Below are 144,179 nucleotides of genomic sequence, written 5' to 3' on the forward strand. Positions count from 1 at the left end.
CAACGGTCTAAATGTTTAACTTATTAGCTCTTATAAAACACACATCAGCTCATTAAAAAGAATGCATAAATGGCAAGTACTTGAAAATTAGATTAATGCTAAATTAGATCCTTGTATTTTTTCCATTGCAGTAGCAAAAACCGTAACCTATTTTATGACGCCTAATTATTTAACTTAAAAAAAAAATGCAACTGTTTTTCCTTTATGTTTGCCTTTTTATGGTATTCATAAATCCAGCAATCTCTCATATTTGGAGCCCGAGCCTCGATCAATAAAAGTATGTTTTCATTAGGATTTCCACGTTCATAATTATTCTCCTCGTTTTTCTGCTGTGAAAAGACAAGCTGGTATTTCATCGCTCCAGAGAAGTTAATAATATGGTAGGAAAAATTATAATGAATGAGGCTATAGAAGACTTAGAGAAACACATGTTTCTGTTATGAAATGTTCCCAACACAAATCCTATAATTTTCACAAAATTCACAAGTGACTACCAGTTTAATGCGTAAACACTTAATGGATTTAAAGGTAATACAGGTTTAATGTGGCGCTACGGGGAGTATAAAAATAAAGATATTTTTTAAAAATAATCACTCGTATAGTAATTATATTTTATCCATCCAAGATCTTCATCATCCTTGTCTGAAACCAAAATTGCTGGCTTAGATATCCCCACTATAGATTTTAAGAGCCATTTATTTCAATACATGTAAACATATCAAATATCATGGTTGTAGACAAATGGTGAAGATATGCTGAATTCTACAGGTTTTATAAATTCAATTCTGAACCAGAGTCTGATAACCCACTAAAGATTAGGTGCTATTAGAGACCAATATCCCATAAATATAAACCATGGAAGTGACTGTAAAAAAGCCGGGTAAAACAAGTGGCTTAGTTTTTCTCAGTGGTGGAACCTTTCTTGACATTGGACTGTGAATGCAACCATGGTGAAGTCTGAAGTGGGAATGATATCAAGATTTCAATTTGAGACCCTGGCATCAGTGCAGCCACTATGGGAACTCCCTGATAGCAGTACTACAGTCTAACCCACAATCCAATTGTACCAAGAGTAGTGAACTGTAAAGTTTGGGTTCGTACCAAACTTTCGGCTTTTTGGGTCTCGAACCCGAACAATTGACTGTATGTTCGGGTTCGGGTCCGGTGTTCGGCAACGTAATGGCGCATTTTAAAAAGCCCTGCAGCAGCCAATCAACATTCTTTTAACTGGTGTGCCCTTAGAAGCCATCACAGCCATGCCTACTAATGGCATGGCTGTGATTGGCCAGTGCAGCATGTGACCCAGCCTCTATTTAATCTAGAGGCACACAGCACGTCACTCTGCTTTAGACAGTGTACGGAAAGGTTCCTGTCTGCTGTTAGGGAGAGTATAACATAGGAGTCCTGATTCTGAAATCTATTCTAATTAGTCAGCGATTTTACACTGCACTGAGAGAAAAGATAGACAGTGTAGGGCAAGGTTCCTGTTGGTGCTTTGAGGGAGAGAGAATTATCTAGTCCAGATTCAGAAATCAATTCTAATAACTCAGCGATCTACACAGATTTACCTGGTTGGGTTGCAGTGCACAGTCTTTTTACACTGCCATGAGCACAGCGACAGAGAAAATCTAACTTTTATCTGCACGCTCAGTGCACCAGCACTGCATATGCTACTGTGACATACACCATGTACATACTCTGGGTGTATTCTGCTATTGCAAAAACACCCATTTAGTGCAAAAAAAAAACTTTGCAGTGTTTTTTGCATATGTGAATGTGTGTGTTACACAATTTATATATTTTTCTTCTATTGTGCTATTCTAAAAAAATTTTTTAGGGCAAAAACATTTTTTTGCATAGCATTTTCGCCATTTCTGCAGCTCTAAGATATACATTTACATACTCTGGGTGTATTCTGCTATTGCAAAAACACCCATTTAGTGCAAAAAAAAACAAAAAAAAAACTTTGCAGTGTTTTCTGCATATGTGGAGGTGTGTGTTACACAATTTATATATTTTTCTTCTATTGTGCTATTCAAAAACAAAATTTTAGGGCAAAAACATTTTTTTTTAATAGAATTGTCGCCATTTCTGCAGCTCTAAGATACATGTTTACAAAACACCCATTTAGGGCAAGATCCTAAATTTGGAAAATATGAGGAGAACGTCAAAGAAGGGAGGTGGCTCCGGTCGTGGTGCTGCTGGTGGAGCTCCTATTGCAGGGAGAGGACGTGGTCGATCTGTGCCAGCTACACGCACAAGTGAAACACCTTCCTCAGGTCCGAGTAGATGAGAGAGCCTGCAGCGGTATTTGGTCTGGCCTAATGCGGTTGTACGAATGTTGAGGCCAGGACAAGTACAGGCGATAGTAGATTGGGTTGCTGACAGTGCCTCCGGTTGCTTGACATTGTCTCCCACCCAGTCTCCTGATGAAAGATCAGAGTTAGCACCTGCAGCCGATGTCCATCAGTCTTTCACATCACCCCCTTGCAAATCAGCCAAGCAGTCTGAGCCCCAAATCATGCAGCAGTCTCTTCTGCTTTTTGATGACTCTGTTAGCAGGGTTTCCCAGGGCCATCCACCTAGCCCTGACCCAGAAGTGGAAGAGATTGAGTGCACTGATGCCCAACCACTTATGTTTGAAGATGAGTACATGGGAGGACCATCGCAGCACGTCTCGGATGATGACAAAACACAGGTGCCAACTGCTGCTGCTTTCGCAATTGTGCAGACCGACAAGGAGGACAGGGGTGAAGACTGGGTGGAAGAGGATGTGGAGGACGATGAGGTCCTGGACCCCACATGGAATCAACGTCATGCAGGTGACCAGTGTAGTTCGGAGGAAGAGGCGGTGGTCGCACAGAGCCACCAGCACAGCAGAAGAGGGAGCAGGGTGCAAAAGCGGAGCGTCCGTCACCTAGACAGTACGCCTGCTACTGCCCAACACAGCAAGGGACCGAGCACACCAAAGCCAGGTCCAAGGAGTTCCCTAGCATGGCAGTTCTTCAGAAAATGTGCTGATGACAAGACACGAGTGGTTTGCACGCTGTGCAATCAGAGCCTGAAGCAGGGCATAAACGTTCTCAACCTGAGCACAACCTGCATGACCAGGCATCTAAGTACAAAGCACGAGCTGCAGTGGAGTAGACAGCTCAAAAATCAAGAAAGGTCTCTGGCTCCTCTTGCTTCCTCTTCTGCTGCAGTCTCGGCCTCTTCATCCACCTCTGTAGTGACAGTGGCACCTGCCAACCCGCAAACAGAGGATCTGCCAGCAACACTACCACCTGGGTCACCAACCATCTCCACAATGTCCCATGGAAGCGTTCAGCTCTCTATCTCCCAAACACTGGAGCGGAAGAGGAAGTACCCCCCTAGCCACCCTCGATGCCTGGCCCTTAATGCCAGCATTTCAAAATCCCTCGCCTTTTTAATGCTGTCATTCCGTCTGGTGGAAAGGCAGAGTTTTAAAAGCCTGATCGCATTGGCTGTCCCACAGTACATCGTGCCCAGCCGCCACTACTTTTCCAGGCAAGCCACCCCTTCCCTGCACAACCAAGTGGGGGACAAAATCGGGTGTGCACTGCGCAACGCCATCTATGGCAAGGTCCACCTAACTACGAATGTGTGGACCAGAAAGCACGGTCAGGGGCGTTATATATCCCTAACAGCACACTGGGTAAATGCAGTGGTGGCTGGGCCTGAGGTGGATAGCAGTTTGGCGCATGTCCTTCCACCACCGAGGATTGCAGGGCGCTTCAGTTTGCCTCCTGTTGCTAACTCCTCCTACTCCGCTTCCTCATCCTCTACCACCTCCTCATCCAGTCAGCGTAACACCTTCACCACCAACTTCAGCACTGCCAGGGGTAAACGACAGCAGGCAGTTTTAAAACTTTCCTGTTTGGGGGAAAAAACCCACACCACGCAGGAGTTGTAGAGAGACATGGAACAACAGACCGATGAGTGGTTGGTGGCAGTGAGCCTCAAGCCGGGCCTGGTGGTGTGCGATAATGGGCGAAATCTCATAGCAGCTCTGGGCCTAGCCGGTTTGATGCACAAGGTTTCAAAATAATTTATTGCACTGCTCTGGGGGTCTTCCGTCTTGGGGGGTCTTCTCGCTGGACTCCTCCGCTATCTTCTGCTCTTTTACTAGCTCTTTTACTAGCGGAGGAGCCCGCTTTCTTCTTTGCTGCCGCCCGGGGGTCTTCTTCCGACTTCGAGGGTCTTGTCTCCCTCTTTGGGGGTCTTGTCCCCCTCTTCGGTTCTTCTTACTGGGCCTCCGCTTTCTTCCTTTAGCTCTTTTACTAGCGGAGGCCCGGTCTTCCATCGCCGCCGCCCCTTCTTCCGACTTCGGGGGTCTTGTCCCCCTCTTCGGTTCTTCTTCCAGCTATTTTACTAGCGGTGGCCCGGTCTTCTGTTGCCGCCACTGCCACCTTCCGTTCTTCTTCTTCTTCTGGACAAGACCCCCGAAGTCGGAAGAAGACCCCCGGGCGGCAGCGAAGAAGGTTCCGCTAGTAAAAGAGCTAGTAAAAGAGCAGAAGATAGCGGAGGAGTCCGGTGAGAAGACCCTCTCTAAGACGGAAGACCCCCGGAGCAGTGCAATAAATGATTTTTAAACCTTGTGTGTTGTGTTTTTTTTGACATTTTTTTTTCACAGGTGAATGGGTAGGGGTACATTGTACCCCATACTCATTCACATAGGGTGGGGGACCGGCATCCGGGAGCCCCCTTTAGTAAGCCCCCCTCCCGCAGACCCTGACAACCAAGGGCCAGGGTTGTCAGGAAGAGGCCCTTGTCCTCATCAACATGTGGACAAGGTGCTTTGGGGTGGGGGGGCCGCAGGGCGCTCCCCTTCCCCCAAAGCACCCACCCCCCATGTTGAGGGCACGCGGCCTGGTACGGCTCAGGAGGGGGTGCGCTCGCCCCTCCCCACCCCCTTTCCTGACCAGTCGGGCTGCATGCTCGGATAGGGGTCTGGTATGGATTTTAGAAGGACCCCACTCCGTTTTTTTCGGTGTAGGGGATTCCCCTTAAAATCCCTACCGGACCTAAGGGCCTGGTATGCCTCCAAAGGCATGCAGGCTTCATTAGTGAGGCGACATTATCGCCGCTCTCTCACTCGCTACTATAGGAAAATGACATTTTCCTATTGCAGCCAGCGCGAGAACCAGCGCAACGGGATCGCGCTGGTTAGAGAAGCCTGTCGCCGGGAACCAGCACGTCAGGATCGCGCTGGAAACACAATATCGGCGGCACCTACTGTACCTCATATTTCTTCTCTGCGGGGCTGAGTTTCCTGGAAAAGAATGCAATGGGATGTAACAGCAACTTGGTTCCCTGGCGTTGTGACAAGATGTAACCTACGGCATTCTCTGAGGCATCTACCTCAAGGACATAAGGGAATGCAGGATCTGGGTGTTGCAGGATAGGTACTGTAGTGAATAAAGTCTTTAACTGATCAAATGCTGTTTGAGCTGCAGGTGTCCACTGGAAACAGGTATTCTATTTCGTTAGCTGAGTGACCGGAGAAATAATGGCAGAGAAATTCTTAATGATCTTGCGGTAGAAGTTGGCAAACCCGATGAACCTATGTGTGCTTTTCCTGTCCATAGGAGGAGGAGTGCCAACTTTCTGGGGATCCATGGAGATACCTAATGTAGAAATAATGAACCCCAGGAACTGGATCCCCTCCTTCTCAAATTCACATTTTTCGGCCTTTGCGTACAGTCCATGATCTCCTAATCGGGCAAGAACTCTTAACATGCTCATGGTGTGCTGCAATGGAAGGGGAGAAGATGAGGATGTCATCTAGATATACAATCAGGAACAGGTCAAGGAAATCTCTGAAAATGTCATTGATAAAATGCTGAAACATGGCCGGAGAATTACATAACTCAAAGGGCATAACGAGGTATTCGTAATATCCGAACCTAGTGCGAAAGGCCGTCTTCCACTCGTCCCCTTTGCGGTTGTAGGCACCATGCAGATCCAGCTTGGTGAAGACAGTGGATGTCTTGAAGCATTGGAATAACTCCAGAACCAGGGGTAAAGGGTATCTGTTTTTTACAGTAATTTTATTTAATTCCCGGTAATCGACACAGAAACGCAGAGTATGATCCTTTTTCTCCACGAAGAAGATTCCAGCGCACGCAGGAGATGTAGCAGGCCGAATGAAACCCTTCTCTAAATTGTCATCGATGTACTGCCGTAAAGCCTTGAGCTCTACTTCGGAAAGAGGTGAAGATGCGTCCGAAGGGTATTTCAGCACCTGACAACAGTTCTATTGGGCAGTCATATGAGCGGTGAGGAGGCAGGATGTCGGCTTTCTGCTTATCGAAAACATCCAGCAATTCATGGTAGGCTGTAGGTATGAGCTGTGTCACATGGAAGGGTCGGTATGTATACCCAGAAGAGGTGTAGGTTTCGTGAAAATGGGATATAGGCAGGATTGCCATCAGTAGGTGGATGAGAAAGCCACTTCTCCTGTTTCCCAGTTTATCTGCGGATTGTGCGCTTGCAGCCAGGGTATGCCCAAGATGATGGGGAACAGAGGATATGGAATAATGTCCACACGTAGAAATTCCCGATGACACTGGTTAGACATAGCCAGCAACGTGTGAGTCTCGTGTGTAATAGGCCCAGACCTGAGACGGGATACATCTGCCAGATGGAAGGCTAACTGGTGTGCCTTTGTTTGCAGAGGAATTTGATGGGATAATGCAAATTCTTTATCCATAAAGCAACTGCAGGCACCAGAGTCTACTATGGCAGGTACTTGGATGTTCCCTCCAGGGAACTGGAGTGAAAGGGACAGAGTAGCATGAGTAGACCCTTTTCTCGCTGAGCAGTTCGCAAGATATGGAACAGGAATGGAATTGATCTTTGCCACACTGGGCACTTCTGGAGATAATGTCCCTCCATTCCACAGTGTAGGCATAAGTCCTCCTGGCGTCTTCACACCCTCTCCTCACTAGACAGTGAAGAGCGAAAAAGTCCCAGTTGCATAGGTCTTGCCTGCATGTTTGTTGTCACAGCAGTGGTGTCAGCCTTTTCCTTTTCCCTTTCTCTAAACTTACGATCGAGATGAATAGCAAGGTTAATGATGCTGTCAAGAGAGCTGAGGACCCCAAATCGAGCAAGTTCATCTTTAAGGCCTTCAGACAGACCAAGGCAGAATGGATGCCGCAAGGCTGCTTCGTTCCAACCTGTATCAGAGGCCCACAGGCGGAATTCTGCAGTATAGCCCTCGGCGGGTCTATGACCCTGTCACAGGGTATGGAGGGCTGATTCTGCCGTGGCTGTACACTGGGAGTCCTCATAGAGCTGGGCCATTGCTTCGAAGAAGGAGGCAAGGGAGTCCAGAGTCGTGCTATTTCGTTCCAGGGGCTGATGGGCCCATGACTGCGGGTCTCCAAGAAGCAGTGATAAGGCAAACCCCACCTTGGTGGTCTCTAATGAGAAGGTTCTTGGTTGCAGGAAGAAATAAAGTTCACAAGAGTTTTTATAGGCACAGAACTTGTGCAAATCGCCTGAAAACTGCTCTGGTGCAGGAACTCGGGGTTCAGGTGGTGGTATAGTTCCTGTGAATGTAGATAATGTCTGTCCGGATGCGGTGCAGCCAGGTGCAGTAGCAGATATGGGGATCAAAGAGTTGGAGACTGTGGATTGGATACGATTATCCAGTTGTAGATAAATTTCCTGCAGGGTGCTGACTGCCTGGGTCAGAGAGGCAAGTTGTTGGGATAGCGATGCCATAGGCAAAGCCCCTCTCTCAAGCTCCAACATCTGGCTGAGTGGTACTGTCACGTACCTGGTGGAGATCAAGCTGTAGAGGGGACTTCTCTTGCACCTCCTGTCCAACACCCCTGGTAGTAATGACAGGGAGTGGGGGCCACAGAGTGGCACAAGGGCCGATGTAGCAGATGACTCTGGCTGTACTTTGGCGGGGACCAGGTGACTTGAGAGCGCTGGGCCGGAATTGAAGACAGGAGCTCAGTGGCGCTGAATCAGCAGCTGGAAGCATAGCCGGAATGTAAGCCAAGGGTTCATCAACAGCTAGCCAGAGCAGGTACCGAGACATGAGGCAGAGGCAAAGATGGGACACAGGCTGGATTCGGTACACAGTCGGGCAATGAGGCACAGGAACATCAGGCAGAAGCGGAGTCAAACACAAGCCGGGGTCACAAGTAGGCAGGCAGAGGTCAAGAGGTGGGTCAGACCAGCGTGCACATGTGCGCGCTCACGCATGCGCCAGTACATGTCTTTTCTTGTGCATCATCTGGAATTTCCATGCCTGCTCACCACTGTGCATTTGTTGCCTGGGTTTCCCTTACACTGACACTAATACTGAACAAGACAATACACAGGTACTCTACAAGACAATACACAGATACTCTACAAGACAATACACAGATATTCGCTGACCAACGTGCACTCGCTGAACCAACATGCACTCGCTGACCAACGTGCACTCGCTGAACCAACGTGCACTCGCTGACCAACGTGCACTCGCTGAACCAACGTGCACTCGCTGACCAACGTGCACTCGCTGAACCAACATGCACTCGCTGACCAACGTGCACTCACTGAACCAACGTGCACCCACTGACCACGTGCACTCGCTGACCAATGTGCACTCGCAGACCATCGTACACACACACAATATACTCAAGTACTAACGATCCACACACATTACTCAGACAACACTCAGGTACTCACAATACACAGGTACTACCTGACACTAAATCTCAATACAGTCCACGTGCACTTGCAGCACTCATGTACTTACAATACACAGGTACACACTCATCCTGCACAGGTACTTGACCCTTGTTACAACCTCTTGTTTTCAGCTCTGGTTTTTTAACTCACCCCTTAGTCCAGTTCCGCTTGTTCTAAGTTCCAGCAAGGTCAAAGATGAGCAGGCTCACAATGAGTTCTACAGAAGGTTATATTAGGCCTCAAGCACCTGTGACCAATTAACCACTCCCCTTAATTAGTAGCCTGAAGGAAGCAGAAAAAAAAAGCTGTTTAAAAAGTGACAGAAAAGGGTGTTAAAAAGCTACAAGGAAAAGCCCCAAAAAGAACCTAAAAATGCAACCCAGCAATCACTAGCAGTCAAAAAGAAAAACGTATTCACACTCTCAACTCAAGATCCCTTCTGTTTAGCTTCCAGCCAGCAGTAGTTTACTGCTGACAATACCAGTTGAGCCTCCTTAATAGTGATGGACGAACTTCCAACGGGAGGCGAACTTTGCAAACCTACAGGTCAAATTTGCAGCCACAAAATAATTAATAGCTGTGCAAACAAAGCACTAACACCAGCACCGTGATATACAGCACTGACAGCTGCGCCGTGACAGAGAGCACTGACATCAGCAGCGTGACATAAAGCACTAACACCAGCATCGTGGCATACAGCACTGACAGCAGCACCGTGATAGAGAGCACTGACATCAGCAGCGTGACATAAAGCACTCACACCAGCACCGTGATATACAGCACTGACACCAGCACCGTGATATACAGCACTGACACCTGCACTGTAAGCAGCCCCAGGAGGAAGTCAGCATAGGACAGGGATGGTGGGAGCCCCTCATAATAAGCAGCCCCAGTAGAAATATGACACCGCTCAACCTCTTCAAAGAGGAGGGTACGGGCATATAGTACGGTGTGCTTTTTTTGGACAAGGAAGTGAGCCAAATGAAGAAAGAAGGTCTGTGTGCTCGATTAAAAAAATTGTTTATAGACATATACATGGTCTACTGGTCACATGTGTTGAATTCCTCCGAGATCCATGCCTCATTCATTTTTAGAAATGTGAGGTAGTTAACACTGTCGTGAGCTAGGCGAGTACGCTTATCGGTCACGATCCCCCCTGCTGCGCTGAACGTCCTTTCGGACAGGACACTGGACGAGGGGCAAGCCAACAGTTCGATTGCAAATTGGGCAAGCTCTGGCCAGAGGTCAAGCCTGCCCACCCAGTAGTCCAGGGGTTCATCACTCCTCAGAGCATCCACATCGGTCGTTAACCCGATGTAGTCGGACACCTGGCGGTCTAGGCGTTCCCTGATGCTGGATCCGGATGACACCTGTCGATGGGTCGGCTGAAAGAATGACCTCATATCCGAAGTCACCAACACATCTTCAAACCGGCCTCTTCTTGCAGACGCTGTTGGATTGGTACCTGCAACTCCTTCTCTGGGGGTGGGAATTGCTCCTCTGCCAGCGCACGCAAAAGCAGAATGCAGCATTTCTCGAAGCAAGGCCTGGAAGTGCTCCATTCTGACAGCCCTCTGTGACGGCGGTAACATTTCTGCCATTTTGTGTTTGTACCGGGGGTCTAAGTACGTTGCCACCCAGTACTGGTCCTTGACCCTTATGCTTTTTATACAGGGGTCCCTATTAAAACACTGGAGCATGAAGGCCCCCATTTGCACTAAACTGGAAGCGGTGTGGTGGCCTGGCTCCTGCTCATCATCCAGGATAATGTTGTCCTCTTCATTCTCCTCTCCCCATCCACGCACAACAACAGGGATCCCAGAAAGGTTTAAAGCATGCTCTTCTTGCTCCTCCTCATCCACCCCGGCACCATCCTCCTCTGACTCCTCTTCAGAATCCTGTTGTTCACTTGTCTCAGATAGAGTAGCCCCCCCTGGGAATTCATCCAGCATTGCGACTTCCTCATCTTCCCGCTCCTGCTCCTCCACAGCTTGATCAATGACACGACGCAATGCATGCTCCATAAAGAAGGCATAAGATACCATGTCACTGATGGCGCCATGGCTGCGACTGACCAGTTTGGTGATCTCCTCAAATGGCCGCAGAAGTCTGCATGCATCGCGCATGAGCAGCCACTGGCGCAGTGAAAAAAAACCCAGCTCCCCAGAACCTGTTCTGCCGCAGAGTTCATACAGGTAGACATTAACTGCACGTTTCTGCTGGAGCAGCTTATCAAGCATATAGAAGGTTGAGTTCCATCGCGTCGGGCAATCGCAAATAAGACGTCTGACCGGCAGATTGTGTCGCCGCTGAATGTCAGCAAGGCGAGCCATGGCCGTGTAAGATCTTCTGAAATGGGCCGAGATTTTCCTTGCCTGCCGCAAGATGTCCTGGATCCCAGGGTATTTGGCAACGAATCACTGCACGACCAAGTTTAAGACGTGTGCCATGCATGGCACATACGTAATTTTGCCCTGTTTCAATGCGCTAAGCAGATTGGCACTGTTGTCACACACCACTTTACCAACTGTCAAATTGAGCGGTGTTAGCCACTGATCTGCCTGTGAACGCAAAGCTGAAAGGAGTGCCGGGCCAGTGTGGCTCTTGGCTTCAAGGCACAACAGACGCAGCACGGCATGGCAACGTCTCACCTGGCATGTTGAATAGGTTCTGGGGAGCTTGGGCGGCGCAGCAGAAGAGACGCTAGCAGCGGAAAAGGAGGAGTCAGCCAAGGAGGAGAGGGAGGAGGATGGAGTAGGAGGAGGAGGAGGAGAAGAAGAGCCAGGATGCCCTTCTCTGAGAAATACTTCCTTCCTGGGACCTTCCATTGTGGTGTTCCAATGGCCACAAATTTGCGAAAGGCCTCCGAGTCCGCCAGTTTATATGGCAGTAGTTGGCTGGCTATGAGTTCTGACAAGCCAGCTGTCAACCGTTGGGCAAGAGGGTTATCCGGCGTCATCATTTTTTTACGCTCGAACATTAGGCCCACGGAAGTCTGCCTTTTTGCAGAAAAACGTGAGCTCGGCGTGATGGAAGGTGGAGTGGAGGACAATTGTGAGGAGAGAGGAGAAGGAGAAGTAGAAGACGAGGCTGGACGGTGAGAGCCTGGAGTGTGGCTTTGTGTGTTCCGTTGCTCCCACTGGGCTCGGTGATGGCTGCTCATGTACTTTCTTAAGGCGGTCGTCCCTAGGTGAGTGTTGGGCTTACCGCGACTGATGCGTTGACTGCAAAGATTGCAGATGGCAACGCTATTGTCAGCAGCGGTCACGTTAAAAAAAGGGCACACTGCGGAGCCATGTGCCAGTGTCCTGGGAGCGCCAAATGTGACCATACATGGTCGATGACTCGCTCCTTATACATTTGCAGTCTGCTTTGTCCCTCCTGTGCAATGTAAGTTATTCCTGCTTCTCCTCCCTATCTGCTGGTCCATATCTCCCTCTGAACTCCCCTCCTCTTCCTCTCTTGTGGGCACCCACGTGACATCACTAGACACGTCATCATCGACGTCACCTTCCCCACCGCTATAAGTAGAGATCTCGGAGTAGGCAGCAACACCAGGGACCAACCTCCTCCTTGGGCTGATCTGGGTACTGTCGTCAGACTGCTGAGTAGCAGTTGTTGCTACCTCCTCTTCCTGATCCAATACCAAGAGTGGCTGCGCATCAGAAATGTCTTGATATGGATCGGAAAATAATTCATGTGACTCAAGCGAAAGGTATGTGGTGGTGGTGGTGGTGTTGTTGTTGGTGGTAGTGTCTTTGGGGGTGCACATAGCAGAGAGTGAAGAAGAGGGTGCAGATCGAGAGGATGAGGAGGGTGCAGAAGAGTAAGGCTGAGTGAGCCACTCAACCAAGTCTGGTGCGTCCTTTAAATGAATTGAACGCACCTTCTGCAACTTCCCACTTTGGCTCAAGCCTGTTGCTCCTGCCCTACCCCTACCACCCCTGCGGAAGGGCCTGCCTCTTCCTCTGCCTGTAATTTTTTAAATGACCCTGTGACAAAACTCTCAGTCCCTATACTGATGAAGGACTGCTGCAGTATAGGGCAGCGGTCAGCAATAGTGCACCTCAACCCTATGTATTGTGGACCTATACCAGTCCTTATGGAATAGCAGACTGTACCTCACTCAACCCTATGTACTGTAGCACCCTAGACCTTACCAGTCCTTATAAGGACCTTTGTGGAACAAGTAGGTTGTAAATGATTAGCAGACTGTACGTCAGTCCCTATACTGATGAAGGACTGCTGTAGTATAGGGCAGCGGTCAGCAGTAATGTACCTCAACCCTATGTATTGTGGACCTATACCAGTCCTTATGGAATAGCAGACTGTACCTCACTCAACCCTATGTACTGTAGCACCCTAGACCTTACCAGTCCTTATAAGGACCTTTGTGGAACAAGTAGGTTGTGAATGATTAGCAGACTGTACATCAGTCCCTATACTGATGAAGGACTTCTGCAGTATAGGGCAGCGGTCAGCAGTAGTGCACCCCAACCCTATGTATTGTGGACCTATACCAGTCCTTATGGAATAGCAGACTGTACCTCACTCAACCCTATGTACTGTAGCACCCTAGACCTTACCAGTCCTTATAAGGACCTTTGTGGAACAAGTAGGTTGTGAATGATTAGCAGACTGTACGTCAGTCCCTATACTGATGAAGGACTGCTGCAGTATAGGGCAGTGGTCACCAGTAGTGCACCTCAACCCTATGTATTGTGGACCTATACCAGTCCTTAAGGAATAGCAGACTGTACCTCACTCAACCCTATGTACTGTAGCACCCTAGACCTTACCAGTCCTTATAAGGACCTTTGTGGAACAAGTAGGTTGTGAATGATTAGCAGACTGTACGTCAGTCCCTATACTGATGAAGGACTTCTGCAGTATAGGGCAGCGGTCAGCTGTAGTGCACCTCAACCCCATGTATTGTGGACCTATACCAGTCCTTATGGAATAGCAGACTGTACCTCACTCAACCCTATGTACTGTAGCACCCTAGACCTTACCAGTCCTTATAAGGACCTTTGTGGAACAAGTAGGTTGTGAATGATTAGCAGACTGTACGTCAGTCCCTATACTGATGAAGGACTGCTGCAGTATAGGGCAGCGGTCAGCAGTAGTGCACCTCAACCCTATGTATTGTGGACCTATACCAGTCCTTATGGAATAGCAGACTGTACCTCACTCAACCCTATGTACTGTAGCACCCTAGACCTTACCAGTCCTTATAAGGACCTTTGTGGAACAAGTAGGTTGTGAATGATTAGCAGACTGTACATCAGTCCCTATACTGATGAAGGACTTCTGCAGTATAGGGCAGCGGTCAGCAGTAGTGCACCCCAACCCTATGTATTGTGGACCTATACCAGTCCTTATGGAATAGCAGACTGTACCTCACTCAACCCTATGTACTGTAGCACCCTAGACCTTACCAGTCCTTATAAGGACCTTTGTGGAACAAGTAGGTTGTGAATGATTAGCAGACTGTACGTCAGTCCCTATACTGATGAAGGACTGCTGCAGTATAGGGCAGTGGTCACCAGTAGTGCACCTCAACCCTATGTATTGTGGACCTATACCAGTCCTTAAGGAATAGCAGACTGTACCTCACTCAACCCTATGTACTGTAGCACCCTAGACCTTACCAGTCCTTATAAGGACCTTTGTGGAACAAGTAGGTTGTGAATGATTAGCAGACTGTACGTCAGTCCCTATACTGATGAAGGACTTCTGCAGTATAGGGCAGCGGTCAGCTGTAGTGCACCTCAACCCCATGTATTGTGGACCTATACCAGTCCTTATGGAATAGCAGACTGTACCTCACTCAACCCTATGTACTGTAGCACCCTAGACCTTACCAGTCCTTATAAGGACCTTTGTGGAACAAGTAGGTTGTGAATGATTAGCAGACTGTACGTCAGTCCCTATACTGATGAAGGACTTCTGCAGTATAGGGCAGCGGTCAGCAGTAGTGGACCTCAACCCTATGTATTGTGGACCTATACCAGTCCTTATGGAATAGCAGACTGTACCTCACTCAACCCTATGTACTGTAGCACCCTAGACCTTACCAGTCCTTATAAGGACCTTTGTGGAACAAGTAGGTTGTGAATGATTAGCAGACTGCAGCAGAAGGACAGCAGTCAAGTATAATATTCTTTCTATATTTGGAAGAAAGAATATTATACGTGTACAAGCCTATTACCATACCAGTCCTGAAAAGAACCTTTGTGGACCTAATAGTAACAGCTACTGATTAAACTGACTGTCCCTCACTGCCTCACACACAGCTTCCTGCCTGTCCTTATATAAACTGACAAAACAGAGGCTGCTGGAACAATAACTTGAATTGCACTTTTGTGGACCTAATAGTAACAGCTAATGATTACACTGACTGTCCCTGCAGCACACACTGTCCTGTCCCTTTCTCTACACTGACAAAAGACACTCAGGCTGCTGCAACAATCACTAGCACAGCACTGCCTCAAACCTATATCCTCAACTGCACCTAACACCTATACCATGATACCAGTCCTTAAAAGAACTTTTGTGGACCTAATAAATAGCGATTTGGGTCACAGAAGTCTCTCCCTGTTCCACACAGCAACCTCTTCCTATAGTGACAGAAGAAAGAATGTAAAATGGCCCACCGGATCGGGTCTATTTATAAGTTAGGGGGAGTATCCAAGTGTCCATGTGCTGTAATGTCTCAATTGGCTGTCCTGTACCCCATGATGGATGTGTCATCATAGGTCAAAGTTCTTTTACAAAGTAAACACGGAAGTCCGCCGGGCGAACGGCGGCAATAGTCCGCCGATCGGGCGGACGGCGAACAGCCGAAATTCGCTGCGAAACGACCGCCGGGCGAACCGTTCGGCCATCCCTACTCCTTAAGGCTAGGTTCACACTATTGCGATGCGGGAACGCCGCGAATCCGCGGCGTTTTCCCGCATCGCTCACCTCCCGCCGGCAGTTCACACTGCCCTATGCGGACGGCTGGGGGTGTCAATGTTATGTTAATGACACCCCCAGATCCGTCGGCATATCGCAGTGCGATCTGCCGACTCGCACAGGAATCGGATCGCATGGTGTGAACCCCCATGCGATCCGATTCCGTTGCGGACCCAAAAAAGGGTCCTGTGCGAGTTTGCTGCGGGACAGCTGCGAGTTCAGCCATACTATCTGTATGGCTGAACTCGCAGTGCTACGGAGATCGGATGTGATTTGCTGTGCGAATCACATCCGGATCTCCCCCCGCAGCAGTGTGAACCCAGCCTAAATGTACATATTTATTTCTTTATTTATTTCTGACTAAAAGAGGTATATATATTATGTTTAATTCATATATATTAAAATAGCCTCAGTTTTTCATAAAATCATTTGCCATATTGCAAATATCCACCAGTTTTTTCTCCACACAAAGTTTTTCCACTAGTATTTTTGTGAAAAGTATTGCAATTTTACTGTTTATCAACATGGCAATACTGTATTTATCATCATGGTAGTATGCATTTCATCTGAGGCCGCGTACACACGCACGGACTGTTTGCCCAACCTTGTTCATCAAACAGTTTCGGCAAACAGTCGGCTCAAAATTTGCATGAGCGGACTTGCCCACACACGAGCGGACTGTTTCAGCGAACTGTTTGCCAAACAGTTCGCTCAACTTTTGAAATGAACGCACTCGCCCACGTAAGGAGGAGGCAAATCCGCCCATTTCGAGCGCGTGTACAGGTAGGCGGGGCCCGCGAAGGAGACGTCGCGGGCTCCGCCGCCTGGAATGGGCTTAAAGGGGAACCCCAACGCCGAAAAAAATCGGCGTGGGGGTTCCCCCAAAGTCCACACCAGACCCTTGTCCGAGCACGCTACCCGGCCGGCCAGGAAAGGGGGGCGAGCGAGCGCGCCCCCCCTCCTGAGCCGTACCAGGCCGCGTGCCCTCAACATGGGGGGTGCCTTGGGGAAGGGGGGGCCGCACGGCCCCCCCACCCCAAAGCACCTTGTCCCCATGTTGATGAGGACAAAGGGCCTCTTCCCGACAACCCTGGCCGTTGGTTGTCGGGGTCTGCGGGCGGGGGGCTTATCGGAATCCGGGAGCCCCCTTTAAGAAGGGGGCCCCCGGATACCGGCCCCCCACCCTATGTGAATGAGTATGGGGTACAATGTACCCCTACCCATTCACCTGTGAAATAAAGTACAAAAAAAAACACAACACAGGGAAAAAATATTTTATTGCACAGCTCCGGGGGTCTTCCGTCTTCGGGGGTCTTCTCGCCGGACTCCTCCGCTATCTGTGTGTAGCTCTTTTACTAGCGGAGGAGTCCGGCTTTCTTCCTCCCCGCCGCCGGCCTCTTCTCCCGACTTCGGGGGTCTTGTCCCCCTCTTCGGTTCTTCTGCCGGGCCACCGCGCCTTCTTCTAGCTCTTTTACAGGCGGTGGCCCGGTCTTCTGTCGCCGCTGCCTTCCGTTCTTCTGTCGCCGCCTTCGGTTCTTCTGCCGGGCCACCGCGCCTTCTTGTAGCTCTTTTACAGGCGGTGGCCCGGTCTTCTGTCGCCGCTGTCGTCGCCGCCGCCGCCGCCTTCCGTTCTTGTTCTTCTTCTTGTTCTTCTTCTTCTCCTGGAGATGTTGACTCGACGAGCTCTCCGGCCGGAATGCCAGAGCCGCGCTGTGCGGTCACTTATATAGTGACAATGGGGCGGTGTCACATGGTATATGTCACATGGGTTGGTCAGACCCCGCAGACCCCGACAACCAACGGCCAGGGTTGTCGGGAAGAGGCCCTTGTCCTCATCAACATGGGGACAAGGTGCTTTGGGGTGGGGGGGCCGTGCGCTCGCTCGCCCCCCTTTCCTGGCCGGCCGGGTAGCGTGCTCGGACAAGGCTCGGACAAGGGTCTGGTGTGGACTTTGGGGGAACCCCCACGCCGATTTTTTTCGGCGTTGGGGTTCCCCTTTAAGCCCATTCCAGGCGGCGGAGCCCGCGACGTCTCCTTCGCGGGCCCCGCCTACCTGTACACGCGCTCGAAATGGGCGGACTTTCCGAGCGGGAACAGTTTGCTCATTTCGAAAGTAGCCTACACACGGGCGGACTGTCCGCCCAAACACTGTTCAGCGGACAAGGTTGGGCGAACAGTCCGCCCGTGTGTACGCGGCCTGAGGCTTAAAGTGTGCATTACTTGGCCTAAAAAGTTAAAGTGGTATTAAAATCTACTACCTTTTTTTTTTACATGGGCCCCCTGCAGTGTTACGATATAATGTGCAGGCTTAGCTTGAAAATGGAGCTCTACAGTGCTGCGATGTCATCGCTGCTGACGCTCCCATCATTGCCTCATCTTCCTTCCAGGTTTGCAGCCTCTGTCTGTTTAAAAGGCTGGGCCATGAGAACGTCACTCCTGCACTTGCACACGGGAGTCATCATAGCAGCATGCCACTCTTCTTTCAGGGCACACGCAGTGCGCATGCTAGAGCCAATGTGAATATCTTCTAAACAGTCCATGTTTAGGAGAGATTCATTGCACGTACAGGTAATGCCGCATACACACGACTGGACTTTCTGGCAGACTAGGTCAGACGGAACCAGTCCTTCGGACAATCTGATCATGTGTGGGCTAATCCAATCGTTTTTCACATAAAAAAATCAGACAGACCTAGAAATAGAACATGTTTCAAATTTGTCTGATGTACTCAATTCCTATCGAGAAAACTGTTCGTCTGTATGCTGGTCCGACGGATCAAATACAAAGCAAGGGAAGCTATTGGCTACTGGCTATTGAACTTCCTTTTTTAAGTCCCGTCTTATGACATCATGTTCAAAACGAATAGACTTTCGAATGGACTAAGCTCTTGTACACACGGTCGGAGATTCCGACGGAATGTGTCCGATCGGAGCGTTTTGTCGGATATTCCGACTGTGTGTGGTCTGCATCGGACTGTTTCCGTCGGAATATCCGTCGGACCAAATTTTCCAACTTGCCGGAAATATTTTCCAACAAAATGCTCCGATTGGACATACTCCGATCATGTGTAGAGAATTCCGATCGGACAAAGTGCCATGCATGCTCAGATCAAATCCCTAAATCAAAGCTATTGGCTACTAGCCTAAACATAGTCCCGTCATAACTAAATAACGTTATCATGTTCTGAGCTATCGGATTTTCTGACAACTTCGTCCGACCATGTGTATGCAACAGTTTCAGACAAGATCTGTCGGACAAAATCCGACGGACAAAATCCGACGGAATCTCTGACCGTGTGTACAAGGGCTTAGTCTGTTCGTGTGTGAGTAAAGTCCATTCATTCAGAAGGCCAGTCGGAACTCCGCCGAAGACCATCGGACCTAGTCTGCCGGAAAGTGCGGTCGTGTGTACGCTGCATAAGACTTAATATAAGCTTACATGTAGTTACAACTTTTAAATATGAGTTTACTATCACTTGAAAGTAGCAACAGTGCTGACTACAAAGCAGATTGAGCTCTCTGTCTCTCTAGAGCGCGCTTTAACCTAAGCCTGTTAATTAAGTGTTAGTTTCTGCCCAGGTTGAAGTTATGTCCCCTTCCTTCTGCCACTAAGTTCATATTATCCAGGTGTACCAGATCTTGCAGGACAGCCTGGCAATGTTGGACTCTGTCCTGCATTGTCTTTGTAATGCAGGATCTAGTAGACTCCGAGACGGGAAGACTAGGTGCAATGCATGGTTCAAGAGTTGACACACAAGGCATCTCTTCAGGTAAGTAATCACTGAATATGAATAGTAGGGGGTATTATTTCTGTCAATGACACCAACAATGGGGCATGTATTTCCTGTCACTGACATCAGCTATCACCAAACCAACTATGAGGCATTTTTGTCTTATTAAAACTAAGAATGAGGCATTCTTTCTCCCACTGACACTAAGGATGAGAAATCCATGTGGAAACCAATGGTGGAACGTTCCTCCTACTGACCAGCAATGTAAGGGGCTTTAAGTACTATACACCTGTAAGCTTTGCCATGTGTTAAAGAGGAAGTAAACCCTGATGAGTTTACTTCCTCTTTCATTCCCTGCAAAGGCAAAGCATAATGGACTACTATGCATCGCATAGTAGCCCATTATGCGTCACTTACCTGACACAGGAGCCAGCGAAGTCGCCGCTGTCCCCTGTAGTCCGCCGCATCCATCTTGTTGGTGGGGTCTCGCAGCTCCGCCGCTGTCATTCGGCGAAGCCGCGATGACGTCACTCCCGTGCATGCCGACACACGCGCGGCAGCTCCGTCACTGAGAATGCCGCGCTCAGTTCACCTGCGCGCCGCTGTCTACGGCGCATGCGCCGTAGACAGCGGTGCCCGTTTTCGGGCAAATATCTCCTAAACCATATAGGTTTAGGAGATATTGCTTGGACCTACAGGTAAGCCTTAATCTAGGCTTACCTGTAGGTCAAAGTGGTTTGTAAGGGTTTACAACCACTTTAAATAAATAATCCCGACTGCTGCAGTTTGTATGCTATGTTGAATGTTACTGTTATGCTGTGGCATTCATTCTTCTATTGATCAATCACAATGGGAAATTTTTTCCTCCCACTGATCATTAACACTGAGGCATTTTTCCTCTTAAGCCTAGAACACAATATTAATTTTTTTCCCTTCAACCCAGTGGGTTGAACAAATAAAATCTGTCAGCTTCTGTCGGAGCTGCTGTACTAAGGATCTGACATTAGTACAGTGATTTCCCCGGCTGAGCTGTTGTGTTCTGGCGGGGGGGGGGGTGTCTCCCTGTCAGCCATTGGCTGAGAGCGCTGATCAGGAGCCAGTCGGCTGCTGGTTTTCCAGCATGCTCATCTGACACAAGCCAGCCAAATGGCTTTCTTCTGTTGGACTGGCTGACATACATGGGCCGAATATCGGCTGTTTTTTATTGAACCGGCCGATGTCGGGCAGCATTCGGCCTTTGTGTACAGGGCTTTACTGAGCATCAACACTGGTACATTTTATGTCTGACATTTACCAGCAATGTGAAATAATTTTGACTGCTTTGCTATGTTGGGATCCATACACTAAAGCCTATTGCATGAGATATTTAGGTGATCTGACAGATCTGACACATTTTTCCCAAATATCTCATGAGATAATAAAAAAGTCAATGAACTGTCACCTTATACAATATTTACATCATAAAGCAAAAACAGTAAATACCTCATAAAACAATATTAAAGTCAAATCACTAAATAAAATAAATAAATGCATGAGTTAAATAAGTAGTGTTCCAGGCATGAGATATTTAAGGAATGTAAAAACATAATAGCCAAGTTGGAGTAGTCTCTACCTTTTTGGATCAAGTTTTTCAACAGTAATGCATAGAAACCTAAATATGGAGAAACACAGAATTATTGTAGTTGATTTTCTAAAGGCAAAGAGACTTCAGAGCTTAGGAAATGAGGTATAACTTTACATTACAAAGGATACCCAATCACATGCAAAGTATTGCTTGCGCTTGATTGGATGATGGAAGCTCATTTACTAAGCTCTGGGGTAACTGCACTTGCAAAGTGCTCAGTCTATGCGCCTTTAGTAAATCAACTCTATGCCATGTAATTGCACCATATTTTACAGATTTTTTTTGGTGTCTTTACAAGCATATACATCATTTGCTGCATAAACCTCCCAATCATTTCAAACATAATAAAATGTGCATGTGGATCACGATGGTTTAATCCCTTGGTAGAACATATGTCATACTGTATGTAGTGGGAATACTTTATCTTTTCACAATTATTTTTAGAGATATCTTTGGTGCAAAAATTTGCAAGACATAATCAGATTAGGAACAGCCAAGTATTCTTGTTCAATCATTTTTATGTTAAAACAAAAATACAGAATATCCAACACCACAATATTACAAGGTAGGCAAAGACAGTTGGTAATCCATATAGTATTGTAGCCAAGTCCCAGGCCCCTTCAGGCCTAATGGTGACCTCCAGAGTTAGGGACAGCTGACATCCTTCTATGCAGAGTGGGTTACGAGGCATGGTGGGTGCAATGCTAGGTAGATTAATGGGCGCCAGACGCTTCTTGAATGCAAAGAAATTTATTGTCTCCTTAACAGAACTGTGGGAAAGAGGGTTAGAGCCAGGACACCTTTTGGTTTTTGCAATGTTAATTGTCAGACTCCGAGACTTCTACAGGTAGACAGCCATGCAGGGAAAGGCATCCAGCAGGACGCAACATCTGCACGAGTAGGATCGCTGCCTCCTATGGTAACAGTCTTGTAACATTTTCTAACACAAATTGTAATGACTCCTTTACCTCCTCTACAATCTTCTCTTGTAGATCTTCACTAAACTGAGCTCCCATTCTCTCTCACTAGACTTGCTGATCCACTGCCACTGGATCCCCTGAGTTCTTCCAATCTTCTCACTCAGTATCTTCCTCAAGCATTACCCCCACATCCCTGCTGGGTCCCTAGCTTGGCACTCACAGATACGCCTCAAGCGTTCACCCCACTGGCCTGCTCGGTGCCTGGTTTGACACACAATACTGCTCTGCAAGCGTCACCTCCACTGGCTGGGTCTCTGGCTTGGCACCTGCTGAAGTTTCCCAATTCTTCACTGTCCCTGGGTTTGTGAGAACACTGCTCTAGTACTTGCTTGAGCTACTCACAGTGGTCCCTGGTAATAAGGGGGATGGTCCCTTAGTGGCAACAGCTTCTCCTCTACCTCCGACCATGACAGGTTCTCTGGCCGGCAGAACCATTACTTCTGGTTGGGCTGAAAGCCGCAGTCCCAACCCTTCGCTGCTCTATTGCTTCTAGATAGGCCCTCAGACAGCCTAGCAGCCAGATGTACCCGGGATAGGCCTCAGGTCTCTGGACTAGCAGCCCGGGACAACACGACACATGTCCACCCAGATAGTCATCAAGGTGGCATAGAACTCCAATCACCTGACTCCACCCAAATAAATAGCCTCTCCCAGCAGGCCAAGGAACTAAAGAAAATCCCTGCCCATTGGCTGAGATACCCTATTTACTCCTAATCTGTCCTTGCAATGCCCTTGTCTTATTTAATGCCACCAGGTACCCGCCCACCTAGCGGCAGAAGAGAGAAGTGCAGCAATTCCATGATTAGGGCGAAGGCAGTTGACCTCCTAGCAAGATTTTCCAAATTGTTTTACAAAAATTTGGTGAAAAATATGTTGTGCATTTGTGTTCAGCCCCCCTGAGTCAATACTTTGTAGAACTGCCTTTCACTACAGTTGCACTACAATTACAGCTGCAAGTCTTTTTGGGTATGTCACTACCAGCTTTGCACATCTAGAGAGTGACATTTTTGCCCATCCTTCTTTGCAAAATAGCTCAAACTCTGTCAGATTGGATAGAGAGCGTATATGTACAGCAATTTTAAAGTCTTGCCTCAGACTCTCAATTGGATTTAGGTCTGGATTTCGACTGGACCATTCTAACACATGCCTATGCTTTGATCTAAACCATTCCATTGAAGCTTTGGTTGTATATTTAGGGTCATTGTCCTGCTGAAAGGTGAACATTCACCCCGGTCTCAAGTCTAACAGGTTTTCTTCTAAGATTGCCCTGTATTTGGCTCCATCCATCTTCCTATCAACTCTGATCAGCTTCCTTGTCCCTGCTGAAGAAAAGTATCTCCACAGCATGATGCTGCCACCACCATGTTTCAGGGTGATGTGCAGTGTTAGTTTTCCGACACACATAGTGCTATTCTTTCAGGTCAAAAAGTTCAATTTTGGTCTCATATGACCAGAGCACCTTCTTCCACATGTTTGCTTTATCCTCTACATGGCTTCTCGCAGACAATGGGACTTCTTATGGATTTCTTTCAACAATGGCTTTCTTCTTGCCACTCTTCCATAAAGGCCAGATTAGTGGAGTGCACGAATAATAGTTGTCTTGTGTACAGATTCTCCAACCTGAGCTGATCTCTGCAGTTCCTCCAGAGATACCATGGTAGATTTGCAGTTGTGCCATACTCTTCTCCTTTTTGGATGATGCCCTGTGAGATCTCCAAAGGATTTTTTTATAGCCTAACTTTGCTATAAACCTCTTCACAACTTTATCCCTGACCTGTCTGGTGTGTTCCTTGGCCTTCATGATGCTGTTTGTTCACTAAGCTTCTCTAAAAACCCTTTGAGGGCTTCACAGAACAGCTGTATTTATACTGAGATTAAATTACACACAGGTGGACTCTATTTATTAATTAGAAGGCAATTGGTTTCACTAGATTTTATTTAATATGCACGACTGATACACTTAGGTTATGTTTTCATAATTAGTGATAGCTGTGGGTTATGCATTATTTTTATTATATTTGTCGTTTTTGATTTATGCACTTTATTAATAGGTAGCACTTTACAAGTTTTTGATCTAATGAGTTTTATTTGCATTAATGAATGCTTGCTTGTAGGAGCTGCTATATGTAAATATTGTTTGAGGATTTGGGGTACGTTAGTGAGGTGGATTCGTGCAGGAAGTCACTTTGTTTTCTTGTTTTTTAACCACTTCAATACAGGGCACTTAAACACCTTCCTGCCCAGACCAATTTTGAGCTTTCAGCGCTGTCGCACTTTGAATGACAATTGCGCGGTCATGCTACACTGTACCCAAATGAAATTTTTATCATTTTTTTCCCACAAATAGAGCTTTCTTTTGGTGGTATTTGATCACCTCTACGGTTTTTATTTTTTGCGCTACAAATAAAAAAATACCGAAAATTTTGAAAAAAAATATGTTTTTTTTTGTTTCAGTTTCAAAACTTTGTAAATAAGTACGTTTTCTCCTTCACTGATGGGCACTGATGGGGCTACACTGATGGGCACTGATAAGGCAGCACTGATGGGCACCAATGTGGCACCAATGAAGTGGCACTGATAGGCTGCACTGATGGGCGACACGGATGGGCGACACGGATGGGCAACACGGACGGACACTGATAGGTGGCACAAATTGGCACTGATAGCTGGCATGGATGGGCGGCACGGATGGGCGGCACGGATGGGCATGGATAGGCGGCACAGGTGGGCATGGATAGGCGGCACAGGTGGGCACTCATAGGTGGCACAGGTGGGCACTCATAGGCGGCACAGGTGGGCACTCAGGCGGCACAGGTGGGCACTCATAGGCGGCACAGGTGGGCACTCATAGGCGGCATCGGTGTTATAGTAATGGATGCCAATCAGTGCCAAACAATAATGCATGCCAATCAGTGATGCCCATTGTGGGCACTGATTGGCATCCATTATGGGCACTGATTGGCACCCATTGTGCTGACTGGCATCCCTGGTGGTCTAGGGAGGATTATGGCCTTTTTTACCTTTTCCCTGGTGGTCTAGTGGCGTCCCTGGTGGTCCAGTGTGGGCATCCTCGGGGGGGCTGTGCTGATAATCAATCAGCACAGACCCCCCCTGTCAGAGGAGCAGCCGATCGGCTCTCCTCTACTTGCGTCTGACAGACGCGAGTGAGGGAAAGCCGATCACCGGCTCTTCCCATTTACACTGTGATCAGCCGTGATTGGACACGGCTGATCACATGGTAAAGAGTCTCCGTCGGAGACTCTTTACCGAGATCATAGTTGCCGGGTGTCAGACTGACACCCCGCAACAACGATCGCCGCGATGCGCGCCCCTGGGGGCGCGCAGCGGCTCATAATCCTGATCACGTCATATGACGTCCGGTCAGGATTATGAAACCACTTTGCCACCGTCAATTCCCTATAGGGCGGGCGGCAAGTGGTTAATAAAAGCTGACTAATCCTTTTCTATCCCATTGCATATGACATTGCATGGGATGAAATACCGAACGGTTTGTTCGGGACTCCAGCCAGCCAGTGGACGTGCCGGCTTGTCACTTGGGTTGCACAGCTCCTTGTGATAATGACCAAGCGGCTGATGAGCCACATGGGTTGTTATCAGAAAGCCAACCGCCAGCTCTAAAGAACGGTACCAGAAACTGCAGGCTTCATCCCGGTACAACCACTTTCGCAAAACAACGTACAGGTACGTGATTTTCCATGAAGTGGTTAATAACATTAAAATGTAACTAAAGGCAAAACTTGTTTTTTTTTCACGTTTTGGATAGAGTGAAGATGGATTAGAACACCTGTCAGTTTTTATTGCTGTCTTTGCCCCCACTAGGGAGATTCACTCTCTCTATTTGTCCTGTTTACTAGTATCATCAAATAAAAAATCCCAAATTTGGGTTTTTTCCCAGAACAGTAATAGAGGGGAAATCTAGTTCTGGTGACCTGGGGAGCCCCAATGGATTCCTTAATTTGCAGGGATTTCCTCCCACTTCCTGCTTTGTCTATGGGAGGTTAAAGAGGATAAAGGTTAAACTAAAGAGGTTAAACTGCAACCTGATCACATGTTTTGTAATAAAAACATCTTTGCCATTCTGAAGTATATATTGTGATACTGTGCTTGCCAAATATGCTGCAGAAATCTCCCTACACTGAGTTTGGCTGCATCCATTTTAACTGTGGGCAGCTGAAGCTGCTGCCTGTTCACTTCCTGGATTTATACAGACACACAGAGAAACAAATCCAGCTCTGCAGCTCTCATTGGCCCTCTTATGACTCACCCCCTCCCTTCCTGGCAAACTTTCACGAGAGTGAGAGAGGGAGCTGTGCGTGATGTCATAAGCCTAGGCTAATGACCAGACAAGAAACCGGAAGTGGGCTGTATAAGATATTTACTAGTAGAAAAAAAATGTTTTACTATCCAAAGTTAAAACAACAAGGGCAGAAGATTTACTAGATGGAAAGTTGAAAAAATGACTTTAAGCGAGGGTAAATCTCTACAATGGGACACAGATCATGAAAAAAAAACCTTACTATATCCAAAATGAAAAAAGTTATAGAAAATGGTTTGTGCAGCAATCATTTGTGCTATGTATTTTTGTTTTAGCAAAATTGAGTTTCATATACAGGATAAGACAATTCTATTTCTCTTTAAAAAAAATTTATTTTATGTTAAAATAAATTACATGTACAGAATATAAGACAAATTATGTGATACCAGAAATAAAAAGTAGACAAGACAATTCTATTTCATGTTTTTTTCAGACAATACAAAGGTGTCATAAGTATCTAATGTATTATATGTTGCTTGAAGCTAGGGCTCGTGCACATGCGCACTAAATACTGAAGTTAATTTGATAAAATTGGAAAGCACAAAAATCTGGTGCAGCTGTGCATGGTAGCCAATCAGCTTCTAACTTCAGCTTGTTCAATTAAACTTTGACAAAAAGACATGGAAGCTGATTGGTTTCTATTCTCATGCTCAAAAGCGAACGCACACATTAGTCCCACCCACATATGTGAGGTATCGCCGCGTACGTTCTACAATTCTAGCACTAGAACTCCTCTGTAACTCTAAACATGTAACCTGTAAAAAATGTAAAGAGTCGCCTATGGAGATTTTTAAGTATTGAAGTTTGGCGTCATTACATGAGTGTGTGCAATTTTAAAGCGTGACATATTGGGTATCTATTTACTCTGCATAACATCATCTTTCACATTATATAAAAAAATGGGGCTAACTTTACTGGTTTGTTATTTTTTAAATCATAAAACTTTTTTTATCCCAAAAAAAAGGCACGTTTGAAAAATTGTTGTGCAAATATCGTGTGAGATAAAAAGTTGCAATGACCGCCATTTTATTCCCTAGGGTATCTGCTAAAATATATATATATATATATATGTTTGGGGGCTATGAGTAATTTTCTGTCAAAAAAATTATGCTTTTCACATGTAAGAGAGGAGTGCCAGAATAGGCCCGGTGTGAAAGTGGTTAAATATAATGTCAATTCCATATCAGCTATTAGAGTCTGATGATATATACAGGTTTTCGAAAAACCAGTAAAGCACAGTGTCTAAGTGGTTAGCCTTGCAGCATTTGAGTATTGAGTCCAGTTGCCACCGAGAACACTGTCTACATGAAATTTGCTTTTACTTTCTCAGTCTACAATGGTTTTTTTCCCACTTAAAAATATATGGAAAGGACAAATAGCATTCTACTGACAGGATCAACAGGACTCAACAAAAATAATGTAGCAATGCCATTAAATTTGTATTTTTTTTAAAAAGGTCTGTTGTTCAATTCTGGGTGAATTCACACGGTGACAGACACTTCACTACATCGTTGTCCGTTCTAGTGTGAATTTGCCCTTTAACTACCAAGATATTCAAAACAATTTTTAAATCTGTGTAGTAATGTATAAAGTGCAAAACTTCATTTGTTTTGGGTGTAAGGCCCTATTTGCACATTTCTGCTTAAAAACATTCTAAACACAAAGCTTTATGTGACTTGCATGCACTTTCAGTATTTTCCAGTGTGGTGGTACTTTGTGTACTGATATATTCATTAAAACACATAAAAAACAGGAGTAGTTAATTTACATTATTTCCAGTAATATGCAGGATGTGCTTGTTGAGAACTACACTAAAAATGCAATAGTCAGGATAGTTTAAAAAAAAAACTCATCCAGCTGGAACATATACAGTATATGAGAAACATGTCCTTTAGGCCCCTTTCACACATGCAGACAGTATGTCCGTATTTCATCCATCTGTTTGCGGATGAAATACGGACATACATGCATCCCTATGGGATAGCGGGTGTCTGCGGATGAACATCCGCAGACACCCGCTATTGTCCGCCTCCGCTATTGTCCGATTCTGCAGACGGAGGAAAATCCTATTTTTCTATCCGTCTGCAGAGCGGATCGGATGAACACGGACAGATGGTCCGTGCTCATCCGATCCCCATAGATTAGAGCGGAGAGCTGACAGGGCGGTCCCTGCACAGTGTGCAGAGACCGCCCTATCTGCCGCCGGCTCAGCGGGGACAACGGAGCGATGCCCGCTGAGCGAGTGGATCATCACGGGGCGGATCATTACTGATCCATCCCATGTGAAAGGGGCCTTAGGTGCAGTTTAATACAATGTGCAATTTTACCCTACTTTCCCCTTCTCCTTCCCCAAATTACCTCCCCATACCATGGCTGTGGTCGACCTAGAACAGAAAAAAGCTCACAGGAGAAAAAAAAATACCCATCACACTCATTTTAAGGTTCACTAGTGCACCCAATCTAAGCTGTTGCTTCTACCATGGATAAGTCATTCACATTTATCACTGTGCTTTATTCTAGTGCCTCTCCACTCATTCATGGCAAAACATGCATGGATAAATGGATGCCACTGTACTGTTGATGGTTGAATAAAAGTGCCTGGTAGAGCATATACTGGAGTGCGTGTTGGTAGGTGTTATGCCGCGTACACACGAGTGGATTGTATGGCGTACTTAGTCCGTCATACAATCCGACGGACAATCCGTCGTAGTTTCCACTGAACGGACTTGACCACACACGGATACACAAACAGTCCGAAAGCTTGCGCGATGACGTGTACAGCACGTACGACGGGACTAGAAATAGGAAGTCCAAGACACAGCAAAGCACCCTTCCGCCGTGTAAATCCTTTCTGGGCATGCGCCATTCTTAGTCCGTTGAACTAGCATACTGACGACCGTATTGTCCGCTGAAACCAAAGTACGACGGACAGATTTTTGGAAAATCCAAAATTCTTAGCACTCCGGACTGCACGCTGAAAAAGTCCGCTGAAGCCCACACACGAGCGGATTGTCCGCTGAAATGTGTTTCAACGGACTAAGTACGTCAAACAGTTCGACCGTGTATATGCGGCATTAGTGGCTCTTTAACAGTTATGTCTCCTTTGGTGGTGTAATGGGAGGGCACAGTCCCCTTTATATATCAGCTGTGGGTGGGGCCCAGTACACCTGGGGTATGGAAGCAGGATGCCCCTGATCAGTAAGAATGTAGTGCTGTACTGGAATTGACCTAAGGAGCCATCTGTAGGGTTTAACTGCAAGGGTGAGGGGAGAGGACACTTATGAGCAGACAGAGAAACCTTTATCCCCTTGACCCTCGCCCAGCAAGTTCCATGATTTGGTTTAGAGTGGTATGGATCTCCTTTGTGTGTGAGGAAGGACATCCTGACTAACAACCTTTATTAATTAGACTGTAACATTTGAGAAAGGTGGCGGTAACACTTCTGTGATCACTGAATGGAAAGTTATTAGAAGTAAGAGAGTGTTCTGCACTGTGAACTTCTGGCAGTTAGATATGTAGTGTTAATGTGCTACTGCATTCCCTGTAACCTCTGCTGGAGTGATGTTTGTGCAGTAAAGCAGTTAAGATGCAATTGGACTGTACATTCATTTATTCAAGATAACAGGCCTCCGGTCAGGAATATGTACAGTATGTGGGGGGCTTCAGACCAGGTCAGGGTTACACAATATTGTAGAGTTGCTCTAAAGCAACAGGTGGGTGATTTTCCCATATAAGCATAAAAAAGGTGGGTTCAGGGTCCACATGGTGCCAATAGCCAACCAATGCAACCCCACCTCACATGCAGCTTTCATTTGTCCTTACTTTTACATCAGTTTTTATGGCATATTTATTACTTTTTGCTCTCAACTAGGGATGAGCCGAACACCCCCCGGTTCGGTTCGCACCAGAACTTTCGAACGGACCCCACGTTCGTTACGAACGTTAGAACCCCATTGAAGTCTATGGGACTCGAACGTTCGAAATGGAAAGTGCTAATTTTAACGGCTAATATGCAAGATACTGTCCTAAAAAGGGTTTAGAGACCTGGCTCCTGCCCCAGGGGACATGGGTCAATGCAAAAAAAAGTTTTCAAAACGGCCGTTTTTGCGGGAGCACTGATTTTAATGACGATTAAAGTGAAAAAAAAAGTGAAATATTCCTTTAAATATGGTGCCTGTGGGGTGTCTGTAGTATGCCTGTGAAGTGCCACGTGTTTCCCGTGTTTAGAACAGTCCCTGCACAAAATGACATTTAACGGAAATAACACCATTTAAAACTGCTTGCGGTTTTAATGTTATATCTGGTTCCTGCAATATGGTTGAAAATCATTCAGAAAAATGGCATGGGTAGCCCTCCCTGCCCATTACCAGCCTATTTGGGTCTTGTACGCATATTAAGGGGAACCCTGTACCCATATTAAAAAAAGGAAATGCGTGTGGCCCCCAGGCCCTATATACTCAGAACAGCAGTATACAGGTGGTGCAAACAAGACAGGGACTGTGTAGGTTTGTTGTGTTAAGTTGAATCTGTTTGTAATTTTCAACTGGTACATTTTTAAAGTGTAGCTCCAGTCAAAAAAACGATTTTTAAGCTTTTTGGAAAACATAGGGAAGGGTTATCACCCCTGTATAATTTGTTTTGTCGTCCATCTTTTTTCATCTCACTTGCTGCTGTCTCCTTGCGTTTGCAAGTAGGAGATGTTTGTAAGTTGGATGTTTGAAAGTAGGGGCCTGCCCTATATGCTCTGCAGAAATGGCGGAACAAGGTGTTGGTTTTGCCACAACATTGTAAGCCCTCAAAGTGACTCTTGGTGGGCGCTGGAGCGCCCTGCTGTGAACGATTATATCAAGAATTGTAATTACATGCCATTGTTGAACAGTGGTAGAAAAATTGACCTTTGGTGGTTGTGGTGCTGGTGCCACAACACTATAAGTCCTCACCGTTACTCTGGATGGGCACAGGAAGGGGCCCTCCTGTGAAATATTATATCAAGAATTGTAATTACATGTCCCTGTTAAACAGGGGCAGAAAAATTTGGCCTTAGGCACTGCTGCTGGTGCCACCACACTGCAACCTTTTCCATATACTCTAGTTTTTTTGCTGGAATTAGCCCTGCTACAAAGCATTGCATCAAAAATTGTACTTAAACGCCCCTGTTAAACAGGGGCAGAAAAATTGGGCCTTAGGCACTGGTGCTGGTGCCACCACACTGCAACCTCTGCCATATACTCTAGTTTTATTGCAGGAATTAGCCCTGCTGCAAAGCATTGCATCAAAAATTGTACTTAAACGCCCCTGTTAAACAGGGGCAGAAAAATTGGGCCTTAGGCACTGGTGCTGGTGCTACCACACTGCAACCTCTGCCATATACTCTAGTTTTATTGCAGGAATTAGCCCTGCTGCAAAGCATTGCATCAAAAATTGTAATTAAACGCCCCTGTTAAACAGGGGCAGAAAAATTGGGCCTTAGGCACTGGTGCTGGTGCCACCACACTGCAACCTCTGCCATATACTCTAGTTTTATTGCAGGAATTAGCCCTGCTGCAAAGCATTGCATCAAAAATTGTACTTAAACGCCCCTGTTAAACAGGGGCAGAAAAATTGGGCCTTAGGCACTGGTGCTGGTGCCACCACACTGCAACCTCTGCCATATACTCTAGTTTTATTGCAGGAATTAGCCCTGCTGCAAAGCATTGCATCAAAAATTGTACTTAAACGCCCCTGTTAAACAGGGGCAGAAAAATTGGGCCTTAGGCACTGGTGCTGGTTCCACCACACTGCAACCTCTGCCATATACTCTAGTTTTATTGCAGGAATTAGCCCTGCTGCAAAGCATTGCATCAAAAATTGTAATTAAACGCCCCTGTTAAACAGGGGCAGAAAAATTGGGCCTTAGGCACTGGTGCTGGTGCCACCACACTGCAACCTCTGCCATATACTCTAGTTTTATTGCAGGAATTAGCCCTGCTGCAAAGCATTGCATCAAAAATTGTAATTAAACGCCCCTGTTAAACAGGGGCAGAAAAATTGGGCTGCTGGCATCACCCAGAACCAAAAATGTTCTTCCAACATATCAGCGGAGGAGGAAGAGGATAGACAATCAACATAACAGGACAGTCACTCAGCATCAGCATAGGCAGTCTTGAAGGGATGTGGTATTTCAAAAAAAATTATTTGGTTACATCAGCTTCAGGTGCTTGGTAGCTGTGGGTGATCCAAGACTGATTCATCTTGATGAAGGTCAGTCGATCAACTGATTCGGTGGACAGGCGCACCCTGTGATCGGTAACAAAGTCACCAGCAGCACTGAAGGTGCGTTCCGAAAGAACGCTGGATGCAGGACAGGCCAGTAGCTCAATTGCATACTGTGCAAGCTCTGGCCAGTGATCCATCCTCAAGACCCAGTAAGCCAGAGGATTTTCGGTGGGAAAGGTGTCCAAGTCTGACCTTGCCCCTAGGTATTCCTGCACCATGTAAATCAGACGCTGGCGATGGGTGCTGGAACCAATCATACCTTGGGGCTGTGGACTAAAAAATTGTCTGAAAGCATCAGTCAGACAGCCACCTTCTCCACCGCTCCTTCTGACCGATGCCTCAGCAACACGTTGTCCAGGACCAGGAGTTTGTAACCTCCCAGTCTCTGGGAACGCGTTGCACAGAGCTTTCTGCAAGGCCTCCCGGAGATGTCTCATCCTCTGCTCCCTCTGCGATGGCAAGATAAGGTCGGCAACCTTACCCTTGTACCGTGGATCAAGGAGAGTGGCCAGCCAGTAATGGTCCCTCTCCTTGATCCGAAGAATATGAGGATCCTTCCGCAGGCTTTGCAGGATCAGGGAGGCCATGCAGCGTAGGTTAGCTGAGGCATTCGGTCCGGAGTCCTCTGGGTCACTAAGGACAACATGATCCGCAGCTACCTCCTCCCAGCCACGTACAAGTCCACGTGTTTCTTGGGACTGTAAATCATCCCTATAAGACTGTTGCTGCTGCTGCTGATGCTGAGTGCCAGCCTCCACCTCCATGCTGACACAATCATCCTCCTCCTCCTCTTCCTCCTCCTCATCCTCTTCCTGTGTGATGGGTGGCACAGCAGGAACACTGTCTGGATAAAGGGGGCCTTGAGAGGCAAGGAAGTCCTCCTCTTCCTGCCTCTGTTCTGCCTCAAGTGCCCTGTCCATTATTCCACGCAGCGTATGCTCCAAGAGGTGGACAAGAGGTACAGTGTCACTGATGCATGCACTGTCACTGCTCACCATCCTTGTGGCCTCCTCTAACGGTGACAGGACAGTGCATGCATCCCTGATCATGCCCCACTGGCGTGGTGAGAAAAAACCAAGCTCCCCTGACCCTGTCCTGGTGCCGTAGTCGCACAGGTACTCATTGATGGCCCTCTGCTGCGTGTGCAGCCGCTGCAGCATGGCCAATGTTGAGTTCCATCTGGTGGGCATGTCACATATAAGGCGGTTCTTGGGCAGGTTCAACTCCTTTTGGAGCTCAGCCAGCCGAGCACAGGCATTAAATGATCGGCGGAAATGCACACAGACTTTCCTGGCCTGCTTCAGGACATCCTGTAAGCCGGGGTACCTGCCCAAGAACCGCTGCACCACCAGGTTAAGGACGTGAGCTACACAGGGCACATGGGTCAGTTGTCCCTGTCGGAGGGCGGAGAGGAGGTTGGTGCCATTGTCGCAAACCACCATTCCTGGCTTAAGCTGGCGTGGCGTCAACCACCTCTCGGCCTGCCCCTGCAGAGCTGACAAAACATCCGCCCCAGAGTGGCTCCTGTCCCCCAAACAAACCAGCGCAAGCACGGCATGGCATCGTTTTGCCTGCGTACTTGCGTAGCCCCTGCAACGCCTACGGAGCACCGCTGGTTCTGAGGACAGAGCACTGGAAGAGGCCATGGAGGAAGAAGAAGAGGAGGGGGTGGAGGAGAGAGGTGTGTCACAACCAATAGTAGCATTTTGGAGGCGTGGTGGCGGAACAACCTCCAACACTACTGCACCTTGTCCTGCATCCTTCCCAGCAGCCAGAAGAGTGACCCAATGGGCCGTGAAAGACAGGTAACATCCCTGTCCATGCCTGCTGGACCATGAGTCAGCGGTAATATGCACCTTACCGCTGACCGCCCTGTCCAGCGAGGCAAGGACATTGCCTTCCACATGCCGGTAGAGAGCCGGAATCGCCTTCCGTGAGAAAAAGTGGCATTTGGGGACCTACCACTGAGGAACCGCACATTGTACAAACTCACGGAAGGGGGCCGAGTCTACCAACTGAAAAGGCAGCAGTTGAAATGCTAGCAATTTAGCCAAGCTAGCATTCAACCGCTGGGCATGTGGATGGCTGGGAGTAAACTTCTTCCGCCGGTCCAGCAGCTGGGGCAGGGACATTTGCCTGCTATAATCGGACGTGGGTGTACCGCTAGCAGAGTTCCCGGAAGCACTTGGCTGTGACACACCTAATTCTACACCTTCATTCCTCTCAGAGCAGGTTTCAGAGAGGACTGAAGGTCTAGTGGGGTTGGAGATGCCAGCTGATGAGGAGCAAGGAGAGGTCCGCTTTGTTCTTTGGTGTGAGTCTTTGAGGTACGCTTGCCAACGAGCTGCATGGCAGGTCAACATATGTCTGGTCAAGCATGTGGTGCCCAAGCGGCTGATGTTTTGGCCACGTGAGATACGCTTGAGACATATGTTGCAAATAGCAGCGGTGCGATCTGATGCACTCGTCTCAAAAAAGGCCCACACTAAAGAACTTTTAGAATAACGCGCAGAGGCAGCGCTCTGCACAGGCGGAGCTCTGCGGTGTGATTCAGTCGGTGTGCTGCCCCTAAGCTGGCCCCCGGAGGGCATCCTGCCTCGTTGGACATGTGCCTCCTCCTCCTCCTCCCTCCTTCCAGGCACCCACGTGGAGTCAGTGCCCTCATCATCCCCTCCCTCTTCATCGCTGTAGCAAACCTGGCAGTATGCTGCAGCTTGTGGAACATGACTGCCAGATTGCTGTCCTTCTTGAGCATCCCCTCTCTCTGCGCTCACGCTACTGCCTTCCTCTAGCTGAGTGTCATCATCAGAGCCCACCAAACACTGGGCATCCTCCTGGAGCATGTACCCAACACTGTGCTCAAAGAGTTCAGGAGACTCCTCAGGAGGACGTGGTGGGTCTAGGGAAGGAGTCACTGATGATGACATTGAGAGGAGGGAAGACGATGCGTTGGCAGCTGCTTTGCGACTACCCTGAGACTGGGTGAGAGAGGATGAGAAGGATGAAGAGGGCTTGGTCATCCACTCTATCAAGTCGTTGGCATGTTGCGGTTCAACATGTCCAGCTGCCGAAAAGAAGGACAAGCATGTCCCATGGCCACGTGCTGATGACAATGCACAGCGTCCACGACCAGCACTGTTGTCTCTAGACACAGAGCCTGCTTGCCCTCTTTTATCGGCTCGCGCCTGTCTGCCTCTCCTTGCTGGCCTTCCAGACATGGTAATGGCCTGAAGGGAGTTGGGTAAAACAGCAGTTGGGTAGTTTATATTGTGCTGGAGGCACACACAACTTCCAATAACTCCTGCAGATGGCAATTGGGCTCAAATAGAGAACAGCTATGTAGGTGGATTATAGCGGTATGTACTGGGTACAGAGCACGCAGACAGCACGCACTATCTCCTAACACTACTGACTGCAAGCTCTATTATTAACGATAGATCACTAGCTATATAGGTTAGGTGAATATCGCGGTGTATACTGCGGTCAGGGCATGCAGACAATAACCAGAAAACAGCAGAGATAAAGGGGTATATACAGATGTATACTGTGCTGTGCTGGAGGCACACACAACTTCCAATAACTCCTGCAGATGGCAATTGGGCTCAAATAGAGAACAGCTATGTAGGTAGATTATAGCAGTATGTACTGGGTACAGAGCACGCAGACAGCACGCACTATCTCCTAACACTACTGACTGCAAGCTCTATTATTAAAGATATATAAATATAGTGAAGTGAATAGTGAATATAATGGTGTATACTGCGGTCAGGGCACAGACAATAACCACTACACAACAGCAAGATAGGAAATCAGCCAAAAACGATCGGTGTGTACTGTGTTGAAGGTACACAGAACACCCACTGCTTCAGATGCTAACACACTACACGAGGCCGCCTCAATGGTGGCCTTATATAGTGTGGGGCGTGCACTACACAGCCTCAGCTATGATTGGCCACAGGCATCCTGCCTGTGGCCAATCATGGCTCTCCTCGCTGCTGGCGCTGTGATTGGCCAAGCATGCGGGGTCACAGTGTATGCTTGGCCAATCATGAGCCAGCAATGCACTGCGCCATCGCAGTGCATTGTGGGCCGTGAGCGCCATGCGAATTTTGACGCGAACGGACCAAGTGTTCGGATTTCGCCGAACGGACGAACAGCCAATGTTCGAGTCGAACGTACGTTCGACTCGAACACGAAGCTCATCCCTACTCTCAACTTGAGGTAACAGTGGGGTGCACTCTCTCTTTGAGCCCTAGTGTTCCAAATGGCAATCTAGGCATACCTTCCTCCTAATCCTTCTCCATAAAGAAATAAAGTGTGAAGCTCCAGGGAAAATGACAAACAGTACTGTGCTCCCTCAGGGCAGGGGAGTCAAAACAGTAACTAAATTCTATTCTGTCATTCTTTTCCTCCCACTCACTGCACTGCTCAATCTCTCCCAATGCCCCTCATTTAACTGACAATTTTCCCATTCACATGTCCTAGGAAGATCTGATTGACTTTTATGGGATCATCTTCTGAGCATTTCCAGCACAGCCAGTGCACAGAAATCTGAAAATTCTAGTAGCCTGTTATGATGACCTACTGGCTTCAATTCTTTGAAGGCAATGGCATAGAACAGTGTTTCTCAAACCTTTTCTCAGTCCAGGCACCCTTTAAGAGTGTGCACAATTGTGAGCCCCCCCCCATTCTAAAACAAAACTAAACTAATAGGATTACATAACCCAACAGCATCCACACACGTAGGACACTCAACATTAGAGGTGATTTATTCTTCCAAAGCAAATACACTTTTTCCCACCGATACTGACTAGTATTCCGATGTTTTAATTTTCCCTCAGTTTCTCTCACCCACCTAATGTGACCCCAGTGTTGATGGAGCAGGGCAAACAAGGATACTATGCAGGTGCCTGACGTCCTCTATATCAACCAATGACATCATTAGTTCTTAGGATGTCAGCATCTAGAAGGTTGTAACATAAAGGCAGGCTTGATCCAGCCACTGATTTCCTTCCAATTTGGCAAAAATTTTTGTCATTTTGCCAAGGCACCCCTGAAGAAACATGAAAGCACCCTGGTTGAAAAAGGCTGGCCTAGAAAAGGTATGCAGGTATGTCAAAGAGCAGTAAAAAAGAATTATACTTGTTTTGGGTTATTACTCAAAGTAGTAAAGTAAGAGGGTTAGCATAACATCCAAGCTTTTTAACAAAGAAGGTCATAGTCGCCATGTTTCTCCTGTGGCTGATTTACTTTATGCTATATCATAGTGAATATACAGTAAATACCGCCTCAAAGATGAGCTAAGTAGATGTGGGATTCAGTACTAAATTCTGTCACTCCCAACTCCAGTTTGAAACTGTTATTGAATCAGGGTGAATGTCTTACACCAAAGTCCAGCTTATTTGGAGATTACAACCCTGTTCAGGAAATAAGATGTTTACGTGAATTTATTATACAAGAGCCTAGATATGAGCTCAGGGACCTTTATACCTCATAGCAATGGTATTACAATTTACTTACATCTTCAAGCTGGCAGCTGAACAAACTTTTATGAAACGGGACAATTACACCCCTGGGAGCAGCAATTGTAGGCAAGGTTATAAATAGATTAAGGAGTCAAATAGTTTTTGGCACTTCTGCTGTAGATAATAGAACAGCTCTGCTAAATCGATGGAACAGTCTCCTTCTCGTAACTCGCACGTATACTAATTAAAGTTGACTTGTCAGGGATCGTCTGTGTGAACACAGCTAGGGCTATTTTGGCACCCAGCTCTGTTACCCCATGGAGAACAACGTTTTTCTAGTGATGTCATTTATTTAAGTTATATAATTTCGTGACATAATTAATGCAGAATTAGGAACATATGGACAAGCATTAATAAGTATTTAATTTGACGAGCGGTCACAATCTCTTTTGTAGACGTCAGGGTAACTTTCCGTTTTTTAGGTTTTTGCTTGATTAACATTACTTGTATTGATTATATTTAGAAATAGTACAGTTGTCACAAATTAATATTTCTTCAAGATGATTTTATGTTTTTTGTCAAGTGGAAATATCTGAAAATGATAGGGCCCTGGCTGTCTCTGGCTTTAATACTTTCTGAGATATTTTACCAGAACCAACACTTAGATCAGTATCCCATAAAAAATTGTGTATTTATTATTTTTTCCTGCAGGAGCCTGGAAAGCATTGCACCCACAATCAGTATGTAGGCAGGCTACCTACTGAGTTGTGTGTTTTAATTAGTAACTTGGCTGCCCAGGTCAGGGGGAAGGGGTTAATGTTTCTTTCTTCCTTCCCTGACCATGTCTTTGGGCATTTTCTGGCCTCCCCTTCCATGTGATATAAAAGGTAAGAGGTTCAGGTACCAGGTGGGCACGACAATGGGAATCTTGCAGAAGCTTCTGGGACCCGTGGTCTACCTTCAGAGCACCGACCCATCGGGACATCTGTGACTAGGGATACTTTTACTCAAGTTCTTATAATATTGGACTTTTCCCAAAAGGAATTTACCTTTTCAGGTATGCTGGGGCAGCCACAACTAGAGATAGTTAGGGAAGTTCTCTCATGTTATACATGTTCTGCTGAAGTTTCAGTAAAAGTTGTTTAAACTGCTTTCAGCCTAGTCTGAAGGTATTTAAAAGGGTAACTCGGCAAGGTAAAGAAGAAAGTTGCCCTGGGTAGCTAAAAGGAAAAACAGCTACAGCAACCAGTCGTTTGGTGTGGCACCTTGTTAGGTGACAGGTCATCCATTAGCAAGGGGGTTGGTGCTCTGACTCACTCCCTAGCTGTCCATTGACACTGGTCACCAGGAGCAGATTAGCATTAGGAAGATATAAGACCTGCTCACTAGGTTCGGGGAAGGAAGAGTTAATGTAGGACATGCATGAAAACTGCGCTATGTGTCTGGCAGGGTTTCATCCTGTCATCCATTCCAGTTAGGTCAGCTGATCAACATCAATTGGTGTTCCTCCTCTCAGTTTAACTTAAAATAAAATTACTCAAAATAGTGTAATACTGTAAAGATTAACACTACAAACCCTATGAATGAATACATTATGCACACATTTATATCAATAATAAAGTGTAGACCTGTGATTCCCGCACCACATTCCAGCTTAATGTGTACTAACCCCTTACCAGAGGTAGGTTCTTTAAGACCCCTTTCACACTGAAACATTGCTAAAACAGCGATAAAGCGCCAGTTATTTTTGCGGTGCTTTAGCTGCATTTTAGAGGTGCTTTTTGGGTGCTAGTGGGGCATTTTTTTTAAGGTCACGTGACAATGTGACCATTAAAAAAAGGACAAAAGACAGTTTTTCTGCATTTTCAAGCAGTTTTTAAGGTGCTTTGGAAGTGCTGCCCATTCATTTTAATGGGCAGGGGCATTTTGGGAGCACTATTTATAGCAAGGTGTGAAAGGGTGAAAGGGATCTAAAGCCTCGTATGCACGAACAGATATTCCACAGACAAAGAGTTAGACTTTTGCCCGAAGAGCGTTGGCCATGAACTTGTCTTGCATACAAATGGCACACAATTGTCGGCCAACAAACACAAACGTAGTGAGGTACTACATGGCTTTTCAGCTCTTTAGCTCCACCCTTTGGGCACCTTCTTCTAATGTTGTGTTTGGTGAGCATTGATTCCAAGCATGCATGTTTGTACTTTAACCACCTCAATACAGGACACTTAAACCCCCTTCCTTCCCAGACCAATTTTCAGCTTTCAGTGCTCTCTTACTTTGAATGACAATTACTCAGTCATGCTACACTGTAACCAAATGAATTTTTTATCATTTTGTTCACACAAATAGAGCTTTCTTTTGGTGGTATTTATTCACCACTTCATTTATTATTTTTTGTAATATAAGCGAAAAAAGAGCGATTTTTTTGAAAAAAAAACAAAATTTTCTACTTTCTCTTTTAAAAGAAACCAAAAAAATCTAATTTTGGCGAAAATTTAGGCCAAAATGTATTCTACTACATGTCTTTGGTAAAAAAAATCCTGATAAGTGTATGATCATTGGTTTGTGTGAAAGTTATAGAGCCTACAAGCCATGCTATGCATAATTGAAAATGTATCAATCCTAATGCACTGATGGCCTATCTCAGTTCTTGAGGCCCTAAAATGTCAGGACAGTACAATAACCCCCCAAATGACCCCTTTTTGGAAAGAAGACAGTCTGCGGTAATTGGTAAGAGGCGTAGTGAATTTTTTGAAGTTGCAATTTTTTCCCCACAATGCTTTGGAAAATTAAGAAATATATATATATATTTTTTTTTTCACGAAATTATCATATTTACAAGTTATTTCTCACACATGGTGCAGGCATAATTGCAATTACACCCCAAAATACATTCTGCTATTCGTCCTGAGTATGGAGATACCCCATGTGTCAGACTTTTCCACAGCCTGGCCACATACAGAGGCCCAACATCCATGTAGCACCATCAGGCGTTCTAAAGGCATAAATTAACACATTTCAACACATGAAACACATTTCATTTCCTGAGTACCTATTACATTTTTGAAGGCCCTGGAGCACCAGGACAATGGAATTACCCACAAAGTGACCCCATTTTGGAAAGAAAACAACCCAATGTATATTCTGTGAGGCATAATGAGTCTTTTGAACATATAATTTCTTTCCACAAGTTTTTGGAAAACGTGGAAAGAAAATGAAAACCTATTTTTTTTTCACAAAGTTGTCAATTTAGAAGATCTTTCTAACACATAACATGTACATAGCCAAAATGACACCCCAAAATTCATTCTGCTACTCGTCCTGAGTATGGCGATACCCCATGTGTCAGACTTTTCCACAGCCTAGCAACATACAGAGGCCCAACATCCATATAGCACCATCAGGCGTTCTAAAGGCATAAATTACACATTTCATTTCCTGAGTACCTATTACATTTTTGAAGGCCCTGGAGCACCAGGACAATGGAATTACCCACAAAGTGACCCCATTTTGGAAAGAAAACAACCTAATGTATATTCTATGAGGCATAATGAGTCTTTTGAACATGTAATTTCTTTCCACAATTTTTTGGAAAATGTGGAAAGAAAATAAAAACCTATTTTTTTTTCACAAAGTTGTCAATTTAGAAGATCTTTCTAACACATAACATGTACATAGCCAAAATGACACCCCAAAATACATTCTGCTACTCGTCCTGAGTATGGCGATACCCCATGTGTCAGACTTTTCCACAGCCTAGCAACATACAGAGGCCCAACATCCATATAGCACCATCAGGCGTTCTAAAGGCATAAATTACACATTTCATTTCCTGAGTACCTATTACATTTTTGAAGGCCCTGGAGCACCAGGACAATGGAATTACCCACAAAGTGACCCCATTTTGGAAAGAAAACAACCCAATGTATATTCTGTGAGGCATAATGAGTCTTTTGAACATATAATTTCTTTCCACAAGTTTTTGGAAAATGTGGAAAGAAAATAAAAACCTATTTTTTTTTCACAAAGTTGTCAATTTAGAAGATCTTTCTAACACATAACATGTACATAGCCAAAATGACACCCCAAAATACATTCTGCTACTCGTCCTGAGTATGGCGATACCCCATGTGTCAGACTTTTCCACAGCCTAGCAACATACAGAGGCCCAACATCCATATAGCACCATCAGGCGTTCTAAAGGCATAAATTACACATTTCATTTCCTGAGTACCTATTACATTTTTGAAGGCCCTGGAGCACCAGGACAATGGAATTACCCACAAAGTGACCCCATTTTGGAAAGAAAACAACCCAATGTATATTCTGTGAGGCATAATGAGTCTTTTGAACATATAATTTCTTTCCACAAGTTTTTGGAAAATGTGGAAAGAAAATAAAAACCTATTTTTTTTTCACAAAGTTGTCAATTTAGAAGATCTTTCTAACACATAACATGTACATAGCCAAAATGACACCCCAAAATACATTCTGCTACTCGTCCTGAGTATGGCGATACCCCATGTGTCAGACTTTTCCACAGCCTGGCCGCATACAGAAGCCCAACATACAAGTACCACCTTCAGGCTTCTAACATATAGCATGTACACACCAAGAATTACACACCAAAATACATTCTGCTGAGCAAAGTGTAAAAAAAAGGCTCACCTGTGGTTTTAGCAGACAGGGACACCGTTCCAGAGCAGTCAAAGCATTTTCTAGACAGCCAAAGGAAATGTCCAGGAATTGTCCAGGCAGCAGACAGATATGGAAAATTATGAACATGGTTCAGTACAGTCCAAGGTTTAGCAGGCAGTTCAGGCATAGGCATGTCCAGTTCAGGTGGCAGGCACAGGCATGGCCAGTTTAGGTGGCAGGCAAAGGCAGGGCCAGTTCAGATGGCAGCAGGCGGCACTTTGTACATTGGGCCTTGGTCAGGTAAGACCCGAGGACAGGGGTAGAGGCTTCTTCCCACCCAAATCTCTACGAAGCCTCCGAGTCTCCAGACCCTAATCCGAGAAAACGGTTTTCTCCACTCGGAAAACTTTTTCTGGAGCCCCTCACATGTGAGACCCCTGTGCTGTACAGTGGCAGGGCAAATGATCAGTTCAGGAGGCAGGCAAAAAGCATGGTCATTTAACAGGCCGAGGTCAATTCACGTTGAAGGCAGAAATATGTTTGGCAGAGGCATAGTCATTTAACAGTCCGGGTCATACACAGAAATGGCAGAAAGTGGATACTGGAAAGAAATCATCTTCACTTTACTAATAGTTTACTGAAGTATGATAGCTTCAATAGCAAGTTCCAATGCAGAGGCCTGGCTGGGAGGGACAGTCTGGACAGTAGTATCGGGTGTCACGGCGAATTCCTCTACTTGTACACACACGGCATCTTTTTTGGGGTTTGCGACCTGTTTGGGTAGGAGGGAGGATGTCGGGAAAGTGCCTTTCATGGAGTCTGGCTACTGCATCAGAGCGAATTAGTTGAGTGGGTTGGCCATGGGGATAGACAAGGGCTGTGATGACATCTTCTTGGAATCTTAGATAGGTCAGGGAACTTTGGGTGCTCTTAGAAAAAATAATATAAGAATTGAACATGGCCAATTGCATCAAATAAACGGCGACTTTCTTGTACCAAAACAGTGATCTCCTGGTGGCCAAGTAGGGCTGCATCATCTGGTCATTCATATCCACCCCCCCCATGTATAAGTTATACTCGTGGATACATTTTGGCTTCTGGATGGGGCCTTTTCTTCTTTGCAGTTCCACCAAGGTGTCATTGTGTATTGTGGAAAGGATGTAGACATCTCTTTTTTTATCTCTCCACTTCACCGCTAGTACCTCGTCAGTCCGCATACTGGCCATTTCACCCTGTTTTAATTTCTTGGTGACCAACACCTGTGGGAAACCTTTGCGGTTGGTCCGTGCTGTCCCACAGGCCACAGTCTGCTTTAGGTATAGATGGCGGAAAAGTGGGAGACTTGTGTAGAAATTGTCTACATATAGGTGGTAACCTTTCCCAAGCAATGGTTGGATCAGCTGCCAGACAATTTTGCCACTTGTTCCCATGTAGGTAGGGCATCCAGGGGGGTTTAGCTGTCTGTCTTTTCCCTCATAAATTATGAAGTCATATGTGTAACCCGTGGCCCTGTCACACGCCTTATAAAATTTTACCCCACGTCTGGCTCTTTTACTGGGCATGTATTGTTGTATTCCAAGTCGCCCAGTGAAGTGTAATAGGGATTCATCCACACAAATATTTTTATCAGGGGTAAACATCTGTTTGAAACTGGCGGAAAAAAAATTGATTAGGGGCCGAATTTTGAATAATTTATCATAACTGGGATGATTTCGAGGGAGGCATTGGGCATTGTTATTGAAATGTAAAAATCTCATGATCATCTCATAACGGTTTCTGGACATAATTGATGAATAGACCGGCATGTGGTGGATAGGTTGGGTAGACCAGTAGGAATGGACTTCATTTTTTTTTGTTAGCCCCATGTTGAGGGTTAGGCCAAGGAAAATTTTAAATTCTTCCACGGTGAGGGGTTTCCAAAAAAAAGGACGGGCATAGGAGGAACTGGGATTGTTGGCTATATGTTGGCTGGCATATAGATTACATTGCTCCACAATGTCAGTTAGGAGATCATTGGTAAAAAATAAATGAAAATAATAAAGTGGGGTTACATTTTCCATCTGTATCTGAGGGCCTGGCTGGGATGTAAAAAGGGGAATAACAGGTTCTACTGACGTATCAGGCAGCCATGTTGGATACAGCAGAACATCTGGAAGGCTAGTATGGGCACTGCCTCGTTGATGGGATGCTCCGTTCCTATCTTCAAGGAAGGTTGCAGAACTGCTGGTGGATGCCTGCCTATCCCGGAGTGCTGCGCTGCTGGTGGATGCCTGCATATCATCCTGGAGTGGTGCGCTGCTGTTTGATGTCTGCGCCTGCTCATTTCTCCTGTTTCTCCTTGTTAGGATTCTATCTTCCTCGGTTTCCATCTCGGAGCCACTGCTTTCCACTGGCTCATAATCGCTATCCGAGTCTGACGGAGAGAGTTCCCCGCTACTCTCGTCCGACATACTCTGGAGCATCTGGAAAGCCTCCTCTGCGCTGTACGACCTTTTAGTCATGTTGACTGTCAGATGGCGGGCGGAAGATGTCAGATGGCGGGCGTCAGATGTGCCTGATGGCGGGCGTCAGATGGGCCTGATGGCGGGCGTCAGATGGGCCTGATGGCGGGCGTCAGATGGGCCTGATGATGGCGGGCGTCAGATGGGCCTGATGATGGCGGGCGTCAGATGAGCCTGATGATGGCGGGCGTCAGATGGGCCTGATGATGGCGGGCGTCAGATGGGCCTGATGATGGCAGGCGTCAGATGGGCCTGATGATGGCGGGCGTCAGATGGGCCTGATGATGGCGGGCGTCAGATGCGCCTGGTGATGGCGGACGTCAGATGCGCCTGGTGATGGCGGGCAGATGCGCCTGGTGATGGCGGGCGTCAGATGCGCCTGGTGATGGCGGGGCAGATGCGCCTGGTGATGGCGGGGCAGATGCGCCTGGTGATGGCGGGTCAGATGCGCCTGGTGATGGCGGGTCAGATGCGCCTGGTGATGGCGGGCAGATGCGCCTGGTGATGGCGGGGCAGATGCGCCTGGTGATGGCGGGCAGATGCGCCTGGTGATGGCGGGCAGATGCGCCTGGTGATGGCGGGCAGATGCGCCTGGTGATGGCGGGCAGATGCGCCTGGTGATGGCGGGGCAGATGCGCCTGGTAATGGCGGGTCAGATGCGCCTGGTGATGGCGGGTCAGATGCGCCTGGTGATGGCGGGGCAGATGCGCCTGGTGATGGCGGGGCAGATGCGCCTGGTGATGGCGGGCAGATGCGCCTGGTGATGGCGGGCAGATGCGCCTGGTGATGGCGGGTCAGATGCGCCTGGTGATGGCGGGTCAGATGCGCCTGGTGATGGCGGGGCAGATGCGCCTGGTGATGGCGGGTCAGATGCGCCTGGTGATGGCGGGTCAGATGCGCCTGGTGATGGCGGGTCAGATGCGCCTGGTGATGGCGGGTGGCTGATGTGTCAGATGGCGGGCCGATGTGCCAGGTGTTTTTGGGGACACTGTGTTTTTGGGGACACTGTGTGTTTTTGGGGACACTGTGTTTTTGGGGACACTGTGTTTTTGGGGACACTGTGTTTTGGGGGACACTAGCTGGGAGATCAGTGGGTAAACAGCAGACAAACAGCTAGAAAACTCACTGATCTTCCCGGCTGAAGCAAAGATTTCTCTTCCTCTCCTCACTGACAGGTTCTGTGTGAGGAGAGGAAGAGATGAGAGCAGTTACAACTGCTCTCTATTTACATTACATGACGACTGTGATTGGACACAGTCGTCATGTGATCAGGAGGGCCAATCACATGGCCCTCCTGTTGTATTTTTCTCTCCGGTCTCCGGGGGTCTCAGGCAGATCGGGATCGCGCCGCTGCGCGGGCACGTGGCGGCGCGATCACCGGTTATCTGCCGCCCATCCCCCTTTGTTTACCTTACGATGGCTGTGATTAGACACAGCCATCGTGCGGATCAGGAGGGCAAATGACATTGCTCTCCTGCCGATCCGAGATGCGGCGTGTGCGGGGGACACGCGCGCACCGGGATCGCGCAGCTGCGCGGGAGCGCGCCCGCGCGATCCCGCTTCTTTGACATGACGTTCACTAACGTCCTGTCAGGAGTAGAGAGCTCCCACCCTGCCGTTTATATGCAGTGGCCGGGTGGGAAGTGGTTAAAAATGTCCCTCCTTTATTGTACATTTGATAACCTTGGACAAATCACATTTGAGGACTTTTGACATCACAGACTATTATTTATTACATAATGTTGAAACTAAAATGCAGATCAAAAAATGCAAATCAAATATTTAAATAAAGTTTTAAGATAGGTTTATAAACCTCAGGCATACAGGCAGTCCCCGAGTTACTAACATTCGAGTTATGAACGACTCGTACTTACGAGGGAGAAACCAGAAGTGAGGACAAATCTACCCCTAGAAAGGGAATTTCCCTCCTGTAAGAGTTATGGGAGAGGTGTCGCCACTGAAAGTTTGTCACTAATCCTTGTTTCCACAATGACCCATTGGGACAGAAAGTGAGGTAAAATCTTCTGAACAGGGGCACACACACACGATTGGAAAATCTGACAACAGACCATTGTCCGTGGAAAATTTATAAGCCTGCCATCCAACATTTGTCTGCAGAAAATCTGACAACAATTATCCGATGGAGTATACAAACGGCCAGATTTTACACCAACAGTCTGTCAACACACAATTCCCGTCAGAAAATCTGATTGTGTGTACGAGGCTTAAAGCAAAAAATCTGGTAATCATAGATTTCCCTTCCAATCTTCTCAGTGCTCAACATTAACACCAGCCTGCTGCTAATCACTGCCATGCATTCCCACAGCAAATAAATATTAGAATATCACAAAGTGCAGTGCAACTCAAAAAATAATAAACAATTAAATTGTACAGGATATGTGCAAACTAAAGGGATGCAAAAAATAAAATTAGTATTATTATAAACCTGCCCACATATCATAAATCTTTCAAAAACAAATAATCTATTAAAGTTCAGAAAGTCCATCAAACTGTATCCAGTTCAAAATCTTCTTATTTAACTTTGTGTCTCCTCATTAATGGGAGTGCATAATCACATGCATGTTTCATGCATGCTCCATAAAAAATACAAAAATGCTCCACCATTGTGTACCACCACCTCTGACTGCTACCGTTTACCTCAAGGATTGAATCACACACAGGTAAGCTTAATAAATGCTGTGTTTTAACTCATACCAATTTTTAAAAAGTAACATTGGATGCAAGGAGAAGAACCCCTGCCTACTGGCACAGGAAGGGCCGATCAGGTGGATCCGAAGCAGGAGCTGGAACACATTACATGTTCCAAAGGTGAACTTAGCCTTTAAAATACCTGCTGGTGACTGTTGAAGAGTATCATTGGAATGGAGAGCCTTCTCTCTCCCCATACCTGTTTTTAACTTAATCTCCATCTTTCCTACTGCAGTATATTCTTTAATGCGGAAGAAATACAGTTGCTTAGTCACACTCAGGAGGTTCACAGCTGATAATACCTTGTTGGATCCCTAACACATCAAAATTTACCTTTTATTACATAGTAGACACCCCCCCCCCCCATATTTGTTAATCCATTAATTACATTTTTTATTTAATTTATATTCTCAATATTTGAAGACATTTCTCTAAATCATTTGACTTAGGACACGGATCATGTGCCAAGCACTGCATTCTGTTTTCCTGATATCAGCAGTCTTATGCATCTGAGTGTCATATGCCCTCCTTATAGCCAAAAGCTACTGATCACAATGGCTTGCGTATGTTCAGATCTTGCTCATGTAAGCTTAGTGATGCTGAAGTTTGATAACATCACCATTACTATTGTGACTTTAGACCAAGGGTTCTTAACCTGGGGTCCATGGACCTAGAAGTGGTCCATGGATTGGTTTAGGAGATCTGTGAATGTCAGATAAAAAATAAAATAGGAATAAAATTATAAGCGGCCATTACTTTTTGCGTGAAAAAGTGTTTTTTTGTTAAGTTTGTTTACTTTATTCAAACTTTGTGTATGTCATATGTATACAAGGCAAGCTAATTTCAATAAAATAAAGTACAAAAATTCATTGTATGCAAAGTTATGTTTATGTGAATATTTCTGGGGAGTGGGTCCATAGCCTTAATCAGATTCCTAAAGGAGTCCATGACTCAAAAATGTTTAAAAACAGACAGAATGCAAAGTAACAAGACAGTTTCAATGTGCTTGGTGTCTGCGTAAGTACGTAAGTACACACGATCGGAAATTCAGCCAGCAAAAGACCGATGAGAGCTTTTGGTTGGAAAATGTGATCATGTTTATGCTCCATCAGACTTTTGCTGGCGGAATTTTGGCCAGCAAAAGATTGAGAGCATTTTCTCAATTTTTCGGTCGGAAAAAGTTCCTATCCGAAAATGCGTTTGTGTGTATGCAATTCCAACACGCAAAAACTCATGCATGCTCAGATTCAACTACAAGATGGAAGCTATTGGCTACTGGGTATTGAATTTCCTTTTTCTAGTCCCGACGTATGTGGTGTACGCCACCGCGTTCTCGACAGTCGGAATTTGGTGTGGCCGTATGTATGCAAGACAGCTTGAGTGAAATCCCGTTGAAATTCCGTTGGGGAAACCATCAGAGCTTTTTCCAACCAAAATTCCGATCGTGTGTACCTGGCATTAGGATGATATCAGCCATGCCCACCGCACCTGACGCTGACGTCATCCCCGCTCACTGACAAGCCAGCTACAGCGGTGTACTTTTATCACAGAGATTAGTGTTTCTTTCATATATATCCTGCACGTTGCCACCTTGTTGACTACTATGAAAAGTGCTTTTAATATTACACTCAGAAGGTGCTGCTTTCTTTCTTGTTCTGGTTGTACACAAGTTGATCAATAGATCAACATGTGTACAACCAGCCTGCCCATACATGGATTGAAATTCGGCCAGACCAGACAATTTTTATTCCATGTATGGTCGACTTTTGTTTTGATGCACCTGGAATTTTTTTCGCTAATTTGAAACTGAAACTGAAAGTTTAGCTGAGCTTTAAAGAAAACTGCTCACTAATTAGCATTTTAATACTCTGAATCTCCACTCTGCAAATATTTTAATAGTGCAACCTTAGAGTTCAGGAAGTACATGATTGTTTACTTATATTTTTCCCTCTAAGAGCACATTTAAATAAAAAATAAAATCAACAGCATAGTGTATGGAGTTTTGGAAGATCCATGATTTGCTGAATTCTGCACCCAGAAGGCAATACTGGTTTACACTCCTATAGTGAACTGAAAGCAAGCTTTCTTCATCATCTTATAAATATGCTTTGCAGAAAGTAAATGTAGCCAATTAGCACAAGGCAGAACAAAAACGTATAGTCTTGAACACATGGAGTTTTGTGTGTGGTGAATATTACTCTATCTGATACAGCTTGATTTATTTAGACCCTTGTTGTCTTTGAGTGTTTGGAGAGGTGTGTAGGTGAATATACTATTTGCTTAATTGTCTTGTCTGATTGCATTCAGTTCCTGTGGTTACCATTCAGGGTAGTTAATTGCAGTCTTACTTCATCAGGTTGGTCTGCGACTATATTTAGCTGGGGTTAGTGTTGAATGCTATTAAATCATAGCAGTTTTAAGTGAAGTGCTTTTTGTGTAGTGCTTTTAGTTAGCAGCTCTGGATTAACACATGTGCTATTTCCACATTAACCAGATTTATCGTTTAATATCTCTATTATTGATAACTTACTATTTATTTTTAATAAACATATAAAGCTTAAAAACCTGTGTAAGGGAGGACTTTTGCAGTTGAATTTGAAAATACCCTACTGTATGTTTGTAATGTATTCCATTTACACAGCATACCTAATAAAAAAAGTTAAAATATTTCTTACCTTTTTAGATGTTTCTAAAGAAAAGGTAAGGAAAGTGACAAAGATAGCTCTGGACCCATTGATTTATTTTACTGTTATTGTTATCTTAAGGTATTAATGTTGGCATAAATTATCTGGTTCCTGGGCAGGCAGCTTCTACACCCCAGAGGATTTCCACAGTCTCCTTGGCTTCTAGTGTAATGTAAGAAGGGTGAAACTAAAGTACCACACAACTGCTAAGAGGTCCAGATACAACTTTATTGCATTAGAGGACAGGGGTACAGGTCAAGATATAGCCAAAGTGTTTCGGGGGGTCTAGGTGCCCCCTTCACCAGGGCATGACTGGCACCCAAGAGAACAAACCAGTAGTGAAATGGACCTGCAATAGAATTTATTACAGTGTGAGTTGAAAGCACAGGCTAAGCAGCAGTATGTCTATTAATGATAACTTACTATATTTTTTAATAAACATATAAAGCTTAAAAATCTGTACAAGGGAGGAGTTAAAGCGTATTTTCATTTTTGCAGTCAAATTTGAAAATAGCCCACTCTATGTTTGTTATGTATTCCATTTACACAGCATACCTAAAAAAAAAAATATATATTTCTTACCTTTTTAGATGTTTTTAAGGAAAATGTGTCATGGCTGATACTAAGAATGTATAGAGAGATTTAAGCTGGGATTACACTAGTACAATTTTGAACAAACTGACAAAATTCTCTAGAAAAATTTGAATGTTGTTTGAAAGTAGTTCAAGATTTTGCTTTTAACATTACATTTTGGAATGATTGGTCTTTACCAAATGAAAACCACACACACTGTTAGAAATGTATGCATTCAAAAAAATGTTTTAATCCTGCTCTGTCGAATTTTCATATCACTGCGGTTGAAAACATTAGAACCCACTAATGATTAGAAAAGTAAATAAACATTCTTACATCATTCTTACAATGAAAAAAATGTTGAGTTTAATTCTACTAGTGTATACCCAGCTTTGTCCCCACACAGAGTGAGCTATCCCTCAGTAACATACAATGCAGGAGGATGCTTTCTACGTTTTTTAACCCTTTGTTACGACAGACAATATTTAAATCTAGTTTACAGCTTATAATTAAGAACTGCAAACACAGTACAGACAGGGATAATTATGTTAAATATTACTCCACAGTCCACTCCTAAACATTTCAGAGCAGGGATGAGCATGTAAGGATTTGTAAGCAAGTAAAAAGCACCTAAAAAAGATAACTAGCATTTTCTTTTAAGGTATGCTAAGTTAAAGAGGAAGTAAACCCTGATGAGTTTACTTCCTCTTTCATTCCCTGCAAAGGCAAAGCATAATGGACTACTATGCATCACATAGTAGTCCATTATGTGTCACTTACCTGACACAGGAGCCAGCGAAGTCACCGCTGTCCCCTGTAGTTCCGAGCGTCCATCTTCTTGGTGGGTCTCCATGGGTCTCGCTGCTCCGGCGCTGTGATTCGCCGGAGCAGCGATGACGTCACTCCCGCGCATGCGCACGGGAGCCGAGACGCGCGGCATTGCGTGGCATCGTCGCCATCGACGATGCCCTGCTCAGTGCGCCTGCGTGCCGCTGTCTACGGCGCATGCGCCGTAGATATCGGTGCCCGTCTTCGGGCAAATATCTCCTAAACCGTATAGGTTTGGGAGATATTTCTTGGACCTACAGGTAAGCCTTAATCTAGGCTTACCTGTAGGTCAAAGTGGTTTGTAAGGGTTTACAACCACTTTAATAGTAACAATTATAAAGGAGGTGTTATTCCAAGTTGCCTGCAAAACTGGAAATGCTTTTTAAACTAGATATTTTCACTTTGCAAATCACCTTGTTCCAATATTGGTGAACACAAGAGCCTCCTCCACGCAGTTACCTCCTGGTGTCATGAGGGTCTGAAGCTGGGGGGCTTATCAGAACCTGGAAGCCCCTTTAACATTAATGCCCCTCACCATGCAAATAAATAAGGGGTACAAGAAACCCCTACATAATGATGTTAATGATCAATAATAGACATGACCATATTTGGTTAGTGGCTTCGTGGGGATGTCTTCCCCTTTGTATCCCCTTTAGTGGCAGGGTCCCAGGAGATGTCATTTGGCAGGAATAAAAGTAGGGATACAAATATGTTGGTGCTCACCATGATTTTTTATTTTTTTGCAGAAAATGTTGATCAGCATCTATCGTCATTGCTTTTGATCTGCATCACTGCGTGATGTGAATGATGATGGACTCACATTATAAGATGTTTTTCAGATTTTTTTTAAGAAAAACTTGTCAGAAAATGTCAGTATATATATTTACTGTGTACTTTTTTGTGAATGAGTAGGGGTACTAAGTATACCATACTCATTCACACAGAGGAATCTCAGTATCCAGGAACCATACTATTATTTCATATTCTGATTAGCCCCTGCCCACAGACCCCCACACCACTAGGCCAGGGTTGTGTGGAAGAGGCTTTCGTCCTCATTAATATGGGATGGCAAGGTATGGATTTTAAGAAGGAACCACACTAAAAATAAAGAAACAAAAGAGTGAGTTCCTACCCAGAAATCCATACCAGAATCTTTTCCATGGATCCAGCCTAACAGACCAGAAAAGGGGAGCCTTAACATGGTGGAGACGCCCCTAGCAAAGCACCTTGTTCCCATGTTGATGAGGAAAGGGGCCTCTTCCCCACGACCCTGGCATGGTGGTTGTGAGCATCTCCACTAGCCTATATTTTGCTGTTTGATAAATTACCCCAAACATTAATATCAAAGTATGATTTTGTTAAAGGAAAGGAAAATTGCTTGTGTAATCATTTTCAACAGTGAAACAAGAATGGAAATATTACATTTTGTTATGCTTTAGTGAACTCACCTTTATCTAAGAATTTATATAGGTAACTTATATTTACACATTTGATAAAATAAAGTCTGTTTATTTGTTATAGGTTAGGATGATTTACATAAAACCATTGTAAAATCCCTATTAAAAAAAAATTAAAAGAATTTATATATATTTGGTTTTAGATGTTGCCAAACTTTCAGTGAGGTGGTATAATTATGATACATTTGTTGACTATGCTAAATATCTAAAACTGCATTCAAATTTCAAGTTGATCTGTGTTTGCATTTATACTCACAGCTGTAATTAAAAGGAAAAAGTACAAGCAAATAAAGCAAGATATATTGTACGTAATTACACTCCCTTGATTGTTGGTAACACAGCCTCCCAGTCTGGGGTAGAAAGCCATTATTTCAAACGACATACTTAAAACTTTTAAATTTTAATAGGTTTAAAATAATATTGTTTTTTTTACTCCCTTAAATATTTAAAAATAAATATTATTGATCTTATGAATAAATACATTTTCTTAAATGATTTAGAAAGCACTGTTTATTCATATACAGACAGTGTTTAGAATATGTAGTAGCCAGCAAGTCTGCAGATATATTTATGTTGGACTGTTTAGATTGGCCTCACCTCTGTAATAATTTATAACAGTTTCAATGTAAACCTGCCACCGAGCAGGTCATAAAGATCTTGCATTTTAGCTATCATAATTTCAGATAAACCCACTTGGCTACTTTTTTTCTGATGAAAATCCTAGTTGGTTTTGAAACCTAAAATCAGTTTTATTGATAATAATATAAAGCAAATATACCTTTCTTAAGAACACAAAATATAATCTTTACAAAATTGGGTTTTCCTCTAAAAACGAATTGACTGACCTTGCTGTGACGTTTTGCATACTTTTTTTGTTGTTGTTTTAAAATCCACTTAAGAGCAATGAGGAAATCATAGGACCCCCCAGCATATGTTGTTAAGTCAGGGTTTACTATTCACAGTTTAAATGTACATGTAGTTAAAAAAAATAATGTTATACGAGTGACTAGGCTTTCATAAATTCAGCAGCTGGGAAACCAGTCTTTTCTCCATCGAATGGAATGTACCCTTGCATATAGAAGTGGAGCCAGCAGAGTATATTCGGTACATATGGGTTGCCGTTTTGTAGTGTCAGACTAATGAAAATCAAAAGTTAGTGATTTAATTTGCCCAACAGGAAATTATTTTTCATGAGCCTAGTTATGTTGCTTTTGCCTTACATTTCTTGGTGGGTGTTTTTTTTTGTCACAGGACAGAAGGTAGAGGGGCAGATTTGCAGTACCCCCACAGTCACAGATTAGCTGCAGAGAAACTTGGTTTTAGACTTTCTTTGTCAATCGTTTACCCATGCACAGGCCAAAAATTTGAGAATAAGAGACATCAGCTCAGATAACAAGAGTTAAAGTGGTATTAAGCATTTGTTTTTGCACAGAATAGCCCTGATGCTCCTCTTCTTGGGCCCCCTGCCAGCGCTCTTGGACCCTGCCTCCTGCTAAGTGCCCAGTGGGCTTGCTTATGAGCTGCTGCCCCGTGTGCCCATTCACACACAGATCCGCAGCTTGGGCCTCATCCCTTCTCTCACCTTATTGGCCCACTGGCTGTGATTGACAGCAGCGGGCACCAATGGCGCCTACTGCTGTCTTGGCCAATAAGAAGGGAGAGTCCCCGAAGCTCTAAGGCTCATTGATGGATTGCTATGAGACTTAGGTAAGTATTAGGGGGGCTGCTACACACAGAAGTTTTTTTTTTACTTTAATGCATATATTGCATTAAGGTAAAAGAACATTTTGCATTTAGAACCACTTAAAATTGAACATGCAATTGATTGAGGGGAAAATTAATAATCGATTTTATTGTGCACTAATAGAATATTGGAAAGCAAGTCTATTTAGACTGCCTACATCTGCAAGATTTCCCCATGGGTGGCCAACTATATTGCAGATCAGGCTGCCCACTAGTGAGAAGGAGAGGTCTCAGGCGTTCCGATTTGTGTGGGCAGCTTAAGATAAGGCTTTTATTAGCCCAAGGATAAGATAGAATGGTAAAAGGGCACACAGCAAAACATGCTATCCACATTTTGTGTAAACACTTTACTTTTATCTTGATCTTGCAGGTTAAAGCTGCCATGTTGTGAGTAAATCCAGCAGCAGAGGCTGAGGATGCATGTGTTCCTGAAAGGGGCCCTGAGGATCCTTGCAGCTCAAAGTAATGCACAAGCATCTCCCTTTTTCTGCAACCATTTAAAGTGGTTGTAAGGCCTGAATAAAAGGCTTTAGTTTTTTTCAACAGTGTGCCGTGACCGCGGGCTCCTGCACGTATGTGCGGAAGAGACGTCATCACGGCTCCAGCCAATCACAGTGCCGGAGCCCGCGAACCCGGAAATAACTCTGGGAGAAATGTCGCTTGTCACAGAGGTGTGCGAGGTCACTGCAACAGCTGCGATCTAAGCTAAGTATTTCATAATGAGCTAGTATGTTATTTATACTAGCTCATTATGCCGTTGTCTTACAGGGTTTGTTTGTTTTTTTGTTTTTTTTGGGGGGGGGTTACAACCACTTCACTGTCTATTTCTGTTTTTTTGTAGTGTATATTAGACTTGTGCACAATGGAAAATTTTGTTTAATTTTGTTTCGTTGTCATTCATAAAATACATCATTTCATTCTGTTATATTCATTATGTTACGTTAATTTGTTTTTGGATAATTCATTATTTCTGTAGAGTGTCGATATTTGTTATACTGAATACTGAATCATGTTGAATTCATTAGTTATATCCGCTATAATTTCTTTCGTGATAGTTGGAATTCGATATTTATGTATGTATATATATTTGAGATAATGATTCGTAGTTTGGAAAGTCGTTTGTTTATTGAATCTATTAACACACACAATGACAATATCTCATCTCCTTTGCTCAAATACAATACAATACCCTTCTCACTCAGTTCTCAGGAATGCACTTTGCGGGTAATCCAACCACCAACACCTATTTAGACTGTAAAGCCCCATACACACTATCAGATTTTCTGCTGATTTTTTCCTTCAGATTTACCAAAACCATATAATATGAGGTCAAACCTTTAGGAGTTTCAATTTGTATGCAATCAGGCAGGCCCTTGCACTACGTGGTTTTGGTAAATCTGAAGACAAAAATCAGCAGACAAACTGATAGTGTGTATGGTGCTTAAGATTTACTTTCAGTAAACCTTTTGTTTCATTAGATCTTTAATGAATTACCGAATCATGTTGAATTCTTTAGTTATATCCAATATAATTTATTTCGTATTAGTTGAAATTCATTATTTTCTTATTCGCATCCGAATGTCTGAAAGATGCAAAATTCGGCAGAATTTTGATTCGTTACAAAACGAATTGCACATGTCTAGTATATATAGAGTGGACAGAATGCTGCCTTCAATAGTCCATTCTTATTATGTTAACACTGCACTGAATGCAGAGGATAACCCACGCCAGCTGTGAAAAAAATAGACAGTCAAAGCCTTGCTTACAGCATTCAGGCTAACGTGCTGCAATGGCCTACCTACTGAATAACATTGTGTGACTTGATAACTGAAATGGTTTGCCAAATGCTTTTTCTGTCTGTATAAATTTATTAGGTGGCACTCTCAAAGTGTCCCGTGGCTATAGTTTGGCCTTTTGATAATTCTGATTTTAGTTCAGTTAATAATCACCTTATATCAGGAATGTCAAACTCAATTTCATTGTGGGCCACACCAGCAGGAGTCAGCTGCCAGAGCCTGCTGAATGCTGAGACCAAGGGAGATGAAGACAAGGGGATGCTGTGGCTGCACAGAGAGGTGCAGGATCGGTAGGAGGAGTTCTGACCTCCTCTCTGCTGCTGACTGCTAACAAGGTAAGAATTGAATTGAGGCGAGGGGGGTGCAACAGCTGCAGGTAAGGGCCACATGAAATGGCCTTTGTTTGAGACATGTGCCTTACATCAGTGGTCATCAACCCTGTCCTCAGGGCCCACTAACAGACCAGGTTTGCAAGATAACTGAAATACATCACAGGTGATATCATTTGCTGCTCAGTGATTGCAGTATTCTAGTATTCTAGTCTGAATCTCCCCAAGGTAATACATAAAACCTGACCTGTTAGTGGGCCCTGAGGGCAGGGTTGATGACCACTGCCTTACATGATTTGTGACAACAGACTGTAATTTTAAAAGGCATTATTATTTAAGTGTGGCTATAAAAGTATGTATATTAAATACAGCCTTTATTATAGTGTCTGATTTTAGTCTTCTGTTGGTATTAAAATAAACCTAGATGAGCTCTACAGGATAAACAGTAGGCTCCACTGGATGCTTGAGTGTATATGTGTTGTCAGAAAAAAATCCTCTGCCCGTGCCTTAAGACCCTATTTAAGTTCCTATGCAAATAGCAATGGTAAGATAGTATTACTATAATCCTAGGCATAACACCTAAAAGTGCTTGTGGCCACTAAAAAGTTACACTAAAATGATAACACAATATCAACTAAAATTGATAAAGAAAGGGGGAGTACTTTCTCTTGCCCTACTCTGTAAGTTGGTCCAGGGAGGGAATACCCATTTACTTCTTGGGGGATCAGGTAGGAGTTTTTATTTCTGCTGGAGCAAATTGGATCTTGCTTTGTTGCTCGTTCTTTTGCCTTCCTCTAGATCAGGGATCTCCAAACTACGGCCCTCCAGCTGTTGCAGGACTACACTTTCCATAAGGCATTGTATAACTCTGATTTTTACAGACATGACTAGGCATGATGGGAATTGTAGTTTATGAACAACTGGAGGGTCATAGTTTGGAGACCCCTGCTCTAGATCAACTGTGGGCATATAATTGTGTATATAGAATTGTATATTTTTTTCCCCTTTTATTGATTGAACTAAATGGTCTTTTTTTTAACCATGTAACTTTGTACCTGTATGTAACTATAAGAAACAGTATTGGGAACTTTAGAGTTGCCACAAATAGAGCTTTCTTTAGGTTGTATTTAATCCCTACTGGGGTTTTTATTTTTTGCTGAACAAACAAAAAAAAGCCGAACATTTTGAATAAAAGACCCATCATTTTTCATAGTTTGTTATAAAATTTTGCAAGCAGGTAATTTTTCTCCTTCATTGATGTGCGCTGATGAGGCAGCAATAATGGGCACTGACAGGCTGCACTGATGGGCACTGATAGGCAGCATGATAGGCACTGATAAGATGGCACTGATTGGTAATAATAGGTGGTACTGATGGGCACTGATGAGCCGGCACTGGTGGGGACTGATGAGGCTGCACTGATAGGTGGCACTGATGGGCACTGATAGGTGACACTGATTGGCACTGATAGGCAGCACTGAAGGGCACTGAGAGGTGGCACTGATAGGTGGCACTGATGGGCACTGATAGGCATTGGTAGGTGACACTGATAGGTATCACTGATAGGTATCACTGATGATAAGGCACTGATTGGCAGCACTGATGGGCACTGATAGGTGGTATTGGTGGGCATTGATAGGTGACACTGGTAGACACTGTTGCTGATATGCACTGGTAGGTGGCACTGGTGGGCATGGCTTAGCAGCAGTGGGTCTGGAGTGTGCAGGACAGATGTGCCATTTACTCCAGACAGTAATCAGCTTTTTTTTTCTCTTCACGCTGTCAGTGTGAGGGAAAAAAAAGCAGATTTCCGTCTCTGTTTACATCACGTGATTAGCTATCATTGGCTGACAGTGGTAAGGGGACATTTAGGCCCACGCTGTAGCCGTCTTTTGGCTATAGCGTGGGCAGCAAGAGGTTAATCAAACATGTTAAAACCATTTCAAAATAAAATCATATACAATCTTAAAATGTGTCTTGTTGGTTTATTTCCATAGCGATACCACAATATCAACTCCCAACATATTTCGCCTGTTGGGCTTCTTCAGGGACGTGTTCACGGCTAATAATACAACACCTATAGCTTATCATATGTAATTTAGGTACAAAAATCTGTCTACTGTGTCTCTCTTGAAGACTAAATGGCCTGCATGTAGTTCACCTGGTATTACACACTATATTTACTGTAGACTGGGCCTTTATACCTCCATGGCATACGCAAGCCTGTAGTCTGATATTACTGTGAAATTGGTTTGATACCAATTGTATCTTGAGAAGTACAATTCAATATCCCAGTATTAGAGCCAAATTGACAGAGGTGACAGTATTTAGGGTTAGCCCCCTGCAAATTGCAGCACACCTAGTCTGATATTCACCTTCATCCCGGCTTCAGTGATCGTCACTGTGTGGGCACTGCACAACCTTGCATCTGCAAACTCTGCTGGACCACTGGAGACTACCATGGGTACATTTCCAAATAGGAATGAACAGGGCCATGGTGTGCATAATGAGGCTGAAGAGTATCTCGCAAGGACGTTTTTAGAATCAAAGCTGTGAGGGTCACATAGTTTAGATAGCTGGATCAGGGATGAAGGTGAGTATTGGGCAAGGTGGGCTGCACTCAGCATTGGGGCTGCTTTTATTGGCGACCGACTTCTACCAAAGGTACAGCTGTCCTTTAAAGATTAAAAGTCTACTGCATTTAGAAATGTTTTATTGCATGAATACGTTAGGGCCACTGTGGTTTATATTGCAGGCCCCACTATCATCGCTGTATTTAAACAGAAATTAGCCAATGAACTTAGAAAGCGGCACCACAATTTTAGAGATGCATACATTCTGTAATAGGATTTTTTTTAAAGCCGATTCATATGGAATCCCTTTAAAAAAGCTAGTCACAACAAATCTTTGCTATTATTTATGATAACCAAATATACATTTTAGAGATATCTGCTAGCAATTAGCAATCACTATAGGATTAGTAGAAAATTTGAAGAATAATAACTAGGTCAATGCATGCTAAAAACCACAATAATTATTGCAGGTTAATAAAACACTATTAGAAATAATTCACAGATGTAATAATTATTGAGTTTTAACTTGTTTTTTTACAAATATATGTGAGTTTTGGACTTGTTAATTTATACATTTTTATTTGAAAACCAAGCCGAAAGATTCAGTTGTCTAAAAACAAAAGGAAATTATATTTGTTACAACAAACGTCTAGAAAATAGCCCAAAGCAATATATGCTATATCAAATTACACAATAGACTCACACTATATTTTAAATGTGGCCCAAATGTAGCTCAATATAATGTGTTTTCAATTTTGGTTTCATGGGAAATTTTTCACTCTACATGTCCCGATTTCCATATTTCTTTACTGAAAACCATGGGAAAAAACCTGAGATTTTGAAAAAGTGCTGATAAAGTTATGTTAACCTTAATACACTATATTACCAAAAGTATTGGGATATCTGCTTTTACACGCACATGAACTTTAATGGGATCCCAGTCTTAGTCCGTAGGGTTCAGTATTGAGTTGGACCAGGACCACCCTTTGCAGCTATACACAGCTTCAACTCTTCTGGGAAGGCTGTCCACAAGGTTTAGGAGGGTGTCTATGGGAATATTTGGCCATTCTTCCAGAAGAGGTCAGTCACTGATGTGGACGAGAAGGCATAGCTCGCAGTCTCTGCTCTAATTCATCCAAAAGGTGTGCTATTGGGTTGAGGTCAGGACTCTGTGCAGGCCATTCAACTTCTTCCACCTCAAACTTGCTCATCCATGTCTTTATCCACATCAGTGCCTGACCTCACAAATGCACTTCTGGAAGAATGGTTAAACATTTCCATAGACACACTCCTAAACCTTGTGGACAGCCTTCCCACAAGAGTTGAAGCTGTTATAGCAGCAAAGGGTCGGCCAACTCAATATTGAACCCTACAGACTAAGACTGGGATGTCATTAAAGTTCACGTGAGTGTAAAGGCAGGTGCCCCAATACTTTTTTTTGTAATATAATGCATATAAAGTATAAGGCACTCCATCACAACACAACTCAACATTAGATATTCTAACTATGGGCATCACAACGCACCTCAACAATAGATATTCTAATTATGGGTGTCGCAACAAACCTCGACATTAAATATTCTAACTATAGGCATCACAATGCACTTCAACATCAGATATTCTAACTATGGGTGTCACAAAACACCTCAACATTAGATATTCTAACTATGGCATACAATGGAACACATACATTGTGTGGTGAGGGAAGAAACTTATTCAGAGTTGATATGCTTGGTGCTTGCATCCTGACTGGTAAAATAGTTCTGACAGTTTTTAATTGTGCTTGAAAAATTGTTGGGTCTTCCCAAAAATGAAGAAACAATTCTCCCATGGAGAATTGGCAGCGGAATAGAGCATAAGAAACAAGTGCCCCCCCCCCCCCCTTCTACATCCTATTGGGCTATACACCAGCAACATTGGCAGAGTACCTTGAAAGGGGGTGGCAAAGCCTCCCCTCCTTTGCAAGGCACCTTGTGCCCATGTTGATAGTGGTAGGGACCTAATCCCCCCCATCCTGCCCCCCAAAAAGGATGTAGAGGTTTTTGGGGGGCTTATCAGAATCTGGAAGATTTCTAGGGGCCCTCATCTATCTGGCTTCCCTCAGGTGAATAAATAAGCAATACATAGCACCCCTCAGTGGCAGAACTGCACACCTCAGGGGCAACCCACGCGGGTGCTATGGGGCCTGTAGCCGAGTGGGGCCCGGGGAGGATGAGGAATGCATACTATACTTGCCAACTTTTTTTTTCCTTGCCACCACTAGAGGTCTGTGGCACTGGTCATTTCTGTCTTTGTCAACATTTTACAGAAGACCAGTTAAGGAAGAACCAAGAGGCGGAACCCGGGTGGCAATGAAAGCGGCTGCAATGGAAATGAAGCTCCATTTCTATTGGCTGCTTTCTTGCCACCCAGGCTCTGCCTCCTGGTTCTGTAAAAGGCATGGAGACAAGCACAGTGAGTCCTGAGTGGTGCTGAGGCCCGATGGAGAGTCCTGGGTCCCAGCGCCACAATGTCCCTGTCTGACTGAGACTCAGCTGTCTCTCTCACTGGCTGCCTTCTATCACATTGTGCCGCCCGGAGAGAGTCAGTGACAGTCTGAGCAAGTAACTCTCCAGGTGGCTGCACGCCCAGGTGCATGAATGGGGGTGGTACTTCTGGGGGGGTGAATTGTCCTGGGGGTCTGTACTCCTGGGGGGGTGAATTCTCCTGGGGGGTCTGTATTCTGGCGGGGTGAATTGTCCTGGGGGGGTCTATACTCCTGCATGGTGAATTGTCCTTGGGGGTCTGTACTCCTGGGGGGGGTGAATTGTCCTGGGGGTTCTGTACTCCTGGGGGGGTGAATTGTCCTGGGGTCTGTACTCCTGGGGGGGTGAATTATCCTGGGGGTCTGTACTCCTGGGGGGTGAATTGTCCTGGGGGTCTGTACTTCTGGAGGGGGTCTGTACAGATGGAGGGGGTTGAGTTGTCCTGGGGGTCTGTACAGATGGGGCTGGTTTTTCCAGAGGGGTCTGTACTGATGGAGGAGGGTCTATACTGATGGAGGAGGGTCTGTACTTAGGGAGGACTATGGAGGGAGGAGGGTAATACCATGTTTTTCTGCACCAAGTGACACCAACCCTAGTGACGCCACTTGTAACTGGGAACAGCTGATGTAAGGAGGGACTCTACTGGCAATGCCTGATGTAAGAAGGGACTCTACTGGGGGCACCTGATGTAAGGAGGGACTCTACTGGGGGCACCTGATGTAAGGTGGACTCTACTGGGGAACCTGATGTAAGGAGGGACTCTACTGGGAATGCCTGATGTAAGGAGGGACTCTACTGGGAATGCCTGATGTAAGGAGGGACTCTACTGGGAATGCCTGATGTAAGGAGGGACTCTACTGGGAATGTCTGATGTAAGAAGGGACTCTACTGGGGGCACCTGATGTAAGGAGGGACTCTACCGGGGGCACCTGATGTAAGGTGGACTCTACTGGGGAACCTGATGTAAGGAGGTACTCTACTGGGAATGCCTGATGTAAGGAGGGACTCTACTGGGGCACCTGATGTAAGGAGGGACTCTACTGGGGGAACCTGATATAAGGATGGACTCTGCTGGGGACACCTGATGGCATCTGGTGGCAGACAAGGTGGCAAGTGACAAACTTGGGGCTCCCACTGATTCTGAATTATATTGAATTGAACTATTTTCTTTTATACTACAATGTAATAATTGAAATAATTACCTGTCTCTACATCTAGGTGCAAACACAACTGAGCATTCTCAGACCTGCAAACTACTCTCATTTTAACTCCCATGGCTTTTTTTTACAGGGCACTATAGTGAATACCAAAATAAACGCTGGGTTAAAGAGCGTTTTTTGGGAGTGAAAAGGAGTTATGTAGCCCAATGCAAGTTTCAGCCATTGAGTCTAATGCTACAATTTTAACTTCCCCAAATAAATACTTTTCTTGTTGAGATAAAATGTATCTATCTCTGAAATAAATTGTCATTGCAACAACGTTACTTAAACTTAATCTATTTTGTTTTTAAGAATGCTAGAATGTAGAATGTTTTCATGTTTTGGTAAAATATATTTTTCTCTATCACTTTCACTTGTTACTCTCCATCTCACAAACATCTTTACCCAAACTCACACAGGTGTCTTTACAAATCATAAACAATACCATTGCTGATGCAAATTTTAAATGAGTCACACTTTTTTGTGTTTTTTATTATTTCCAAATAATCATAATTTGAGCCCAAAAAAATTGATATGTGTACCAACATCAGAAATCAAAATATAATTCCCAAAAATTAGAGGGTAACATCACTATTCTACACTCACCCACCAAGAACCACAAAATATCACAGAATAAATCAAGAAGAATAACGCTTGAATAATGTAATTCCACCAGCTATATGTCCAAATAAATGCAGTATGTATGTGTAGTTATGTGTAGGAGGTTTTCACATGTGGCAGCTCAGTGGCTTAGAGGTTAGAACTTCTGCTTAGCATAACTGAGGTTCTGGGTTTGAATCTCAAACATGCTGCTTCATGTAGAAAAGTTGTCTCATCTCTTAGGCCCTAAAGCTATGTCTACATGTTGTATTTATGTGTAGGAGGGTTCTACCACCATTGTAAATCTTGCTAGATACACTATCTAGCCAAAAATATTGGGACACCTGCCTTTTTACGCACACATGAACTTTAATGGCAGCCCGGGCTTAGTCTGTAGGGTTAACATTTGATTTGGCCCACCCTTTGCAGCTATAACAGCTTTTGGGAAGGCTGCCCAGAAGGTTTAGTGTGTCTGTGGGAATGTTTGACAAATTCTTCCAGAAGCGCATTTGTGAGGCCAGGCACTGATGTTGGATGAGAAGGCCTGGCTCACAGTCTCTGCTATAGTTCAACCAAAAGGTGTTTTATCAGGTTGAGGTCAGGACTCTGCACAGAGTCCTGACCTCAACAGAACACCTTGGGGATGAATTAGAGCAGAGACTGTAAGCCAGGCCTTATCGTCCAACATAAGTGCCTGACCTCACAAATTCACTTATGGAAGAATGGTCAAACATTCTCATAGACACACTCCTAAACCTTGTGGATAGTCTTCCCAGAAGAGTTGAAGCTGTTAAAGGGTGGGCCAAATCAATTTTGTACCCGATGGACTAAGAATGGGATGCCATTACAGTTCATTAAGGCATGCGTCCCAATACTTAGGACAATATATTGTATATTGCTTGTAACACTGAGCATGGCTATGGCCTTAAGGCTGGTTCACACCACAGAGATGCAGACTACATGTGTGAGGCTGCCCGCTGGCTAAGTGGGTAGCAATTCCATCTAGCAGCATTGGGGTTGCTGGTTCAATTCCCCAACATGCGTATGCTTGTGTTGAAGTTTATATGTTCTCTCAGGGTGGGTTTCTCACCACAATCCAGACATGCTCTCATTTTATTTGTCTCATATCAAAATAGTCTCTAATGTAGGAAAGTTAGTTTTAGACTTTAGATTGGAAGCTCATTAAAGCCAGGGACTGATGTTAATGTTTGTTAGCACTAATTATGCCCAGGGACTTGGACATTTAAATTTGTAGGGTTTATACTGCACAGGTACACATGCGTAGAAAACTGCTGCTTTGTCTATGTGCATGCAAATGGACTTTGATCTTTGGCCTGCAGTTGTAGATTTGATGCACATAGCCAAGGGCTAATACAGGTGCAAATAGTATTATGTATGTGTTCCTGCTCATCAGATGCAATTGAGAGAATACATAGATCTCTAGGTACCCCCTCAGTAAATGTGAATAGGCCAAGAGTTATATGCTGCTTCCGTCGCTTTGTGCATAAAGAATGAATAAGCCATAAGGCATGGGAGGCAAAAGAATTAGAGCAAGATGGGGCCTTGGTGAAAATACTACCGGACCTATCATGGGCCATCCTGAAGCATAGGGCGATGTTGCACCCATTCCTGGATAAAATTAAAATGTTGGGGGGAACCTACCGGTGGGGTTACCTGATTTCATTGATTATACATGACACAGATTGAAAGATACTGGTGGGTGTGTACTTCTATTGGGCGTGTGTCTGTGTGCTAACAATACAACCTATCTTATATAAAGGGCTGCAGTGGGGGGTGTTATTTGGCCTGTGAAGAGGCCACATTTTTTGCTGTGATTTGTGCAAGGGCTGTTTGCTGAAATTCTTGTGTATTTTTTCCATCAAAAGTGTGTTTATGTGGCCATGCTGTCAATGTTGTGTGTGTATTGTTCCTGTCTGACCATGCATTCATGGTTTGGGAGCATCTGCTGACCTTCTACTCTTTGATCTCATTGCTTAATCAGATACACAGAAATGCAGCTTCCAGCAGAACATGGTCACCAATGTATGTGTGGATTGTGGGGTGGTGGTGGGTGTTATAGTTTGAATATGTGCCTTTTTTAATGTTATGTTGGAATGCTTTGTAAAAATAATGACTGTTAAGTATGTTTCGTTAATCTTGCAGATAAAAATGTTATATGAGCTGGAAAAGGGGGAAATTACCCCTGCCTCCTCCCCACCTCCCAACCCCATACAGTGTTTCTAATCTATGGCATCAGCAAGTGAGGTTAAATAAAATATATCCCTTGTGAATCAATATATATCTATACATACACAACAACAAAAATTAAAACCACACACCCAAAAAAAAAAAAAAAAAAAGTTGGGGGAGGCTCCTGAAACCTCTATCTTAAGGGAAGAAAGAATCTAGAGTCTATGCCATCCATAAGAGCTTGATAATTAAATCAAGTTTGAGCTGACACCACTCAACCAGACATTTAAAAAAAAAGGGAGGGAGGGGGGAGAGGGAAAAAGAAAGGGGAAACAAGTTAGACCATCAAAAGAGGGGAGGGGGACCGGTCAAAATGGGGAGCTTGGTCTCCCCCTCTAGTGGAGTCCTTGTTTAATGAGGGTCCCATTATTGGTTGTAACCAGTTCTGAATCGTAAAAGCCTCCACCCCCAGAAAAGCAAACAGATCTGGGAGCTCTACTGGATGCTGCAGAGTGAATGTCAAGGAGTTTTTCTTTATAATCAATGAAATCAGGTAACCCCACCGGTAGGTTACCCCCAACATTTTAATTTTATCCAGGAATGGGCGCAACATCGCGCTATTCTGCAGGGTGGCCCGTGATAGGTTCGGTGGTATTTTCACCAAGGCCCCATCTTGCTCTATTTCTCCTGCCTACCATGCCTTACGGCTTAGTAATTCTTTATGCACAAAGCGGTGAAAGCGGCATATAAAATCTCTTGGCCTATTCAGAGGGGGGACCCAGAGATCTATCTATTCTTTCAAATTCCAAAGTCGGGGGGGGGGGGGGGGGCAGGGACAGCTTACTTTTGACATATTGCTAAGACCGTGGTCTGCAATGTCTGATGTCCTATGGCTTCCAGGATCCCCCTGAACTGCAAATTATGACAGCGACTACGGTCCTCAAATTCTTCCAACTGTAACTGTAATTGCATAGTGGAAAATGGGAAATTTGTGCGTTCTGTACCTGTTCCAGGTGGTGAACTCGATTTTTTAGAGAGGCCTAAGAGTCTCATCATTCTCAAATCTTTCTGTTAGATGTTGTACCTCTGTTTGAACTAGTCTCAGATCTCTGCGGTGCATTTCCTCCAAGCGCGCGACCATCGCTTCCACGATGTCTCGGGCTGGTAGGGCATGCAGGAGCGCTCTTAGGTCCGGGTCTCCAGGCGCCAGAATAGTCCCTCCTTGCTCTCCGGGGGGGCTAGCATGCTGCCCATCTATTTTGCTCTGAACTCCCCGGTCCATGCTTGATTTAGCTGGCGAAACAGGCAGGGCATGCTGTACTGGCTCTCTAGTCTCCTCACTGAACATCATGTTCTCTGTACAGTCCTCCCGCCGACTTCCGTATCACGCGGCTCTGCTGCTTGCCTCCGGATCACTACGGCTCGCGTGCGGGGGAAGAAGTGCTCGATTTTAGGTTGTGCTTTCTGTTTATGTAGTGCCTTCTCTCTTTTCTTCATCCCCAGGCTGATCACTGCATTAACGGCTGGGTTTGCTGGGCAGTAAGGCTACATTAATAGCTGAGTGGCCGAGTGGAAGGTCGGAGCTCTGCAAGCATGTGTCTCTCTACTCAGCCATCTCCAGTCCCCGCTCCTGTGTGAGAGCTCCTTTCCATTAAAGTATATCTGACTTGTTTCACACTTGGGCAACTTTTCCAGCAGCAGTGTGAATGAGATTCATGGATAATACCTTTGAATGAGGCCCTATTCTCACTTGTGCATCCTGCAAGTGGGTTAAATTCATCCCTACTCTACTTTGGTTTGACTTTGATGTAACTTGAGGAACATATACCGCAAGATTACACAGGCATTGGTCACATAAGTGCAAATGGGGCCTAATTCAAAGGTGTTATCAATGAATCTCATTAGGTTCCTTTCACACTTGGCTAACTTTTCATACAACTTGAGGTCCATAATGCCCCTTTCACACTTGTGCGACTTGAAAGTCCCACGATTTTAAAGCGGGGAAGAATAAGACATTAAGTAAAGGAATTGTCTAAAACCAGATATTGTCTTTTGTCACATTTCACTGCTTTTTTTGGAGAATGTGTAGGGGTACAATGTACCCCATACTCATTCACTCATGGGGGAGGGGATCTGGGGGCCACCTAGTTTAAGGGGGCTTCCAGATTCTGATGAGCCCCCCACCCACAGACCCCCACAACCACCAGGCAAGGATTGTGAGGAAGAGGTTATTGTCCCCATCAACATGGGGACAAGGTGCTTTGGGGGGGACTTCAAAGCATCCTCCCCATGTTGAGGGAAAGTGGCCTGGTATGGTTCAGGAGGGGGGGCACTCTCTCGCCCCCCCCCCTTTTCTGGCCTGCCTTGGCTGCTTGCTCGGATAAGGGTCTGGTATGGATTTTGGGGGGACCCCTACGCCATTTTTTTTTAAAATGTTGGCGTGGAGTTCCCCTAAATGTCAGTACCAGACTCGAAGGGCCTAGTATGGACTGGGGGGGGACACAAGCCATTTTTTTCCTTGATTTTTAATCTATATTGCTGGAATTCTGTAATACATTACAGCTACGAGCAGTTTTAAATGACATTTTTTTCCTTTAGAAATGTAATTTTGCTGCAGCAATGTTCCCCACATCAGCCACATGCACTACTTTACAGGCAGAATTTTATTTTCATTTTTATGGTTTTGCTTTAAGCATCACTAAAATTACTGATCCTGAAAAAAAAATCCATTGATACATGTCCTCTGGGGCAGGAACCAGGTCCCCATACACTTTTTATGGCAATGAACTTGCATATAAGCCTTCAGCAAGAACTTTGGATTTTGCAGGTTCGAACCCCATTGACTTCCACTATTCCCGCATATGCCGATCTGACAGGTATGTTTGCCGGCAATTGCACAGTTTTCATTTGCATGTTCGCCCGGTTTCTGAGCGTTGAAGTCCTAATTGGTCTTAATTGGCCGCTATTTTCAGGGACTGCAGGAACATTTATTGGCGCTATAGTAAATGACCCCCCGGGTGTTGATTTGGCTTTCAGAGTTTCAAATTCTGATGTCATTAAGCCAAATTCAAAATTCAGTTTACACAGTTTATGTTCCATCTGTGGATTACTTGAAGTAAGTGCTTGGGATTTAGTTTTATTGATTTTATCAGCAGTGGGTAGCTGAGAATTAGGATTATAAGTTTTCTTCCTAGATAATACTAGATCATCAAGTCTGTAAGAGTTATTTACAAAAAAAAGTTAGTTTACTAAACTAAATGGTCTTTGGTTTTCTTCTGCATTATGGCATTATTATACTGAGTGGTAAGATTTATATATATATATATATATATATATATATATATATATATATATATATATATATTTTTTTTTTTTTAACAATGTTAAAAAAAATTGTGCATTTGTAGATGCTGCATAACTCTTTTTTCCAGATGGGTCTAGGGCCGTGTTGGTGCCCAACATTTGGCCTGCAGGCTTTGTGTAGCCTGCTGGGCTCCCGTTTGCAGTCTGTTGAGCGTTGGGCACCAGGTAAACAAGAGCATCTGCTTCTGGAACTGGCCACAACATAATCTAAATTGTGTTGTACACAAGTGATTGTAAACCTCTGAAATGAAAAATAAGAAAAGCATATCCTTCTATAGCAATTATTTGATTCAGTCTAGAGCACCTAGTGTGATTTCTGGCTTTTCTGGCCTCTCCACCCTCTGCTAATTGAGTCACTTTTGATCATTTATGCAGACACCAAGCCACCCCAGTGGATGGCCCATTCCAGCACACAAATGTGATTATATAAAACTCCATATGCAGCGCTAAACAAACATATTCAAATACAGTCTATGACAGTCTATGACTAAAATGTTCAACAATAGAAAGAGCCCCACAACAGCTTCAGTGTGAAGACAGCACATCACACCACCATGTATACAGCCAATCTGCTTACCAGAAGCTGGATGCAACAAGCTTAAAGCATGGATCACTTATCAATCTCTGCATCAATCGGCAGTAGTAGGTGTACACCTTCACAGCATACAGACAACCAGTGGGATAGCTCACATTATATAGATGGATGAATTCCAGGAATCTGAATATATGTTTTCACTATGCTGGCTCCACTTTACTCAACTCCTCAATCACAAGGAATGTGCCATATTAATAGACATAAAGGAACGCATCGTAAAGTACAGTTTATACCATAAAGGAATTTAGTAAAGTTATACTTACAAGATCATGACTAAAAACTAGCATCATAAAAATCATGCAGTGCCACAGCTCATAGCATGCTTGTGTTCATAGTGGGGCCCAGCTAGCGCATTTCGACCAATAGGGCATCATGATCACACATGTGATTGACATGTGATTGTCTTAGTTGTGAAAGCTTCCCTATAAGGCTGTTTAGAGGAGGTGTGTCCATTCACTCCACTCAGGTCTGAGATTACACTCAGCTCACCTCTCTGGGCTGTGCAGGGTGAGACATCAGATCCCTTCCCCCGTGACTTCTGAGGCTTAGAAATGTTATGCCTTTTGATTAGCTGTAGAGAAGAGAGTGCTGCAAATAAACAGGTACAACTTATGTAGGAGGATTTGTTTCACGTCTGTGTATCAACTAAGGCTAGTTACTTCAGTGTGTATATGTAAGGGTTTACAACTACTTTAAGCTGCATTTTACACACTGTGGCACATTAATGTATACCCAATGATGAGCAATATGCTGTATGTGAATGTGCGTTGTTTAAGGCAGCCAATTTAAATTAAATGGGCTGTCAGCATTTCACAGCACACCACAAATGGTTCATGCACTATTTTAGGTAATGCACCACACTGTTTATTTTATATTTTCTGTTTATCTCTAATTTAAGTACAAATTCTGTTGTATGCTCATTTGGACATGTCGGAGTCATACTTGAAGCCCTCTGCATTTAGAAGACTGACCAGTGATCACCACTGGTCTAGGGAGTTGATTTATTAAAGGAGTAAAGATTGTACACTTAGCAAAGTGAATATTCACTTTGGCACCAAACTATTCACCAGACTAGTCATTACAACAAAAATCTTTCTATAATATTATGTATGCATTTGATTTATTTTAGTCATGTTATTTATCTGTAAAAACCTTGCTTGTGTAGTCATTCAAATGTCCTGAGACTTCTGCTGGGCAGCAGCTCTATCAAGAAAGATGAAAGGCTATGATGTACAAGGATGGAGGAGCTGTGTTAGGGAACTGACCAATCCTAGTGTAGTCACATTTTCTAGACAGTTCAAGTGTACATGGCAAGTGAATAAAAAATAATTTATGGAATAGAAAACTGCTTTGCTTTTGCCTTCAAACTTTTTAATTGTTGACATGATCTCTTTCAGGTGTATCTGTACTCAAAATTTTTCATTTCAGTTTTGGATAGAATAGAGCAGTCTTTTTTTTAACCAGGGTGCCCAGGCACCCCAGAGTACCTCCAGGTTTCTTTAGGTGTGCCTTGGAAAATACCTAAAAATTGCCCAAAAATTGTATACAAGCTAACGGTGGATGAAGGCTGCCTTTTAGTTACACAAAGCCACAGGTTTTCATTGTGCACCATTACAACCAGCTAGCGGCCAGCATCCTATCAACCAATGACATCGTCGGCACATGCACAGAATCCTTGTTTTCCCCTGCCCTGCCCCTCTCCATCGTCACTGGGGGCTCATTAGCTGAGTGAGGGAGAGAAACTAAGGGAGAAGAGAAACATTGGAACACTAGTCAGTATCAGTGTGCAAAGGCAAATAAATCACCCCTAACGTTGGGTGTCCTACACGTGTGGATGTTGCTGCATTATGTAATTTGATTGCTAGTAGCGCTAACACACACACACACACACACACACACACACACACACACACACACACACACACACACCATACACCTCCCTTACTAGTATAGTGTCTGAATGGATCAATATCTTTGACCTGATCAGATCTATACTAGCATCCCCAGTAGTATAGTTACATAGTTGGTGAGGTTGAAAAAAGACACAAGTCCATCAAGTCCAACCCGTGTGTGTGCTTTTATGTCAATATTACATTGTATATTCCTGTATGTTGTGGTCGTTTAGGTGCATATCTAATAGTTATTTTTTTACATTATCTATGTTCCTTGCTGAAACCACTGCTTGTGGAAGAGAACTCCACATCCTTACTGCTCTTACAGTAAAGAACCCTCTACACAGTTTAAGGTTAAATCGCTTTTCTTCTATTTTTAGTGAATAGCCGCGTGTCTTTTTAAGTTCCCTTGCACGGAAATTTTTTATCCTTATTGTGGGGTCACCAGTACGGTATTTGTACATTGAAATCATATCCCCTCTCAAGCGTTTTTTCTCCAGAGGGAATAAGTTCAGTGCTCATAATCTTTCCTCATAACTAAGGTCCTCCAGTCCCTTAATTAGCTTTATTGCCCTTCTCTGGACCCTCTCCAGTTCCAGCACATCCTTCCTGAGGACTGGAGCCCAGAACTGCATACTCCAGGTGTGGCCGTACCAGTCTTGTAGAGTGGGAGAATTATTGTTTTATCTCTGGAGTTTATCCACTTTTTAATGTATGCCGATATTCTGTTGGCTTTGCTTGTAGAAGCTTGGCATGGCATGCCATTGCTGTGAATGCCATCTACTAAGACCCCAAGGTCCTTTTGTATCTTAGATTCCACCAGAGCCCCCCCCCCCCTCCCCCCCAGTGAGTATATTGCATTCATATTTTTGCCACCCAAATTATTTTAAAATTTTCTACATTAAACCTCATTTGTCATGTAGTTGCCCACCCCATTAATTTGTTCAGATCTTTTTGCAAGGTTTCCACATACTGCAGAGAAATTATTGCCCTGCTTAGCTTAGTATCGTCTGCAAATACTGAGATTGAACTGTTTATCAAATCCTCCAGATGTTTATGAATAAATTAAATAAGGATTGGTCCCAGGACAGAACCCTAGGGGACCCCCCTTTCCACACCGGACCATTCCAAGTACTCCTTATTTATCACCACCCTCTGAACTGCCCTGTAGCCAGTTTTCCAACCATGTACTCACTCTTTGGTCCATGCTGACAAACTTTAGTTTGTACAGTAAACATTTATGGGGAACTGTATCGAATGCCTTTTGCAAAATCCAAACACACCACATCTACGAGGCTTCCTTTATCTAGATGGCACCTCATAGAAGATTAATAGATTGGTTTGGCAAGAACGATTCTTCATGAATCCATGCTGATTACTGCTAATGATACCATTTTCATTACTAAAATCTTGTATATAATCCCTTATTATCCCCTCCAAGAGTTTGCGTACTATTGACGTTGGGCTAACTGGCCTGTAGTTCCCAAGGATATATCTTGGTCCTTTTTTAAATATTGGTGCTACATTGTCTTTTCTCCAATCAGCTGGTACCATACCAGTCAGTAGACTGTTCCTAAGAATTAGGAACAATGGTCTGGCAATTACTTGACTGAGTTTTCAAGGCTAGTCCTAATTCTATCCTCTTTTAGACATGAGAGTGCTTCCTGTGACCTGTCATGAGGATAAACCTTGCAGTTTTGATTACTGAAGCCCCCCCTTTCCCACATTAAGACTTAGGAGAAAAATAAATTCAAAACCTTTGCCATCTTCATCCTTTGTAACCAGATTCCCTTTATCATTCTTTATGGGGCTAATATGAACTGACCTCCCTCTCTTACTATTTATATATGCTACAATTTCTTGGGATTTTTTACTCTCCTCCGCTTTGTGCCTTTCGTGTTCTATATTAGCCACCCTGATTGAACCCTTACATTTCTTATTGCATACTTTTGGAATGTTGGAATGCTGATGATGACCCCTTAGCCTTGTATTTTTTGAAGGACTTCTCCTTTGCTTTTATATGCATTTTTAGGTTGGAGTTAAGCCACCCAGGACTTTTATTAGCTCTTTTAAATGTATTTCCCATTAAGATGCACTGGCTAACACCCTTATTTATTATGCTCTTAAAGTACACCCATGTGTTCATTGTTCCTAGGATTTTATCCCATTTAATATCTTCTAGCAAGGAGTATAGTTTATGGAAGTTGGCTCTTTTGAAATTCAGTGTCTTTGTATTCCTCTTATGTTTCCTATTTGTGTGATTTATACGGAAACTAATTAACCTGTGATCACTGTTTCCTAAATTGGCCCGTATTTCTACATCTGTGATTGGGTCTGTATTGTTAGTAATCAGTAGGTCTAGTGACGCTTTATTTCTTGTTGGTGCATTTACCATCTAAAAAAAAACAAACAGAATCTTGTGAGCTAGCATGTGAAAATCCCAATGATAATTAGAGATGATTAAAGGACAGCTGCTAGCATTGATCACGTCCCATATGCTCGTGCCAAAAAGTTTCATACCAATATAATGCTACGCTATCCAAATATAATCATACGGTAACTGTACTAAATGATAATGTGACTGGTTTCAGTTAAATAGCGGTGGTGAGATATTCTAATCCTATATAAAAAAAATCTAGCAAATCTAATGTAGCGCCGGCTCCTGAAGAGTACGCACTATGTGTTTTTCTCTATTTAAAGTTCCTAAAACCGCAGTTTGGTTTTGAGCTTGATTATACCAAATTATGGTTTCAGTACCAGTCTAGCTGGATTACACTGTGTTCTGCTTGGCCACAGGTGGCACTGTCATCACTGGCAAGTGTGAGAACGCAGTTCAGCTGGGCGTATTGAGTGCCATTCTTTCTTGGAACCAGCCCAGTGGAAATGTCATCCTGCTGTGAATTCTGGGAGAGGGTACTTAAGGTACTGAGATCACATGCTTCTGGGTTCCGGTCCAGAAGATCTTTCTGTCTATTTGGTCCTGGTCCTCCTGACCAGCCTCCATGGCCCTCATGGCCTGGGGTGCGGATCCATCCAATTCCGAGTCTCAGGGCTGGCTAACCCAAGGCAAAGTAACTGGAAGGAAGATTCAACGGTGGTCCAGTGCCGTCTCATCTGTGGAGAGGCCCAGCAACTGAGGAAGCAACCAGGGGAGGACTCTTCGGGAGAAGGCCACGCTGAAGGCTGGCTTCTCAGAAAGAGCCTGAAGGTTTAGTTGAAAGACACCAAGTGAATCTACACTCAGACCGTCTGCAAGATACTGGTACTGTATGAGGGCTCTCTAAATTTGTCTACATCCTTCAGTTACAACAAATGTTCTACAACAAGTCTGTGGCAGAGACTTTATTCAACAAGTGTTCTACAACAAGTCTGTGGCAGAGACTTTATTCAACAAGTGTCCTACAACAAGTCTGTGGCAGAGACTTTATTCAAACGCTCTACATGCAAGTCTGTGGCAGAGGCTTTGCTTTATCTGAACACTCTACCGGCTGCTAGGTCTAGTGAGAGGAGATCTATCCAGTAGCTGTGAGAATCCAGTTGTGAGTGGCTATTGTCTGGATTTCTATAGTGAGAGACTTCCTATCTTTTACAGTTCCAAGAGTACCTGAGCTTTCTACCTAAACCCTCTAACCCTCGCTGGGAGACTGTGTTTTGTCTACTATTTTTTGCACATAAAAATCCCAAAAGCGAGATCCAGTGTCAGTTTCTGCAATTCTTTGGGCCATCTACCTTGCGAAACCCCTAGACGTACACGAGGTCAAGGTAACGGTAAGCCCAACAAAATCAGCCGCTCCTTCGGGGGTCAGTGCTACACTAATAATGCAATCGTATGCGATTATAAGTTGCGATCTTGACCAATTAAAAATTGCAATCCTATGTGAGCCTCCCAATGACAACCTGTGTAGCATACACACCTCTATATACACATGTAGCATTCATATGTGATAGAGAAAATTGAAACCCTGTGCGATAATTGCGATACTCCGATAATTGCAGTAACAACCTGTAATTTACATCAATCTATATAAAAGTGCATCAATATACAATAATCAATATAGAAATAAAGTGAACTGTGTTTAAAGTGCTCTTAAGCCAAACAAATTCATGCATTAATTTGTGTCCATAAAATCGCAGCATTAAGTCCATTCATAACTACTTCATTCTTCTGGTGCACATTGCAGATGATAAAACAGATGATATAACAGTAAAGTGCTCGTGTTTACTCTTGTGCTCCCCCTTTGGCGTATGCGCTCACCTTAGAGAATGTGACCTTGCACCTAAACTGTCAAAACACGCTTTTAAACCACCTCTCGTTTTATGGTCAGCATTTAGATCCTTGGATGGTTGCTTGCAGCAATATTCATGGAAAACAGAGGAAACTGGATAGTGTATTACAGTTTTAAAAGTTTTATCTAAATGACAATATTCCCTTTATTTGGGTACTCACACTTAATAGGTGCTATGAGCGCACCACTCTGTATCAAGTCAAACAAATATAAATACACTGTGCTGATGTGTCCTCTCCCACTCTGAGAACATGCCACTGTCTCACATACCATCCTATCCCCTCCCCAACATGTATCGATACTGGGAAATGTTCTATCTTCCTCAGGGGGAATTCCAGTTTCTTCTGTTTTCCATATAAATATCGCAACTTATAATCCCATAAGATTGCGTTATTGGATTCACCAGATTTTTTATATAGGATTAGAATATCTCACCACCACTATTTAACTGCAACCAGTCACATTATGATTTAGTACGGTTACCGTATGATTATATTTGGATAGCGCAGAATTATATTGGTATAAAACTTTTTGGCACAAGCATATGGGGCGTGATCAATGCTAGCATCTGACCCATGAAATTGTCCTGCAAGACATTTAGGAAATGGTGAGCTTTAGACAAATGCGTGGTTCCCTGGGGCCAGTCTATATCTGGATAATTAAAATCCCCCATTATGATAACACTTCCAATCATTGCCGCCATTCCAAACTGTGATAAGAGATCCGCCTGCCCCTCCTCCCTCTGGTTAGGGGGACTATAGCATACTTCCAGTATTACTTTCCCCTTGGTTTCCTCGCTGGCTATCTCTACATCTGGACACTCTCCCCCATCGCCCAGTTTAAAAGCCCCTCTAACTTGTTGGCCATCTTCTGTCCCAGCCGATCTGCACCTTCCCCATTTAGGTGCAGTCCATCAATGCTAAAGAGCTGATAACTGACTGAGAAGTAAGCTCAGTTGTCCAGAAACCCAAACCCCTACTTTCTACACCAGCTCCTCAGCCACATGTTTACTTCCCTAATCTCTTGCTGCCTTTCTGGTGTGGCTCCAGGTACTGGTAGTATTTCTGAGAAGAGGTCCTAATCCTCAATTTAGCTCCTAAGTCCCTAAAATCTTTTTTTAGGACACTCCATCTTTCTCTGACATTGTCATTGGTGCCAAAGTGTACCATCATAGCCGGATCTTCTTCGCCTCCTCCCAGTAATCTGTCCACCAGATCTGTGATGTGCCGAACCCGAGCGCCCCATAGACAACATACAGTTTGGCGCTTCAGATCTTTGTGACAGATTGCCCTCTCTGTCCTTGAGTCCCCTATCAACAGAATCTTTCCTTTCCCTTGGCTTTACTCCCACCCTCATTGGAGGAGTTATTCCTCTGGCAGTTAGGGGCGTCACTCTGCTCCAGCAATGCTGGTTCCTGACTGGTTTGCTCAATTTACGCAAGGGGGCATACTTACTGGGCTATTCCAGCCCAGGATTGGCATCCCTGACTCTTTCCCCTCTACCCTTCCTGACTGTCATCTATCTACTCTGCTCTAGTGCTTGCACCTCTTTCTCCACACATCTCTGTGCTAGCCCCTGCCGGTACCTGCTGGGTACAATCCCAACTGTCCTTAAGTATGGAGATTCTTCTCGGTGTTGAGAGTTGCTTCCCTAGATTCAGGACCTGGGCTTCCAGGGAAACAATGTGCTTACATTTTGCGCATCAGTATTTAACCCTCAATTAACTAACAACTAGCTTCCTGACACTGGTAGTCAACAGCACATGGGTATCCGAAGCACATGGGTACTCACAGTACACATGTACTCACAGCACTCGGGTACTCACAGCACTCGGGTACTCACAGCATGCAGGTACTCAGAACACACGGGTACTCACAGCACTCTGGTACTTACACCATATGGGTACTCACAGCACCCGGGTATTCACATACACAGGTACTCACAGCACCCGGGTACTCACAGCAGTCCGCTACTTAGAGTGTTCACAGAAATGCAGCGTTAGCAGGATCAGCACAGACACCTTCCAGCACCTGCATTTAGCCCCTCCGTCCAGCCCACCCAAAGTGCAGTATCAGAAGATCACTGTTACTTTACAAAACACAGCACATAAAACTGCTGCATTAGCCGAGTCATGGCTGATCCCTACTAGCACTAACAGTTATTTTTTTTGTAGCCATTCAAGCAGTCTCTGATAACCAGGTGCATTTTCACCTGTGAGTCACACCAGCTGTACCTGTAAATTTAGTGGCCAAAATGTCAAACGAAGGGTACACTAGTGAAGAGGCCTACAGGATACTGAGCATAACAGATGAGAGTGCAGGAGAAGCCTCACTTTCAGAATCACAATCTGATTCAGGCTCACTATACAAACCTGTAGAGGGCAGCGTCACCCTGACAGATAGCTCTGATGATGGAGTAGCGGCCCCTGCTAAGGTCAGGCATACCCAACCTCATTTTTCTGTTGCTGAGGTGCAACAACCGCATGGTTCTCATATGCAGCAGAGAGCCAGTACAAGTGCCGCTCAACCTTCTGGTGAACTGGCAAGCACCAGTGGCCTAGTTTGTCCTGGTCGTAGACAAACCAGCACTGCAGTAACACTTGGTGAGGTGGCGAGTCCCATAAGTGCAGTTCAAGCTGGTGTGGTGGCTAGCACAAGTAGTGCCCCACAGCCACCAAGAATGCAAACACAGGCCCATAGAGCCTATAGTTCCCTTCCTGATATGTTTGCAGATCCTGATTGGTAGCCCACCACTTCTGCAGTGCTCGTACTTCCTCCATTCACTGGCCAACCCGGAATTCAGGTGGAAACAGCAGATTTTACTTCCCTTGACTTTATATATATATAGTATATATATATTTATATATATAGTTTGCAGGCGTATGAGGGAAAAGATAGGAGTGTGGAGCCCCCCAACTGCCCAGACTACATAGGTGAAGCGGCTAGATTGTTTGGGACTTGGTGTCACTCTTGTTGAGAAAGGGGTACCATTTATACATGGACAATCTTTATACAAGTGTGTCACTTTTTAGACTCTTCTTTTGGTTAGGAATTGGCACATGTGGCACTATGCGATCTAATCACCGAGGCTTCCCCCAATGGCTTGTAGATGCCCAACTTAGTCTGGGGAGAGAGCCTGCTTGAGGTTCAATTAATTGCTTGCCGTGGGATGGAAGGATAAATTGAACGTTTTTGTTCTGTCTTCCATTCACACAGACCCGGCAGTCCAAATTAATACATCGACTGGTGTTGTTGAGAAACCCGTCTGTGTCCACGAATACAATATTAAAATGGTAGGGGTGGGCTTCAATGACCAGATGATGGAGCTGTACTTAATTGCCTGTAAGGCCAGACACTGGCACAAAAAAGTGTCTGTATACCTATCCGAATTGGCTCTGTACAACGCTTATGTGCTATACAAAGCATCTGGACAAACTGGATAGTTACATAGTTAGTAAGGTTGAATAAAGACACCAGTCCATCCAGTTCAACCTGAGTGAGTGTCTACAATTGTCCCTATCCCTGTACATTTCACACTCACATCAGTTCCTACCCTCAAGGAGCCCACAATCCAAGCTCCCCATTCATATACTAGGGCCAATTTTGGACAGAAGCCAATTAAAGAGATCATCACAGCCCTTCTGTATCCAGGAGGTGCTTTGCCTCAATTTCTCAATCCAAATGCAGTGAGCCGGCTGCATGAGAGTCATTTTCCGTATGTCCTCCCTGGTACCCCCTACCCAATGTTCACCCCAAAGAATATGTCGTGGAAAACACAGACATAGGCGTGACACCTGCTATTTTTGTCCCTCCTGTCCTGGCCAACCTGGTCTCTGCATCAGGGACTGTTTCTGTCACTACCACACACTAGTGGGGTATTAGCATAGCGTACAGCACAACATAGTCCTAGGGCACACTAACACACAGGGTCTCGAAAGATCAAAAGATGAGATGGCCATTGCATTTTGAGAGACCCTAACCTGGAACGTTTACAGTTACAAATAAGTGTAAAAAATTAATAAATAAATAAAAAAAGTAAAATATATATATATAAAATATATGTCATGTTATTGTTCTTCTCTCTCTATTGTTCTCCCACTATTGCTCTGCTCTATTTTACTGTATTTTATGCTATACTGTTACTATGCTATGCTATACTGTAATGTTTTATTATTACTGTGTTTTATCGTGTTTGTTTTGCAAGTATGTCATTCTACTGTTATACTGTACTGTTACTGTGATTTATGCTATAATATAATGTTTTATTGTTGCTGTGTTTTATTGCGTTTGCTTTGCAGGTATGTCCTACTGTTATACTTTACTGTTACTGTGTTTTATTGTTAACCATTATTTGCTTTGCAGGTACACCATTCAGCTGCACCATGGGTTTATTTATTTTGACAGCAACAGGGTTTGCTCTCATGATAGGTAAATCCATGACTCCAGCGCTGTAGGAGGTGAGTTCACCACCACAGTTAAAAAAAATAGTATATATTTTGAATCATTGGGGCAGGGGTGGACATGAGGGGTGGATTGCCTCTATACTTTTTACTCTTTTTTTGGCACAGATTGCAATAAACAAAAAGTTGTTTTATTGAGTTAATGTTTTATTGATACTGTGAGTTATTGTTACCATTGTTTGCTTAGCAGGTACACCATTCAGCTGCAGCATGGATTTATTTATTTTGACAGCAACAGAATTTTCTCTCACGATACGGAAATCTGTGACTCCAGTGCTGTAGGAGGTGATTTCACCACCACAGTTAAAAAAAGAACACATATGCTGAAGCATAGGGGCACGGGTGGACTAGGGGCAGGCGCCCTTATGCTTCAGCATATATATTTATATTTATTGAATGCCCGTCATTAGAAGTGGGTGGATGCAGGGCGGTAATCTAATGCTGGGCATACCACAGATCAATGTTAATGGAGAAATCTGCCCACAGGCTGGATGAAAAAAAAGAACATTACAATATATGCCCAACAAGGACCAGCAACGTATTGGTATGTTGCTGGACTTTGAGTGGTCATACCAGAATGATGCCTGCAGGTTTAGGTATCATCTTGATATTCAACACACTTCAGGATTGATCCTAACTAACAACAGAAAAAGTACTGACACTATAAGGCTGTTACTCCTTACTAGTCTATAGCTGCTGTTATAACAAAGAATGACTATAATGAACAATGTGATTGTTAAAATAACAAATACCCTGGAGGCGTGACCACATGAGGTACATGGTTGGTAACAGCTAGCGAATCCCGGGACTCAACCAGCGGATAATAGAGAGGAAACATCGGTCTGTGGTGAGATGTTCGTGAGGCTGTGCTGACACGCTTTTAAAGTTGATTTTAATTTTTGTACATGTAAGCACAATTTGTAAGGGGGAAGAGGGAAATTGAAATGGGGTATAACACAATTTTAGTGCCCTTGTGTATCCTTACATGTTGACGCATAATATGGAGAGATGGCTGGAGAGAGGATGAGTAAGGAGAGTTGGAGAAGCAGCAATATTGAGAGCTCCATTGCATAAAAGCCAGTTTGCAGAGGTGTTCTGGTAAGCGGCCAACTAAGGGGGCTTGCACACAGGTGTAAACGGTGAAGGTGTGGGATTCCCCGTCATTGAATTTTATCTCCACGGTGGAAGACATCTCTCTATTGCCTTTCCTCAGCAAGCAATTTCTTATTACGGACTTTTATCATCTTGATATAATTTTTTTAAGCTGGCGGTCGGCTTTCACGTAAAAGCCAAATTAGCCCCAGACTGCTTTTACAAGCAGTGGGAGGAAACGTCCCCCGTCTTCCATGGTTTCTCAGCCTTTCTCAGGCTCTCCTGTCCCACTGGGGAACCCGATAATGCAGCCGGTGGTTCTGCCAGCTGACCATAGAGCTGACAGGAGGCCAGAACGGTTCCAATCATCTATATAGTCTTATGCCGCGTACACACGGGCGGACTGTATGGCGTACTTAGTCCGTCGAAACACATTTCAACGGACAGTCCGCTCGTGTGTGGGCTTCAGCTGACTTTTTCAGCATGCAGTCTGGCGTACTAAGTATTTCGGATTTTTCGAAATTCTGTCCGTCGTACTTTGGTTTCAGCGGACAATCCGCTCGTCAGTAGGCTAGTTCGACGGACTAAGAATGGCGCATGCCCAGAAAGGATTTACACGGCGGAAGGGTGCTTTGCTGTGTATTGGACTTCCTATTTCTAGTCCCGTCGTACGTGCTGTACACGTCATCGCGCAAGCTTTCGACGGACTGTTTGGGTATCCGTGTGTGGTCAAGTCCGTTCAGTCGAAAGTATGACGGACTGTCCGTCGGATTGTATGACGGACTAAGTACGCCATACAGTCCGCTCGTGTGTACGCGGCATAAGAAACTAGAAGCTACAAGCATTTCATGACTTCAGTTTTGCCTGCTATAAACAGCACCATTGGGAAATTTGGAAAGCATCTTATCACACTGATCTTGGTGTGGTCAGATGCTTTAAGGGCTGAGGAGAGATCTAGGGTCAAAAAAGAGTACCTGTCACTACCTATTGCGACCATAGGGGATATTTACTGTACATTCCCTGTGATAACAATAAAAATTATTTAAAAGAAACAAATAAAAGGGACAGTGTAAAAATAAAATAAAAAAGCAAAATAAATTATGAAAAAAAGTAATTAAATTAAAGCACCCCTATGCACGCACGCAAAGGCGAATGCAAGCATTGGTCTCATGTCGTATGTAAACAGCTATTGCACCATGCATGTGCACTGTGAACATCAGATTGAGGGTAGTAATTCTAGCAGTAGACCTCCTCTGTAAATCTAAAGTGGTAACCTGTCAAAAGCATGTTGTTTTTGGTATCTATCTATGTACTTGACATAAGATCATCTTTTATATTTTACCAAACATTTGGGCAACATAGTGTGCTTTTGTGCATTACCATTCAAAAAGGTGTTTTTTCCCCAAAAAAATTGTGTTTGAAAAATCGCTGCGCAAATACTTTAGTAAAAAAAATTGCAACACCCACCATTTTTATCTGTAGGGCCTCTGCTTTTAAAAAAATATCTAATGTTTCTAGCCCAAATAAAAATATTTTTTCATGTAAACAAAAAGTGTCGGAAAGGGCTATGTCTTCAAGTGGTTAGAAGAGTGGGTGATGTGTGGCATAAGCTTCGAATGTCAGGCATAATATGCCAGGTGTCACAACAAGTACTCACCAAGGCCGAGATGCCGAGACCGGTTAGCCCTTGCAACTACACACACCCTGTCCCCCGGAGGTGATACAGGGAGCGGGTGGCACGCAGAAGCACTGGCCACCAGCAGGTGTAGGTTCCTGAAGAAGGTGAGGAGCTGAGTAGTGGGTTACTGGGAATCAGGAACTAGTTAATGATCCTGTGCGTGTTAGTAAACAGTCCAGGTAACAGGGAATCTGGTACCAGAATAGCAAGTCCGTGAAGCAGGCCAAAGGTCAGATCCGTGAAATCAGGCAAGGAAGTCCATAAGGCAGGTCAAGGGTCAAATCCAGGTAATCAATCAGAGAGTCCGTGAGGCAGGCCAAGGGTCAAATCCGGGTTATCAATCAGAGAGTCTATAAGGCAGATCAGGAGAGGTCCATTAAGCAAGCCGAGGGTCAATCGAGGATGAGAGCAGTGTAGTCAGGGACGGTCCGGGTCAAAAACAGGTAATCAGGCAAACAGCAGGTAACAGGCACAAATGCCATCACGCACATCCATGCGCTATCACACACACTCGCGGGCCACTGCACGCACACGTGTATCATTGCGCACATGTGCACGCCGCACCATTGGGCCGCACACGTGCATGTGCCGGAGCTCTAATCCGCCGCGCATGCACGCCATAGCATGGCGAGCATGGGCGGCCAAAGTCCTTCTCTGACACCAGGACAGTTCAACCCCCCCATGGAATATTTTATATTTTTGTCACAAGTTGTTTTTTTTTTTTTTACACAAAGTTGTCACTTAAATGACATATTGCTAAAAAAATGCCATGGATATATGTAAAATATAGGGTGCCAAAAACCAATCATCACTTCCAGGCTTTCTAAGGGCATAAATTGTTGATTTCACTACTCAGTACTTATCACAGTTTCGGAGGCCATGATCTACCAAGATAGCACAAAAAACAAAACAAATGACCCGAAGTAGACACCCCAAGGTATTTGCTAATAGGCATGGTGAGTATTTTGCAGCTCTCATTTGATTTGTAAAATTAAGAAAGAGAAGGAAATCTGCAAAATACATAACATTTCTCTCAGCATGTAGCATAGCACGGGGTGTCTACTTTCCGAAAAGGGGTCTTTGGGGGCGGGGGTTGTGCTATCTTGCGATTTCATGGCCTCCAAACTGTGATATGTAGTGAGAAGAGAAATCAACAATGTACGCCCTTAGAAAGCCTGAAGGCGGTGATTGGTTTTTGGGGTCCTGTACACAGCTAGACTGCCAAAAAGTCTCACACATATGGTATCTTTTTGCAAGATGATTGAAACTGGGGTCAAATGGAAAGCATTGTAAAAATGACCTATCGACTTAGTTGCATTCATTCAACCATGCTAAAACTGTTATAAATCTTATCTTTGATCAGCACTGTATTTTTACAGTATAGTGTAATCATATATACTTCTTTCACAATGGTGGTTATTTGATAGGTGAAAGGGTTAAATGGGCATAAACCTAAGAAAACAGAGGCAAATGAAAAGAAATAATTCTCCCATCAGATCAATTGATTCTCAGGGCAAGGTCAGTGAATGTAGCACTTTTTTTTTCTGCTGCTCGTGTTTCTTTCCTAGCAGGACTCCAAAGTAAGCTGACTATGCAAGCAGGGCTAAAACACACAACCCCCTTGTGACTGGAAGCAGTAAAGCATTCTCTACTTGTGGTTTCATCAAATGAGCCTGCATGGAATATGTGTTTCAAAACAGTGAAACTCTTTATTAATCAAGTACTTTGCTTGTCATGCCAGCATAAAGTTTCTTTTATGTCAGAAGTCCAATAAAAATGGTTCTGAGTGCTGTCACTTGTGTACAGACCTTAACAGCAGCAATATTTTGGGAATTGCACATTCAATTATTTAGGACACATATTTACTCAGTCTGTAAAGATGATTCATGGTATGTCACCAAATGGAGTTCATAGATTTTGGTTGTTTATAGATGATAGATTTTGGTCAAACTTTGTAAAATAAGTATATACTGTAAAGTATATATAGTAAATAGTTGACCTTTGAATGAATTTTCTTCACATTTGTTAATGAATATTAGTAAGAATTTTCTTTCCTAAACTTTGCATTTTAAATGCCGGTGTAAATGTGTAGTAATTGTACATTTTCTTGAAACAATTACTGTGTACTTTTACCGATAAACTACCTTTGAACTGCTGTTACCTACCCATACATAATGTGGCTATTTTATGTTGGTACTCTTCTTTTCTCTGTACAACAGTGTACTTTTCAGAAGATTTCAATTAAAAAAACTTGAAATGTGAAAAAGACAATTAGTAAGAGCAGTGGCATGTTCTGTTTGAAAGTTTTTGAGATTTTTATGGCTTCTTGAGGAATATTTTTATTTAAGACATTCGCCTCTTAAGGGATTGCATGAACAAATGTTTTTTTTTTGTGTTAGATGTGCTTTTGAAACACAGGTCAGCAGATTTCCATTTTCTTCTATAGTGTAGTGTGGCCCATAGTTCTAAAGGTGCACAAATTTTTGGTTGAAATTAGTTTTGATTAGTTTATTCATGTTCTAATGAATTTCAAATTTTCGTGATGCTTCCAATTTAGATTGGTTAAAAAATTACCAATTCAAATTCTGTGCGAAGAATAGCTGGCTGTTAAGGTGTGGGCAGGGAAACCGGCCACAGCATCCTTAACAAATGATGACTCATCAGCTGTCAGCAGGTTTCCCCCGCTGACAGCTGAATGTAAACACAATTGCCAGCAAATAAAAATTCTGAAAAAAAAAACTGTGTGAGGCACCTCCCTATCCATACCATGATATGGATAGGGTCTGGTATGGATTTCAAGGGGAACCCCATGAAAAATTTATAAAAAAAGGCACAAGGTCCCCTCCAAAATTCATACCAAACCCTTATCCGAGTATGTAGCCTGGCAGGCTAGGGAAGGGGGAAGGAGGAGTGAACACCCCCCCTCCTGAACCATGCCCTCAACTAAGGATGAGCCAAACACCCACCGGTTCGGTTCGCACCAGAACTTTCAAACGGACCGAAAATTCGTGGAAACTTTAGAACCCCATTGAACTCTATGGGACTCGAACGTTCGAAATAAAAAGTGCTAATTTTAATGGCTAATATGCAAGATACTGTCCTAAAAAGGGTTTGGGGACCTGGCTCCTGCCCCAGGGGACATGGGTCAATGCCTAAAATGTTTTTAAAAATGGCCGTTTTTGTGGGAGCACTTATTTTAATGACGATTAAAGTGAAAAAAAGTGAAATATTCCTTTAAATATCGTGCCTGAGGGGTGTCTATAGTATGCCTGTGAAGTGCCACGTGTTTCCCGTGTTTAGAACAGTCCCTGCACAAAATGACATTTAACGGAAAAAAAGTAATTTAAAACTGCTTGAGGTTTTAATGTAATATCTGGTTCTGGCAATATGGATGAAAATCATTGAGAAAAATGGCATGGGTAGCCCCCCCCCCCGCCCATTACCAGCCCCTTTGGGTCTTGTATGGATATTAAGAGGAACCCCGTACCCATATTAAAAAAAGGAAAGACATGGGGCCCCCAGGCCCTATATACTCAGAACAGCAGTATACAGGCGATGCAAACAAGACAGGGACTGTGCAGGTTTGTTGTGTTAAGTAGAATCTGTTTGTAATTTTGAACTGGTACATTTTTAAAGTGTAGCTCCAGTCAAAAAATATATTTCTTGATCATACATCACGGGACACAGGAGCTTCTTTACATAGTGGGTTATATAGGCACCTCTGGTGATTGGACACTGGTTAACCCCAATTAAGGAGAATTCCTCCCCTATATATCCCCTCCCATATGGGAGGCACCTCAGTTTTTTCGCCAGTGTCAATGGTGGTTGGTCACGTAAAACTTTACCTCTGTGCAGGTCCCTGCGGGGGGCCTAAGGGCTACAACAAACCAGATCCATACCTCAGGCCGATATTTGACTCCCAAGATGGTATGGTACCCGGGCCTCGTCAGCCGAAGAAACGAGGTTTGGCCTGTAAGTCCTCTCCTATTGGAAGACTGGGCTCTGGGAAAACCAGACTTGGTGTACTGTTTATACAGAGCGCACAAAAGTTACTGGCAGAGTCTTTTACATGGTCCAGGTAGGAGGCTCTTCCGAGAAAGAGCCCCAGATAAACCTGAAGGTTGGCTAACACTGCCCGCCGTGATGGGTGAAGGCTGGAATTTGTCTGTTTCAGCAATTCCTGCGGCGAGGACAGGTAAGGGAAGTTAATCCTCTATATGTAATTATATGACTGATTTCTTCATTTTGAGTAGTTGTATGTCTTACCTGGTTTCCACCACTAGAGGGAGTAAGAGCAGCCTGATGCATACTTACATGCCTTTCAGTACACACGCTCATTGAAGCCTGGTTCTCCAGCTGTCTCACGTCTCCACTGCAGTCCCTGCCACAACAAGGTAACGCAGGGGTCCCACGTAGTCTGTGGGTCCCACGCAGCTCCGGTGGAGTTCTCCTTTCCTCCCTGGATCCCACGGTCCTTGTGCACGCGCACCGGGCGCGTTCCCGGCCTAATGGAGGAGGGGGGAGTGTGGTTGTGAGCCGTGCACGTCAGTGTGCACGGCGCTGTACTGCGCAGGCGCCAGGCGGCAGATTTAAAAAGCCCAGAGCGTCAGGGGGCTGTAAGTGGAGACGCAGGAGCTGTGGGCAGTAAGCATCCGAGGGGATTGGATCCAGGCAAACCTTAGACACCTACTCAGCATCAGGTTGTGCAGTTTAAGCATATATATTTATTGTGAGACTTTAAGCACAGCAGTGATTGCACTTGTACTAGTACCTCTGCTTTGTAGCTTAGGACTATGTCTCCTCGTAAGAGGGTCTCAGGGGGAGGTAGCAAAGGCACTGGTAAATCACCGCCTAGGTCCAGGGGTTCTAAAAGTGTCTGTAAGTTACCATCCCCCCCTGTAAGACTGGAGCCAGCCTCTCAAGACGAGTCAGTGCCCCTGTCAGGTTTTGCAGCCTCTCCTAATGTCCCAGCCCCAGTTTATGTCACTGAGGACTCCCTAGGGCTACATTGGAGGGTTTTGAAGGGAGAATAATGAATTTTATTTCTGCTTCCCTGAAAGATAGCAGGAAAAGGGGTAGATCCCTCCCTCCCTGAAATTCCTCTCTCAGATGATCCTTCTGAAAATTAGGTGAGATCCCTGTCTTGGGACAGGGATCTTGAGCAGTTGGATGAATCAGAGGAAGAGGAGAGAGTCCCCTCCTCCCAAGCGCTCAGAAAACAGGTGCAGTATTATACTGAATTGGTGCGTACCACATTCAGAATGCCTGCTGCTGAAGTCGCTACGTCCTCTGTTTCTTCCCTGGGAGTCAGGAAAGCCCCACAGACTGCCTATTCCTTTCCAATTCATCCCTTAATGGATGAATTGTTGTATGAGGATTGGGGACATCCCGATAAACTGTTTGCTCCTCCTAAAAGGTTTTCTATGCATTATCCTCTGGAGGAGAGTTTCACCAAGAAGTGGGGGGTCCCATCTGTTGATGCGGCTGTTTCTTGCGTGAATAAAAACCTGACTTGTCCCTTGGATAATGCGCAGGTATTTAAAGATCCAACTGATAAGAAGCTGGAAATCTTATTAAAAGCCTCCTTTTCCATGACTAGCGCTGTAGTGCAACCTACAGTCGCAGTCGTGGGGTTGTGCCAGTTCCTCAAGGAACAGGTTAAGCAGATGCTTGGGCTCCTTCCCAGCGAGGAAGTAGAGAAGTATGCAGAATTGCCTCATATTCTGTGTTTCATGATTGATGCGATTTTGGATTGTGTCCAACAAGCATCACGTTTGTCCCTCATGTTGGTACACATGCGAAGGGCCCTATGGCTAAAGAATTGGGCAGCTGAGCTGTCATGCAAGAAGCACTTGATTGGGTTTCCGTTTAAAGGGGAATGTTTTTTTGGAGAAGAATTAGACAAATTCGTCCCAAAAATTTCAGGGGGTAAATCTACTCTCCTTCCAGTCAAAAGGAGCAAGCGTCCTTCATTCAGGCGTGCTCTCTCTCCCGGAGCATCAAGCTCTAAGCAGTGGTGGCGGCCTTCTCAACCCTCCTCTACAGAAAAGGCTCAGGGCCGGGCCCAGGGGCAGAAAAAGACTTGGGGGCGAAAGCCTGCCAAGCAGAGCCCAAAAGCTTCCATGTGAAGGGGCGCCCCCGCTCGATCGAGTGGGGGGAAGGCTCCTGCAAACTGGCGGGAAGAGATCCGGGACAAGTGGGTGATCTCTTCGGTATCTCTGGGCTACAGGCTAGAGTTTCAGGAGATTCCACCTTCTCGCTTTCTAAGGTCAAGGATCCCCAGGGATCCAGTAAAGCAAAAACCGCTATTTCTGGCCTTAGATCACTTACTATCCCAGGGGGTGATAGTAGAAGTGGACCCAAAAGAACAGGGTTCAGGGTTTTACTCAAATCTCTTCACCATCCCGAAGCCAAATGGAAGTGTCAGACCTATCCTAGATCTGAAGGATCTGAACCGGTTTTTACACATCCGGTCCTTCCGAATGCAGTCAATCTGCACTGTGGTCTCCTCCCTGCAAGGAGGAGAGTTTATGGCATCAATAGATATCAAGGATGCATATCTCCATGTGGCAATTTTTCCCACACACCAAAAATGTCTAAGGTTCGCGGTAGAGCGGCGCCATTTTCAATTTGTGGCCTTGCCGTTCGGGCTTGCTACGGCCCCTCGAGTATTCACAAAGATTCTGGACCCTCTCTTGGCAAACCTAAGAGCTCAGGGTATAGCCGTCATGGCTTATCTAGACGATTTGCTTCTCATGGAGAAAACAGTAGCGTTCCTGAACCACAGCGTCAACAGAACGCTAGAACACCTGGAACGCCTAGGTTGGATCATAAACCTAGAAAAGTCGTCCTTACAGCCTGTCACCAGGTTGTAATACCTGGGTATGATCATCAACACCGCTCAGGGCAAGGTGTTTCTTCCAAGGCCAAAGGCCTTGGCCATTGGGGATCTGGTGCACCTTATTCTGGGCAGGAGATCTTCCCCCATTCGATTGTGCATGAGACTGTTAGGGAAAATGGTCGCCTCCTTCAAGGCCGTCCCATTCGCCCAGTTCCACTCAAGGCCTCTGCAAAGATGCATCCTTTGGAACGGGAAGCCCCAATCCTTGGATCTTCCTATGTGTCTATCCCCAGGGACACGCAGGAGTCTCATCTGGTGGTTACAAACCAAGAATTTGCTGAAGGGCAAAACTTTTCTTCCTCTTCCATGGAAGATTATCACAACAGATGCCAGCCTGACAGCTGGGGAGCAGTGTTGGAGGAGACGTGCTCACAGGGGAAATGGTCTGCGATCGAGAAGCTATTGCCCATAAATGTTCTTGAGATCCGGGCAATTTATATGGCTCTCATAAAGTGGTCTTACAGACTACGAGGTCTCCCTGTTTGGGTTCAGTCCGACAATGCCACAGCGGTGGCTTATATCAATCACCAGGGCGGTACCAGGAGTCTGGTGGCCCAAAAAGAGGTGAATCGCATACTTGTCTGGGCAGAAAAGCATGTTCCGTGTCTTTCTGCAGTCTTAATTTCAGGAGTGGAAAATTGGTAGGCGGATTTTCTGAGCCACCAGCAGTTGTGCCAAGGAGAATGGGCTCTGCACCCCGACGTGTTTAGGGAACATATGTTGCAGGTGGGGTACTCCAGACGTAGATCTGTTTGCATCCAGGTTCAACAGGAAACTGCATAATTTTGTGTCAAGGACAAGAGATACACTTGCTCAGGGGTCAGATGCTCTGACAGTTCCCTGGGATCAGTACAATCTGATCTATGCCTTCCCCCCGAGCCCACTTCTGTCACGGTTCCTGGGAAGAGTCAAGAGGGAGACAAAATCGGTCCTTTTGGTGGCCTCGGCTTGGCCCAGGCGACCGTGGTACGCAGAGATCATGAAGTTGGCAGTAGGCAGGCCATGGATCCTCCTTCTCCGGCCAGATCTGCTCTCACAGGGTCCAATTTACCATCCTGCTTTACGCAGTCTGAATTTGACGGTTTGGCTGCTGAGACCCACATTCTGAGAGACCGTGGCCTTTCGGGGCCAGTCCTTTTTACTCTGGTCAATGCCAGAAATCCGGCCTCCAGGCTTATTTATTACATAATCTGGAGGGCATATGTTTCCTGGTGTGAAATCAGGAAATGGCATCCTAGAAAGTACAGTGGTGTGAAAAAGTGTTTGCCCCCTTCGACATTTCCTGTTCCTTTGCATGTTTGTCACACTTAAGTGTTTCGGAACGTCAAACCAATTTAAACAATAGTCAAGGACAACACAAGTAAACACAAAATGCAATTTGTAAATTAAGGTGTTTATTATTAAAGGTGAAAAAAAATCCAAACCATCATGGCCCTGTGTGAAAAAGTGATTGCCCCCTAAACCTAATAACTGGTTGGGCCACCCTTAGCAGCAACAACTGCAACCAAGCGTTTGCGATAACGTGCAATGAGGCTTTTACAGCGTCCTAGAGGAATTTTGGCCCACTCATCTTTGCAGAATTGTCCTAATTCAGTTACATTAGAGGGTTTTCGAGCATGAACGGCCTTTTTAGGGTCATACCACAACATCTCAATAGGATTCAGGTCAGGACTTTGGCTAGGCCACTCCAAAGTCTTCATTTTGTTTTTCTTCAGCCATTCGGTGGTGGACTTGCTGGTGTGTTTAGGATCATTGTCCTGCTGCAGAACCCAAGTTAGTTTCAGCTTGAGTACACGAACAGATGGTCGGACATTCTCCTTCAGGATCTCTTGGTAGACAGCAGAATTCATAGTTCCTTTTATCACGGCAAGTCTTCCAGGTCCTGAAGCAGCAAAACAGCCTCAGACCATCACACTACCACCACCATATTTTACTGTTGGTATAATGTTCTTTTTATGAAATGCAGTGTTCCTTCTACGCCAGATATACTTGGACACACACCTTCCAAAGAGTTCCACTTTTGTCTCATCGGTCCACAAAATGTTGTCCCAAAAGTCTTGGGGATCATCAAGATGTGTTGTGGAGAAATTGAGACGAGCTTTGATGTTCTTTTTGCTCAGCAGTGGTTTTCTCCTTGGAACTCTGCCATGCAGGCCATTTTTGCCCAGTCTTTTCCTGATGGTGGAGGGATGAACGCTGACCTTAACTGAGGCAAGTGAGGCCTGCAGTTCCTTGGACGTTGTTGTGGGGTCTTTTGTGACCTCTTGGATGAGTCGTCGCTGCGCTCTTGGGGTAATTTTGGGCGGCCGGCCACTCCTGGGAAGGTTCACCACTGTTCCATGTCTTCGCCATTTGTGGATAATGGCTCTCACTGTGGTTCGCTGGATTCCCAAAGCTTTGGAAATGGCTTTATAACCCTTTCCAGACTGATAGATCTCAATTACTTTCTTTCTCAATTGTTCCTGTATTTCTTTGGGTCTCGGCATGATGTGTAGCTTTTAAGGATCTTCTGGTGGACCTTACTGTGTCAAGCAGCTCCTATTTAAGTGATGCCTTGATTGTGAACAGGTGTGGCAATAATCAGGCCTGGGTGTGGCTAGAGAAATTGAACTCAGGTGTGGACAACCACAGTTATAGTATGTTTTAACAAGGGGGGCAATCACTTTTTCACACAGGGCCATGATGGTTTGGATTTTTTTTCACCTTTAATAATAAACACCTTCATTTACAAATTGCATTTTGTGTTTACTTGTGTTGTCCTTGACTATTGTTTAAATTGGTTTGATGTCCTGAAACACTTAAGTGTGACAAACATGCAAAGGAACAGGAAATGAGGAAGGGGGCAAACACTTTTTCACACCACTGTATGTCATTAGCAGGATCTTGGCCTTTCTTCAGTCAGGCCTAGAAATGAATTTGGCCATAAGCACTATCAAGGTGCAGATTTCGGCCCCGTCAGTGTTTTTTCAGAAGCCACTTGCATCGCATTCCCTGGTGCGGGCTTTCATCCAGGGGGCCATGCGGATAAGACCGCCAGTCAAACCTCCAGTATGCCCATGGGATCTGAATTTGGTTCTCTCGGCTTTGCAGGGGCAACCATTTGAACCTTTGCATCTGGCTTCATTAGTTCTCCTGACTAAAAAATTGGTCTTCTTGGTAGCCATATAGAAGAGTATCAGAGTATATAGAAGAGTATCAGAGCTAGCAGCTCTTTCCAGCAAGGAGCCGTATCTAATTATTCATAAGGACCGGGTGGTCATGCGTCCCAACAGGTCCTTTCTACCTAAGGTGGTTTCAGGATTCCATTTGAATCAAAATGTAATCCTACCATCCTTTTTTCTGGACCCACAGTCCGCAGATGAAGAATCTTTGCACACTTTGGATGTGGTTAGAGCAATCAGTATATATCTTCAAGCAACTGCTCAGATAAGGAAAACTGATTACTTGTTTATTTTGCCGGAAAGGCCCTAGGAAGGGCCAGGTGGCGTCAAAATCCACTCTCTCAAGGTGGATTAGACAAGTTATTTCTCAGGCCTATAGTGTAAAGGGGAAGATTCCTCCTTTTCAAGTGAAAGCGCACTCTACTAGGGCTGTAAGTGCTTCTTGGGCAGTGCATCACCAGGCCTCCCTGGCTCAGATCTGTAAGGCTGCAACTTGGTCATCAGTCCACACATTCACCAGATTCTATCAGGTGGATGTCAGAGGGCAAGAGGATATCGCCTTCAGGCGCAGTGTACTGCAGGCTGCAGTTTAGGTCCTCCGGTCCCTGGCGGTCTATAATTATGATCTGTGTCTCCCTCCCCTCAATCTGAGCATTGCTTTGGGACATCCCACTATGTAATGAAGCTCCTGTGTCCCGTGATGTATGATCAAGAAAATGGGATTTTTATATACAGCTTACCTGTAAAATCCTTTTCTTGAGAGTACATCACGGGACACAGGGCTCCCGCCCCTCTTGGGTTTTACGTGGTTTCTTATTGCTTTGCTACAAAACTGAGGTGCCTCCCATATGGGAGGGGTTATATAGGGGAGGAATTATCCTTAACCACTTTCAGACCGGACCATTTTGCTGGTCAATGACCAGAGGTCTTTTTACAATTTGGCACTGCGCTGCTTTAACTGGTAATTGCGCGGTCATGCAATGTTGTACCCAAACAAAATTTGCGTCCTTTTCTTCCCACAAATAGAGCTTTCTTTTGATGGTATTTGATTGCCTCTGCGATTTTTATTTTTTGCGATATAAACGTAAAAAGACCGCAAATTTTGAAAAAAAATGATATTTTCTACTTTTTGTTATTAGAAAAATCCAATAAACTCAATTTTAGTCATACATTTAGGCCAAAATGTATTCAGCCACATGTCTTTGGTAAAAAAAAAGTCAATAACTGTATATTTATTGGTTTGCGCAAAAGTTGTCACATCTACAAACTAAGGTACGTTTTCTGGAATTTACGCAGCTTTTAGTTTACGACTGCCTATCTCATTTCTTGAGGTGCTAAAATGGCAGGGCAGTACAAAACCCCCCCAAATGACCCCATTTTGGAAAGTAGACCCCCTAAGGAAATTGATAAGTGGCATGTTGAGCACATTGAATATTTTATTTTTTTGCCTCAAGCGATTGAATAATGACAAAAAAAATTTTTTTTTATTTTTTTTACACAAAGTTGTCACTAAATGATATATTGCTCACACATGCCATGGGCATATGTGAAATGACACCCCAAAATAAATTCTGCTGCTTCTCCTGAGTACGGGGATACCACATGTGTGGGATTTTTTGGGAGCCTAGCCGCGTACGGGGCCCCGAAAGCCAAGAACCGCCTTCAGGTTTTCTAAGGGCGTAAATATTTGACTTCACTCCTCACTACCTATTACAGTTTTGAAGGCCATAAAATGCCAAGATAGCACAAAACCCCCACAAATGACCCCATTTTAGAAAGTAGACACCCCAAGCTATTTGCTGAGAGGCATGTTGAGTCCATGGAATATTTTATATTTTGCCACAAGTTGCGGGAAAATTACAAACTTTTTTATTTTATTTTATTTTTTCACAAGGTTGTCACTAAATGATATATTGCTCACGCATGCCATGGGCATATGTGAAATGATACCCCAAAATAAATTCTGCTGCTTCTCCTGAGTATGGGGATACCACATATGTGGGACTTTTTGGGAGCCTAGCCGCGTACGGGGCCCCGAAAAACCAAGCACCGCCTTCAGGCTTTCTAAGGGCGTTACAGTTTTGAAGGCCATAAAATGCCAAGATGGCACAAACCCCCCCCCCAAATGACCCCATTTTGGAAAGTAGACACCCCTAAATGTAGGGGTACACTAGTGAGACTAGGTAATAAATGGCGGGTGCCCTGAAACTATAAAAAAAAACTAACCAACCAGCGTCACCTGTAACAGTTATATGGTGATCACTGGTGAAAGGGTTAACTAGGGGGCAATCAGGGGGCTTTATGCGGTAGTATATGGGGGTCCCTGGCGCTATAAAAAGCTGCAGCGAACCTAAATACCTACCTGCCTAACTAGCATCACCTGTGACACTAATACAGCGATCAGAAAAACGATCGCTTATTAGGCTGGGTTCACACTGGAGCGATGCGGGAACGCCACGAATCCGCGGCGGGTTCCCGCATCGCATGCCTCCCGGCGGCAGTTCACACTGCCCTATGCGAACTGCTGGGAGTGTCAGTGAATTGTTAATGACACTCCCAGATCAGTTCGCATATCGCAGTGCGATCTGCAAACTCGGATCGCATGGTGTGAACACCCATGCGATCCGATTCTGCTGCGGACCAAAAAAAGGGTCCCGCGCGAATTTGCGGCGGGTGCCGCAGGTGCGGCGCGAATTCAGCCATACTATCTGTATGGCTGAACTCGAATCGCACAGAGATCGGATGTGATTTGCACTGCAGTGCGGTGCGAATCACATCCGTTCTCATAAACCGCTGCAATGTGAACCCAGCCTTAGTGACACTGGCGACGGGGGGTAATCACGGGGTTAAACCTTTATTGGGGGGGTTAGGGGGGTACCTTAGAACTAAAGGGGGCTAACCCTAACTGCCCTAACAGTTATTACAGTCACAAATGACACCAATGCAAAAAAAAAAAAAAAAATGCTATTGGTGTCACTGTGACTGGGGGGGGCAGGGGTGATTGGGGGGGTGATCGGGGGGTGAAGGGGGGGTGTGAGTGTGCCTGGCATGTTCTACTGTGAAGTGTCATGTTGGTGCAACTCACCGATCCTCTCTCCTCGGTGCCGGAACGAAAAATACCGACACGGAGGAGAGATTACATCACTGCCTCTCCTGTGTTTACATTACAGGAGAGGAAGTGATGTCACGCCTCACTTCCATTCGTCAGGAGCGATCGAGAGGGGGTGGCCATGAATGAATGGCCGCCCCCTCATCCCGGATCGCTTCTGAACGAAAACCGACCGCCGCTGGCACCGGGGGGGGGGGCCCGATCGGGCCCCCCACCCGCGGGAAGGCAGGGACGTACATGTACGCCCATATGCCTGCCCGTGCCATTCTGTCGACGTACATCGTCGTGCGGCGGTCGGCAAGTGGTTAATTGGGGTTAACCAGTGTCCAATCACCAGAGGTGCCTATATAACCCACTATGTAATGAAGCTCCTGTGTCCCGTGATGTACTCTCAAGAAAAGGATTTACAGGTAAGCTGTATATAAAAATCCAATTTTTTAAGCTTTTTGGAAAACATAGGGAAGGGTTATCACCCCTGTATAATTTGTTTTGCCGCCCGTCTTTTTTCATCTCACTTCCTGTTGTCTCCTTCCGTTTTCAAGTAGCAGACGTTTGTAAGTTGGATGTTTGAAAGTAGGGGCCTGCCCTATATGTTTTGCAGAAATGGCAGAACAAGGTGTTGGTGTTGCCACAGCATTATAAGCCCTCAAAGTGACTCTTGGTGGGTGCTGGAGCTGTGAACGATTATATCAAGAATTGTAATTACATGCCATTGTTGAACAGTGGTAGAAAAATTGGGCCTTTGGTGGTTGTGGTGCTGGTGCCACAACACTATAAGTCCTCACAGTTACTCTTGGTGGGCACAGGAACAGGCCCTGCTGTGAAATATTATATCAAGAATTGTAATTACATGCCCCTGTTAAACAGGGGCTGAAAAATTGAGCCTTAGGCACTGGTGCTGGTGCCACGACACTGCAACCTCTCCCATATACTCTAATTGTAGTGCAGGAATGAGCCCTGCTGCAAAGCATTGCATCAAAAATTGTAATTAAACGTCCCTGTTAAACAGGGGCTGAAAAATCGGGCCTTAGGCACTGGTGCTGGTGCCTTGACACTGCAACCTCCCCCATATACTCTAGTTGGGCTGCAGGAATGAGCCCTGCTGCAAAGCATTGCATCAAAAACTTTAATTAAATGTCCCTGTTAAACAGGGGCTGAAAAATTGGGCCTTAGGCACTGGTGCTGGTGCCACGACACACACTAAACCTCTCCCATATACTCTAGTTGTAGTGCAGGAAAGAGCCCTGCTGCAAAGCATTGCATCAAAAATTGTAATTAAACGCCCCTGTTAAACAGGGGCTTAAAAATTAGGCTGGTGGCATCACCCAGAACCAAAAATGTTCTTCTAACATATCAGTGGAGGAGGAAGAGGATAGACAATCAACATAACAGGACAGTCACTCAGCATCAGCATAGGCAGTCTTGAAGGGATGTCATATTTAAAAAAAAAATTATTCGGTTACATCAGCTTCAGGTGCTTGGTAGCTGTGGGTGATCCAAGACTGATTCATCTTTATGAAGGTCAGTCGATCAACCGAGATCGGTAACAAAGCCACCAGCAGCACTGAAGCTGCGTTCCGAAAGAACGCTGGATGCAGGACAGGCCAGTAGCTCAATTGCATACTGTGCAAGCTCTGGCCAGTGATCCATCATCAAGACCCAGTAAGCCAGAGGATTTTCTGTGGGAAAGGTGTCCAAGTCTGACCTTGCCCCTAGGTATTCCTGCACCATGTAAATCAGACGCTGGCGATGGTTGCTGGAACCGATCATACCTTGGGGCTGCGGACTAAAAAATTGTCTGAACGCATCGGTCAGACGGCCACCTTCTCTGCTGCTCCTTCTGACCGATGCCTCAACAACACGTTGTCCAGAACCATGAGTTTGTAACCTCCCAGTCTCTGGGAACGCATTGCACAGACCTTTCTGCAAGGCCTTCCAGAGATGTCTCATCCTCTGCTCCCTCTGCAATGGCAAGATAAGGTCAGTAACCTTACCCTTGTACCATGGATCAAGGAGAGTGACCAGCCAGTAATGGTCCCTCTCCTTGATTCGAAGAATATGAGGATCCTTCCTCAGGCTTTGCAGGATCAGGGAGGCCATGCAGCGTAGGTTAGCTGAGGCATTCTGTCCGGAGTCCTCTGGGTCACTAAGGACAACATGATCTGCAGCTACCTCCTCCCAGCCACGTACAAGTTCACGGGTTTCTTGGGACTGTAAATCATCCCTACAAGACTGCTGCTGCTGCTGATGCTGAGTGCCAGGCTCCACCTCCATGCTGACACTATCATCCTCCTCCTCCTCCTCGTCCTGTGTGATGGGTGGGACAGCAGGAACACTGTCTGGATAAAGAGGGCCTTGAGAGGCAATGAAGTCCTCTTCCTGCCTCTGTTCTGCCTCAAGTGCCCTGTCCATTATTCCGCGCAGCATATGCTCCAACAGGTGGACAAGAGGTACAGTGTCACTGATGCATGCACTGTCACTGCTCACCATTCTTGTGGCCTCCTCAAACGGTGACAGGACAGTGCATGCATCCCTGATCATGCCCCACTGGCGTGGTGAGAAAAAACTGAGCTCCCCTGACCCTGTCCTGGTGCCGTAGTCACACAGGTACTCATTGATGGCCCTCTGCTGCGTGTGCAGCCACTGCAGCATGGCCAACGTTGAGTTCCACCTGGTGGGCATGTCACATATAAGGTGGTTCTTGGGCAGGTTCAACTCCTTTTGGAGCTCAGCCAGCCGAGCACAGGCATTAAATGATCGGCGGAAATGCACACAGACTTTTCTGGCCTGCTTCAGGACATCCTGTAAGCCCGGGTACCTGCCCAAGAACCGCTGCACCACCAGGTTAAGGACATGAGACACACAGGGCACATGGGTCAGTTGTCTGTGTCGGAGGGCGGAGAGGAGGTTGGTGCCATTGTTGCAAACCCCCATTCCTGGCTTAAGCTGGTGTGGCGTCAACCACCTCTCGGCCTGCCCCTGCAGAGCTGACAAAATATCTGCCCCAGTGTGGCTCCTGTCCCCCAAACAAACCAGCACAAGCACGGCATGGCATTGTTTTGCCTGCGTACTTGCGTAGCCCCTTGAACGCCTATGGAGCACCGCTGGTTCTGAGGACAGAGCACTGGAAGAGGCCATGGAAGAAGAAGAAGAGGAGGGGGTGGAGGAGAGAGGTGTGTCACAACCAGTAGTAGCATTTTGGAGGCGTGGTGGTGGAACAACCTCCAACACTACTGCACCTTGTCATCCTTCCCAGCTGCCAGAAGAGTGACCCAATGGGCCGTGAAAGACAGGTAATGTCCCTGTCCATGCCTGCTGGACCATGAGTCAGCGGTAATATGCACATTACCACTGACCGCCCTGTCTTCCACACGCCGGTAGAGAGCCAGAATCGCCTTCCGTGAGAAAAAGTGGCGTTTGGGGACCTGCCACTGAGGAACCGCACATTGCACAAACTCACGGAAGGGGGCCGAGTCTAAAAACTGAAATGGCAGCAGTTGAAGTGCTAGCAATTTAGCCAAGCTAGCATTCAACCGCTGGGCATGTGGATGGCTGGGAGTGAACTTCTTTCGATGGTCCAGCAGCTGCAGCAGGAAAATTTGCCTGCTATAATCGGACGTTGGGTGTACTGCTAGCAGAGTGCCTGCAAGCACTTGGCTGTGACACACCTAATTCTACACCTTCATTCCTCTCAGAGCAGGTTTCAGAGAGGACTGAAGGTCTAGTGAGGTTGGAGATCCCAGCTGATGAGGAGCAAGGAGAGGTCTGCTTTGTTCTTTGGTGTGGGTCTTTGAGGTACGCTTGCCAACGAGCTGCATGGCAGGTCAACATATGTCTGGTCAAGCATGTGGTGCCCAAGCTGCTGATGTTTTGGCCACGCGAGATACGCTTGAGACATATGTTGCAAATAGCAGCGGTGCGAGCTGATGCACTCATCTCAAAAAAGGCCCACGCCAAAGAACTTTTAGAATAACATGCAGAGGCAGCGCCCTGCACAGGCGGAGCTCTGCGGTGTGATTCAGTCAGTGTGTTGCCCCTAAGCTGGCCCTCGGAGGGCATCCTGCCTTGTTGGACATGTGCCTCCTCCTCCTCCTCTCTCCTACCAGGCACCCACGTGGAGTCAGTGCGCTCATCATCCCCTCCCTCTTCACCGCTGGAGCAAACCTGGCAGTATGCTGCAGCTTGTGGAACATGACTGCCAGATTGCTGTGCTTCTTGAGCATCCCCTATCTCTGCGCTAACGCTACTGCCTTCCTCTAGCTGAGCATCCTCCTGGAGCATGTGCCCAACACTGTGCTCAAAGAGTTCAGGGGACTCCTCAGGAGGACGTGGTGGGTCTAGGGAAGGAGTCACTGATGATGACATTAGGACAAGGGAAGACGATGCATTGGCAGCTAGTACCCTGAGCCTTGGTGAGAGAGGATGAGGAGGATGAAGAGGGCCTGGCTCATCCACTCTACCAAGTCTTCGGCATGATGCGGCTCAACACATCCAGCTGCCGAAAATAAGGACAAGCGTGTCCCATGGCTACATGCTGATGATGACGATGCACCGCGTCCATGACCAGCACTGTTGTCTCTAGACAAAGAGCCTGCTTGCCCTCTTTTATAGGCTTGTGCCTGTCTGCCTCTCCTTGTTGACCTTCCAGACATGATAATGGCCTGAAGGGAGATGGGAAAACCAGCAATGGGGTAGTGTATATTGTGCTGGAGGCACACAACACCCACTAACTCCTGCAGATGCCTTTATTATAGAACAGGAATTAAAGGGTAGATACCGGTGTATGCTGTGCTGGAGGCACACAACACCAACTAACTCCTGCAGATGGCAGATGGCCAATTAGAGAAGAGCTATATAGGTGGATAATGGTGTATACTGCAGTCAGGGCACACAGACAACACCCACAATCTCCTACAGCTGACTGAAAGCTCTATTACAGAAGAGCAATATTGCTAGCTATATAGATGGATATAATGGTGTATACTGCGGTCAGGGCACGCAGACAACACCCACAAACTCCTGCAGATTGCTAAAAGCTCAATTACAGAAGAGCAAGAACGCTAAATCGGCCGATAAGGAACGGTGTATACTGTGTTGAAGGTACACAGAGAACACCCACTAACTCCTACAGATGCCAACACACTACACAAGGCCACCACTCTGGCGGCCTTATATAGTGTGGGGCGTGTACTACACAGCCTGAGCTATGATTGGCCACAGGCATCCTGCCTGTGGCCAATCATGGCTCTCCTCGCTGCCACGCTGTGATTGGCCAAGCATGTGGAGTCACAGTGCATGCTTGGCCAATCATGAGCCAGCAATGCACTGCGATGGCGCAGTGCATTGTGGGCCGTGAGCGCCACACGAATTTGGCACGAACGACCCATAACGTTCGGTATTCGCCGAACGTGCGAACAGCCGATGTTCGAGTCGAATGTATGCTTGACTCGAACATTAAGCTCATCCCTACCCTCAACATTTGACTCTGCCCTAAAGCAGCCCCCCCCCCATGGTGAGGGCATGTGGCCTGGTATGGCTTGGGGGGAGGCACACACTTGCTTTCCTGTCCTGCACGCTCAAATAAGCGTCCGGTATGGATTTTGGGGGGGGGACCCCACACCATTTTTTGGCATGGGGTTCCCCTTAAAATCCATACCAGATGCAAAGGGCCTGGTATGGATTGAGGGGGGGACCCCCATGCTGTGTTTTTATTTATTAAACCGGCATTTGTTTTGTTTACATTGTGCTTTCAGTGAGGAATCCCATTGACAGCAGATGAGTCATATTTGTTAAGGATGCCAGTGTCTGCCCACTCATTAACAACCAGCTATACTGATTTCTGAATATACAAAAGGAATTCGGAAGATATGAAATTAATTTAGAAATGCAGAAAAAATTAATTGGTCCAATATTGCATCAAAGGATCAATTTGTTTTCGGAAAGTCTGAATTTGTTTTGTATTTTTAGCATTGTTTATTCAGAATAGCACCACATAAAAAAATAAAAAAAAAAACAGCATGGGGTCCCTCCCCAAAAACCCTACAAGACACTTATCCAAGCAGGCCAGGATAGGGGAGGGACGAGTGAGCATACCAGCCCCCCCCCCCCTCCTGAACCATACCAGGCCACATGCCCTCAACATGGGGGGTGCTTTGATGCAGGGTTGATAAGGAGACAGCGGCTGGCTTCCTGGCCTGTTCCTTAACAACCATATATTCTTCACACAGAATTTGAATTGGTCGATCATTTTTCAAAGGATCTGAATTCGAATTGTTCTGAGAATTAGAAATTTGTTAGAAAATGAATAAATGAAACAAAACTAAAAAGAAAGTAAATAAAACGAATTCCAAAACAAATCGACAAAATAAAATTAGTATCATATTGAATCTATCGGAGATTAAATTACACAAATTTTTCAGTTATGCATATGTCTAGTACACTATATTTTGTTATTGGGGACACCACTCTGAGATTATTCCATTGAAAGAAAGGCAGGTTTTTTGCTGTGTTTTGTTTTCAAACAACATTGCCTTTAAATGCAAATAAGCAGCATCTACACAATCTAAACCCAGGACACTGCATTCACTGTATCTGGTCTCCCACAGAACATGGAAATGCAATTATTCTAGTGAATCTATAAAGCGCTAAATGAATGTTAGTAGTCTTCTGTGCTACTATGTAGTGAAAGGGATTATATAAGTGATTAAACAAAAGTGATTACAGGGGAATTGCTGCAATACCTAATTTACAACTACACATGCATTAAGTAAAATGTATAGTGGTCTTGCGCTATTCCTTAGTGAGTAATAATCAATGAAATATACATTCAATATAAACGTGTTCAATGGTGTATAATGCAAATAATCAAACAATTCAAAAAACAAAAATGATTGCTATCCAAACATATAATGTCCAATAAGCTGATGGGAATCAAGTGCTCAGGTTATAACCGGTGAGCAGTCCTTTTATAAAATACTTCAACAAATTCTTTGTACTTTCACAACTTCCGCCAACACCTCAGTGCTCACAGAAGTCTTACCTCATAACCACATATCAAGAGCCCTTGATCAAATTCTAATGAGGAAGTAGTGATCCCTCCTCCCAGTACCTTCTCTGTAGCTTCTCTGTCTACAGTCAAGGATCCAGGCTCCTAGGGCTCCAGTTCCATATGTGGGGAGGAAATAGACAATATGGCTCCAATAGTGTAAAACATTTAAAATAAATCCATTAATTTAAAAGATAACATGCTTACATTAAAGCAAGATTAAAAGCGCATGGAATTGTAAAAACAATGGTATTTTCCGTTTCTCACATCTCTTCCGGTCCACTGTCCACTCCGGCTATGCCCTCCATGTTACATCACATCACATGAATTCCTCAGGATTTGTTGTTTAATCAATCTATTTATCTACTAGGGACAGGAAGTGTAATGGTCCCCATTTTGTTGTAGAGTATGTTAATAATATCATGGCAGCCATTTTCCCTATGGCCAATTCACTACATGCAGATGATAGAGGACCAGGATCAATCTTAAATGGACATTTAGTTGGAGACCATCCTATAATCCAATCTACATTTTAAAACACATTTATGCAATGTATGTATATGTTTGTGATACAATGGGAAGAAGAAAGCGTTTTATAAGAAACTATCTGTGGAATTGATCTTTTATAAAAGATTTATAGACAATCTGATCATTTAGAATAGAAGTAAAACTTAATTGGAACTCTTCCTACTGAATTTAAACCAAAATAATATGAATACACAACTTACCTGGAACATCAATGGAAAATAAATTAATTTCTTAGATTTATAAATTAGAATAGAAGAAAATAAACTCCTTTCAAAAATGTGGCCAGAAATAGTTACTTGTCTGTAGATGGTTGCCATTACAAACCATAAGGTAATAATATTCCAAAAGGACAACTTGTAAGGCCGCGTACACACGGGCGGACTGTTCGCCCAACCTTGTCCGCTGAACAGTGTTTGGGCGGACAGTCCGCTCGTGTGTGGGCTTTCAGCGGACAGTTTCAGCGGACAGTTGGACGGACAAAGTCTTTCGGAAATTCCGAAAAACTGTCCGCTGAAACTGTGTTTGAGCGAACAGTCCGCCCGTGTGTGGGCCTGTGGGACTTTCGAAATGAGCGGACTGTTCCCGCTCGGAAAGTCCGCCCATTTCGAGCGCGTGTACAGGTAGGCGGGGCCCGCGAAGGAGACGTCGCGGGCTCCGCCGCCTGGAATGGGCTTAAAGGGGAACCCCAACGCCGAAAAAAATCGGCGTGGGGGTTCCCCCAAAGTCCACACCAGACCCTTGTCCGAGCACGCTACCCGGCCGGCCAGGAAAGGGGGGCGAGCGAGCGCGCCCCCCCTCCTGAGCCGTACCAGGCCGCGTGCCCTCAACATGGGGGGGTGCCTTGGGGAAGGGGGGGCCGCGCGGCCCCCCCACCCCAAAGCACCTTGTCCCCATGTTGATGAGGACAAGGGCCTCTTCCCGACAACCCTGGCCGTTGGTTGTCGGGGTCTGCGGGCGGGGGGCTTATCGGAATCCGGGAGCCCCCTTTAAGAAGGGGGCCCCCGGATACCGGCCCCCCACCCTATGTGAATGAGTATGGGGTACAATGTACCCCTACCCATTCACCTGTGAAATAAAGTACAAAAAAAAAACACAACACAGGGGAAAAAATATTTTATTGCACAGCTCCGGGGGTCTTCCGTCTTCAGGGGTCTTCTCGCCGGACTCCTCCGCTATGTGTGTGTAGCTCTTTTACTAGCGGAGGAGTCCGGCTTTCTTCCTCCCCGCCGCCGGCCTCTTCTCCCGACTTCGGGGGTCTTGTCCCCCCCTTCGGTTCTTCTGCCGGGCCACCGCGCCTTCTTGTAGCTCTTTTACAGGCGGTGGCCCGGTCTTCTGTCGCCGCTGTCGCTGTCGCCGCCTTCCGTTCTTGTTCTTCTTCTTGTTCTTCTTCTTCTTCCCCAGGAGATGTTGACACGTCGCTCCCTCCGGCCGGAATGCCAGAGCCGCGCTGTGCGGTCACTTATATAGTGACAATGGGGCGGGGTCACATGGTATATGTCACATGGGTTGGTCACATGGGTTGATGTCACATGGGGACTATGACATCGTAAGGGGGCGGGGTCACCATGTGACCAACCCATGTGACATATACCATGTGACACCGCCCCATTGTCACTATATAAGTGGCAGCGGAGCGTGTCCCTGGCATTCCGGCCGGAGGGAGCGACGTGTCAACATCTCCTGGAGAAGAAGAAGAACAAGAAGAAGAACAAGAACGGAAGGCGGCGGCGGCGGCGACAGCGACAGCGGCGACAGAAGACCGGGCCACCGCCTGTAAAAGAGCTACAAGAAGGCGCGGTGGCCCGGCAGAAGAACCGAAGGGGGGGACAAGACCCCCGAAGTCGGGAGAAGAGGCCGGCGGCGGGGAGGAAGAAAGCCGGACTCCTCCGCTAGTAAAAGAGCTACACACACATAGCGGAGGAGTCCGGCGAGAAGACCCCCGAAGACGGAAGACCCCCGGAGCTGTGCAATAAAATATTTTTTCCCCTGTGTTGTGTTTTTTTTTGTACTTTATTTCACAGGTGAATGGGTAGGGGTACATTGTACCCCATACTCATTCACATAGGGTGGGGGGCCGGTATCCGGGGGCCCCCTTCTTAAAGGGGGCTCCCGGATTCCGATAAGCCCCCCGCCCGCAGACCCCGACAACCAACGGCCAGGGTTGTCGGGAAGAGGCCCTTGTCCTCATCAACATGGGGACAAGGTGCTTTGGGGTGGGGGGGCCGCGCGGCCCCCCCTTCCCCAAGGCACCCCCCCATGTTGAGGGCACGCGGCCTGGTACGGCTCAGGAGGGGGGGCGTGCTCGCTCGCCCCCCTTTCCTGGCCGGCCGGGTAGCGTGCTCGGACAAGGGTCTGGTGTGGACTTTGGGGGAACCCCCACGCCGATTTGGGCGTTGGGGTTCCCCTTTAAGCCCATTCCAGGCGGCGGAGCCCGCAACGTCTCCTTCGCGGGCCCCGCCTACCTGTACACGCGCTCGAAATGGGCGGATTTGCCTCCGCCTTACGTGGGCGAGTCCGTTCATTTCAAAAGTTGAGCGGACTGTTTGGCAAACAGTTCGCTGAAAAAGTCCGCTCGTGTGTGGGCAAGTCCGCTCATGCAAATTTTGAGCGGACTGTTTGCCGAAACTGTTTGCCGAACAAGGTTGGGCGAACAGTCCGCGCGTGTGTACGCGGCCTAAGAATGAAACGTAATTGTACCAAAGATGAAGAATACATGACTCAGGCTCAATTATTGATAATAGATTCGTAGATAAAGGATATACTCAACAATCCATACAAAAACAAACAGAACAAGTCAACGAAATGGATGATTAGAAACCCCAGCTTTCATTTTAGACTTTATTATTCAACATAAGGAAGTGGAAAAACTTATTACAAGACATTGGCATGTATTGAAAGGTGACAGACATCTACATAGTATCCTACCAGATAAACAAACCTTTATTTATAAAAGAGCAACAACATTGAGAGATTTAATTGTTAAAAATGTTGCTGAGCCACCCCCCAAAATTAATTTTCCCCTTTTTACTGGTAAAGGCTTTTCCCCATGTAAATATTGTTATACCTGTCAACATTGAAAGAAATTACAAAAGAAAAGAACAGAATTTGAGGATACCTGTATGATATGTCTATCCCATTAAGAACTTTATTAGCTGCAACACTGAAGGAGTAGTCTATATTCCAGAATGTACTTGTAAATTACAATACGTAGGGAGAACAAAAGAGGGCACTAAAAACTAGAATCAAAGATATACATATACAACATATTATTACAGGATTCCCCAAACATGTATCAAGGCACTTTGCATTAGTTCACAATAAAAATCCAGGACATTTACAGTTTTGGGACATAGAAAGATATAACAAATCATGGAGAGGAAGTCATAAAATTAGGACCCTGAGCCAAAAGGAATCTAAATGGATACATACCCGGAGGACCCTCACACCAGAAGGTATGAACATTGAGTATAATTATTAAAATTCACATTAACCATTCTCCTATTCATCAGAATAAAGTATAGGATTGTACTATGAGGGGTGTAGTAAAAGATATATTGAGGAGTGTGTTCATAAATATACAGTACTTTAATGATTTATTTCAGTTTTGTATGATATTGAGTCACTAGTATGTGAGCCTCACATTTTAGTTCAGGTGTGCATTAAATATTTTATATGTTTTTAAGAGATGCCAATTACAAATACACTTAAAAAAAGAAAAAAAAAATGTAATACTGTATTTATTGGTGCATAACACTCGCCTTTTCACCATGAAAATTGGGTGCAAATAGTCTGTGGGTGTTATAAGCCAATACTTAAATTTTAGCTGCCTAGAAGGGGACAGGGAGGGGGGTGGGACGAGCGCCATCAGATTACATACAGTGTGAATCTCCTGTTTACTTGGTGGCCTCTGTAAAAGGAAGTCCCATCTCCTGGGCTGCCATTGGACCACTGTTCTGTCTATCATAGGAGATTCTCATTGTATGTAATCTGTTGGCGCTCATCCCGCCCCCCTCCCTGTCCCCTCTAGCCAGCAGATGAGCATCGATCAGGCTGCACTGAGGGCAATGGTGAGGCTGCTGCATTGATGGCAATGGTGAGGCTGCTGCATTAATTGCAAGGGTGAGACTACTGTAATGCTGGTAATGGTGAAGCTGCTGCACTAAGCAATGTTGAGGCTGCTTCACTAATGGCAATGGTGAGGCTGCTGCATTGATGCAATGGTGAGGCTGCTGCATTGATGGCAATGGTGAGGCTGCATTGATGTGGACTGATGAGGCTTCATTGATGGCACTTGTGAGGCTGAAGATGGGCATTGATCAGGCTGCATTGATGGCAATGGTGATGCTGCAGGTGGGCACTGACCCTTATTTTGCTTCAAAGTTCCCAATTTAAAATTTATTTTTTTTCCTGAAATTTTTTTCTTAAAATGAATGTGCGTGTTATACGCCAATAAATACAGTAACTATTAATACTATTAGGTCCACCAGATATACACATATGCATCAGCCCCGCTAGATAGACACCAGTATTGCTATATGATTGTGGCCCTCATTGTCAACAAAGGTGTTCCTTAAACACTGACCCCTGGAGTCTGTATTAACTATAAATGGGTATCAAAGTCACGCTATAGGTTAATTTTATACTTAGATAATACGATTTATATATCTGGACAACATAATGTGAGTTTACAGCTACTTAATAGTGTTTATGATGATTGGATTATATAAATTCTATGATTACTCATTTCATACATATATCCCATAAACGTGTTTTAAAATGTAGATTGGATTATAGGATGGTGTCCAGCGAAATGGTCATTCAAGATTTATCCTGGTTCTCTATCATCTGAATGTAGTGAATTGGTCATAGGGAAAATGGCCCCCATGATATTATTAACATAGTCTACAACAAAATGGCAACTGTTACACTTCCTGTCCCTAGCAGATAAATAGATTGATTAAACAACAAATCCGGTTCCCCTGTGGAAGTCACGTGATGTGACATAACACGCAGGGCATGGCCGGAGCAGACAGCAGACCGCAAGTCATGTGAGAGGCAGATTTCCAAAGGCTATTGCTTCTGGTTGAGTTTTATTTTTTAAACATTGCAGAGTTCTTCTTTGGCATGGAAATCAGTGCTGAGGACAGCATGGAGTGAGAGGGAGCAGTGTGCCCCCCAAGAGTGGCTGCGTGGCGGACCGGACCAGACCCCCCTGACCGGACTGAACCCCCTGCGATTGGACCAGATCCCCCCACGACTGTGAGTGGCAGTGGGTGACCCAAGGACCCACAGCGGCGGCAGAGCAGGACATCGTGGTGTGGGAGCGGGTGTACTGAGGACAGTATCACCCCACAGACACAGACAGAGGAGGCGGGAGAACATCCAGTGGGGCCAGGAGGTGGAAGACTGACAGGGAGAGGCGGTAAGGGAAGTGAAGACTGGAGGAGGAATAGTGTGAGAGATTGACCAGTGAGCAGAGGCATCTGCTAGTGTCAGATTACAAGGAGAGGCTGTGCAGAGTGACACAGAGACAAAAACACAAACACTGGACTAACAGTGTATGTAAGTACCTGAGTATTGTGTGTACCTGAGTATTGTGAGTACCTGAGTATTGTGAGTACCTGAGTATTGTGTATAACTGAGTATTGTGTGTACCTGAGTATTGTGAGTACCTGAGTACTGTGAGTACCTGAGTACTGTGTGTACCTGAGTGTTGGGAATACCTGAGTATTGGCAGTACCTGAGTATTGTGAGTACCTGAGTATTGTGGGTACCTGAGTATTGGGAATACCTGTGTATTGTGAGTACCTGGGTAGTGTGAGTGCACGTGGGTCTGCGAGTACACATGATTCCGCAAGTGAAGATAGGTCCGCGAGTGCACGTGGTCTGCAAGTGCACGAGTCTGTGGGTGCACGAGTCTGCGAGTGCACGTGGGTCTGTGCGTGCATGTGGTCTGCAAGTACCTATGTATTGTCTTGTTGAGTACCTGTGCAGTGTATTGTTGAGTATTAGTGTCAGGAAGCTAGTTGTTAGGTAATTTGGAGAGGGTATAATCCCCAATCCTCATTAAATTGGTAGGTACGATGTCCGGCTGGTGTGGAGATGTGACTCGGTGTACATCTTGAGGCATGTATGTGTTTCTTGATTATCTGATTGAGAGAGAATACTGCTGTGCAAAATGTAAGCACATTGTTTCCCTGGAAGCCCATGTTCTGAATCTAGAGAAGCAACTGTCAGCACTGAGAAGACCCTCCATACTAAAGGAGAGCTGGGAACGTTCCTGGCAGGTGCTGGCGGGAGCCAGCACAGAGGCGGATGGAGACAAAGAGGTGCAGGCACCAGAAAAAAGTAGATGGGTGACAGTCAGGAAGGATAGAGGGGGAAGTGCCATGGAGGCCGATCCAGGGCTGGAGCATCCCAATAAGACACATCAGGAGCCAGCCAGCGGGTCTGGCAGATTCAGTGTCCACTAGGACCCACCGATCATTCAGGACAGAAGCAGAATGGCAGTTTGCCTCTGTAAACAAGGCAGACCGCCATTCTGAGAGTAGAGAAGGTAGTGATCCTATGCTTCAAAGCAGGAATGTGGATCTCTGTCTTCCAATAGTACAAGCACCTCTCACACAGTAACCAAGTCCCTTTTTATGCACACTTTTAACCCTTTGATCTCTCCTGATGTTAACCCCTTCCCAGCCAGTGTCATTAGTACAGTGACAGTGCATATTTTTAGCACTGATCACTGTTTTAGTGTCACTGGTTCCCAAAAAAGTTTCAAAAGTGTCACTTAGTATCCGCCTTGTCTGCCGCAATATCGCAGCCCGCTATAAGATGGCGATCGCTGCCAATGGTAGTAAATATAAATAAATGAATAAAAATTCCATAAATATAATTCATAGTTTTTAGATGCTATAACTTTTGCGCAAACCAATCAATATAAACTTATTGGGTTTTTTTTTTTTACCAACAATATGTAGCAAAATACATATTGGCCTAAATTCATGAAATTTAAAAATAAAAATCGAAAAATTTGATTTTTTTTACATTTTTTATTGGATATGTTTTATAGCAGAATGTAAAAAATATTGTTGTTTTTTTCAAAAATTTTGTTTTTGTTTTTTCTTGTATCACAAAAAATTAAAAACGCAGAGGTAATCAAATACCACCAAAAAAAAACCTCTATTTGTAGGGTTTTTTCCTACAAATATTTTTTTTGGGTACAGCATCACACTCAGGGCTGTATTGCAAAAAATTGTCTGGTCATGAAGGAAGGTAAACCTTTGGGAGCTTAAGTTGTTAGAAAAAGTAAATTTCACTGAGAATCAAATCTTTGATAAAATATGTGCAGAATATTAACATTCAAAAGTTGTTTAGGTGGTAAACTCTTTTTCAAACAAAGACTTACTAATGGTTTAGGTAATGAGCTTACAAAGAGTCTTCCTTGACATCAATACCAGGCCCCAATTAAGGAAAAGGGCCTCTATCTATCTAAACTCTATTGAAGTCTATGGGACCTGAAGGTGAAAAATCAAAAGTGCCCATTTGAAGGCTTATATGCAAGTTATTGGCCATAAAAAGGGTATGGGGCATGTTTAATACCCCGAGGGACATGTATTCTGGTGTCTCTCTGGCAGACTTTGGATGGAAATAACACATTTTTTCAGCAGTGAGCAAGCCTTATGTGAAGAAGCCAAATTATAGTACACCCAGGCCAAGATTAACAATTTTTAATAAAACATTTTTTAAAAATGCAGCGACCAAAAAAACCCCCCAAAAAGGTATACAACACTGAATAAAGCACTAATTGTTATGTAATATTGTGTTATACACTGCAGAACACTAACACACTAAGGGGGTTATTTACTAAAGGCAAATTCACTTTGCACTACAAGTGCAAACTACAAGTGCAAAGTGCACTTGAAATTGCACTGAAAGTGCACTTGGAAGTGCAGTCGCTGTAGATCCGAGGGGGAAAAAAAAAACTGCCTTTTAGCTTGCACATGATTGGATGATAAAATCAGCAGAGCGTCCACTCATTTCAGATCTATCCCTTAGATTTACAGCGACTGCACTTCCAAGTGTATTTTCAGTGCAATTTCAAGTGCACTTTGCACTTGTAGTTTGTACTTGTAGTGCAAAGTGCATTTGCCTTTCGTAAATAACCTCCTAAGTCACCATCACTTTGTCCAATCAGGGCTCTGACAGTGTTCTGTGCTCTAATTGGCAAAGCTGGTCGGGTGCAAGGCTTCATTTAATTAGGGCCCTAGAATGCACTGTGCAGTGCGCTTAGTAGCGGCAAACATCCCACTGAGCGCCCGTCAAATTTGGGTGTTCTCCAAATGGGTGAACAAGCGATGTTCAGGCTGAAATTTAGCTTGGCCTGAACCATTCACCTAACAATAGTTGCAACCTCTGGCTCAAGGGCCTAAATCTTCCCAGAGAGAAAGATCCATTGAAACATGTGAAAAAGTCTGTGACTGTTCCTACAGATTAACAGACCTGAATTGCGTTTTTTCCTAAAGTGGAACTGAAGTCCCATTGTAAGAAACAGCAGGCAGGCAGACTTTCATTGCAGAAGAGACATACACTGTCTCTTCTGCAATGCAATGCCCCTACTTGCCTGCTCGCTACCTTCTCTGGCATTGTAAACTGAGCTGGGCATGCACAGTTCAGCTTTCAGTGCCAGGCTGATCTCTGAGTGCTTGTGCAGGAGTGAAGTCATCCCCCTCTGATCAATGAAGAGACCCAAAGAGCAGCATTCAGAAGAGGCTTTGGACAGATGATTATTAAACTTTTAGTTATGCTTTAAAGGGCCAGGGATTATCAACTGTACCAGAAAGAGGCAGCACCAGCAATTCTAAATTGGGGTTTGGAAATTGGGATTCACCCTGTTACCAGATCGGTTGCCATATTTCTTGGGTATGCTGTATCCCTAACCCTCTCTCCCAAAGTTTAATAAGCAAAACAATTACCAAAAGACTAAAGGAACCTGTGCCCTGAGAGTGGATGCTTCCAGGACAGTAAGTACTTGGGCATTTGGAGATATCAGCCTACTATCCCACTTTGGGTTCATTACACACCACCCTGAGAGCAGCAGTGCTACACACTCAGATCAAAATATCGCTAGCAGGGATTCTCCTCATTTCTTTGAATTTGTCCTATAATGGCTGCCTCAATTCAAATGAATGTCAAGAAGTGATGTTTTTTGGCATCAGAGTGTACCTGTGCCGCAAGATGCATGGTTTGTCGGGAGGCGGGGGTCAGTGAGCCCAAACAGGACAGATCACTTACCAGGATAAATAGTGTTACCTAATATACTGTATGTATAAATATGACAAGGTGATATAGCCCTAATTTGTGCTCTACTTTTTAGGCTTCCCCCCCATGGCCCGCACCCCCCATCCTAGACTTCTTTGTCTGGGCCTGCATGTAGACATGGCATAATGTTTTGTATTTATTATTAAATTGTATGTGATATAGTTTTTTGTCAATTACTGTAGCCATCTCCTGTATGTGAATTTCAGCGTGAATCCTGAGGAAGCTGTTTATGCGAAACACGTTTATTCTACATGCTGATATGCTGTAGCAATTCTTGTATAAAGAAAGGAATATGTTGTAACTGGATTTGACATTAATGTTTTTTTAAACAAATGGATGGTGGTTTATTTAGTTTTGTAATAAAAAATATATTTTGATTTTAATTATTGTTGTTACCTGTATTTCCCCTTATTTTGACACATTTTAAAGTCCCATTTTCATCTCAGGATCTCCTCCATCTTGGGATAGTTGTGATAGTCCCAGAAGAATTTTTCCCAGCCACAGGTAACTCAGTCATCATAATCTAATCTTCATGGTGTCATAAAACATAGCAAGTAGGATCTTGAATGTCCAAGTATATGAAGCATTTCTTGATGCCAAATAAATAGAAAGAATAGTAAGCCAAAAGGCACAGTACCCACAAATGCTTAAAGTGATAATAAACACACACTGTTTAATCTACATTGTCCGTTCTATTTCTGTATGTGGATGGTGGCACTGTAATTAAAAATAAATTGAAGTACCTTTTTTCTAATTGATATACAGTGGTCACATGACTCAGATCTTACCCAACCTGTCTGCAGGGAACCATAAGCAGGAAGTCCCCCTACAGCCTGTGTCTTTGAATAAGAGGGAGGTGAAGCCTCAATTAATCTACATGTAATATGCCGTCCCCATTGTGTTTAGCTGGTTAGTGGGCACGGAGGAGTAGGAAGGGAGTGGGCTGTTATTTACCACTGTGTATACCTCCCATTGTGTGACAATAGTCACATGGGCTGCTCAGAGGTGATAGGGAGGAAATGCTCAGCAAAGAAAAAAAAAACTGAGCATGCGCAGAGTTGCCACACCAGCTGCAAAATCCCTAGCTGAATTGGGGACAAGAACAAAAGGTGGAGATAGAGAGCAGCAGGATCAACCATTTTTTTTTTTTTGCAGAATACAGCAAACAAATAACACAAATCTCAGAATGAGGTAGTATAAACAGCATGTAATACAGCATTTATTGATAGTTTTTTTATGATGTGGGTTTACTGACACTTTAAAAATACATTTTCATTTTGCTCATTCAGGGCAAACTGACAGTATCTGCTAATAAACGCCCCTTCCCTCTCTCCAACAAGGTATACCCATTCATCAGTGCAGCAACATCACCTTTCTTCTGCACTAGCTCAACATAGGTATGTTCCAGAGACAGATGATGTTAAAGCAGCCATTCTCAACCAGGGTTCCTTCAAAGGCTGCTAGGGGTTCCTTGAGCTGTGGCCTATTGACCTCCTATCTTAAAGGTGTCTGCATAGTTCTGGGGTAAATGCCACTTGGTAGAGCCAGTTGCATGAAGCCAACAATCTTTTAAGTCAGGCGTAGGGATTGCATTTTGACCACCACTGTAAGGGCTGCCTCATTCCACATGACCACACATGTAAGGGGCATTTTTTTTCACTGACCACCAATGAATTGGTTTTAGTAAGGGTTCCTCGAGACTAGAAAATGATTTCAAGGGTTCCTCTGGTGTAAAAAGGTTGTTAACCGTATTAAAGTTTGCCAAAGTACATAAGGTCACTTCCCCTCCCCAAATGGAAATTGGCTTTTCAGGCCAAATAATTACCACATAGAGAGGTCACCTGGTCTTGCCCGAAATCTCCAAGCCCCATTTTAGCAACACATCAAGGGAACCAACTGAGTGGGGAGGTGGTGAAGGATCTTTGACTACAATTTTCTGGGGGAAGGGGGTGACTATATACAGACATTGTAACTATACCCTCAATGAAAAGGTGATAGCATTTCTTTAATCGTTTCAGTCCGGGAAGATTTTACCCCCTTCCTGACCAGAGCACTTTTTGCAATTTGGCACTGCATCGCTTTAACTGAAAATTGCGCGGCCGCGTGACGTTACACCCAAACAAAATTGACGTCCTTTTTTTTCCCACAAATAGAACTTTCTTTTGGTAGTATTTGATCACCTCTGCAGTTTTTATTTGTTGTGCTATAAACAAAAAAACAATGACAGTTTAGGAAAAAAAGCAATATTTTTTTCTTTTTGCTATAATAAATATCCCCCAAAAATATATATAAAAAAACACATTTCTTCCTCAGTTTAGGCCGATATGTACTGTATTCTTCTACATTTTTTTGGGTAAAAAAATATCGGAATAAGCGTATATTGATTGGTTTGCGCAAAAGTTATTACGTCTACAAAATAGGGGATAGTTTTATGGCATTTTTATTATTAATTTTTTATTAGTAATGGCGGCGATCTCCGATTTTTATTGTGACTGCGACATTATGGCGGACACCTCATACACTTTTAACACTACCACCAATTAAAGGGGACATACAGGTACGCCCATATGCCCACCGCTGCCATTGTGCCGAAGTATATCGGCATGCAGTGGTCGGCAAGTGGTTAATACTTCATTCCTCTGGCACGCTTATATTAGCCCAAGTTGCAGCGTCAATGTTATAGTCCTCATTTTCCTTTGTAATTCTTTGCTGAACCTCAAAGTGATTTCAACACAGAAAATTAGTGTGTTGGGTACAAGGTTACATTGTTCTTGTGTATATGAATGTATTTAAAAAATAATGTCAGTCGTATTACATGATGTTTGGTATTTAAAAATCTGATTTATTTTCACAATTTAAACTTAAGTCTATATTTCCATGTACTTTAAATCTTACTCCACTATACTAAATATTAATTACTTACAGATATTTATGTAGAATAATATGGTCAGCTCCCCCTTCTATTTTATTTGGAGCCTTTCACTTGGATTAAGAAATTAATCTAGGGATTTTTGTGGGATATGATGAATAAGATCCTTAGTGCAGAAAAATGTGAAATGTGTCCAACGGCCAGCTGCATGAGGGGGTGTCCCAAAATATGACTTTCTGTGGTGGATGGAGGGCGACTCTTTGTTTGTCTTCGGTTTACTTTCTTAATATATGACAGGTTCCCAAATTATCCAGCTACCCTATAAATCATACAGTAAATGTGCATTTTGAGTATTGGTTAGAGCCTCATCAGTGAGAGCCTTTTACGAAATAAAAATAAGAGCAGAAATGTGCAATAAGATGTTTATTGTCTAGGTTTACCACCCATTCAGTTTTGAATCAGGCAATTTGTTTTTTTATACTGGTTCTTTAATTGGTATATAGAGTATTAGAATGTTAGGTTTGGGCCTAGCACACTAGCCTTCCCCTCCTCCACTGTGCATGCTCTATCAGGAGTATTCACTGAGTCCTAATCTTGTGTGAATTCAGTCTGCAATGCTATTTTCAATCTTCTTCACAAATAAATTGTAACAAGATGTAGCACCCTCCTAGTTAGGTTGCTAGGATGTTAGGTAAATTTAGTTATTTTGGCTCCCCTGTAATCATTGGAGCAGGTGTTGATTTCTTTTGGATGTTTTGGATTTCACAGACTGTGGGTCTGATCGCTCCCCGCCTTCTAGAAAGTTATGGAACATAGAAGTGGAGCAAGGCATATAGGCAGCATAATTATATATGTTCTCAGGTTGTGCCCAAAAGGTGGCTGGCATGCACATAAATAGTTTTTAGAACAGCAGTGTCTTCCTGTTGAAGGGATTCCACCATTCAGGGTGGGGGGTGGCTACCTCCTAAGCCATTCTACTGATTCACGCTATTGTTCATTAGAGTCCAGGCTGCGGCAGAGCTATTGGGCCTACAGCTAAAGGTTTCGCTGACACCGTGAGACTTCACCTAAGGATCCAGTCCGCACAGCCTCACTGGAAGGCACCTAGAGGAAGCTGAATGGGCACAGCTGCTCCCTCGGCCTTGTGAGTACTGCTTTACTGCAAAATCCTGGTGGCAGTGTACTATTGGAATTGTTGGATGACATAGTTCCTTCCCTGAGAGGTACATACCAACTAGTCCACTTTAGTCTTTTGGGGGGGACTACAGAAAGAATCTCACTGCTGCTACCAAATGTAATGGATTACCTGGCACTGCAACTGGATACTTCCACCAAGACACAGCTTCCTCCACTCTGAAACCAGGTATTTTAGCTGAGCATTGCACCTAAGAACTAGACGACACTAGCTTAGTTCTGAGAGGCTCATATAGTAGTCTCCTCTAGTTTTTCATGGGAGAAGCATCCCCCTAACCTGGGTCAAGTAGTTTTTGAGGAGTACATACCTGTGGCCTCTAATATTCTCTCATGGGAAGGTTGTACTCTGAGCTGAGCAGAAGGACTGTTCCTGAAGTTTGCAATTGCAACATAGAGAAGTGTGTCCTCTTGTTTTTATTAGTGGTTCTGGAATATCCCATACCGTCCTACAACCCATCCAAGTTATTTAACTATAAAATCACAAAAAAAAACATCCTTAGGCTGTTCTTTATGTCAGTGTATCTGGACTGTGCTCGGTGTGTGCCGACAGCCCCTGTATTGGGGGGGGGTTGGGACTTTAACCACTTCAATACAGGACATTTATACACTCTTCCTGCCCAGACCAATTTGTAGCTTTCAGTGCTCTCACATTTTGAATGCCAATTACTCAGGCATACAACACTGTACCCAAACCAATTTTTTATAATTTTTTCATACAAATAGAGCTTTCGTTTGGTGGTATTTAATCACTACTGGGTTTTTTATTTTTTGCCACATAAGTGAAAAAAGAGCAAACATTTTGAAAAAAGCAAAACCTTTTTTTTAGCTTCTATGATGCATTTTTGCAAATAAGTCATTTTTGTTCATAAATTTGGGCCAAAATTTATACTGCTACACCTCTTTGTTAAAAATAACCCAAAATAAAAAACTGAAAAGTGGTGCGTGCAAAATTATTCGGCCCCTTTACTTTCAGTGCAGCAAACTCACTCCAGAAGTTCAGCGAGGATCTCTGAATGATCCAATGTTGTCCTAAATGACTGATGGTGATAAATAGAATCCACCTGTGTGTAATCAAGTCTCTGTATAAATTCACCTGCTCTGTGATAGTCTCAGGGTTCTGTTGAAAGCGCAGAGAGCATCATGAAGACCAAGGAACACACCAGGCAGGTCTGTAATACTGTTGTGGAGAAGTTTAAAGACGGATTTGGATACAAAAAGATTTCCCAAGCTTTAAACATTCCAAGGAGCACTGTGCAAGTGATCATTTTGAAATGGAAGGAGTATCAGACCACTGCAAATCTACCAAGACCTGGCCGTCCCCCTAAACTTTCAGCTCAGACATGGAGAAGACTGATCAGAGATGCAGCCAAGAGGCCCATGATCACTCTGGATGAACTGCAGAGAACTACAGCTGAGGTGGGAGAGTCAGTCCACAGGACAACAATCAGTCGTACACTGCACAAATCTGGCCTTTATGGAAGAGTGGCAAGAAGAAAGCCATTTCTCAAAGATATCCATAAAAAGTCTCGTCTAAAGTTTGCCACAAGCCACCTGGGAGACACAGCAAACATGTGGAAGAAGGTGCTTTTTGCCCACAATGCAAAACTATATGTTTGGCGTAAAAGCAACACAGCTCATCACCCTCAACACACCATCCCCACTGTCAAACATGGTGGTGGCAGCATCATGGTTTGGGCCTGCTTTTCTTCAGCAGGGACAGGGAAGATGGTTAAAATTGAGGGGAAGATGGATGCAGCCAAATACAGGACCATTCTGGATGAAAACCTGTTGGAGTCTGCAAAAGACCTGAAACTGGGACGGTGTCACGTACCTTACAGCGGTGTCAGACTGTTGCAGGTGGCCTCTCACACGGTTCCGGTCTCCACACCCCTGGAGGTGGTGACAGGGAGTGTGAAGACAACGAAAGGGTGCAGGTGCCTGCAGGCGGAAGTTGAAGACCTGGAGACGCTGGGTCCTCACGGAGGAAGAGGTGTAGGTTGATCACGGAGGTAGGCAGCGGAAGTTCAGCAGGTATACAGGAAACACTGCACGTCTAGAACAGGCAAGGTTGGCAACTGGCAGGCAATGCGGTACAGAATCGAGAGGCAGGTGCGTAGTCAAGGACGAGCAAGGGTCTGGTAATGTGCAAGCAATGAGGTACAGAATCAGGAAGCAAGCCAAAGTCGAAAGTCCAAGCTGAGGTCAGTGGTAGTCCAGGAGGTAGTAACAAGGGGTATCCAAGGAATGGGTATCAGGAACAAGGTCACAGGAACAAGATCACAGGAACAAGATCACAGGAACAACAATCAGGTGTCTCAGGAGTAGCTGAAGACGATCCAGCACTGGTGTCAGGCCAGGATCCCGTTTATATAGTGAGGAGTGAGCCAGGATTGGTGGAAGTGGCCGTCCGTGCGTAAGTACGTACAAACGTTCAGTTTGCGCGGGTGCCTCCGCATGTTCTGATTGGTGTACGTCTACACGTTCGGGTTAGCGTGCGTCCGTTCGTCCCGGAACTCATACACCTCTGACGGGGGACACCGCACATGGCGCCTAGAACGAAGATGAACTGCTGCTATACGGGGACGGGCATACATACGGTGAGTTTCCTGACAGTGCCCCCCCCTTAAGGGCAGCCTCCGGGTGCCCCTTAGAGCCGACCTTTGAGAGCGATGAAAAGCCCATATAAGCCTCTGGGCATGAAGATTCGCTTCGGGTTCCCAGGAATTTTCTTCAGGACCAAAGCCTTTCCACTTGATCAAGTATTGGTTTTGTCCTTGACATTTCCTGTAATCCAAAATGGCTTTGATCTCAAACTCCTCCTCCCCATCCATCAATACAGCTTCTGGAGGGCCTAACTCCCGATCTGGAAAGGAATTGGGTACATCAGGCTTAAGTAGAGAAGTATGGAATACAGGATGGATTTTGAATGAGCCGGGAAGTTCAAGTTCATAGGCCACTGAATTAATTTTCTTTTTAATTGGAAAAGGTCCCAAATATCTGGGTCCCAATTTTTTAGAGGGACACGCCAGTTTCAGGTTTGCGGTTGAAAGCCATACACGATCACTGACCTTTAAATCCAATTCCCCCCTTCTTCTCTTGTCAAAAAATCTTTTATCGTCCTCCTGTGCCTTGGAAAGGGTTTCTTTAAGTACCTGATTGTTGGTAACAAAGAAATTTAGCCTATCCTGAATGGCTGGTACAGGAGAATCCAGTATGGATGTTGGCAGGAAAGAGGGATGAAAACCATAGTTAGAATAGAATGGTGACTGGTTTGTGGCAGAGTGAGTAGAGTTATTGAATGCAAATTCTGCCAAGGGTAATAATGAGGCCCAATCCTCCAGAGAAAAGGAAGTAAAACAACGTAAGTACTGTTCCAACGTCTGATTAGTACGTTCGGTCTGCCCGTTTGGGGATGGTAGGCTGAAGAAAAATTTTATTTAATACCCAGAGCTTCACACAATGACTTCCAGAATTTTTACGTAAACTGGACTCCACGATCAGAGACAATATCACTGGGAATTCCATGGAGTCTAACGATTTATTTAATGAATATTCTGGCTGTCTCAGTTGCAGATGGAGTTCCCTTCATGGGAATGAAGTGTGCCATTTTGGAAAAGCGATCCACCACCACGAAGATAGGGGAGAATCCTTCAGAGGGAGGAAGCTCAACAATAAAGTCCATCGCGATCTTATCCCATGATCTTTCAGGGATGGGTAATGGTCTCAACAATCCCCATGCTTTATTTTTGCTACTTTTATTCCGGAGACAGGTTGAACAAGAGCTGACATAGTTTCTACAGTCTTTTGCAAGGTTTGGCCACCAGAAGTGTCTTTGAACTAAACTTATAGTCTTGTGACCCCCAAAGTGACCTGCCAGGGGATAGTCATGACAAGCCTGTAGAACGGAGGTGCGGAGATTTTGAGGGATGAATAGTTTATTCCCTCGCCAGAGGAGACCATCTTTCTCTTGAAGGTTAGTATCTGGAGGGACTGATGCTCCTCGGGATGACTGCCGAACCTGTGACAGAAAACTGGTTTGTGTTAGTAAAAAGTTTCCAGCTTGCAAAATAGTGTCCGGAGGGGATGAGGCTTCAGTTTCAGAGAACATACGGGATAATGCGTCAGGTTTACTGTTCTTGGATCCTGGTCGGTAGGTTATATGGAAACTAAAGCGGGAGAAGAAAAGAGCCCATCTTGCTTGTCGGGGCCTGAGGCGTTTGGCTGTTCTGAGGTATTCCAAATTTTTATGATCTGTGTAGATCAATATTGGATGTGTTGCCCCCTCCAGGAGATACCGCCATTCTTCTAAGGTCAATTTGATTGCCAGAAGTTCCCGATCTCCCACATCATAGTTCCTCTCCGACGCACCTAGTCTTTTGGAAAAGAACGCTATGGGTGCATTAATGCCTTAGGCCCTTGGCGTTGGGACAGAATGGCACCTACAGCGTTCTCTGAAGCGTCCACCTCCAGAGTGTAAGGCAGAGCAGGGTCAGGATGTTTAAGTATTGGGGCGGATGTGAATATTCCTTTCAGTTTATCGAACGCAGCTTGAGCTTCAACAGTCCATTGAAACCGGTTTTGTTTGCTGGTGAGTTGTGTGATAGGCGCTATAACACTGGAAAAGTTTCTGATAAATTTCCTGTAGAAATTGGAGAATCCAATGAAGTGTTGAACCCCTTTCTTGTCAGTTGGGGGTGGCCAGGATAAAATGGCTGAAACCTTTTGAGGATCCATTTCTACTCCCTCTGTTGATATCACCAGACCAAGGAAGTGAATGGTCTGATGTTCAAACTCGCACTTCTCGGCCTTAGCATAGAGCCCATTTTGCCTTAACCTCAGAAGAACCTGTTTTACATGGTCACGATGGGTTTCTAGAGAGTTTGAGAATACCAAAATGTCATCCAAATAAACAATTACGAACAAATCCAAAAAGTCCCTGAAAATATCATTAACAAAATGTTGAAAAGTAGCTGGTGCGTTGCAGAGTCCGAATGGCATGACCAGATACTCAAAGTGGCCAAAGCGAGTCCGAAAAGCCGTTTTCCATTCATCCCCCTTACGGATTCTGATCAGGTTATAGGCCCCTCGTAAATCCAGCTTTGTAAATATTTTTGCTGCTCGAAGTCTCTGGAATAATTCCGGAATCAATGGAAGGGGATAGCGATTTTTAATCATTACCTTATTCAAATCCCTGTAATCGACACATGGGCGGAGCGAATGGTCCTTCTTTTCAACGAAGAATATTCCAGCACCGGCTGGAGAAGAGGAATGTCGGATAAATCCTTTCTTTGAGGACCAGGAGTTCAGGTTCTGATAAGGGAAATATCTTTCCGAACGGAATTTCGGCTCCAGGCAATAATTCGATTGAGCAATCGTAGACCCGATGAGGAGGAAGCATATCCGCCTTTCGTTTATCAGAAACTATGATATGTGGTTGGGACCAGTCTCTGGGCCTCAGATGTAGGGCCTGAACAGGCAATGACTGGGACCAGGTGGTGTGAGATCTTGAAGCAATTCTGGAGGCAGTAAGTGGACCGAAAGACTACCTCACCAGTCACCCAGTTTATTTGGGGATTATGGGCTTGTAACCAGGGCATTCCCAAAATGATTGGGAATAGTGGTGAAGAAATGACATCTAGGCAGAGTAATTCTTGGTGATCGGATAGGATGTTGGCGGACAATGGTTGAGTCTCATGGGTAATGGGGCCCGATCTGATGTTGGATCCATCCGCTAACCGTATGGAAAGTTGGCGTTGCTTGGGTATCAATGGAATGTTGTGTTGCAGAACGAGAGCATGGTCAATGAAGCAGCTACAGGCGCCAGAATCAATTATAGCTCGAACCTGGAGTGTTCCTTCTGGAAGCTGTAAGGAAAGGGGAACAGCAATATGAATTGATTTTGTCAGAGGTAATGCATTTGGTTCAAGAGGTGGGTTTTTGAACTTACCGATCTTATTTGGACATGTATTTGCATAATGCCCAGCTTCCCCACAATAAAGACAGAGATTGTTCTGGCGTCGGCGTAGCTTTTCCTCCGAAGATAACGGTGAACGAAGCAATCCTATTTGCATTGGTTCTGGAGCTTCGGAAGTGGTAGCCGGTGTGGGAATGGGAGGATGATTCGGGACCTTGGGTAACATCCATGTGGGACGAATCTGGCCAATTCTCTCAGATCTCCGTTCCCTGAGACGGCGGTCGATTTGGATGGATACCTGTATGAGGTCCTCTAAAGAACTGGGAACTCCGATACGGGCCAACTCATCCTTTAATGGCTCGGAAAGTCCAATGCGGAACTGGTAACGTAGGGCAGCGTCGTTCCATTGAGTATCAGAACTCCACCGCCTGAAGTCCGTTACATAATCCTCTACGGGTCTGCAACCCTGTTGCAGAGCATGGAGACTGGCCTCAGCAGTGGTGGCACGCTGAGGATCGTCATATAATTTAGCCATCTCGTTCAGGAAAGAGTCCATTGTATCAAGCAGGGGGCTGGCCTGTTCCAATAGGCGGTGGGCCCAGGTCTGAGGTTCCCCCTGAAGCAAGGAGACGATGAACCCCACTTTTGTGCTTTCCAAGGAGAAGGTACGGAGCTGTAGCAGAAAGTATAATTGGCATGCATTACGGAAGGCACGGAATCTGGAGTAGGAACTCGAGGCTCGGGGGATGGCACCACTACTGCAGGTAAAGATGCTGAAGTTGCCGGACTGGCGGACCGGGATGCTGTGGCCCCTTGGAAAGCAGCAGTGCTTGGCGTTAATGACTCCACTCTCTGCTCAAGTTGGTGATAGCCATCTTGCAGGCCCTGAACTGCCTGGGTGAGGGCAGAGATCTGTTGGCACAAGGCTTCCAAGGGTGAGGCCCCCCTGTCTGACTCCATTTTCCTGGCTGGATCGTACTATCATGTACCTTACAGCGGAGTCAGACTGTTGCGGGTGGCCTCTCGCACGGTTCCGGTCTCCACACCCCTGGAGGTGGTGACAGGGAGTGTGAAGACAACGAAAGGGTGCAGGTGCCTGCAGGCGAAAGTTGAAGACCTGGAGACGCTGGGTCCTCACGGAGGAAGAGGTGTAGGTTGATCACGGAGGTAGGCAGTGGAAGTTCAGCAGGTATACAGGAAACACTGCACGTCTAGAACAGGCAAGGTCGGCAACTGGCAGGCAATGCGGTACAGAATCGAGAGGCAGGTGCGTAGTCAAGGACGAGCAAGGGTCTGGTAACGTGCAAGCAATGAGGTACAGAATCAGGAAGCAAGCCAAAGTCGAAAGTCCAAGCTGAGTTCAGTGGTAGTCCAGGAGGTCGTAACAAGGGGTATCCAAGGAATGGGTATCAGGAACAAGGTCACAGGAACAAGATCACAGGAACAATGATCAGGTGTCTCAGGAGTAGCTGAAGACGATCCAGCACTGGTGTCAGGCCAGGATCCCGTTTATATAGTGAGGAGTGAGCCAGGGTTGGTGGAAGTGGCCGTCCGTGCGTAAGTACGTACATACGTTCAGTTTGCGCGGGTGCCTCCGCGTGTTCTGATTGGTGTACGTCTACACATTCAGGTTAGCGTGCGTCCGTTTGTCCCGGAACTCGTACGCCTCTGACGGGGACACCGCGCATGGCGCCTAGAACGAAGATGAACTGCTGCTATACGGGGACGGGCATACATACGGTGAGTTTCCTGACAGACGGAGATTTATCTTCCAACAAGACAATGATCCCAAACATACAGCAAAATATACAAAGGAATGGTTCACAAATAAACGTATCCAGGTGTTAGAATGGCCAAGTCAAAGTCCAGACCTGAATCCAATCGAAAATCTGTGGAAAGAGCTGAAAACTGCTGTTCACAAACGCTCTCCATCCAACCTCACTGAGCTCGAGCTGTTTTGCAAGGAAGAATGGGCAAGAATTTCAGTCTCTCGATGTGCAAAACTGATAGAGACATACCCCAAGCGTCTTGTAGCTGTAATCGTAGCAAAAGGTGGCTCTACAAAGTATCAACGCAAGGGGGCCAAATAATTTTGCACGCCCCACTTTTCATTTTTTTATTAGTTAAAAAAGTTTCAAAAATCCAATAGATTTCGTTCCACTTCACAATTGTGTCCCACTTGTTGGTGATTCTTCACAAAAAATAAAAAATGTATATCTTTATGTTTGAAGCCTGAAATGTGGCAAAAGGTTGAAAAGTTCAAGGGGGCCGAATACTTTCATAAGACACTGTATATTGAGTCTTTTGAACGGTTCATTTTTTTACACAAATCTTCAGAAAACGGAAGAAAATGAAAATCTTTTTTTTTTTTTTTTTTACACAAAGTTGTCAATTTATAAGATATTTCTTATATCCTATATTAACACATAGCATGTATATAACAACAATGACACCCCAAAACAAAATTCTGCTACTGCTCCTGATTATGACAATACCACATATGTGCGACTTTTACACAGCTTGGCCACATACAGAGGTTCAACATTTAAGTAGTACCTTCAGGCCTTCTAGGAGCATAAATTACACATCTCATTTCATTCCTACCTATCACACTTTTGAAGGTCCTTGAGCATCAGGACAGTGGAATTACCCAAAAAATGACCCCATTTTGGAAAGCAAACACCCCAATGTATATTTTATGAGGCATGGGCTGCAGATAGGTATGCGGTTACTCTGATGTGCTGGAGACAGGTACTTGGGTACTCTGATGGGCTGGAGATAGATACTCAGGTACTCTGATGGCCTGGTGATAGGTACACGGGTATTCTGATGGCCTGGTGACAGGTACTCGGGTACTCAGATGAGCTGTGACAGGTACTCGGGTACTCAGATGGGCTGTGACAGTTACTCGAGTACTCAGATGTACTGTGACAGGTGCTCAGGTATTCGGGTACTCAGATGGGCTGTGACAGGTACTCAGGTACTCGGGTACTCAGATATACTGTGACAGGTACTCAGGTATTCGGGTACTCAGATGGGCTGTGACAGGTACTCAGGTACTCGGGTAATCAGATGGGCTGTGACAGGTACTCGGATACTCAGATGGGCTGTGACAGGTACTCAGATACTCAGATGGGCTTTGACAGGTACTCAGATACTCAGATGGGCTGTGACAGGTACTCAGATACTCAGATGGGCTTTGACAGGTACTCAGATGGGCTGTGAGCGTGCGAAGTACATGTGACCGGCTGTGATTGGACACAGCCGGTCGTGTGGTAAAGAGCCATTTCTTATTGGCACTTTACATGGATCTGGGATGAGCTGTGTCCGAGGGACATCCCTTGGGGGCCCGCTGGAGCAGCGAGAAATCGAGGATGTCATATGACGCCCGCCCAGGATGGGAGATCCCATCTGCGGACGTCACATGACTATAGCCTGGTATTGAAGTGGTTAAATGAGACCCCAGACAATCTATAGCCATATTCCTCCATCCCTGAATCTGAAATGTAAAAGGAAAAGGTTTGGGGCTTTTAATGAAGCATGTGACACATAGCTGGTAACGTGGTAAAATCATGATGGCACATTTATTCTTTCATATACATACAGATCATGATGACATATTATCTATATAATTCATATACATACACAGATGTCATGAATAACACATTGCAGTATAAAGTATAATGGTTGTGGGCTGGCTTGTAATTCATATCATAAAATATTAAAATCATTAATGATTGCAGAAAGTTCATAATAATCCAATCTGGAAACATGCACCCAGATAGAAAGTGCAGTCAAGGTGATAGGATAAGTTTGATCCCTGAGACAGTGCATGGCACCTTGTGGATTCTCTACTTCCACAGTAGGTTAGTTCTACTTACTGACATACAGTAGGCTTGTGGCATGCTAGTTTCCATGCTTCATTTATGAGTGCAATGTTGGATTTCTTTTATCCTTAATACGATTTCTAACATATTAATCTATGCCCGTACACTTTTGTTTCATTTATATTTTTGACAGTTTAATAGAGTACTTCTTCTGAGATGTGCAAGCAATAAGGCATATAGGCATTTCTCCTCCTATATCTGCTTTCTAGCACCAATAACAATCAAAGAGCTTAGTAATTTACTGTAGATGTAAGCATTTCATAGGTTTATGGTTTAGGTTTGTTTAGTGTACAGACATTGCGCAGATTCTGTGCAGTCTAGGTGTGTTTTGTACTCTAGTTCACCCTATTTGAAACTGTTTCTTTGAGAGGGCACCGCTATGGTTATCCTGGTGCATTTTACAGCTTTGCGATAAGGTTATAATGTTGCCATCTGATCACTGGGGAAGAAAAGACCAAGGAAATATTTCCTGCTGCCTAGAACAGACTGATGACATCATCTTAAGTCTAGGAAAAGTAATCTCTGTGGATCTGAAAAGCATTTGATAAAAGGTATAGCTTTGTTTTAAAATGTTATTGTTGCTGAATTTTGTGACATGTCAGAAATGTATTCATGCATATTACTGACAGGAATTCTTTAAATAGTTTTATGATTTTATTATAGCATATGACTAGACCAGCATACATGTAATTACATAGCAAACTCTATTCATATGACACAAAGCAACATTCACATCTTAACCATAGACTTCACTGTCTAAAATGTTATGCAGACTAATCCAGAAGACCCCAAAGTGATGTATCTGCAGGTTTAAAATGTCAACCTTTACAAAATTGGACACATAAGCTTGCCCACACCACATCCCACAGTTCAATGCACAGCCTCAGCAACCTCTTAAGAGGCACACATGGAATTATGGAATATGATGCTGATCTTCTAAAAATCTAGACATTTCATGCTATGGGTACTTGGATTTGAGGGTATCAGGATGCCTTGCAACAATGTTTTGAAAAATAAACCTATGGACCAGCACTGGCTGGTATCTAGTATTGACTGGTAAGGTTAGCTATTACACGTGAACAGTAGTGAAAGTTTTGCTTAACTGAATATGCTCTAGGTATAGGTCCATTTGTAACTTTTAGGTTGCTGGCTGGGGGTACCCTGCATTACAATAATAAAGAACAACAATGTGATCTATTTTAAAGGATATAACAAAGCATGTTTGCCTATCTGGGATTTTCAGCTGAAAAGGACATATTTGGACATACTAATGATGTCTGTCAAATAAGTATAGTTGGAGCAATGAAGCAGAATAAGTGAAGATGTTCCATAAGCACACATGTCTTATTCTAACAACAAATAAGCATTGGCTATAGTATTTTGTTCTGGACTTCTGAAAAAGCAACTACACATATTCATAATTTTCCAATTAGTAAAACATTTCAATATAACAAGTTTTTTTTTTTTTTTCTTATTGTAGGATTCATTACCTTTGAACATGTAAATATTGGTAAACTGCTTCAAATGGCCACATCTTAAAGACAAACGCCAGAAACCCTTTTTAAATTAACTCAGGTGACATAGTTTTACTGGTGAATGGTTCTAATTTTCCCTGATCTTCCCTTTGTGCAGCTGGCTGTATTGTAAACTAAGCCCCTCTGGTGGCAGCTGTACTGTATTTGTCTTTTGAGCAGTCGTGAACTTAGATCAATTTTTTTTAACAAATATTTATTGCACTTTTTAAAAAAAAAATTTAATTATATTTTTTGGAATTTCAAAGTTAACAAGAAAAGGAAATACAAATATCAGCATGAGTGAAGTATAGCATGAATATCGAATAGGTTACAGCCACGTAAGAGGTAATTATCACAGTGCATATAAAACAACTGTAGATCTCAGTGGAAATCACAAATAAATCAGAAGATATGGTTGTATAGGGCAACAAGTGTGAATCACAAGCGTGAACCAGCGTGGGACCACCCCTGACCCCAGATCACTCAAATAGTAAGCATATATAAAATAAAAGAAGAAATTATAAAGAACATGAGATACAAACCAGAGGCAAATAACCATAACATTCCATTTAGCTAAAGGTCAAAATTGTTAGGGTGCCACAAGTTATGGCTGTGAGATGTTCATTTCTTCTAACATCTGCAATGATATTCAGAATTTGGCATTTAGATGGTGGGTCAGTAGACAGCCAATGCAGAGAAACAGGTCTCTTAGCAGCAGATAAAATATGTGAAGTTCCTTTTTGGAGTGCTTAGTGATCCCAGGGAAAGGTAGACTTATGCTGTGTACACACAAACTGACTTTTCGACGGACTGAATTCCATCTGACTTTTTGATGGACTTTTGATGGACTTACGTCGAATTGGACTTGTCTACACACAATCACACCGAAGTCCGATGGATTCGACCGTGGTGACGTACGACCGGACTAAAATAAGGAAGTCGGACTAGCATACAAACTGATTTATCGACCGGACTCGAGTCCATTGGAAATATTTGAAACAGGTTCTAAATCTAAAGTCAGAAAAAAAGGAGCTGCAGCTCAACATCAGTAGTGCAAGATAATGGAGGTTGAATACATTAAACAGAACAAAGTATGTGTTAGGAAGGGCGTGCCAGCAACCAATATGGTGGCCACTGAAGACATCCTGAGCCTTCAATTCCTGAAAGGAGAATGCAAAACACCATATTCCACTACAATTTAAGGCTCAGAGACTTTTTTCGTACACCTGGCAGATGGTTCTGCTATTAAATCTGGATTAGTCACCCAAGAAACAGTTCCAATATGTGCCACCATTACCAAGAACCATCAAGAACTACTACGCCTGGATGCCATTGCTTCACCCCTGTTTACGGTCATCCTTGGCATGTCATGGTTAAAAGCTCACAAGAAAGGGGCAGAAACTCTTCCTCACCATCGGCCATACGATTGTCCAATCGAACTTCTCCCTGGTGAATGATGCCTTTTGGACTTTGCAATGCCCCAGCTACATTCCAGAATTTTATTAACAACGTCTTACGAGATTTCCTGGATCTGTTTGTCTCATACCTTGAAGACATGCTAATCTTCTCTCCTTCTCTAGACAACCACCACGGAAATGTTAAGAGTGTACTAGGTTGCCTTCAACAGCATGGACGTTACGCCAAAGAACGCCGAGAAGTGCGAGTTTGAACACCAAAGCATCACATTTTTGGCCTGATCATATCTACTGAAGGTATCAAGATGGACCCCCAAAAGGTCACTACCATCTTGGATTGGCCAACTCCATGCTACTCTGAACTCCTGCGCTTCCTGTCTGCTCTACCAGGGACCTCAAGTCAGAGGTGTAAGAGAGGCCGTCCTCTGCATATCAAGCTCTACCACCAGGTATGTGACAGTAAGTCTTCAAACAATTGGATTTCTTATCATTACAGTAAGGTTGGTAGCCGTAGTCGTGTCCTGGCACACAGCGTAATTTCCTCTTTATACCAGTATTTGAAGGGTTTGACTATGGCAACATTTTTTTGATCAGTATACACATGTAATATAAAAGGTTTTAATTTGAGAAAAAAAATTAAATGATCTAGACCCCTTCAATATGGTGTTTCGTGGTGCTCTCTCCACATTAGAGCTTGAATGTTTTAAATAAGGCCAGAGGTCCTGAGGAAGCGGGTGGCCCCATGAAAACCCATTGACCCACGTTCAATGATCCCCAAGGACTCAATTAATGGTTTTAGAGAAAATGCATGTTCTTAACCTGTAATAGTAAAATGCATTAAGAATTTTAAATCATTGGTATATACTTTCCTGCTTGTTAAACCATTGAAAGTATACTTAAAACAGGAGTAAACCCTGTTTCAAAAAACACTTACATTCCCGGCATGCCGGAAATGCTAACTTTCACATTGGTTGTGCTCTCAACCAAACTTTCAAACCATCCAATGGCTGGTTTCATAACTGATCACATGTGCAGCATTATGGCAGTTGAAGAATCATTAGAGGCCAAGATGGCAGCTTCCTTGACTGAAAACGATAGAAGGGTTTACTTCCACTTTAAAGTCCCATTAACTAGGTACAAATTCTGATCTTACACAAGGGATGATACTCTCCAATGGGATTATGTATCTGATAATATTACTCCCCTAGTCTGTTCAATTAAGCTCCCACACCAATTTTGGCATCACTAGTCTATCACTGGTCCTTCCACTTATTGCTGCATTGAGCAGTGTTCATGTAATGATGTGAGAGTAGGACTTTTAGTCTAAATAGCTGTGATGACAGAACCCCAGAAAGCAGGTCCCTTATAGTCACAGGAAATGGATTGAAAAATGCTGGCTATCATTCATTATGGGTTATAAGAGGAGTGAATCTAGCATAAGAATAACAAAAGCTGCTTTTTTTGTTTTTAAATATGCAGGGCTATCCATTTTTTAAAGATCAGCTGGATGGGCTAAGCAATATTCGATTAGCATTAAATGGCTTAATAAACCTTATTAGCATATAAGGCACAGAAACAACCTTATTTGTATTTTAATTGCACACTTCAAACAGGGACCGCAGCATATGCAACAAACATCAGTGTGAATTTGAGAAGATCCATGTCTGCTGTGGTTGTTCAAACACCCACGTGTCCATGCAAACCTGCGATAGAAACATGCAAGTTTTTTTAAGGTGATTTCTCCCAGCTCTTCAGCATTTTATTTTTAAAGGCTAAGTTCACCATTTTTTTCTAAAATCCAGCTCCCCTATGTACCAATATACCAATAATGTACCTCTGTTGCACAAAAATACATGTTTTCTTTGGTTTTGAAGACCAGGAATACCTCCATCCACTGATGTTGGTTGCAGTTCATTTCAGGAACTTCCTGGTAGACAGAGGATGGACACATAGGACAGAGAAGCCAGGATGGCCCAGGAAAGAGTTTACCAGCTGTCCTCATTAGCACACCTTCACACATCAACTTAGTTTTCACAGCAATCCCGGCATTCCTCCATGTGTGAATTATCCTGACTTCCCCAGCATCCCTTAAGACGGGCTCAGGGTGCATGCTAAATTCTCTGGGGCCACATACAGCCCACGGGACACCCCTGATGTAGTGCAAGAGGCTGCCTGATTGGATCCAGAGTGATTGGATAGATGGTGTGTCCTCCTATTATATAGTTTTGGTAAATATAAAGGAGATTGTAAAGAGATTGTGCAATCAGATTGTATAGTTTATGGCCACATACCTAGTTGAGTCAGGGTCATTACTTGTTAACGGCATACCAAACACAGATGCAAACACACATTTTGGCACATGAAAAAACAGGTGACAAATGCAGTAAAAAATTTTACAAAAATGTCTCACGAGCTAATTTGCCAGGTGTAGCGCAGCCCATTGAAATCAACAGGCTGCCCTATGTGTGCCACAGGATAAACAAGCCAAAAAACAAGCAAACAACTCTAGGTGTGAATGGGGCCTGAAAGCGAAATTGGTGCGTTTACACAAGAACAATGGGGCTCCATTCACATCTGTGTGTTTCCACACACATGGCAAAAATGTGCGCTTTGCCATGCGTTTTAGAAATACGTTTCAAATGTTCATTGTGTTGTCATTACATGTTAAAGGATCCCCGAGTACAGCTAATGCACCAAAAACTGCAGTAACGCACCATGCCCCACTCCACGAAAAAGTTTCAGAGCTTCTCTGGAGGCGATTGTTGTGCATAGGGCAGCCCATTCAAGTGATGCACGATGAGTGAAAATGCCTCAAAGCAAATGCATGCAGGAATGTGAGTCTTCGGTACGTGGAGATGTGACCGAGGCCTGACAACTGAGTGTTTCTGTCCACTCCCTCCTATGTGTATAAAGATGGCCATACACTAAGCAATCTGATTGTACAATCTCTGTACAATTTCCTTTAGATTTCCCAAAACTATGGAATAGAGGACACACCTGAACAATCCATTTAATTTGTATAAAATCAAACAGGCCCTTTGTACTACATAGCTGATGGGAAATCTAAAGGAGATTGTACAATCAGATTGCATAGGAAGTGGGTGGAAGGAGGTATTGTAAGGAGGGGTGTGTGGTCTAGAGTGGTGAACACACCCTATCACACCCTCTTCTGCTATGGAACAAGAAAGTGAAGGCTTCTGGGAGATGACCTAACAGGAAGGGAATGCTGATACAAGCTACAGGAAGTGATGTAATCTGAAAACCTGTTCAAAGATACAAGACTGATAAGATTCTAAATATCATGTGAATGAGGTAAGTGAGAGAAAATCACATTGGGAGGGCTGGGCCAGTAATGGCATTGGAAAACACTTCCATTTATTATGAAAAGTGAAATTCTGCCCGAAAAGGTGAACTGATCCTATAAATTATCTTTAAGAAAGATAATGTCTATACACATAAGTACATTAACCACTTGCCGACCGCTGCATGCTAATATGCGTCAGCACAATGGCAGCGGTGGGCAAATAGGCATACCTTTAAATCCCCTTAAGAGCAGGGGCTAACAGGCGCACACGCCCTCCACGTGTAGAGTGATCGTGCCCGGTCTCCCAGCGATCGTGTCACGGAGCCTCAGGATGGGGAAGTGCCTATGTAAACAAGATATTTCCCTGTTCTGCCTTGTGTCGTGACAGAGATCACTGCTGTCTTTCATTGAGAGCAGTGATTGCTGTCTTGTAAGTTGAAGCCCATCCCCCGCAGTTATAATCACTCTCTAGGACACACTTAACCCCTTTATCGCCCCCTAGTGGTTAACCCCTTCACTGCCAGTGTCATTTACACAGCAATCAATGCATTTTTATAGCACTGATCGCTGTATAAATGACAATGGTCCCAAAATAGTGTTAAAAAATGCCCGATGTGTCTGCCATAATGTTGCAGTCCTGATAAAAAAAATGCAGATTGCCGCCATTACTTATAAAAAATAAATAATAATAATAATGCCATAAAACTATCCCCTATTTTGTAGACGCTATAACTTTTGTGCAAACCAATCAATATACGCTTATTGTGATTTTTCTTACCAAATATATGTAGAAGAATACATATCAGCCTAAACTGAGGAAAAAAAATGTTTTTTTTATATATTTTTGGGGATATTTATTATAGCAAAAAGTAGAAAATATTGTGCTTTTTTCAAAATTGACGCTCTTTTTTTGTTTATAGCGTAAAAAATAAAAACCGCAGAGATGATCAAATACAACCAAAATAAATTTCTGTTTGTGGGAAAAAAAAGGATGCCAATTTTGTTTGGGCGCAATGTCAAACGACCACGCAATTTTCAGTTAAAGCGACGCAGTGCCAAATCACAAAGAGTGCTCTGGTCAGGAAGGGGGTAAAATCTTCTGGGGCTGAAGCGGTTAAATAAATACTGTAGTAAAAAGGTGCTCATCTTAGAATAATGCAGAACATCATGCATGCTATAAAACAACCAAATTGGAGAGAACTTCATCATTTATTTGTGTCTATCCTCATCAGTCATTCGCATAAAATTGTGTCGTGAATGCTAGTAAATGCTTTTCTTATAACCCTGTTTAATGTTTCAGTTTCTGCTATCTGGAACAGATATGCAGTATAGAATCCTTTATCATATTCTGATATTGGCCAATGGTAGTAACTCCTGTGTGGTTAGAAGATGACGAGGCAGATGAATGCATTCTTTAAAATACACTCCGGTAACCATTTGCATGATTCGTCCCACATTTCTGTACACAGTGTGAAATGTCTGCTTTTCAGATATTTTCACTATGGACTTTGAAGCCTTATACATAGTTAAAGTGGTTGTAAAAGCTTGACATTTTTTTGTTTTGTTTTTTAAGATAAAAAAATCTTCCACCATTTGTACTTTCACCGCCTCTCGAAATACTCACTTGAGTTCTCACTTAATCCAATCTGTGCCCGTATGCAGCAGCTCTCTCCTTTCTCTCCCTGCTATTGGCTTCTACTGCTGCCAATAAAATCAGCAGCAAGTATAAACCATTTAAAATTGTGTCCAGATAAAAATGTTATTATTTTAATTTAAAAAAAAGACCCAAGCCTTTACAATCACTTTAAATTGCATCTAAATGAAACAGCTCTTAAACGTAGAGTGAAGATTGAGTCACTTTCACTTGTTTGCATACTTGTTTTGGTTTGTGGCTGGGCAATGGCATCAGCAACAGGATTTCTTCAACTTCTTTCTGTGGAAAAGAAAACAAAATGCTTCCTAATGAGTTACTCATGTTTCTCACCCATTTGAACTGAACACACATTTAGAATTGTGTTCAGATGAAAATGTTATTTTAATAATATAAAAAAAAAAAAACCTTTACAATTCCTTTAAAGTATATACAAATCTTAAAACAAACATGCAAAAATTTGCAACTTAAAGAGCCCCTAGATAAGATAACTTCATTTGTTTTCCTTTCTAAGGCCAGCCATAGACAGATCAAATTTATGTTGCAGGAAAGAAATTCGCTTGACTCTCTATCAACACAGACAGTGTTGACAAGGGAATCCCTCCTGCTGAGCCATTGTATTCTCCTGGCTGGTGTGGGACGCTAGCGATAATTGCATATAAAATCCAGCAGGCTGGTTGTACCCAAGTTAATTGATCGATCAACTTGGGTACATTCAGGCTGCCCATATATGATTCGAATCTCGGGCAGTCCCTTCTGTACCGTCTGAGATTCAAACCATCTATGGCTAGCGTTAAGCTTTGTTCTCTTTGTTTTTACCTGATAGTCCTGCAAATAACACACTTTCTGTCCCTTGGTGGTTATGCTCACTTCTTCAAATTAGCTGTGGAGGGAGCCATGTTTGTCACACACTTTGGATTTTAAATGTGTTTGCCTTAGTCCAGGGATCTCCAAACTACGGCCCTCCAGCTTTTGCGGAACTACACATCCCATGAGGCGTTGTAAAACTCTGACATTTACAGACATGACTGGGCATGATGGGAATTGTAGTTCCTGAACAACTGGAGGGTCATAGTTTGGAGACCTCTGCCTTAGTCCATCTTCATTACATGGGAGGTGACAGAACTAGTTTACAGAAGAAAGAGTTCAGCTCACAAGGGACATTGCATTTCTAGAAAGATAAGCAGGTAACATGAAAACGAAAACTGCTATCATCTCCTGCACATCAGCTAAACTTTCCATCCAGAGAAAAATATAAGGGATGCCAGTGCTGTTCTGTTGGAAAATGCTTGTTGCTTGACTGTCACGCTGCCCCCTAGGGCGCTTTCATAGGAGAGCCCTTTTCATGAAACAAGCAGTAAAACTGATTTCAAGAGACTCATCCACTTGAAAGACAAGTTCTAAAATAATTTGCCTGCAAAAGTAGACTTGATACTTGCCTCTTTAGCAAATGACAATTCCTCCCTTCACTATCTTTAATCACTTCAATACAGGGCACTTTCGCCCCCTTCCTTCCCAGCCCAATTTTCAGCTTTCATCGCTCTAGTGCTTTCAGTGACAATTGCGCGGTCATGCTACACTGTACCCAAATTAAATTTGTATCATTTTGTTCGCACAAATAGAGCTTTATTTTGGTGTTATTTATTCACGACTCCGTTTTTTTTTTTTTGCGATATAAGCCCAAAAAAGCGGAAATTTGAAAAAAAAAAAATATTTTCCTTTTTCTATTTTAAAAGAAATCCAATAAAATCAAATTTTGTCATCAATTTAAGCCAAAATGTATTCTGCTACATGTTTTTGGTAAAAAAAATTCTGTTAAGTGTATAATAATTGGTTTGTGTGATCACGGACATATGTACGCAAATGATCATGTACATATGTGTGCAGGTGATCACGTACATATGTGTGCAGATTAGGGATGAGCTTCGAGTTCGAGTCGAACTCATGTTCTACTCGAACATTGCCTGTTCGCCTGTTCAGCGAACAGTGAACAATTTGGGCTGTTTGCAGAAAATTCGAAAAGCCGGAACACCCTATACAAGTCTATGGGAGAAATCTAAAGTGCTAATTTTAAAGGGTAATATGCAGGTTACTGTCCTAAAAAGTGTTTGGGGACCCGGGTCCTGCCCCAGGGGACATGGATCAATGCAAAAAAAAGTTTTAAAAATGGCCGTTTTTTCAGGAGCAGTGATTTTAATAATGATTAAAGTGAAACAATAAAAGTGTAATATGCCTGAGACCCTTTATCCAAGCACGCAACCTGGCAGGCCGCAGAAAAAGAGGGGGGGACGAGAGAGCGGTGCTAATCCACTCTTGCTATCCGCGACAGATCTCCGGGGTCCAGCGATGGATGATCATATCCAGCGACGGGGGATCTCTCAGTCCAGCGCTGTCCATACATCCTTCTTCTGTCTCCACTGCGGAGACTGCGGAGACTGCGGAGATCCCAGCGCTGACGTTTCTTATATTAGGAGGGCGGGGCCAACCGTCACCTGACCCCGCCCCTCTGATGCTGGAGAGGGAAGCCAGGGGTTCCCCAGTGACGTATGGGTGACCCCGCCCCTCTGATATAACGCAGGTTTCCGTCACCCATACGTCACTGGGGAACCCCTGGCTCCCTTCACCAGCGTCAAAGGGGGCGGGGTCAGGTGACGAGTGGCCCCGCCCTCCTAATATAAGAAACGTCAGCGCTGGGATCTCCGCAGTGTCTCCGCAATGGAGACAGAAGAAGGATGTATGGACAGCGCTGGACTGAGAGATCCCCCGTCGCTGGATATGATCATCCATCGCTGGACCCTGGAGATTCGTCGCTGGATAGCAAGAGTGGATTAGCACTGCTGGAATCTTTTTTTATTTTTTTTATTTTTAATAAAGGAATTTTTCAAAAGTGTGTTTGTCTTATTTAACCAATTTGACACTTTCTTTGTGAAATGGTAGGGGTACTTTTGTACCCCCTTACCATTTCAAACAGGGGGGGCCAGGATCTGGGGTCCCCTTGTTAAAGGGGGCTTCCAGATTCTGATAAGCCCCCCGCTCGCAGACCCTCACAACCACCGGCCAGGGTTGTGAGGATGAGGCCCTTGTCCTCATCAACATGGGGACAAGGTGCTTTGAGGGGTCACAGACCCCCAAAGCATCCTCCCAATGTTGAGGGTATGTGGCCTGGTACGGTTCAGGAGGGAGGGGGGCCGCTCTCTCAGCCCCCCCTCTTTTTCTGCGGCCTGCCAGGTTGCATGCTCGGATAAAGGGTCTGGTATGGATTTTTAGGGGGACCCCCACGTCAATTTTTTTTTTAATTTGATGCGGGGTTCCCCTTAATATCCATATCAGACCTGAAGGGTCTTGTATGGATATTTAAGGGGACCCCCACGTCAATTTTTTTTTTAAATTTGACACGGGGTTCCCCTTAATATCCATGTCAGACCTGAAGGGCCTGGTAATTGAATTTAGGGGAACCCCCACGCTTTTTTTTATCAATGAATGAATGAATTGTCGGCTAATACAGAGAACACTCATTGAGTGTTCTCTGTATTACGGGGAGCCGACAATTTAGCCGCAAGTGATTTTAAAAGACTTTTTTTCCTACACAAATGACACTTTGTGCAGGGACAGTTCTAAGCACCAGAAACATGCGCCCCTTCACAGGCATACTATAGATACCCCCCAGCTACAAAATTTAAAGGAATATTACACTTTTATTGTTTCACTTTAATCATTATTAAAATCACTGCTCCTGAAAAAACGGCAGTTTTTAAAACTTTTTTTTGCATTGATCCATGTCCCCTGGGGCAGGACCCAGGTCCCCAAACACTTTTTAGGACAGTAACTTGCATATTACCCTTTAAAATTAGCACTTTAGATTGTGAACGTTCGAGTCCCATAGACTTTAATAGGGTTCTAAAGTTTACACGAAGTTTAGGTCTGTTCGCAGGTTCTGGTGCGAACCGAACAGGGGGGTGTTCGGCTCATCCCTAGTGCAGATAATCATTGGGACATGTGATTTTAGTGGGACATATGTGGGGGACATGTTTTTATTATTAGGGACATGTGTTTTTATTATTTGGGGACATGTATGTTTTGGGGACATGTGTGTTTTGGGGACATATGTGGGGGCATTGATTTTATACTGTGTGATGTGTTGTGTGTTTACACTAGACTGATGATCAGTGAGTAAAAAGCTGTAAAAAACAGCTCATACTCACTGATCATCAGCCAGGTGCAGCGATCTGCTCTCCTTTCCTCAGCAATGACTTCTGTGTGAGGAGAGGAGGAGCCGATTGCCTAGCAACCGGCTGTTTGTTTACATCACATGACGGCCGTGATTGGACACGGCCATCATGTGATCAGGAGGGCCAATCACAGAGCCCTCCTGCCGATCTGAGATGCGCCATGTCCGGGTGACACGAGCACATCGGGATTGCGCCGCTGCGTGGGCACGCGCGTGCGATCCCGCTCCTTCTGAAGGACGTTCCTGAACGTCCTTTCAGAAATAGATGGCTCCCACCCGGCCGTATATGTGCATTGGCCGGGTGGGAAGTGGTTAAAGTGTTACTAAACCCAGGACCTGCATTCACTGTATCTGGTCTCCCAAAGTACTATGAACATGGAAATACAGTTATTTTAATAAATATAAACTGATAAATACATTTTCTCTTTTATAGCAGTTTTGTTCTCTGTTCAATCCATAGGATTTTCTGCTGCATGGAGATACAAACAGTAATGAGGTTGGAAACATTTGATGACCTTTTGATCATTGAGCAGATGCCAGCAATGACTTCCAATCTGGACTAGTCTGACAATTAGAAAATGCAAGACATTCTCTCCATAAAATGTCTGTGGACTGTGATATTAACACAGAAAATATTGATGGACTTCCATGCATTGGCAAATGTGAAAGAATAGAAAAAAACTTACAATAGTTGTTTCTAGGGAAATAGGAGCACCACAGCATATTTGAATTCCTATCTAGCTGTGACAGGAAATATATATTTTTTTAAAACAACAGGAACACAGGAACTTTTTGCCAGAAACAAAAGAGAACTCTTTTCAATTGGTCCCTACAGGAGGACAACTAATTAAGAACTATGTGTAGGTTACGGTATTTTATGTGGTACATAACAGCAAAAAGCCATTGACTCCCAATTTTATCCAAAGAGAGAAATGCCAGTTTGTCATTTAAAATGTGGCCTAGGAACCATCGATAGCAAAAAGAAAAAATAATAAAAAAAATAAATCCAACTACAATAATAATAATAATAAAAAAACTAAACTTAAAGTTCCTTTACTTACCAAAATCTATGGTCATTTAACATATGTAGCCCATTCAATTACCTTAATCCAAGGTCATGCAATGTGCTGAGTCCAGAGTTTTCTGTCTTCTAGACTGTATAGTGGGATTGTTCTTCTAGCATTTGGGTCACTGTATTTCCAGTGGTGGATCCTCTCAGCTCTTGGAGACTGCAGTGTTATGAGGAAGACACTGCATTCTGGATCAGTGCTCTCCCTTCCCAGAAGTTACAGTGCCTTGAAAAAGTATTCACACCCCTTGAAATTTTCCACATTTTCAAGCAAAAACATAAATATATTTCATTGGGATTTTATGTGATAGCCCAACACAATTTTCATTATTTATTTTTTTTACAAATAAATATGTGAAAAGTGTGGTGTGCATTTGTAGTCAATACTTTGTAGAACCACCTTTCATTGCAATTGCAGCTGCAAGTCTTTTTGGGGATGTCTCTATCAGCTTTGCACATCTAGAGAGTGAAATTTTTGCCCATGCTTCTTTGCAAAATAACTGATGCTCTGTCAAATTGGATGGAGAGCATCTGTGAACAGCAGCTTTCAAGTCTTGCCACAGATCCTCAACTGGATCGATGTCTGGACTTTGACTGGGCCATTCTAACACATGAATATGCTTTGATCTAAACCATTCCATTGTAGCTCTGGCTGTATGTTTAGGGTCATTTTCCTTCTGGAAGGTGAACATCCACCCCGGTCTCAATTCTAACAGGTTTTCTTCTAAGATTGCCCTGTATTTGGCTCCATCCATCTTCCCATCAACTCTGACCAGCTTCTCTGTCCCTGCTGCTGAAAAGCACCCCCACAACATAATGCTGCCATCACCATATTTGATGGGGATGGTATGTTCAGGGTGATGTACAGTGTTAGGTTTCCACCACGCATAGCATTTTGCTTTTAGAACAAAAATTTACATTTTGGTCTCATCTGACCAGAGCATTTTCTTCCACATGTTTGCTGTGTCCCCCACATGGCTTCTTGCAAACTGCAAACAGGACTTCTTATGGCTCTTTCAACAATGGCTTTCTTCATACCACTCTTCCATAAAGACCAGATCTGTGGAGTGCATGACTAATAGTTGTACTCTGGACAGATTCTCCCACCTGAGCTGTGGATCTCTGCAGCTCCTCTAGAGCTTCTCTGATTAATGCTCTCCTTGCCTGGCCTGTCAGTTTAGGTGGGCGGCCATGTCTTGGTAGGTTTGCAGTTGTGCCATACTCTTTCCATTTTCAGATGACGGATTGAACAGTGCTCCGTGAGATGTTCAAAGCTTGGGATATTTTTTTATAACCCAACTTTATCCCTGAACTGGCTGGTGTGTTCCTCTGCCTTCATGATGCTGTTTGTTCACTAAGGTTTTCTAACAAACCTCTGAGGGTTTCACAGAACAGCTGTATTTATACTGAGATTAAATTACATACAGGCGAACTCTATTTACTAACTTTATGACTTCTGAAGGTGATTGGTTCCATTCAATTTTAGTTAAGGGTATCAGTGTAAAGGGGGCTGAATACAAATGCACTCCATTCTTTTCATATATTTATTTGTAAAAAAAAAACATTTATCATTTTCCTTCCACTTCACAATTACGTGTCACTTTGTGCTGGTCTATCACATAAAATCCCAATAAAATACATTTACGTTTTTGATTGTAACAAGACAAAATGTGGAAAATTTCAAGGTGTATGAATACTTTTTCAATGCACTGTATATGAAGTGTCAAATTCACATTAGTTCAAAACTGCTTAGAAGCCTTTTTTTACTTTGCTGATGGATTGGATTTGGGGGATATGGGGTGGATGGAAGATGGACTTTAGATTGGATTTCATTTTTTTTTGTCAAATTGAGCATCTAACTGCATTAGGTAATACAGTTTGCTTGATCAAATTATCCAAAAAATGTTTGTTGTCAGTGAAAAAGATAAATAGTAATGGAATTTCCTGTTTTTGATAGAATACATTATATATATATATATATTTATATATATATATATATATATATATATATATATATATATATATATATATATATATATATATATATATATATATATATATATATCCAAATGCATGTCCCTATGACTGCTTCAGAGATTTGGCATTTGAAGTGAATTCTCTTCCCTACACTTAGCCACAAAGAAGTTCAATAGACTACTTTGGTTATAATGATCCCTATGCCAGTCTGACATTTCCTCAGTTTCCTGTGGTGAAACTACATACTGCAAACATTTATGGATAAAATAGATTTCCTTTGGGGATTAAATATTAATGCATAATATTTTCATTTCATATGAGTATACTTAAGCCTTCTGTGCCAAACTTGCTGGGGTTGGGGGTATAGCAACTATGCATTTAAGTTTCTTCCAAAAAAAGGAATTTGCAATTTTTTTTCTTTTGGCGATCATGCAAGACTTATATTTTAGTGATCAAAATAAAAAGCCAGAATTTAAGGCATATTATAGTTAAAGTACCATTTAATAAATTAATTTGTATGCATATATGTGTGTTCATGCTTTTCTTTTGTATTAGGAAAACAGATGTATAAACTAAATTGAATGTACTGGCATTCGACTTTGGTAAAGCTGGTTCACTCCACACTGATATCATCAAATTTATGACCATTTGCTCAAAAGTTGATTTGCCATTTTTAGTACATAATGCCCTTTGCCAGGATTCCCACTCCATCGATCCATGTGCCTGCTTTTTTGTCGTGTTGCAAAGAGAATATTGGTTACTTCCTCTAAATGCCCTCATTGCAATTACCAGTCATAGTCAGTCCAATGTGTCAAGGCCATAATGTCATTGTCATCATCAATCATTAAAAAATTTCCCCTGTTGGTAATTTTCACATTTTCTCTCAGTGCAAACAGCACTGTAGTAGACAAACGTTAGATTGTCTCACACACAGACAAGAGTCAGTTTCTGGGACAGACACTCTATTACTTAGTGAGGGTCAAAATATCTCAGTGTGAGATGTTGCAGCTCTTGTAGTGGAGTGCCAAGTACCAAGATTCTTAAAAGATATTACAGCTAATTAATTGACCCATTCCATCCACATGAATATACTGACCTTGAAAAATGGGATAAAATATTTCACAGGAAGTTTGGTTTTGAAGTGAGTCAATTAAACCCTTAGGGCTCATACACAATCTCAAGTAAAATAAAAAAAATATATTAACTTATTATTGTTGACTAATCAATACTGACCATGTGTTCTCCTTAACATTTTACATATTTAAAGCTTCCTGTTCCAAGTTGACTTTTTTGCTTTATGGTCAAAGTTTAAAAAACTATTAA

The sequence above is a fragment of the Lithobates pipiens genome, unplaced genomic scaffold (genome assembly GCF_037356315.1).
Source record: "Lithobates pipiens isolate NorthernLeopardFrog02 unplaced genomic scaffold, aLitPip1_a1.2 Scaffold_13, whole genome shotgun sequence".
Lineage (NCBI taxonomy): Eukaryota > Metazoa > Chordata > Amphibia > Anura > Ranidae > Lithobates > Lithobates pipiens.